This window comes from Ammospiza nelsoni, chromosome Z, assembly GCF_027579445.1.
Source record: "Ammospiza nelsoni isolate bAmmNel1 chromosome Z, bAmmNel1.pri, whole genome shotgun sequence".
In the NCBI taxonomy this organism is placed as follows: Eukaryota; Metazoa; Chordata; class Aves; order Passeriformes; family Passerellidae; genus Ammospiza; species Ammospiza nelsoni.
Genome location: NC_080669.1, coordinates 15,981,332 through 16,116,514, shown reverse-complemented (window position 1 = coordinate 16,116,514; position 135,183 = coordinate 15,981,332). Strand labels below are relative to the sequence as shown.

Below are 135,183 nucleotides of genomic sequence, written 5' to 3'. Positions count from 1 at the left end.
TATAAACACTTTATTTTCATGAATTGAGGGGCAACATGGCTCAGAAGAAAGTTCTATGTGAAATACCAGGTGAGGGTTACTGGTTAGGGCACACAAACCACACACCAACCTGTGCTCTGGCTGTGTGATGAGGCAAGGGCTTCTCTAAGACACATGTCACAGAGAAGTGCTGAAATATCACTGAATAAAGATGCATAAATTCACCTCATCAGTGTCTGTCCCAGACTCTACCAAACTTCTCTAGCTGAATCACTTCAGTGTTGTGCAAGCCTCTGTTGTAGCAACCATTTCCATGCATTGAAAGTGTCTACATTTCTAGCCTTTGTTATCCAGCTCTATTAACAGGTACTTCAATTTGTTTCTTCCAAAGCACCACACAAACAAATTATTCAGATGAATGATGCTGTAACTTTTTAAGTCCTTTTCTCTGTTCATAAAGTTTCATTAAGTAAACATTTTCTTTGGCCTTCACATATTTATAGTTATTCATATCTGCCTGTAGCAGTGGTGTATTTGTGGCTAAACATCAGAAGACACCAAAGCTTTATAGAAAAGAAAACAGAAAACATAGTTTATCAATTTGGTTATGATAATAAGGTTCAATTATTTTACTAAAATGAAAAAGTAATTTCTAGAACTAATAATATAATGTGTATATATATATATATATATATATATATATATAGTCAATTTCAATAATTGCTAATATATGTATTCAAGCTGGTAATATTTATTTGCTGAAAATTTAAAATGTATTTTTTGCAATTGTCTATTAAAAAAAAGAAGAAACAATACCAACACCTTCCCCCCACACTTTCCTCCCCAGATTCTCAATTTATTTTGGGTCCAGTGAATTTTGTTTTCTTTACAAATTGTGGCCTAATTATCATGACTGGAAAACAGTGCTTGACTGAGACAGAAGCCTAGGAGAGAAGACACTCTGGGCATTTTAGCATTAATGGGGTAAGACAGCCTTGGGTTTGGTTTTTTCTGCCATTCACCTTATACCACAAGTAAAAGAAACAAGACCATGGGACATTCCTGAACTGACTGGAGAAAAAATTTGTTTTCCCGAGGTCAAAGTAATATACTCTCAACAATTTCACTTATTCAATTTGTATCTATCACATTAACAGATACAAAATTCTAGTGAGAAAAAAAAAGCTGACTATTCTCAAAAACATATAAATAATTAAAATTCAACCCAGGGACTATTACATAAACAAAGACAGAATCATTTTTGCTGTTAGCCATCTCACTTGAGTCCAATAAACACATTTTACAAAACCCTAAAGCTTTTGTTAATGAATTACAGATAAGAGACCTCAAATGAACCATGGATATTTTGTGTTTCCTTTCTTATTGGGGACCAATCACAAGGGAAATGTAGGCAGACTCTGAATCACTAGAACAACGTGGGCATGCCAAAGAGTGGTAACACAAGGGAGCTCAAGATTGCAGCTGTGCTTTGCTGCTGTGTTGATACACAGGATACATAGGCACACAAGATGAGGGAATTTTTTATATCCCCTCTTCTTGTCCACCTGAAAGCAATAATGAAAGTATGATAAATATTCATAAACATTCACTTTCATCTGGGAGTCCTTCTGGGGGGAGTCTATTCAATTATAATCTACACGACCTAATCCATGACTACTTTAGCTTCTTCCTCTAAAACTAATTTCCTGTACCAGAAAACACTGTTGGTACCTTTGTTGTACAGTTAACACATAATCTCCCTTTGACATAGAAATTAGATGTTAACACATCAGCCTCTTTGAGGCAGTGATCTGGTAGGGTTTTGTACAGCACACATTGTACAAAATCTAGAGGACTTCAGTTTTCATGAAATGTAATAACCACAGGCATTGCTGTCTTCCAAGCATGGCTTGGGAAGAGGTAATTGAGGTGATGCTCTGGACTGGACAATTATCAGAGTCTTAGACAGCAGGAATCCCTGTCCCACAGAATACTGAATAGGCTGTATAGTCATGCTGCTTACCTTTTTCTTTTTCAGAGACTTTATTTAATGCTTTGGCAGGAGAGACGTGCAGACCGTAAAATATTATTCTGGGAGGGTTTCCAAAAGGTAGGAGATGAGTTTCTAATTCCAAGACTATGATGCAGGAGGGAAGATGCTGTTTCTGTTTCTGGCTGTCTTCTATACTGACACGTTCAGGAGAGGTTTTGGGTTCTTAGGTGGACAGAGCTATTTCCCTCTGCTCAGAGACCTGGGCATATATATTGCATCTTTTTTACACTTGTGTTTACCTATTAGCTAGTTCTTACAGTTCCTCTTTGGGAAACAGTATCTGTGCAGGAAGCCTAAGTGCTTAAAATTAATTCCCGTACCTCAAAGCAAAGTTTCTGCGGTGCTCAGAACTGTGACACTGGAGTGGCTTTATTGACGTCGCATGCTAAATGTGACAGAGTGGTACACTCTGATGTGGCAGATAAATGTGGCACCTGATAGTACTCTAGACAGAGGTTTGTTTCATCATCTGTTGAAATTAATATCCTTTTACTTACTCTTAGAGGCATTTGATCCTACTGAATATTTGATTTTCATGTGAGGAATTTGTCTTTTATACTTCAGAAAACAGAGAACTAAAAAGAAGGCTCAAACACAGTTCTGATAGGAATTCTATACAGGGATTTATACAGGTATTTCTCCTTGCATCAGCAGCAGTTGCATAGAACATGTAAAAGTCCAAGACTTTCACAGGCCTGCAATGACCTTGGAAACACTGCTTTTGGTGATTTCAAATATTTTCAAGGTGTGATACTTGAGACTGGATTTTCAGCAACTTCTGAAGACCAAGACACTATTTAAAGTGTTGAGTATATTTGTCAAGAATTAATAGAGCCAGCTTTTATACTCACATCTGAAAGAAATAAATTAATTATTTCAGAAGATATAGAAAAATTGGGTTCTTTAGCAAAGCAGTTATGAGGAAGCACACTGATGAATTAAGCAAATGAATATAAGGTATGCATATAGATAAAATGGGATAACCCCCCCCATCCCCAATATGTGTTGTCCAGGTCCCAATTTAATTTATGAAGAAGAGAGCTAGAAGAATTATTCAGCACTTTGGTGCCTCAGTATTTTTCAACCACGTTCCCCTAAGTTAAAATCAAGTCCTTTGTAACTCATCTGCAAAGTACAAATACTGTGCAAAGCAATTTTGAAGTAGAAAGGCAACTTTTTCACAATACTGTACATTGCAATAGCTGTAACTAAGTCTAAAATAGATATTTTTTTCTCTTTGGCTTCACCATGTGAGGAAGTACAAAAAAAAAAAAGCAAGTAAAAAACAATGTCCTGTATCTTTATAGATTGGCTATATACAGTCCAGCTGCAAATGCTGAAGTTCAGTTTCTACAGTTCTTCTTTAGTTTTATTACATTTTGAAGGCTATGAGAAAAGTAACATTTTTTTATGTAGATTGCTAATGCTACTCCTGTTAGATGGAAGACAGAAAATTCAAAGGAGAATTTAATATACAAAGAAGATTTTACTTCTTCCATTAACTTAATATCTTCTCCACAGAGGAGCTTCTCTTTATGTAAGATCAGCATTTCTCAATGCTGTTCTTTGTCTTTCAATAATCCTTTTGTATCTTTCCCTTTCATATAATTGAAATCAATATTGTCAGCTAAAATTGCTTCCTAAATTCTGTTCAATGAAGATGAATGATAGAGTGCAATGGAATAGTAATTAGATTCTAAAATTTTAATTTTTTTTTTCCTCCTCATGACAAAAAACTGTTAGGCATTATATTCCTTTTGGAAAGGTGAAGAAAAATGCTACATAAAACTTATTGACCAGCTGTCAGTAAAAAGGTGATTCAAGGACTCTATTCCCTCTGATCTCCATTGCCTTGGGTTTTTTCTTAATTAAATCAGTCTGCAATTGCATATAGTTAGGTATAAAACTCTAGTCACAATAAAGCTTGAATAAAGCTATATAAAGAGGAGGAGAAACCCCTATGGGTCTCACCCTTGATGAAAATATCACTTTTGATAAAAAGCTATATACATTTACTTTAAAATAGATTTGTTCCATTATCCAGCTAATTCAGTCATGTGAAAAGTCTTCCTCCAAATCCAAGCAAAAAAAGCTTTTTCAGTATTTATTTACCTCGATGGTTTGCTGGAGGAATCTGTCAGTTTGCCCACTGACTAGTGAACTAGTCACCTTAGCAGGAGTTTTCCTGCCACATGACTCACAGTTTCAAAACAGGAAAAAGAAAAAATATGCTGTATTTTACTGCAATTTTTTTCATATTCAGCTGCCATTTTGTTTTATTTATTTACAGTAGGGCCTTGATGGAACATGCGGTAAAATTTTCTGGAGCGCTATGCATCCTGGAGCACTACACTTACAAATAAAATCTGAAAGTGTTTATACAGAGGAAAAAAACCCAACAGTTGAAATCAATGGGTTTGAAATTCTTTGAAGAAATTACTTAGTATTCTGCTTCACTAAATTATTAAGTTTTAGTCTTGTGCTCTTGCCATATGGAATTTTACTTTAACATTAAAGAAATATTGTATGATTGGGTAAAAATTGGCAATCATCCCAAGACATTACTGAAAAGACAACTTTGCTTCAGAGTCCTCTACAGATTTTGAAAATCCAAATGTATTAAATGATTGTCCCTTGTTAACACCAGTGTGGTGACTTCATCAAGCAAATCCATTGAATTTTTAGGCAGGACATCTGCTGTGGGAAAGAAAAAGGGATTTGCATCTTTCCCAAACTCATATCAGTCCAAGTATGTATTACTATTATCTTTTGATATAGTTCTTACTAATTTTTGCAGTTCTAACATCAGGTTTACTGGTCTACAGTGTCACTCATCATTCCAGGAACCTTTGCACTGTATTAGCCATTTGCCAGCTCTGTGGTGTTGACACAGTCTTTAGCAAGATGTTATATGTTCTGCAGTTAGCAATTCAGCTACTTCATCTTCAAATCCATTTATAAACACTCATTGATATTTTTCCCCTTTATTTCTTTTTACTATATCCTTATACTGCAAAAACAATATAGGATAGCTATACAAACTATCCATCTTTTTCTTCTTTGTGGAGTACTAAGTGAAAGATGTAAGATCAGGACTCAAGGCTTTGAGGTCTTTATCATATCTACTACTTGACTCTTTAGATGTTTTCCCTTCTAGTAGCTAAATTCTTATGTCATTTATTTTTGGCAATGCCCAGGATTAAAATCTCACATGTAATGATCAGCCAAGTACCCAGCTCATGTCTGCATCTGCCTAAAACTGATTTTAAATATTTTTTCTACCTCTGTCTCACCATCATGGCCAACTCCATTGGACATTTTTGCAACCTTTCATATAATTTCTCTTCTTCCCTTACTGCTCTCCTCAGAACAGAGGTGTTGCTACCTGTTTCCACAAACTCACTTATTTAATAATCTCATGAGATAGAAGTGTCCCCTAGCATGTGAGAGACAACGCCATAGATCCCTTCTGTGTGATAAAATTTTAAATCCCGCTGAGCAGGATTGCTAATTGCCAGAATATAAGGTAAGGTTTTTTCAATTACTCTTACTGTAGAACAGAATAATTAAATAGCCACTGCAATGCTTTTCAGACTAATGGCTGAGGAAGTAATTTGGGACTTGGAAACCTGGATTCCAATCCCTGTACTAATGAGTGTTTAAAGTTCATTATATTAAGTGTTTTATTTCAGAAAACTACTTAGGTTAGTGGCTAAAGCATAGAGTTAGGAGACACATATTAAAACTCATCAAACAGAAGGAGATATTGACCCTATTTGTTCTGCAACTTGGGCATATGCTGAGCAGGTGAAACATTGCATGGGCACTCCTGCATCCTGTTTGTCCTTTCTTCATGTTCTCTCCATTTTTGCAAGGAGCAGTGATGAATTCTGTGCCCCAGGAAACAGTCTGGATGTGGGATCTATCCTGGCATGGTAGTATCTCATTTCTCTGAAGTGCCATCATCCTTCACAAAGCAGTTGCCTGCTGGCTAGCTTAGGCTCAGGTGCTGCATTTCTATTTTGCAGTTAGGTGATTAACTCTTGAAGTATATTAGGTAAAGTTTCAAGTTGTAATCAGCAAACAAAGGGTTCCTATTAGATTAGTAGCTAGATACCCAAGAACAGTTGTAGTGCTGAGAAATACAGCATTAACAACCACCGCTGATGTGGTGCACAGCTTTTGAACCTTTAATTCAGGTCACAGAGATCAAGTGATGCACTGTGGAGCAAGGTGCGTATTCAAAAAAAGAGGAGTTTCACTGGTTAACAATTTTAAGTATCACTTATGTCCTAGAATGATAGATTTCATAATTTTATGAAATTTTTGTGAAGATATACTCAGGTGAGAGACAGTATAAACCATGATTAAGAAATCCATCTACTAGGAAATTTTCTGGAAGCAGAAACTTACAGTATGCAAGCTACTGAGCAGTTACTCAAAACAGGCAAAGACTGAAATGAGAGAGGTGTTCTAGGATACGTAAAAATTGCCTGCCTTAAATGAGCACCTTTTTAAATTAAATTCTAAAATTGAGAAAATACAAAGATAAAATTGCAAACTAACCTTAATTTGGATTATCTTCTAACAATTCCTTCTTTTGCCAGTGGTCTTGTGTGCTTCATTGATCTTTCATAATTTCTCAAGTATTTGGATTATTACATCTTTATCCCAGTTTGGTCATATATTAGTGCTCCACTGGCTCACTGAAAAAAACTAAGAGGAGAAAGGCAATGTAGTGGCTAAAAAATCACCCCTTAAACACTTCACTCTCACGGTATTCCAGGCATGCAGGGATTCAGGGAAAACTAAGACAATGTAAAAGGATTTTTAATCAAGTTATAAAACTGCTGATATTCTCCTAGCCAAATAAGGAAGTTTTATTTATATTACTGTAAAATATGTATCTTTAATTCCATGACCACCTGGAAACACTACTGCTTTCTTCCCGAAGTAGCCTAATTCCAATAGTTTACTTTTAATGTATTTTATTGATATTCTTTTAGAAAAAAGTCTTTACACTCAGGGGAACACCTGAACTCAGGCTGGAATACTCTTCTTCTGCTCTTCTGCCTTGTACTGAAAAATAAAGTCTTGTACTAGAAATATGAAAGAATACCAAATCTGGTAGCACAATAGTAATTGGCTTCATTTTCAGAATTCCTAAGCACCTGATATAATTGTCAGTTTAGCAAAATATATCAGTCAAGAAGTTCCAAAAGATCTGTCACACCACCTCCAAGAGTTTAACATAATTTGCAGAGTACCTGAGTCATATCCTTCACTGGTATAATAGAACCAAATGTGTCCTCTTGACTGCAGTGCTCTGTGACAAGTATTTTTAAAAAACGTGAATATTCACAAGCCTCCTGAAAAGTAAACTGGGTTAATCTTTGCTCATGCCTTAACAGGATAGAGGATGTTAAGAATGAGCTCATCATTACTAATCCTGTGTTCTTTGCTTGGACTTTGGAAATAAGCTTGGTTTCAACAAATTACATAAAATTAGGAACCTTAGGAAACTACTGCTTTAATGTAGCAATAAAGGAAGAATTTTTAATGTTCTTTTACAAAATGACCTGAGGTAGGAATATTAGACATTGCTGCGGGTAACACAGTGAACAGCTTCAGTATGCTTTCACAGATAAAGATGCATTTTAAAATAATAGGGTGAAGAATAACAAGAATAGCTTAATAACTTTGAAGACACATCAGTAAGCATTCTGCTCTGAAATGCTGTCCTGGACATTCCTTCTCAAGGAGGTGTTTCAGTCCTAAGTGTGACTAAGAAATGGATAATATACATAGGCCAGGTATAGGAAACACGTTTAAAAGAAAAAACTACATGGACTTCTCACTTAACTTTTTTGAGTGGCCTTCTGTTGTAAAACACAATGTTATTAAAATAGGGGTTTTTTTAAATAAAAATCCTAAAAATGAAATGCAATAAGAACAAAAGAAATAAGACCTGTGTCTCCTTTCTCTTATCAGAAAAGTTAGCAGCAAGTGAATGAAATATTAGAAACATAATTATTCAAAATTTATAGTGGAATTGGGGTTGTTTTTTGAAATTTTTTCCTGAACTTTTACAAATTATTTTCTTGGGGAGTCTGATCTCTAATGCCAGAAAGATTAGAATGTGGACAGGGCATCAATTTAGATTTATAACTAGTGTTTTAAATAAGAGACCTTGGAAGAGGGATCCAACCTATTATCTCACAGCAATCACTGCCAGAGCTATTACAGGGCACATCTGAAACCAGACAGGTCTGCAGACCCTGTCAGCCTGCTGCATTCTGGAGATGCTCTTCCTGCCAGAAGCAGAGCTGCTTCCTTGCTCCACATCCACCGATCCAGCCTCATCAATCGCCAGGCTTCTGTCACCCACAGCATTTAAAGTCATGCTGAACACATGCCCTAGCAAGGGGAATGGATTGTCCCCTTATTTACTGCCAAGTCCTGAGCACCATCCATATACCAAATGTCTGATCAACTTCCATCAGAGATAGGATACTCTCCTAAATTTGGGGTCTAGACACTGCCTTCTCCTCACAGATTACAAAGAGGGGCAGCCCTGGTGCTCACAGGCCTTATCTGCTTTCTGTAGTTGAGAGGAAGGACATGTCAGCCATCTCTATCATCTGCTGAGGACCTAGATCCAGCTCGTAAAAATGACAAGAAATTTTCACTAGCATGATTATTCTTAAAAGAGCAAGTACTTTATACCAATAAGCCAGTTTTCACTGCTCAGGAGTCCACTAAAATGGTATTTGTATTCTACAGAGATAAAATGTGTTCCCAGAATTTAAAACTAGTATTTAATTACAGGCATTCTTGCATTTAAGAAATTCAGACATGGTGACATTCAAATTCAGACAATTTTTTTGTATACATATTGTATTTCTGGCCAAAACATCACCTCTCCTTTTAAGCACCCTTTTCAAACACTGTGTCTCAGATTTTTTTTTAAACATCTGCTGTCACATCTATTTAGGAATTGCAGCTTTTTTTATCCCTCATTGCCATTCTTTCCACCTCACATAATTCATCTCTACAGTTCCACGATTCCTTCACAGTGACTGCTGTCTTGTTTTCATTTCTAGCTCTGCTGCCATGAGTCAGTTTCATACTAGAGACCAGTAAGCAATACTGTTCTACTTAAAAGGCTTTTACCTGCTTACAAGGAAATTGCTTATGAGCATACTAGGGGGCATTTTCATGCAAGTTCACACTTTGCATCATAATAAACTGAAATTACCCTCTTCCTTCCAGTGTGTGACTCTGCAATCACTTTCAATGCTTCAGTGCCGACCTTCCCAGCCTGCCCACAGCCCTGTTACTACATAAGTACACATGTAGAAATAAACGTGTATTGGCAGAGTTTGTGCCTGCCAAAAGCAGCCACCCTTCTGCAAATGTAAATCACTACATTCCATTAGAAAATGACACCTATAATTGTATGTCTCTTTATTAATGCCTCATAGTGCCTCCTGTATTTCACTTGCTGTAGATATATCATCCTCACCAAGAATCTGCGATTACATTTGCCACTGTCTTCTAGGACAGATTTCAAAAGTAAGCCTTTGGACTTTGTCTACAAAATACTTGTTTACTTGTGCAAAGAGAGACTTCTGTAGAAAGACATGAGCAAATACTATCTGTCATATACATTTGATCTGTGTAAATACTTAACTGTAGAAATGAAAGCATTACACTCAAAGCAGTTGAGCTAGAGTAGAAGGAGTAAAACTGAATAGTTTATTACTAGTAATTAGTTTATTACAGAGTATTAGGTAATTCAGGTTTACATCAAAATAGATTTAGGAATTTTTTTAATCTCTAATGAAACTGGAAACTGAAAGAGGTTTTGTGGTTGCAAATAAAAGAAAATAGATAAACACATATTTTCATAGATGTCATTATTCTCTTCCTTATTCCATAATCCTACTGCTAGACTAAGCCAACAAGGACCTTGCAAACTTCTGCATTTTTTTGGGAGATCCAGCCCCACAGGGCAGCACAAAGTGGTCTGAGCAGAGATTTTTGTGCCACCCTTTTGGTATTTTTGTGCATTGGATAGATGGCTATTCATGAGTGCAGAAGCAGAAACAACAGTGTTCACCTGCAAGTCTTAGCTGCCAGACCTCAAAGGCCCTCATGCACAAAAGGGAACAGGAAAAGGGAACATAGAAGCACTGCTTACAGCTAATTATTTGAGAAAGCAGAGATGGGCTTTATTGATTTATTTTTGTGAATAAGCATAGACAAGCTTTTTATAATATGGGGTTTTTTTCATTAATGCCACATTTCACTTTCTAAATAAAATTTGTGGATATTTGAGTCAAAGAGAAAGTATTTTTTCCTTTTTCTGTTATGCAAAATGTGCTCATAAAGCACAATTCATAAAAATCCTGGTGAAGTTGAAAAAAAAATTGCCCAAACAATTTTTTTGAAGTGGCTCTTCAAAGTAAGTAAAGAGTGTATACAGAGACTTAAAATAAATTATTTTCAACTAGCAGAAATATAGCAGCTCCACCTCTTGGAAAAACTGTCCTGTCAGTTATGTAGCATGTGCATGAGAAGGGCAGCAGAGCAAAAAACTCATCCAAACTGACACATGTATATTAGCTTGATGACAAATGAATTTGATGGCATTTAGCTTGTAGTGAATCCTCCTTTTCCCACATACCTAACAGACATAGGAGAGATGACATGCTGTGTTTAACATGCAAGAATAACAGCGACTATAGGTCACTACAGGTGACTACAGATTGGCATGTTTTAAAGTATAAGCAATCCTTGAATGTCAGATTAAACTCCCAGAGGTCGTTGGAAATTTCTATATACAAGATTTCTATATACAAATTTCTATTATACAAGCCTCAAAATTTCAGGGCAATTCTGAAAGTAGCTTTGGGATCTGGGGTTCAAAGTGTTGTGTGTTTCCCGAGCATTCAAATGCTGATACTGCATTTGATATAGAAGCCTGATCATGAGAAAGGCTGGAAATGACCAACTGGTTCCTTTGGCTCCTCCAAATGGGACAGCACTGGATGTTGCTGCTGTTTGGTGAGGATATGCACCCAGGTTTTGGAAAGGTGCCTGTTAAAGGGCCTCTCTGCACCTCTCTGTGGGGGTGGAGCTGGGATCCTGTTCCTGTTCTGATGAGAGTGACTGACTTTTGTTTAGACATGTGACTTGGGTACTTTCTTGCTCAGTGACCGATGAATCATCTCAAATTTCATAAACAGATAATTGTAAAGGGACGAGATTGGTTGTTTCTTCCCTCAGTTACAATACAGCTTGATTTTTAGGACCTGCTTTCTGAGATGGAATTCATCCAGGCTGGCAGAAAAGAAAATAACTATTTCTTCCCTACTGTGTTTAAGTGAACAATACCCAGATACATATGCCGTAGATTTAAGAGGCGAACACAATAGCTGATGGTATTTAAAGGAAAATATTATGCTCCCACCCCATCTGGAGAGAGTTCTCAGTAGAACCATTTGTTAAGTGTTGGATTTGTGATTGTGTCCCTGTCCTCTGTTGACACTTCTGACTAGCTGAAGCTCTGCACACTGGGGTTGCTACATGCTGGAATCCACATCCTCGAACTCCAGAGTGGGGATCAAGGGCCTAGAAACAAGGTACATGGAGGCACACGTAGATGTTGCCGCTCCACCCTTCAGAGAACATGATTTGCTGAATACTGGAATTCTGTTCTTGAAAAGACTTTTCATGGTCAAGTAGTGTGTAACACTTTGATGACTTTTTGTTTCAACACTGTCACTTGCACTGCTGTTTCCTGAGACAGTACAGGAAGATGTTTTATCTAATGATCACAAATGGGAAAATGGATCCTTCTACAAAAGGCTTTCTACTCCAGAAGACAGGCTTCTTTGAGACAGAAAAGGCTCGTTTTATTTAGACCAGCTTCAACACTGATAAATTTTCGATATTGGTAAAATTTTCTGAGAAAGAACATTCAGGTCATACTTTGTAACAGTAATAGCAGAGATTTCATAATTTAAATAGGAAGATCTTTTCCACATTGAGCTTGGTTTTGATCTTCTGAAAAGATAAATAATCTAAAATACTAGTCAGGGTGAAGAAACCATACTATCTATATATTTTGCATGTTTGCATCAGACTACTCTAATGTAGAATATATTTTGAATGTGTGAAGAATAATAATTTTTTAATTTAAGAACAATAATTTTTTAAAAGTAGTTCTTCTGTTGAGAAATCGTCTGGTTATCCAAACTCTTTAAAGCAGTCTACTGTGTTATATCTATTTGAAATATCACTTTGCTAATACAATAGCTACTAATCTCATATACGGGGTTGCAAAGATATTCTTTACCCATCTGGAAGGAATTAATTGTAATTCTGTAGAAATTCTATTTCCTGAATAGGGTAGGATTTAATGGAAAAGTTGTTGTGTTTTAACCCCAGCCAGCCAACAACCCCCAGGCAGCTCCTTGCTCAGTCCCCCACCAGAGAGACTAGGAAGAGAATGGGAAGGGTAAAAGCCAGAATACTCATGAGTTGAGATAAAGACAGTTTATTAGGGAAAACAAAAGCCATGCACTCAAGTGAAGCAAGATAAGAAATTATTTCACTGCTTCCCATGGGGAGGGAATGAAATGAAATCACTTCAAACATATCCCCTTCCTCTTTCTTCCCTCCAGCTTTATGTCCTGAGCATGATGTCACAGGGTCTGCAAATCCCTTTGGTCAGTTTGGGTCACCTGTCCCAGCTGTGTCTCCTCCCAGCCTCTCATGAACCCCCAACTTCTCACCAGTGTGGCAGCACAAACAGCAGAAAAGGCCTTGGCTCTGTGTAAGCCCTGCTGAGCAACAACAAAAACATCTCTGTGTTATCAACCCTGTGCTCAGCACAAATCCAAAACACAGCCACTGTGAAGAAAATTAACTCTTCCCTAGCTGAAAAATATTGAAATAAGAGATAAAGTAGAGAAGTGAGAAGAATTATACTTTAGGAAATGCAAATTTTATAAAATTTACCATCAAGTTCTGGAATATCACTTCAAATAGTTTTTTTGCTGTACAGCTGACCCAGCCAGGCCCAGCATGAAGCAGAGGGTGTTTGAGTAACTCCATACTTTAATAAATTCTTCCCTGTCTTCTACCACCTCAGAAGTGCTTTCAAGTAACGTAAGTGTACTGTTTCCTCGGCAGCAGGGAAGGGTGAGAAGGAGGGGTAATGTGAAAGGTAGGGGAGGGGAGAAAATAAAGTACTGCAGACATAGCTAGCTAGGAAGGAAGGAGATGCTCTTCCCGAAGTCATTTCTCAAACCAGCCATTTCATAAATTAGAAAAACAAGTACATAAATATAATCAACAGTATATTGAGTAGGAAGTGTAACTGCAGGTAACAAAAAATTGAACATTTGCATTCATCTTTTCTCTGCTTCCATTTGTTCTGCAAGCGCATAAACTTTCCAGACTTGTTAGAGAGAATTTCTGTAAGCAGGACCACAATGTACATTGATATTTGTGTGTCCTATGAGCACATCCATAAAACTTTAGGTGTGATGATGACAGCACTAAACAAACAGACTTCTGCAACAGGAGATTTGAATATGCTGTAGAAATTGCAGACTTTCAGGGTATCAGGAATGCAGTAACAAATAAAAATCTTCCAATAAACACAAAGAAGGAAGTTTACATTTTATATGTTTTGAATTGTGAGGGTTACTGGCTGGAAGAACCTACCATTATAGATTTGAAAGCATTCATACACACCTGATAAAAGCAATGTCCATCTTTCACATTTTACAGCCTAATAAGGGAACCTGTTATTAAGTAACCTTGAAGGAACTTTCCAAATAAAACAAAGAAAATACAAATCTATAGCAATTCTGTTCTTAAAGCTAATCAGAGCACTAAAGATTAAGTACCTATAGGGAAAAAAAACCCCAACAACCTTATTTTTAAACATGGGCAAATTTAATTATTTAGAACCAATTGCTACATGAATCACAGATGACATATTTTACAGAGAGAAAAAGCATGGCTAACGTCCACCTCTGCAAGGTATAATCTTATATTTAGATGTAAGTGCTGTCTCACTGGCTTTGACAGGTCAAAATGCTGCAAAAACATTCTGCACAGTTAAAAGTAAATTCTTACACTTGATAATTCCATACATGCTAAAAGTCACTCTGCGCTCTTGCACAGGCTGAAATAGGAAAAACTATTTCAATGCATTAAATTAGCATTTCAGTAATTGTACTGAGTTATCTGAGTTCCGTTACAAAACTGCAACAATTTGTGAGAATAATAAAAGGCAGTCTGATTAAACATAATTTAAGAGTCACCTGCTGAGCACCTGAATCAGCTGGCTAAAAAAGTATTAATGTTGATGCATTTAGCTAGCTATGAAATTCTTTAAAGGTGGCAGTATCCCTTAATAATGAAAAAAAAAGCAAAGGAAAGAAAGTAAGTCATTAGGTGTGTGTGACCTTCAAGTACTATAAAAATATCCAGAAAAAATGGAAAGTTAATTAAGTGAAGAAATACTTTTACCAGGTATTTTTTGGACCACATTCAATATTTTCAATATGTATAATAGAAATAAAAATTGCTTTTAGTAAAAAAAAAAATAAACCCCCATCCCTTAATGCCCCTTAACTGGATGAAAGGCATGCAGCAATTCTAGATATCTCTTAAGCTACATCCCTATGAATGAAACCATCCCCAGTCTTGAAAACTTTGGCTACTGTTTTAGAGCTGTTGTCAATCCAGTGTCCTTATGTGCCACACCCTACACATCCCAGATTACAAAAGGTTTTAAACTGGAGCAGACTTGCATTTCCATTGGTGGTGTTGCTGGAGAAGCAGAAGAAAGTGCAGAAATAGTCAAATTGTATAAAATCAAAAGTAGAAATAGCAAAGCACACATCCTACTAACACACAATTGTATTATCTGTATGGAGTCATAGTATTTTCCTTGTCCTTTTAATGTGGAACGTTATCAAAAGGTCTAGGAAATAAGCATAGGTACAGCAGAGGTGGTATTCCAGTTAGGGTATATAATTGCATGACACCAGTCATTGCTGGGGTGAAAGTTAGGGTCTGGTGGGTAAAAGCCCTGCCAGATGGTATGGAAAAGGTAATTTACACACGTGGTTCATGCAGTTAGTTTCCATGCCCATCATCTCAGCAGCTATACTGCAGTCATTTGGTATGGTCTCAAGAGCATTTTTATTGCTGTATAGATACCCTTGAATGATCTTGTATTACCCTATATTACCCTGGTGTTATCCCTGTTTTTATCGTGACTCTGCCTTCACTGAATGACACCTTTCAGCCTAATATTGAGCTCTGCAATGCCAGGTTAGTGTTTTTTTTTTTTTTTTTTTTTTTTTTTGTCATTGGACAAGGCTTTTTCCTTTGCTGCCTTCTTAAAAACTCTAGGTGTTGTGCAGAATATGCTTTGAGAATGGAGTTTCCTTGGCTTTTCTTTTTTCTTTGTTTCACTTTCTTTTATTTACTGTATTTCTTTATTTTTGACCTTATTATGAGTTCAGAATTCTCAGTTATTTTTACAGGAGCTTGGCATTAGTAGGGGCAATAGGGTAACAGCCAAAGTAGCTTTCTAATATCTTTTATTGTTGTCTGTAGCTGTTGTATCTCTGTTGTATGTTGCTATGTGAGCTTTTCAAATGACCAGCTGATCCACGCCACTTCAAATATTTCACAGTGGTTTTTATCCTCCCAAAAATCTAATTTTTCTTGTGTCTGTTGTGTTTCCAGTCCTGTTGTTAATACAGTTTAGCTCAAAACTGCTTGGCAGCATTTATCTTGTTCTTGCAATTAGAGAGGTTAGGAAAAAAAAAATCTGTTTTCCAAATATCTCCATTAATCATAATTATCAAGGGAGATCTGCAGTAACTGCTTCTCTCTTTATATTAAGGTGTGCATGCACATGCATGTAGGCATACCCGTGTAAAATCAACCTTTTTGGCACAGCAGATACAGGCCTTAAGACAATCAGTAACAGCAGTTCCACCCAGTATATAATGAAAAGGCAGGAAAAACCCTGAAGCTTTATCCCAAACAGATAATGTTTCTGTTGTAGGTGTTCACCGTTGCCATGTTAGCATGATTGAGCAGTTCTGAGCTGCCACACTAATTAATGTATGGTATATGAAATAGTGTAACAATTAAGTTTGCATGAAGAATAGATTTTTTTTTCAGAAAACAAACACATCCATTCTTTAAAATTAATTTCAAAATTATTTAGCAATGGAAGATAGAACAAATAGCTAATTTCTGTTCTTCCTCATTAATCATGCCACAGCAGGGAAGGTTTATTTAGCTCTGAAAATGCAGAGGTAAAAAAGTCTTAGTTTATACCTTGAAATTGTGATAAAATATCCCAGACTGCTCAATGAGACTGAAGTGAAAACCTGGCTTATCAGTTTTCCAGCAAGCTGTGTGATGAGTATGACCTCTTGTGTTAGACATGGGAATATTCTTTTTTTTTTATTCACACAATGAACAACCAAGACAGTAGACCAAATATGTGAAAGCTTGTAACAGCACTGTCCTTGCATTTCAACAAATAAACAGGATAGCAGAAGCAGAGGTATAACATTTGGGACTTGTGACTTCTATATATGAATTACAAAAATAAATGCAATCATTTCCCGACACAGCATAAAGATATCAGATATTTTAGTATAACAAGACCTTAAAAAGATTTTTTTTTTTCTTCTTCACAATTCTAATATAAGCTTCCATGATCAGAGTAGATGAAGTTACAGGACAGAGCCTTGGTGACTTCTAAATAAAACATGGAGATTTACAAATTTCTTAAAAGGCTTTTCAAGGTAAACTACGTCATGAGCATTTATATCCTGGTAAAGTGAAAGCTTAAAAGAAAGTACCTTTAAGAAAAATTAAGGACACAGAATGAACAGAAAAGGAAAGATGGAACCTTGCCTATCTAATTTTTACGTAGTTCACAAAACATGTATTTTGAAACCATGGTTCAGCAAGACTGAAGCAGAACAGTAGAAGCCCAGGTTCCCTGGGATTTTAATTTCCAAAGATTCCTGAGATTCATGTGTGTTTCAAAAAACAGGCAAAAATGGGACAAGCAAGACAGAAGTACAGCACCATGTTTTTCCAAAGAAAATGGAATATCTGAAGCTGCGCTAAACAGCCTGTTCATTCTTAAGAACAAAAGCACCTTTTATCTTGGCTGTTGGTGTTCAGGGAAATTAGTGCAATCCTGAGCATCCAGATATACTTCTGTGTAACTTAAATATGAAAGTACTTTATCATTTGTGGAATGAAGTGTGTGTAGATTTCCATTCAAAACTTGGTTGTAAGACAATTTTTTTTTATCACAAGACATTATGATTTTTTGTATCATATATATTCCCACTTATGAGTGCTTTTCAAAATAACGTGCTATGTAAACATAACTGAATTTTGGTCTGTCTGTAAATAATTTATCTATACTGTAACACATGATATTTACCACATTAGTGAGGGTTGTTTCATTGTGGGGGTGATACATGTACTTGCTTTAAAAGCTACATATTGATTAGGAATTAACTTTAAAATTTTATAACAGAGCATATTTTAAAACGTTGCTAATGACACTGCCTCACTCATCTTTCTAACCTACAACTCATGTAAGGATTTCCAAGGAAATTGAATGTCACAGGAGACACAGAAATTATAAGGATATTATAAGGATGCGGGCTTTTATCCTAGAAAGGCTTGGTGGATTTTGTCTTTAACATTGCCGAGAAATTAAAGATGTAAGGAAGTCTTCCATGGTATCAAATATTGTCTGGGAAAAAAAAAAAAAAAAAACCAACAAAAAAACCCCTCTCTTATAGTCTTGCCTAATTAACAGCTGACAGGAATGACACAGCTGTAACAAGGTAAACCATTTCTCATTTTCATAATTCTTTCCTTAAATAATCTTTCCTTAAATAAATGCAGAAAGCAGACTTTACCTGATGCAGACATGTCTCTGCCTAACGGAGCTGCCAGAGCAGATTACTCAGTGGGGGCTTGAGAGGCAAAGAAAGGGGAAAAGGCAAAATGGCAGCGGACAACCAACTTCAGGGCAGTGCATGGCAGGGAGCCGGAGACGGAGGGGACCTACTCAGTGACACCGGTCCCGCTTCACGGTACAGCTCCTGCCGACCCGGCGGAGCAGGTCTGCAGCCCTCGAACCTCCCCCGGCTGCCGCTGGCCTGACGCCCCGGCTGCGCCTCTCCCTCCTCCGGCTGAGGGAAGAAGGAGCAGCCGGCAGAAGCCGCGCGTCCCCCCCACCCGTCCTTCGTGACAGGCCCGGGATGTGCCGGGAAGGGCTCCCCGCCCCGCGCCGCGGCCGCGGCCCCTTCCAGCCCTCCGCGGCCCGGGGCGGCGGGTGCGCAGCGAGCCCGACGCTGTGTTTTGCAGGGCGGCGGCGGCGGCGGCGCTGCTGGACAGCTCCGGAGCGCGACGCGGCGCCCATGTTCCGGAGACGGCGCAGATGTGAGTGGGGAGCCGGGGAGAGCCGCCGGGGAGAGCCGCGGCGGAGCCCCTTCGCCGACAGGCGGGGGAGATCCCGGGAGCGAGCGCGCTCCCCGCCCCCGGGAAGCCCCGGGTTTCCGCGGCGCGGGCGGGGCGGGCGGGGGGCGAGGGCAGCCCTCACCTGCGGGGGGCGGGAGGCGGGATCCCCGCGGGCGGGGGCCCCGCGCCCCCCGCTGACGGCGCGGCCGCTCCGCCCCCGCCAGGTGACGTGATGCCCGTTGTTTTGGTGCGCCCGACCAATCGGACGCGGCGGCTGGATTCTACGGGAGCCGGGATGGGCCCATCGTGGCGGCAGCAGGACGCTCCCCTGCCGACCGTCACGCATTGCGCAGGGTGCACCACCGCCCGGTCCTCCTGCGGCTTTAACGGCCCCGGCATGGACCCGCCGCGCCACTTCCCGGCGGGCTTCGGCCCCGAGCAGCAGCAGCAGCAGCAGCACCAGCAGCAGCAGCGCCCGCCGGCGCCGCCGCACTGCCAGCAGCACGGCCAGGACAAGCAGAGCCTCCAGCAGCAGCAGCAGCAGCAGCAGCAGCAGCAGAGCCCGTGCCTCCAGTGCAACAACTGCGCCTACTACGGGGCTGCTGCGGCAGCCGCGGGGGATAACCTGCCCCTGCTGCTCCGCGCCTCCTCGCCGCTTTCGGGCGCCTTTCGGACGCACTCCTCGCCGCTGTCTTCCGCCGCCTCCTCCCGGCACGGCAGCCAGCTGAACGTCAGCGAGTTCACCCCGTCCAGCCATGCTGGCGCGTCCAGACAGCCTCACCAATATTCCCAGTACCACCAGTGCCATAGCCTGCAGCAACAGCAGGCAGCCAGCCCCAGCAGCAGTGTCAGCAGCAGCAGCACTCACCATCATCATCACCATCACCATCACCACCACCATCATCAGCAGCAGCAGCAGCGCCGGGAGAGCAACCCCTTCACCGAAATAGCCATGAGCAGCTGCAGGTACAACGGCGGCGTCATGCGGCCGCTCAGCAACCTGAGCTCGTCCCGCAGGAACCTGCACGATCTGGACTCCGAGTCGCAGCCTCTCCAGGCGCCGCTCGCCAGCCCCGCCGCCGCTGCCGCCGGCTCTGCCCCCGCCGCCGGCAGCCCCGCCGCCCCGGAGATCGTGGTCTCCAAGCCCGAACACAACAACTCCAACAACCTGGCGCTGTACAGCTCCGCCGGCCCCGGCCCCGGCCCCGGCACGGGAAGCTCCAACAACGGCGGGGGCAAGTCCAGCAAGAAGAAGAACCAGAACATCGGCTACAAGCTGGGACACCGCCGGGCTCTCTTCGAGAAGCGTAAGCGCCTGAGCGACTACGCGCTCATCTTCGGCATGTTCGGCATCGTCGTCATGGTCATCGAGACCGAACTCTCCTGGGGCGCCTACACCAAGGTATCAGCTCAGGCGGCAGCCGGTCCCGCCGCCCGCGGCCCTCGCCCCGTCCCCGTGCCGTGGTGTCCCCGCTGTCCGGTGCCGCCGGCCGCCTCCTCGGGCCGGGGTGGCGGTGGGGCGGAGCGGCCCCGCGCGTGGGTTCTCTGAGGAACGGCGGTGTCTTTCTCTTGCAGGAGTCTCTGTATTCCCTCGCTCTGAAATGCCTTATTAGCCTCTCCACGATTATCCTGCTCGGGCTCATCATCGTGTACCACGCAAGAGAAATCCAGGTAACTTTTCCTTCTGTGGGTCTGGGAGTGTGGCTGGCTTAGGTGGGGGTGCGAGGCGGTTTGTCCAGGGGAGCTGTGCTGGTAAGTACTGGGCACGTCCTACCGCTTCAGAAAGCAAGCGTGGTCTCTGCAAGGCTGCCGAAGTCGGTGAATGGACCTCAGCCCCGGAGACGGGCACCAAACGACGGGCAGAGAGCAGCCAGGAAGCTTTGCCTGCTAGGGACTGTTGTCTGCAGTTGTGCTATAGGACTGCCTAGCCTTAAGGTTATAACCTGCTTTCTAGGTGATGTGCCTGTCGTCTCCTGCAGCAGATGTGCAGCAATAGTCTTTTATTTTTCAGTGACTAAATTTCATATTGTGCGTTTTCTCTTGACAGTAAGGTTAATGGTCTTCACTGTGCAAGGTATGTAATCCTCAGTGAGCTGTCTGAAATAGGAGTGCACTCTAGGAGAGTGTTTAAAAGCAGGGGGATGATTAATATTTGACTTGTTTTATTTAATGCTGTAGTGTCTAGGAATGTGACCAGAGAAAAGTGTTAGGAAGGATAGGGCTGAAGGTAAGAGGAACATAATGGTCAAAACTATAGAATAAACCTCACAGATACTGTCGCAGGTTCTGTCCAGGTGACTTAGTCCTAATTTCAGTTGCATTTTTTTCGACGAAGAAATTAAAATGTAGCATTTCAGCTCAACCAAACGGTACAACAGACAGAATTCAAAGTTTTGAAGGGAAAAATAACCTTACTCATAGATATAGTGCGTTTGCTTTTTCAGAGACTCCTTGAGCTGAAGACTGAAATGTCAGGTTTCAAGGGCAATGAAGACTTTTCCATTGGTACCATTCAGTTAAATAAAAAGTAAAAACTTAAGCATTGTATAGTACAATTCTTCTTCTGTGCAAATGAAAGCATGTAGCTTCAACATGAAATGGTACATGGTCTACTAAGGGTAGTGTTTGCAAAGTATTATGTCATGGAAGACTTTTTGCCAAATTGAATCATGTTGTACAGTCTTTGCACATGCAAAACTTCTTCTCCTGGCTCAGAAACAGATTTTTCTGCATTAATGTCAAAGATATTAAAAGCTGTTTAATGATATTGTATTGAATAAACAAGTGTTCTGGAGAGACAGCAAATTTATAAACTACAGGACTATTGATGAACAGGTTTCTTTATCAGTATAAAAATAAATAAGTAGCACTCCTGCAGTGTGGGAGCCTTATTTGGTGTATCTTTCCATAATATTTCTTCAGGCATGAACAGCAAAGCATAAAACAAGCCCTCTCCAAATGTTTAAAATATTCTATGCATTTTTCAGAAACTTTAAATGAAGAATTTTATGGAAGATAAATAGTTGAATGAAATAGTTGAATGAAAATGAAATAGTTGTAGGTCTGTGCAGGTACCTCAGCTTATACTGAATAGTTACTCCAAGATTCAATAGTTTGTTGGGTTTTTTCAGGTAAGGATTTAAAAATTTTCACTGTCTTAGGGATCAGATCCCTTATGGATCAGAAAAGAAATATTTTTTTTAAATTGTCGTTCCATTTTGGTCGGTTTTTTAACTGATCATTTTAAAGAACTTCGTCATGTATGCAGCTTCACAGCAGGAGTTGTGCAGTCATATGGCTTAATCACGGTTAATGTAGTTTTCAGTGCTGCTGGACAGAGGACAAGTATACCTGCCTGTAAAACTGAAATACCCCATGTTTCAGAATGAGAGACACCAGAAACTGTAGTAGTCATGACAGTGCCTGGAGGAGCTGCAGCTTCAAGAGGTTCTGTCATTCACATCAAAAATGAAGAGAACTTCTCTGTTTCAAGGAGTTTGGAAGGAAAGGATGTAGCACCTTCTGTAGCTGTTAGATATCTGCTCTCTTTTGAGCACACACTTGACTTTTAAAAAATATGATGATGAAAGTGCAGGACAAAGGCTATGTCAATTCTGTGGTAATAAAATCTATGTTGCACTAGACACCTGGGGAGAAAAGGTATCTTTAAAATCCCTTGGCTAAGGACGTAATGTTCTCCGGGCAAAAGAAGATACTGTGTAACCCTGATAATGTAATGTTTTTTAAATAACCTTTAAAGTAGACTGTTTTCTGAAGGCAGATGTGTCATTAATTTAAGGAAACGTTCTGCTCTGTGCAGAAGAATGAATAAGGTCTGCAGAACAGAGCCCACAGCTGGTTGGTTGTGTCCTGGAGGATTTTTGCACCAGCTATTTGTCAGTTGTTCCCGTTGAAACATTATTTTCTGATTATTGTCTGAAACATACTTAAATATTTGTTATAGTGTAAATAAGCAGGAATTCATTGAGAGAGGAAAATTTGTTCCATTGAAGAGAAGAAGGTGGCTGTATTCGGCTTGCAGCTGTGGTGTCTTTCATACGGGAGCAAACTAACCTTTGCATGAGTGGATTTTTCTACAAAGCATGAGGCAAAGAAAAATGTCGGGAAATACAGAGCTGACAGTTTAGTGATTATTACTGAGTGCAGGATGAATACTGACTGAAAAACTACTGTTGACCTAGAATACTGGCAAGTGGAAGTCAGCTTTTTCATTCTTTTCAGTAGTCTTTGACCTTGATTTATTGGTAGGATGATCAAACAGCCATGCTGCAAGGATGTCCATGGGACAGTGCCTAGAGGCACAGCAGGTGGCTTTAGTCTTCTCTTGAAGTGACATTGCTTGTGTACTTTGTTTTGAAAAGTCAGCCAGTTAAACCAGTCTCCGGAGTTTATCTGCCCCAGACTGGCTCCTCTTTTTTTAAGGGAGTTGGGAGGGAAGTTTGTAAAGGTTTGCCAGGATTCTTCCTCAAGGCGAGAAGTGATACAGCAGCGTAAGGCGAGTGGGTGTCCGTCCGTTCCGGCGGTCAGGCCGCGGTGTGTGTGCGGTGGGGCGCCGGAGCCCCCCGGGTGCGGCCGGGGCGCCGCGGCCGCCGCCGGTTCAGCACCGCAGACAGCTCCGCGCGTCCCGCCCGCCGTCGGAACCGGGACCCGCGCGGCTGCCCCGGGGCGCGCACCAACCTCTCCAGAGGGGTGCGAACGCTGTGCTTAGGCAAGGCTAACCGCGGGCATGCTGAGCAGGCTTTGTGAAATGCTGGAACTGTTTAAGCATCTCCCACAAATACGTTTTCAGGTATGGCGCTGTACTAGCCAGACTCCAGGAGTAAAAATGTGAGCTGTTATGAATTTTAAAAAATGTGAATTAGTGTTAAAAATACAATCAAAGTCAGTTGAAAACAGTTGGGTTCAATTGTTAATTCGTAGCTTAATTTGGCATTTCCCGAAGAGAGGATAAAAATTGTGAGCAAGATTGCTTCACATCCTTCCCCCTTCTAGAAAAAGTCCTAATGAGTAACAGAGTTGGAGTTGAGGCTAGTGATAACCCCAAAATGTGTGTTCACTTTTTGCTCCATTTTTTGTTGTGCCTATAATGCTGTTAAAAACATTACACTTGGGAGATAATGAAATATGCATTGCTCCCTCTCCAGGCCTGTGTGGTTGTTGATTCAGTTCTTCAGAACAAGTGCTTTGTGTTTGAAAGATCAACAGGAAAAATGTAATTCATCATTACCCCAGCCTGGAACAGGTATTTCTCTGACTGTTACTCCAGTTGAGAGTTTGAAGAGGTGAAAGAGGGAAGAGCTAAAAAGACAACATTACCCAATTATCATAATATTTTTTGATGTATTAATTATCCACTTCATGCATAAACAGTTTGTTACTTAATACTATTTTACATAATTAAAGCAGAGGCAGTATGTAACATAATTAAAATTGCATTCTTTAGAACTTACTGTTCCATTCCACATTTCTCTAGTGGAATTCAATTCATAAATAAAATGGAATTTAAGAAAGTTTTGAGTGGCAGTTTACAAGGTAAATCTGTGGTTTTTTAAATTTTATTTTAAAATGGACCTTTCTGCCTATCTCTAGTATGGCTAGAGATAGAAATGCTTTTTAACTATGTACCTCTGAACTAGTACTGACACTTTCTTGTATTACGAAGAGCAAAAGGATTAAATCAAAAGTCTGTGAGACTGCCATTCGGAGGTCTTTAATGTCTTTTGTTGGGCATTCCACCACAGCTGAGTATCTGTTGAGAGATAGTGTTCAGTGGAAAAATATATCCACTGGAACACTTCTTTAATGCTGGACTGCTTAGTGTACCCTTTCTGTAAATAAACATACTGCCTGTCCTGAATAATAGTAACCTGAGTATTGCTAACCTGTGCTGTCTCAGACAGCATCTGGGCTTCTTTTTCTTTTCCCTGATACAGATGCTGCCACTCATGCAAAAACATGAAAGTTGTTGGTATTTGTTAAAGCTAATAGAAGTCTTGTGTGTATGTGTGTGTGTATCTGAAGTTTCTAACCACATTTGAAATGTATTGCTAGTTCATACTTTGATAGAACACCCGTGGAAAGGCTTGCAAACTCCAAGGTTAAGGTTAAGTTATTGCTTGCGTAGCCGAGCGTCACAGAGCTGCAGGGAGAAAGCAATGTCAATTCCAATGGTTCTGAAGTGGTGGGATAATAACGTGCTACTGATAGATTTGAAGTGAAACATTTTCAGTTGTCATTACCTTTCTATGAAATTACCACAGCTGAGAGCCCAAATGTCTTCCTGAAGAATCAAGAATCTTCTTTTCCCTGTGCCTGAAAACTTGAAAAAATGGAACAAGCAGTATCAGGTAACAGAAAAGAATGGTAATAACAACATAATACCTATTAATTATGCAAATACATCCCATAATGCATGATGATAATAAGCACAGTTTATGGGAGTTTCATTATTTTACTGGCATCAGTGGAAAGTTTTACGGTAAAAATTATGCATTTGTGAACAGTTAAATCCCTTACAGTTTCTTGTCATAAGAAGTAATGTTCTTCTACAGACAAACTTATTTATTTTTAGTTAACTGTTATTTATTTGTTTCTATCCATGTCATTGTTTCGCCTTCACTGGAGTGGTACATCTGTATTTCATTGTCTTGCTGGCAATCTTTTGACTTTGTGTGGAGTTCAACTTGTCTTTGCTTCGGTGTATTGAAGTATCAGAGATTGCTCACACAGACTAAATCTTCAGCTTAAGAAAAGAATGAGTTAGACCAAGAGCACAGAGAGCAAGTCTAATGAAAAACTGCTGCAAATCAAAAAATAAACTTAGAGTGTTACTTAGCCTGATCTGAGGTCTCTTAAGAATTAGTGATTTCTTTTTCTAATTATTCCAGTAGATTTTGAGTCAAGCAACAACAAAGTCATTGTGACGAAGTTGATCAAGGATACGATAACTTCATGTGCAGATTCAAAAATTCCCTCTTACCAATTAAATTTAATACACATTTCACTTCTGTAATGAACAGCAGAAAATCACACAGGAATCCAAGGAATCACACAGGAATCCAGTGTCACTGTATTTGACAAATTAACAGCATATCTGTCAAGTTAACACTGTACAGTATTCTTGTGAAAACACTAAGTTTCAGTTCTGTTCAGTACATTTTTGATAGCTTTATGTGCAGATCCTGTTGATGTAGGAAACACTGCACGTGCCCGTTGTCTCGGAGAAGCAGCAGTGGAATGCGTATGGCATGGAAGGCAGGCTTGAAAATCCTTTAATGGTGATCAGCCTTGGAAGGGGCAATAAGGTTAAACATATATTATGTCTCTATTTCCAACAGGCTTCATTAAATCATAGAAGGAGGTGGTACGTGGTGGTCAGTACACTGAGTGGTTGGTCCGGCCATACTTAGAGTTATTTATTTATATCTGGTGTTGTTCCAACCAGTTTTTAGTGAGGCTGTTAGAAGTTTTTCAAGACATAACAATGCATTATGAGGTGTGAGAAGGTATGTCATTGTCACTGTTGGAGGAGAGAGAGCATTGAGAACATCTGTAACCAGGAATCAGATTGTGGATTTGTATAAATTGTGTAGCCTAGCTGAAATGAACAGATGCTCTTGTCTGCAGTGTTAGAGACATTCTGCATGCCCATCTTAATGTGAAACTGTGGTACATGTCAGATCTTTCACCTGTGAGACCTTCAGATTAGGAAATTCCATCAGGTACTTGACTACAGCTCTTTTTTGCCTGACTTTAAGTGAAAGTGTGCCAGAACTAATGAGTATACATAAATGCCTTTTTGGTTTTGGTTCTGGTTTGTGTGTGATCTACTAAATGTAGTATCTTGGGCTTTGAGTTTGATTTGAGATGTATTTGACATCTGTTTTGAGTGAAGATCAAAACAGGAATGGCTGCTGTTTAGGACTCTGGAGAATTAAAAGTTTCTTTTTCAATCAGATGTTTTCACCATTGATGATGAAAGTTGTCACCTTGCCTTAGTAGAGGACAGAATATTGCTCTGAGCCTATGAAGCTCCTTTTAAGATGTAAATTACCACTAAAAGAAGAGGCTGTAACTGATCTTGTAACTAGCATTCAGGTAAGCTGGAAATATTGATCACTGTAAAAATTTAATTAAAAATTTTATAAAGTGTTCAGGAATTTTGTGAGGAAGTTTTCACAGCTTTTTTGGAAAAGAGAAAACTTGCATATCATGATAACACACACAAATAGAATTGAATTTTTCTCATGCCTTTTTTAAAATTTAATATCATTTATTGTAATTTAAATGGCATTACATTGAAAAATATGAATGGGAAAACTTATGTTCAGTAAAAGTGATATGAGAAATTCAGATCAAATCCTTAACACATAATGAGTGCTTTAAATTGAAATGCTCTAAAGATCCAGTTAATTTAGATATTCACAGATATAGTTCCCTTAGTGTGATTATTCTTCTTAGAGAAATATTATGATATATTCTTGATTCAGTTGTGGAAATTGACCTTGTCCCACTGTTTTAATGAAAGCTATATTAAGAGATTTCTTCCTCGGTCTCTCAAATGATCAGAAGAAACTGTCATGAGAACATGCTTTACAGCTTAGAAAAAATTATTTTGTTAAGGCAGCAGTCAAATATGAACATCTTATATTTTAAACTGGTGTGTCTGAACCCAGACTTTTGCAAACAAAATTGTTCATTTAATGTCATGTGTAAATATTTTCGTATTGCAGAGTATCAGACATTTGTAACTAACTGATTCATTGACTTCTTCCCGCTTGAACAGTCCCTGCAATTGTGCCCTTCATCTATACGAGAACAATCGTTAATAAGCATAGTTTTATATTGACATTTTATAGAAGGGCATGAGTATTACATATTCCATGAAGGAGTGAGAGCATTGGGTTCTGAAGAGCAATGGCTGTATTCTAAGGTGCTTTCTTATCTTTTTCATTTTGTTACAGACAGACCGATCTTTTGGAATTAAATTTCTTTTAAGGAAATTTTAAAACTTTTCATGATGGATGAAAACACTTTTATGTGTTCCATATAAAGTAAAGCAAAAGGGCAGGCCTCAAATAACTTTATATTTTAAAGACCTGCTCTTAATCTTTTTAAGAGTAATGTGCTCTGGTTTTGTTTTTTTTTTTTTTTTCCCTACAGAAACATATTAAAACAAAACCTTGTGTCAAAGTAGCAGCTTCTGAAATTTTATCTATACTAGTACTATAGAGTTATCTTGATGTGCAGTGGAGAGGTGGGTTCTCTGTTATATGACTGACCAACAAAACTGTTTATGGAATTCTAATTGAATGCAACCACAAAGTTACTGAAGGCTGCAGGAACCATGAGGGTGAAAAACAGAGTTAAGAGGCTGTATAGTGTAATCTCTTAAATACAGGTCATCTTCAAAACCCCTGCTTGTGAAAGAGTATATTTGCAATAAAAAATAATTGAGAAGTAAATATATGTGGGCTTGTATCTACAGATTTTATTTTCACCTTTGTATAAAGACCTTTGTGACCTTTATCTGTATTCTGCAAAAAATTATGCAACTGTGTGTCTTCCATAAACAGTTATACATCAGTTCTGTGGTTTGATGAGAAGGTGTAAGATAGTCTGAAAAGAAGGAAAAACTTTTCTAGCAAGTATTTATATGGTAAAAGTATTTCATTGTAAAAGGCATTTATCTGGACAATTCCTCACTTTTTTTTTTTTGGTCACATAAAAGATGTTTTAATGAAAGGGAACACAGAGATTAAGAGTTCAAGTGCTGTGGATAAAATCTGGGGATGGCTTCATAGCTAAACTTGAAGCTTAGGCTTGCCTGTCTTGTAGTCTTATGCTCAGATCAGTCATTTGTCATGTAAATAAGACATTGTAATTGCCATCCATCTATGCCTATAATTTTCAAGAATTATATGCCTACTTTAGCAGATGTCCCAAAACCTGCAATATAAAATGAATGCAGTGTTCCACAATATGTTCTAATGAGATACTATTATTTATGAAGCATTTTATTCCTATTAAAAGTTTTATTCCATCTTTCATAGCTCTGCAAGTTCTGTAGCATTACTGCAGATCTACACAGTCATTTTGACGTGCCCTATAACTGACCTCTTATGGTAGTGTCTTTCAGTAGAGGAATGCATTATGAAGCAATGCTTCATTTTCAGCCACTTAGCAAAACAAAGATTTGTTCTAGTTGGTGAATGGTATTTCTTGTTTTGTGACAGTTGTTAATAGCTGTCAATAGCTTTTAAGAATATGGTCTCTTGCAGCCAGAGAATAAGGCACGTCTTTAATTAAAAACAAAAATGGCACAGTAACTTCGATTCAGTCTGCACCATTGCATCCACAATATAAATAAATAAACACAAAATAAAACCCATGCATAAGAAATTTGAATTCAGTCTGGGAACCTGGAGAAAGACTTAATGTCCAGGTGTGGCTTGACAGCACAAAATAATATAGCTTCTACCTCAATATATTAAAAAAAAATATTAGAAATAATGATCCTGAGCATTCACCGATAGCATCTAAGTTTAATGACATTTTCGCCAAAATTATTCTCACTGTGTTTCTGGTACAAGTACTAGTTATTGCTTTTACACCAGTTATGAGCAATTGACTTCAGAAGTGCATCTGTATTTTGGAGTATCTAAATTAGTGGGATCTTTAGAGCATTTCAGTTGAGTGCAGCCGTATTATATGTTAATGATTTGATCCTCAACACCTTTATTATCATTCAAATATTTTTTCAGGGGGATTTGAAAACTCTTGAACAGACACTGATTTATGAGTATGATGAAGTTCTCTTAACTGACTTTGCCTTGGCCATTTCTCTGCAGTAGCAATAAAATTCAGTTTTAACCATGCAGCTACTATAGCGAGATTGTAGTGGGTTCTTTTTTTGTAAATTTCTTCATAGTTTGCTACCCATGATTTTTTTCCTGGGCACTACATAAGAAGTGGACTGCTAGAGCAGAAATTCTTGTCCATTCAAATTCAAGTACAACTGAAAAGGTACCTTATGGCAGCTGCTATGGAATATGATCCTTATCTGAATGGTGTCGTGGATAAAGGGGATTCACACCAGGACCACTCCATTCTTTTGCCCGTATTCAGGATTAAGCTTTATGGTAAAAGCCCGTAATTTGCATTTTGTTGTAATTTTTGCAGTATGATAGTTTAGAATAATTTAAACTTCATGTGGTATGATAGACAAGTGCTAGGCCTGATGAATTGCCAGATAAGTTTCAGTGTAGTTTTAAGACAGTTTAATGGCACTATGTTTTGAAAAGGTATTGATATAAGACTACCCATGGCCAGTCTGGTTTTCAGATTCAGTTGTCAGAAAAGAAAGTGGTTCTCTTTATGGGGAGCTGTACACGACTAGACATTTGTCTACCTCCCAGCAACAGAATAGGATGCAATGGAGTCAGATGAGAAATTTAACAGTGTGGCTGTCTGCTGCCAGGCCATTCTTCTCCCCCACCATTTGGCACTGGAAAGGAAAAGAGGGGACAGGGTTTTTTTGGTTTTTTTGTATACAGCTTGTGTCAGCAAATCCAAAATTAATAGTCCTTGCATTTCACCAGTGGCTTTTGTATGTATGTTATGGCTGGGAACATCCTATGTCAACTGCTGGACATCAGAATTTTTGCTGCTCTAGTATGTCCCATTGAGCATAAAGGTTGTGAAAATAAAGCTTTCTGAAACATTTTGAACAGCAATTTTATTTTTAAATTGTGGATGATAAGGGGATTGGCTGAAACCAGTGCAAGCATGTTTGATGTATTTGGTTTCCAGAGATATTAAAGAAGCAAGTTTCTTTGAGAACAGAGCATCATTTACCTGAGAGCTGCTGTAAACCAGACAGATTTGATGAAGCTGTAACATTGAAATAATTTTTGGGCAGCAAAAAGAACTTTGTGTACTAAGACATAGGCTGAGACAATTCTTTTCCCTGAGGAAGCAGGTGCACTGATAATTAATAGTGACCAAGTAAAATGGTATTTTACCTATGAAGAAATGCAGATAAATACCTGTAAAGAAACTTGAGCCTATGTTTATTGAACCTAGTGTTGAAAACTGCCCTACTTAAAGATATTTTAGGTTGATCTTTGAAGCAGTTTGAAGACTTCATCTGCCATACAGTTTAGCCAGAAGCCCACTTTAGGCTTTCTAGCGGAAAAGATATTAAGTACATACCTTCTTTATTGCTGCCCTCTCAAAATTTTATTTGCCAGGATGTATTACAGAGACATTTGAATAAGACCAAATGCCTCTAAACTTGGAGTTAGTGCATAATTATGCTAATTAGGATTTTGAAATACACAAGTACTTTTAGCTCTATTCTGCTTTTCCTTCTGCACAACATACTTTCCCTTATTTTAGTAGTCACGCTTTAGGACAATACTTGGATTTTATATTTCTATATTTGTAGTTGTTTTTAACATACGCTTGAATGAAATTCTGCGTTAAACTGTATTTCCAAGATAGTAAAAACACAGAGACTTCATGATTCCTGTGGTGCTGATGTGTACTCACCCACTCTCATGTAAATAAAAATGTACTTAGTATAAAACGACCTCGGCATTCAAACTTTCTCACATACCTGAAGTATTTATGTGATAAGTAAACACTAGAGGAGGAACTGAGAAGAGAGATTCTTGTGTATATGATGTGTTGGTACTCATCATTTCCTAAAAACAATTTCCTATTTTAGAGTCACTGTTGTGCTCCTTTGGCAGAATGAATGAGTTAGCTCATCTTATTTAGCCTCAGATTTAGTGTTTCTTCCTTTAACTCCTGTCTCCCCTGCAACAATATTGCTGGTTTCTTCAGAAAATACGTCCTTTTTTAAAATTGATTCCAGTTTTCCTAGTAGTAATGAAGTTGATCATCCCTGAAGAGAGTGAGGTTTCTCTCACAGTGGCAGATGGCAGTCGTTTTGGGAGATGGTGATTTCTTCATGCAGCGATCCATAGAACAAACTATTTTAGTTCTGAATGAAGAAAAACAAATCCTAAATGAAGAATTGTAATATAATTATTTAAAGTTAATAACATACATATATTGAAATGTAGATTTCTTCCAGTGACTTTTGCATCTGCAAGAAGAATGTAGAATTAGAATTACTTTATTTCTCAGGTACTTGAAATGGAGAAAAACATATCACAAACCACTATGTTTCTTGATATATATTTTTAAATTTAGTTCTGCAAAATAGCACAGTTACTTTATACGAAAATGTGCTGTGTTCTTTATGTACAAAGTTTGGTAACTGCTGCTCCAGTGAAAAGCTAAAATCATCCCTTACTTTGATATCAATGTTTCCATCCTTGTACTATCAAGTTCACTGTAGTAGTTGAAGCAGACCTAACACACCAGATGAAATTTTTGAAGAGTTTTTTTGTATTGTTGTTAGAGATTATTTCATTAGCATGGTTGTTTTTTCAGTGTGATAATTTTTTATAAATTTGTGAAAGTAGACCTAAGCAATCCATTTACTTTGCAAATTTCCTTTTTAGATGTAACAAAACTGGCACAATTTTTGTGCACTCTTTTAGTAGGGAGAGTGTGCCGGGGTGGGCCAGCAAAAGCACAGGGCAATGCAGGTTGGCAGCTGAAGGGAGCTGAACTCAGAACAAGGTGTGGTCTGGCTAGCTTAGGCTACTGGTAGGTTTCTTAAGGGCTGGCTACATCCAAATAACCTTACTCAGGCCTTAGAGATGCTCCAGACCCTTCAGCTCTTTGGGCCTCCTCTGGACCTTCCGCAGTAGCTGCTTGTCTCTGTTGTACTGAGGAGCCTGGAACTGTACACAGCACTCAGGTGTGGTCTCCCTAGGAGTAGAGGGGCATACTCCAGGATTTAACCATTTATAACCTCCCTACCCTGCTGGCCACACTCCCCCAAATGCGCCCCAGGCCACCACGGGCCCTCCTGGCCTCAAGGGCAGTGCGAGCTCATGGCCAGCTTGTCATCCACGAAGACTCCCAGGTGCTTCTCCACAGAGCTGCTCCCCAGTAGGTCAGCTCCCAGCCTGTGCTGGTACTTGGGGTTTTTCCTCCCCAGGTGCAACACACCCTGCATTTGCCTCATGAAGTTTCCCTGGCCAACTCTTCAGCCTGTTAAGGTCTCACTGAATGGCAGCACTGCCTTCAGGTGTATCCGCCACTCTCCCAGTTTTTTCCTTTCTCTCTTATTGTTCTTGCACTTCAGTGATGTTCAGAGCTTTGATAAACCATGCTGCTTCTGTATCTGCGTGGAGGACATTATTGATTCTCAAGGCCAGGCACAACAGTTTTTGGAAATTTCTGATGCTGGATGGAAGTCTTCTTCATGTGGTAACTTAGGAGCTTATTTTTGTTGTTTTATGCAGCACAGGGGGTAGGATCTGAAACGCTGGCATAATGAAATAGCTGTTAAATTAATATTGTTAAAGTGGAGGAATACTTTTCATAGACATTGACAAGTAGAAACTCCTGTTTCTGTCAATTCAATTGAGTCACATAGTGCTTATTTTGCTGAATATCTCAAATGAATATACTCACCCTGAGTGGTGGACTTTTATTTACGGAGCTCTGATTTGTTCAAAGGTTCATAAAAATTCATGTAGCCAAATATCTCTCTGTTGATTACAGATCTGAGGAAGCTCAGCTGTGATTGTTCAAGAAAGACTCCAAACAGAATTATGCTAGGAAATTGTCTTGTGAAATATCTGTTTAATAATGAAAGTGAAAAAACTCTGCTTTTGTTTTAATTTTGTTTACAATCTATTGTTAATAGTAAGCTCATTACCTAATTACTTTGATTTTTTAATATATTTATGAGCTTTTGATGACTTCTTAGCTCAATCCATAATTATGCTTTTCTTAGGGGGTTCTCTGTATCATTGGGAAAGAATCTTGATATCTTGGAATGTTTTTTCTATTATTTTTGTAGTCCTTGGATTTAGATTCTTAATTCTGCATAGAAAGTAAGGACATTATCAGGAGTGTCTCACCTTCTTTGAGTGCCTAGAGCACATATATGTATATGGAGAGACCTATATGGAAAGAAATTATGTACGTCCCAGCAATTGCTTGTGCTATAATGGTCTTTTGGCATTGTAGGCTGTTGGGGGGAGGAGGGGGTGTTAAGCTATTGCATAGTTTGGGATGAAGAGTACAGCTGAAAATCTGTACAGTACCATTTAAGAATATTGAGGAATGCTTCTGAATATCTTTAGAGAGAAAAAGCTAAAAAGAATACTGTTAGCATGTGGATTAAACCAGAAGGGAAATATGGGTAGGTGGAATTTAACTTTGTGTGCTCATGCAGAGTTTAGCCCTATGTTATTCATTGGTTCTAAATTCTTTTCTTTCTAAAATCTCTCCCTTTTTAAAATAATGATCTGAGGGATGGATATTAAAAAAAGACACAGACAAACCTGGTTAAGAGCATTGTTTAACACACACATCATTTTTTTTTGAATGATTGTGGTTATTAGTGACCTGTCAGAGTAACCAAGATGTACTGTTCAGATGTATTTTAATGTGAAATTTTTAGTACTGCACTTCTGAAAATATAATTCACAAGGACTATAAATTCTCTGAGCCTCTTTTCCCCATCTCTTCTCAAGATGATAGCATTTAAATACAGTATTTAAGAGGGGGGCATGTTTAGCCATCAGGAATCATTAACACGAAGTTTGCTTTACATACATGCTTTAGTTATAGCAAAATATTAATAATTGTAAAAATTTTGCACAGAGATGTCAAATTTAAATGTACTACACAAATAATAATTTTTGGGCTGATACTAAGTACCAGATTTTTAAGATCTTCTGTTTAAACTGGGATGTTTATAGTTGGGAGGGGAATATGTGTGTTCATGCATGTGTACAAGTAATAGAGCTCCCTCATTTGAATGAACTAAGCATGTTTCATTTTGTAGATAACTAGACCTAGTGGATTAGTTTCTAGTGACCTACTAGAAAGTTTGTTTTTTATTCTGGATATAGAAAACATTCTGGCAAATACAAGATAGGTAGTCCTTCATGTCATTTGTGAAAAAATGTATTATTTGCCTTCTGTGCTTTGTATGTGCAGAAGGAGTTTGATGCCTCATGACTTTACATATGTATTAAACCCACTAAGATGTCTCATCCAGGGCATTGTACTTAAGATGAGGAGTACAGCAGCTTCCAGAAACTCCTGGAAGGTTCTCCAAGGTCAACAGGCATTTGGGAGATTTACAGACCATTTGATTACATGCCTTCTGATGATGTAAGAAAGTAATTTCCATCTCCTAGTTAGAGGCGACTGTGCTAAAGGCTTAAGATGGCAATCTCCCGTCATGACTTGAAAATGGCTTTAAATAATTTTTACTTAATGCGGTGCTGTGGGACAGTAACTTGGCTTTTTGGACTAGTGGGACAAAGAGTATCTTCTTTGTCTACCATAATGTTTTTATTTTTTTGATTGTGTGAATGATACTTTGTGTAATACCCACTATAGAAAAATACTGGATCAAAAATTCTGGTAAGTTATCAATCCCAGAGGCTATATTTTGCTACTGTTAATCATAGTCCTATCAGTTCTTTTGTAAGATTTAAGTGACTCCAGTATTTAACCATTTTTAATTTGGGTTCTTAAATTAAACAATTGCAACAATTTTCCTGTAAGTAAAGTTGATTTCCTTTCTCCATGGAATGCTTCCAGCTCTACAGCTGATGCTGCCTTATCACTGATTATTGCTTCCCTTTTGCTCCTGCATTATTGTATCCCCACAGTATTATAGCAGGGTAGTGATGTAGTTCTCAGGTTTCTTCTTTTGCCTGCAAAGGCATTTTTAAAACATGATTTGTTTCCTTTTTCTTTGCATTCACCAACATTTAGAAAGCTAACTTCTCTCCTTTTGCTTCTCTCCTTTAGGGAGTCTCTGATCCAATTTGTCATTATGTGCAATCTGTCTGTTTAGAATGCCTTTCTGTTTTTTTTAATCTGGTGTTATATAAATGTAACTGTGTAACTCACAAGTGTTATGTAAATATACACATACCTATCTACATAAATATCTGTCATTTTTATGTTTTTAAAGTGGAACATTGATTCTATATCTTAGATTCACATAGAACATGCTAGAAATACATTACATAATTCCAGGTGAAAATACCTTCAGAATTGTTCACATGAAGTGGAGACATAGTAAAAGTATATGAGAGTTCTATATTTGGAGAACCTTGCAGGACACTGATGAAGTACTTGCATTAGATTTTAACTCTGAATAATTACAAAAAATTTGAAAACTATGAATAAGAATAGCATATGTGACCTTGACTGGAGTTTGTCCTTCTCTGTGAAGTGCAGGACTCAAATCTACAGAAAGATTTGGTCACTCTTTTATTAAATTCTCATTTTATTGCTAGCATCATTCTCCATTCAGATGAGGAGTAGTATCTTGAAATCAATGCATGATTATTACAGCCAGATTGTCTGAAATCAGCCAAGAGTGTGCGTACATACCCTTTGAATTGTGCTGTTCAGCTGTCCTTTTCCTTCTATGTATGTTCCTCACTTTCTGGAGTGGAAATATACATAGCCAAGCACAGAGACATTCACAAATACCTCTGTATCTTCCAAATTAGAAGTGAAGCTTGCATTAAATGGATTTCATAATTGCAAGCATATAAAATGTACATGGAATCCTGTACTAGTTTCTGTGTCGTTTTATTATGTCTGACTTTAATTGTTATTCACAGCATGTGGTTGAGGCGTGTTCGTGTGCTGCAGTGTTTGATATCTGTCATAGTTTGAACCTAGGCAAAGAACTGTAACAATGTTATCTTCATAAATGCAATTTTGAAATGTCAATATTGTTATGAAATAGAAATGTTTTACTGTATCTGTGTCTTTGTGACTAGCGGTGTTTTCTGCCTTTCCTGTTTTTACCTCCTAAATCTCATTATATGACAGCTAAAGGTATTATCACTTTAAGATATATATATTAATTTTCTTGGAATAAATTGTCACAGCTAAGGTCACAGGAGGTCGATAAGGATCTTCTGTGTCCATAAGCATAACCATTCCACTGAGATCTGCAGAGAAATTTTTCTCTGTGTTTCATTTTAGGATTTCTTCTGCTGACAGGTGACACTTATCAAGTATGTGTTCCATAATGACGTCTCAATGTTTTTAAAAAATTCAGTCATAAAATAACATTATCTCCTACAAAATGGCAAAATCAGATTTTAATGCCCGTGTTTAGCTCAACATTTCTCTATTCTCACCTTTTAAATTGAATCAGTACTGAAGGTATAATTTTTCATGAATTGACTTTCTGCATATAAAATTCTTTTTGAAATCTATGAAAAGCGTACATAAAAATGGAGGAGAGAAGACCATTGCTTTTTTCAGCAGATTTTGAAACTTTGACATGTATTTGATATGTATCTTACAATTGAAATATTTAAATCAATTGTAAATTTATTCTTTTTTTTGTAAACCCACGCACCATTCGAGAGATCTGATAGTGTTCTAAATATCTAGATTTCTTCTTGACTGATGTAACACTTCTAAGATCTGACTGCGTTTGCAGGCTAATCACAGGAATCAAATGCACTGGAGCTGTACAGTACTTTGGAAATTTGTCCCTTCATACCAAATAGTGCATTTGCTAAGTGCAAACCTGCATTGTCTTGGTAAGACAGACGTACAGACAGACATAAATTGACCTTCCAGTATCAATTCACAAATCTAGTATCTGTAACTTCCAGAGTGACCACAGGTAAAAGAAATGGTATGTGCTCATGGTGCATATATTGAATTCACGTAATGTTTCTTCAGCTTAATTCAACAGTGTATGACTTTGTCTTCAATAGTATTGCAGAAGAGATAAGAACTGTCTGTAAATGTGGTGAATTCACCTTGACCAGGTGTGAGACCTGCACCCAGCTATGCTTTTGCTCTCTCTCTTCAACAGCACAAGAAGAGATAATAAGATGAAAAAGTTTGCAATTTGAAATGAAGATGAGATCCCTTGCCAGTTACTGGCACTGGCAAAAGAGGCAAAACTGAGGGGAAATAAATTCATTTGATTGATATTTAAAAGCAGAATAGGATGGCAAAAAATATGCTGTCCCACCCCCCTTTCCTCAGGTTCAACATCTCAATTCCCAAATCCTGTGTCTTCTCCTCCATGAGTGGTACAGAAGGCATGAGGAAGGACAGTGTGTCCACGACGGTTCCTCTCTGCCACACATTTTTTGTCCCACTTTTTTTGTGCAGATGTGTGGATCTCCATGGTCTGCAGCCCTTCAGGATAAATCTGCTCCAGCGTGGGACTTATGTGAGCATTAGTTCTTCTAAGGAGAATCTGCTGCAGTGTGAGCTCTCTGCAAGTGAGCGTTTCTTCAACAAATATCCAGCCTGGCCTGGAGTGGTCTTCTCCAAGGGCTTCAGGGAATTACCTTTCAGGGAAATACCTTTATCATGGTATTTTTTTCCATGGGTTTCTCTCTGTTCCTGGTGCCTGGAGCACCTACTCCCTCTTCTTCTTTTCCGACCTTAGAATTTCTAGTGTTCTTTCTCACATTTTTACTTTTACTCCTCAATGCCTGGGCCATGTTTTGCCCTTTCTTAACTGTGCTTTTACAGAGACACCACCTGCTTTACTGGTGAGTTCAGCTGTGCTCTGCAGTGAGTACATTGAAGAGCAACCCTGACCTCTTCTTGCTGACATCAGCCCTGCAGCCATCCCCAGAGCCAAAACCTTATCATCAACACCCAGTGTAATAAGATGGAGAGAAAGAAAATGAGGGATAAAAACCACATCCATAGAGATAGAAATTTATTTTGGTTTATTGTGTTCCTTACTGAGGTTAACTTCTTTATTTCTTTTTGTATCAGATCAACTACACTGAAACTAATTTGTGACTATCACTTTTCTAAGCAATTTCAATAGAGCACTTTTATGAAAGATAAACTGAAGGTATTATGAGGAGGATGTAGAGTGGTTTTTTGATCACTAAAAACACATGCAGTGAAATAAATTTTTAAACTTTTGAAAGAAGGGAGGGGGCAAACAGCAGTGCAGATGAATGGGGTTTTGGTGTGTGTATATAGAGTTTAGGATGCCAAAAATACCTTTCTTACTCTAGGGAGCACATAATGTACTTTGTCTTCTCACCCATTATTTTTGAATAATCTAATTTTAAAAATTCTACAAAAGTATTTTTTCCCTCTTACTTGTTTACTGGACAGCCTTGTTAGGATTCAAAGTATAGTTGAAGTGATGAGAAGGTCTTCTCTCTAAAATTGTATCTTCTTGGTACATATGGGTTATGTTCCTCTCTAAAAGAAGTCTATTTGCAAGGTCTTGCAAATCTCTGCTCTCACCTAGTGACAAATACTGCTTGATTAGCTATTTATTTCTTAAATCATCAGGCACATAATTTGCTGAACAGTGTGAAATATTTTAGTACCTTTGTTCCTGAGTGCCAAGTTGAAAGCCTTGATTGTGCAACAGCCATAATGTGCATTTAATTTTTAGCTACTGGACATCCTTGGGCCACTCTGATATTTGCTGGCTATTATTTTTCATATTTTCATCATGAGATATCTTCTTGAGTCTTTGTGCACTTTCTCACACAGTTTTGTATCTCATATTTATTATTAGTGATATTGATTATTATTGGTGGCTTGAAGAAAGCTTGGGTACTGCTATAGAAGGTATAATATCACTTTGGCTGAAGCTTAACAGGAATCTTGAAAAACATTTTTACTTTGTAATTTAGTTATCTATTCAAAAACACCTAAATGCTTCTCAATTTTGTGAATTTAGAGTAAACAACTGATTTTGAATGGACAAGGGGTCCAGACTTTAAAAAAAAAAAAAATTTAAAATATATGAGGAATTCTGAGTTAATAATTAATGAATGAAAATTCAGTTTCATGTGCAGTTTTAAAAATAGTGTATTAGAAATTCTTTTTGCCTTAACCAGAGTTGTATTTCCTTTCATAGTGATATAATAATGTCATTTTCTAAGATGGCATTTTTAAAAATTTTTTTTAGTGGTCTTTGGCAGCATAGAAAACTGTGATAATTTAAAATGGAATTATAACAGTTTTTTGAACAATGTACTAAAGTTAACCTTATATTTTATAATTTCAGTTGTTCATGGTGGACAATGGAGCAGATGACTGGAGAATAGCCATGACTTATGAGCGTATTTTCTTTATCTGCTTGGAAATACTGGTGTGTGCTATACATCCCATACCTGGGAATTACACATTCACATGGACAGCCCGGCTCGCCTTTTCTTACGCTCCATCCACAACAACAGCTGATGTGGATATTATTTTATCTATACCAATGTTCTTAAGACTTTATCTTATTGCCAGAGTTATGCTTTTGCATAGCAAACTTTTCACTGATGCCTCATCTAGAAGCATTGGAGCATTAAATAAGATAAACTTCAATACCCGTTTTGTTATGAAGACTCTAATGACAATATGTCCAGGAACTGTACTGTTGGTTTTTAGTATCTCATTATGGATAATTGCTGCATGGACTGTCCGAGCTTGTGAAAGGTAAGGTTGATTTTTTTTCAGCTCTTTCTATTTGTCTTTCTATTTTTTACTCCTGCTTTGTCTCTTAAATTTTGAATTCAGGAGACTTAAACATTGTTAGAATGCAGCTCCCTAGTCCTTCATAATTTGAGTGTTGGTTGCGTTGAATTCTGTGACAGACATTGTCAGGAGTGATTTGCCTCTTAATCTGATAGACTTCTGCAAAGAGATCTGTACCCCACTGTTTACTTGTAGCACTACAATTTCATTTCAGTGTATTGACATATTTAACACACTGGACAGACACCACAAAATGCCTTTAAGAGTAGTTGTTAATATTCTGCATTTATACCAATTTTCATTTATTTTCTTTGTGAGATAAATGTACTGAGGATAATATAGAAAAAATAGCCAGGGAAAATGCTTGGGGGGATGTGTAATTTGAGTGTTGTGCTGAAAAAAGAAAGAGAGTGCAAAATGCAGTTGAGTTCTTGGCAAGATCAGTAAAGGGGAACAGGCAGAACACTTACAGTAATATAACTCCTTCTTCCAATTAAAATCAGAAGTGTATTTGAGAGTGTGACTTTCAATTTCAACTAGTTTTCCAACCTCCCTTTACCACAGACTTCAGTGTAGGGGCAGAATAAATGGCTATCAGTGCTGACAACTGGAAATTGAATTTCTCAAGTATTTAAGAAAAAAAAAGGGGGCTTCTGATTGGATAGGATTGCTTAGGAATATGAGATAGGTTAACTCTAAGAAGACAATTAGAATGATTCTCTGTAAAAGATTTAATGCCTTGGACAGCTCTTAGATCCTGGAATTGATTTCTCCTCCTTAAGCTGAAAAATCATCATATTTAAGGCATTTCTGCTTCTTCTGTTTGTTGACCATTTTGTTTTTTCTATTCCTTTCCATGTCTGTCCATTTTAGAATCAGTTTGGGGAAGTTACTTGTGACAGCTAAATTATTCAAGTCAGCAGTAAAATCAAATGCTGTTGTGCGTTTTTAAGTTACTGCTTTCATTCCCTTTCAACTTGTTAAAAGGAAAAATACCCGATCTTAAAAATGACTGTAGAAATCATGGTTTTGTAGTTTTATTGCTAAAACTTCTTTTCAATATTGTTTCCTCATATTACAGCTAGACTAATAGTTTAAGAATATTCTGAAAATACGATATTAAGACACAATGACATATTACAGTTTCAAAATATTCCCCATAGTGGCAACGAAGGAGTACCCTAGATTTTTACTCAATCTGTAGTAGCTGTGTTTGCATAAGCGTGTTCTTGTTTCAGATGTAACTGACTTCTGCAAAGTCTCTCCTCTTTACCTCATATTCTCCACTTCTCTTCCCACTAATTTTCTTTCAATGCAATTGCTGCTCAGGAATTCTTGAGTGTCTACTCAGGCATTTCCCAAACTGTTGGTTTGAAGCAGCTCTGAATAACTTCAGCATCCATTGCTATCATTACATATAACTGCTTGATGATGATGGTGATGATGATGAAATAATAATTTTTTATTAACTTTTTTATACATGTGCTTTCAAAATAAACTAGTACAACTCAGTGAAAGTTACTGAAAAATATTTGCTACTGTCTGACACATGTCTGTAAAACATATTTATTTGTTAGTATACAGACTGCAGGACAAGAATGTATAATATATAAGTAACACTAAAAATAAATGAAACAAAGACCACCTCACTGTTTTTTCAATCAGGGGGAATGATGACAGCACTCTCATAAAGTTTTGAGTTTTTTAGTTTGCTTATTTATATTTAGAAAGTGACACACTTCTGCATCACTGTTATTCTGGGAAGAAGATTATTTATTTGGTTAGTTACACTGAATTTTCTTCAACTCTCTGCTAAGTTAGTAAGGGATTTTCCACATTTTAATTTGCAGTTGCTGTCCTTGAATTGACTGTAATAGTTTGGACAGTAGGCTGAGTAGCTACAGACTCCTCTAAAACTGAAACACAACACAACTAAAAGCAAGTTAAATATAAAAGTTAGTACTAGGTTATTATATCTCTAGCATAATTGCCTTCCGTCACTGGATCCCAGTCCAAGATTCATATTTAAAAAAGGAAAAAGTTAATTTTATGTTTCAGAAACATTAAAAAGAATTTATTTTGGCTTTTGGAATTAGATACTTATGTCATTCATGCTAGTTGCACAGCCAGTTTTTTTGTGTTTTGCTTCCAGTTTTTGCTTGAGGGAATATGTAAGTATTTTGCCAAACAAATGATACTGACCCTGGATTCCAGTTACTAGTCAGCCCATCAAAATCATTTAAATCCTTAGCCCCTATAGAGGTATGTGGTAAAATAAAAGTTCTCAGAAGAAAACCTCAAAACCCCATACAACAGCCATGTATCATGAGAAAGGACAAATGTCACTGCTGAATAATTTCTGTTCGGTGTAGAAATCACAGTCCTCAGAAGATGTGTCCCAAGGTCCTTATGGCTTTGACTTGCTTAGATGTTAAAAGTGTAGTTTACACAAATGAGGCACATTTTTTCCCAGCTACTCTTGACTTTTTTCTTAGTTTTAAGTCGAGGGAAGCTTTTTTTTATTTTAAGTAGACTATTTTTTGTACACAAGAAATAAATTTTTGTACACAGATCGTGAAAATAAATTCTATCATTGAGTCTTTTCCATTTGCTACTATATATGAAAACATAACGAATTTTAATACATCTAACAGAAATTAGGAATTAGGCAGCAATCTGGTAGCTTTGGTTTGAAAACGAGTGATTTATATTAATAAAATTTGATGGTGTTAACTATTTCTTGGCATCACTCTAGCGCCATGCTCTAATTTCTCTTATATAGTAGCATTACATGAGTTTGAATTAGCAGTATTTCTTTGGTGTATTAAATAATTTAACTGACCATCCAAATTAGAACAAGATGATGGTAATAAGTCATAATAGACTAAAATATTAAGATTTGGGAATGGAGAGGAAAGATTCTCATTCTGTTCCATGTTCTCAGTGAGGAGGGAAGTCACAGTAGGCAGTGTCCTTTATTGTGGAGTTGTGTGTGCTCAGCAAAAGCTGTTGCTGCTGAATGACAGCCTGGTGTTCAGATTGTTCTACTCAAAGTTAAGTTTTTATATTGCAGACAATCCTGGGAATAGGAAGGGAGATTGGAAGCCCCACATTATATAGGAAGGTAACATGAAAGAGCATCATTACCCATCTCTCAAAAGATAACCTGTGGAGACAGGTCATGGGTTGAGCCAGGCAAGTTGGCTGTCTGAATAAAGACTTCACTGCATTAATGGTCATCTGACTGATCACTTGATACACACTGAACTAAGACAGGACATGTGTCTTTCTCAGTGCCTTAATGACTGTATAGTTAGCTCCCAGAATGCTAATTATAGCAAGTGACACTTTGGGTTGGTGAGCAAGGTATTTTCCATGATTGGAGTGTAAGGTCATGTATGAGGGCAGAAAGTGTTACAGATGATGGTGGTGGACAGCCAGCTGAGTATAAATGGGTTTCTAGGGCTGCAGAGTAATCTAGATGAGGGAATTTGGAAGGCAAAGGTGGGGAAAGCATCAAGTGTTGCTGTATACATAATGTCCGTTTTGAAAGGAAGACTGCATTGCATAGATTTCATCTGCCTTCTGATTGCCAGTAGTAGTATATTTCTGTTTTTCAAGTCTAGGCTTCATAATGAAAATCTAAATTTTTATTGGGTCTAACTCAAAAGATGTTTGTATTTATAACATCTCTGAGGCACATGATCTACAGCACTTATGAGTATATTACTTTCACATTTGAATTATGAGCCCTACAAGCAGATTAGTTTTTGCAGTTTCCCATACATATGTTGTTACTCAAAATGGATTTGTGCATGAGCATCAGTTGTTTATTTCAGTTAGAAAAGTTTGGTTTATCAAGAAAAAGAAAGTCAGTATGTTTAGCATTCATTCATGGAAGAATCTTACTAGAAGAATCTGAGTAGAAGAATTCTACTCTTCTGTAGAATGGGTGTTTTGTCTTTTCTGTGAGAAGTGGGCTGCTTTTCTAGGTTGTATGAAAGGTAGCCACTCTTTATGGTCTGGGTTTTTTATGAAAAGGAAGAAAAAATATTGTCTTCCGAATACACACAAGGATATAACGTGCCTGTTTCTTGTGTACCAAGCAGTATGAACCAGAAATGCCCACATTACACTGTTGTATGTCCAGAGCAGATCATATCGCATGCCTGGCATTTCTGTGGATTTGCAGAGGAGAACTGAGAACAGAACTGGATTTTCTTCTGCAGAGAGCACACTTTTGGCACCATTTGTTGTTCTATTTGTTCATCTCTTTGACTTTTGGCAATGAAGTCAGTTCAGTTTGAGCAGGTTTTTTTTTAGTCAGCATTTCTCCCTTTTGTCAGTTTCTGCTCTGTATTCTCTCCTTGTTTTAACAAAAACAAACTCAAAAAACACACATATGCAAAATCCCATCTGTGTGTGATGGTGAAATATTTTTCTGCTTTCTGCTCATTCTTGTTTTCTACAAATAAATGTCTGTCTTATTTCTTGGAAATATGACACCATTACAAAGTTTCCAGTAAAGCAGCTCACACATGACAACTGGGAGGCAAATGTTAAGGATTCATTTGATACAAGCTAGTGGATACACTGACACTTCAGTTGTAATTCATGAAGGAAAAAATGTTTCTTAGCTATCTAATTTCCTCTCAGTATGTATTTCAATTCTTTACTTGTATTGAGGACCTTATCTGACGTTGTATGTTGCATGCATTTTCACAAGGCCACCTTCTAATGGAAATTGCTTTTTGCGTTCTCTGCAGTGCCAGTGTGAAGATTCTTGTTCTTAGTTTAAAAAAAGCAATCAAAAAACTCAGAAAAACCCCAACAAACAAGCAAATAAAACCGATCAACAACAAACCAAGCCTGGACATTTAATTTTAAGGCTATTATTAGGCTCAGAAGGTCAGAAGCAATGACATATGTTTTCATTTTTTTCAGTCTCATGACTGTCAAGAGATCAAATAGTGTTTGTGTGTGGACAGTGCTGGCTGTGTATCATGATTCTTTACCTTCCCTTGGCTCACAGCTCACTGAAACTAGAATGTGCAACTGGCAGCCAGGTTTCTTCAGTGGTGGAAAACATTAAGAGTTAAATATTGAAAACAACAATAAGCAATGATGCCATGTCATCATCCCGACTTGCAGCTGCGCTGTGAATGAATGGTTCTCTGCCTACTAGTCTTAATTCCTGGTTTTCCACTCTGAGCGTAGCTTAACTTTAAATGTTAGGTTACTGTTTTATAATATTTACATCTCAAAGCAATTAATAATTAAAACCACATGTAACCAATTGCATTTTTGCTGCAAAAGTTACAAATAGACCATCAGATCCATTATTTTATCATACAATGAAGGCAACAAGGGAATCTATTTATAGAAGTACATTGGTAAATGTCTGACGTGCATAACCCAGATCCAAAAAAGAGTGATCGATCTAAATAAAATATTCCTTTTCTAGGTGTATACAGAGGGATTAATATCTAAATAATGTGTTCTTTTGCTTGAAAACAAAACAGTTATGTATATTTAAGGGAGAAAGCAGATGCACCTTCTGATGCATGTAGAGTTTGCTGTTTCTTTAAATTCATATTTTCCTTCCCTTTGAAAATGCTGTTTGTGTATTCTCAGCAAAATAAGTTTGGGATATAAGTAAGAATACTCTTCAGTTGGTTTAGGTTATTAGAATTTTCCTTATAAATATGGAAAGTAGCAATAACTGATGAAGTGTCACTGGATATAGTCATGCCTTCACAAAAATATATCAAGCCAAAGAAGATCAGTATTTCTGTAGTCCAAAAATAGCAGATCCAACTTTGAGGAAGGGAGTGCAAAAGACAAAAAGTTAAAAAACAAGCAAAAAAAATTCTACTTGCTTAATTAAAGAAAAAAATATCTTTCTTTCAGATTAACTAGAGCAAGAAAAGTTTTCTTAGGTTAATTTCCCTATTATTTACAAAGGACTTATATGTATATCAGTTGTAGAATAGAATAAAGTGGAAGAGCTCATGTACAGTTCAAAAATAGTAAGCAAAGTGAAAACTATTTTTCTAAGCAGAAAAATCTGAAAAGAATGAAAATACTTACAGGGAAGTACTTACCTGCTTTAAGGGATGAAAAGATTTTTTTAAAATTAATCTTGAATCTATAAAATATTATTAAGAGAACAGTCTTTGTTCTGGTCAGTACAAATGGTTGTACGCGCTCCAAATTCTTTCAGATAAGAAAGCAATTTATAGAATTTTTTTAACCATTATTTCATTACTGGATCCAAAGTTATATATTCTGATCCTCATATTTTTAGATGTGATAATTGAATTTTTCCTCCCTCTTTTGGCCAGCCTTTTAAACTATTCCGAATGTTTTACTTCAAAATGAGTGAAAGCTATTTGACATAGTACCCCAAAAGCAATCCTTATAAAATAGGGTCATACTGAAGCAAAAAGCATGTCTTGTTACTTCAAAATAGAATTCGTTGCTCCAACAGTTCAACATCTTTGAAAAGTGAACCCTGAAGTGTGAATTTAAGGTTTTCTACTGGTTCTCTTTCACTTCTTGAGCACAGTGAGGAGTATAGGCCATGGTTATCACTTCACTGCGAATAAGCTTCCAATATGCTGACTCTAGCCTTAGATATTGAAGAGTGGATTCTATTGGGAATTTACGACTCAGCCCTAAAAATTCAAATTTATGAGGTCCATACAAGGATATAGATAGTGTTGTGAAATTGTGCAATTCAAGGAAATTAGTTGTTTAATGGTGGGAAACATGAGGAGGTGCTTTTTCAATTTTTTGTATGTTCTTTATTTTCCTTTTCTGTGATTTTACCCTCCTAATTTATTGTCTCAGCAGCAGATTTTTCTTGCTTGGGTAGTTTTTTTTTCTTTAAAAGTTCAAAATCAGCTATAATTTTTACTACAGCTGATCTTGAGATAGTAAGTGATTTGCACCATCACTTAGAAGTAGTAAGTACTGGTGTGTGTCCTCATTTACACTTTTGCTCCCCAAAACAGTGATATTATACTAGTTCAGAGCTCAGGCTGATCAATCTAGAACATTTCTTACTGAGACAATAGAACATGGCTCTACTTGCAGTTTTTTTTTCTCTAACCCAGATTGATATCCAATATTTCTTTTTAAGCCTTTTTCTGTGATAAATTAAATCCACTGACAAAATTCCTGTGGCTTTCCACAAGAGCGGTTAACTGAATTGAAGTATATTAATTGGGTATTAAAGGCATCATTGCAATGTGAATTGGACAAGTGTCTTGGATTATTTAGGTTGCAAGTTTCTGGGTCAGGGGTTGTCTTTGAACTGTGTTTGCGCACTGCTCAGCACAGTGGTGTCCAAGAATAACACTTACATATATGATGCTGCAGTACTAATAAATGCCGTAATTTCTAGTGAGGAAAAAAGGGAAGCTAAACACTTTGAAGGCTGGTAGTGTTCTGATGAAGATGATGCCTTCATGTGTTGATAGAGCAGTTTAAGCTGAACTGTTCAGTTTTGATGGATGCTGACTGTGCTGACAGCTTGTGCTGAGAACGCTGCCCAGGCAGGAATTACACCCTGCTAGCTGGCTTCTTTTCCCTGTTGTACTCCCTGCCTCAAGTGAGAAGCCTAGGGCAAGAGCCTCCGTGTTCTCACTTGCATAGGGGAGTATGTTCGTGCTGGTTTGGTGGTGGGACCTCCAAGTGCCCTGTGTGGTCAGTGAAGCTGTGCTCCCACCAGGCGTGTGCAGGCTCCCTGCTCAGCGCTGCGGTCTCGCCTCAGGCTGCCTTGGGACTGAGGAGAAGTCTCTGTACTGTACTTTGTATACGGTGCTTGTGACTCAGGGCTTAAGGGTATCTGCTGTTGCCAAGACTGGCAGCAAAAGGTAAAAAGTGCTCCAAATGTTCCAGAGCAGCAGGTACCTGAATAGGTTAAGAACACACAGAAATAGAGGGTGTCAGTGCCGTGGGGCTACAGCCTGGGTTGAAACCTGGTTGCAGACTCTGTGGAAGCCACGGAGCTTGCATTAGCTTCAAGTCCTTTGATGGTGGGGCTAAAATGATTGCATCTGCCTGGGTAATCGTGCAAATCATGTCAAATTGTTGGCATGAGCCTTGGGTACAAACCTAAGTATCAGTATCAGGAATTGTATATAGGCCTGCAAATTGGTTTTGCAATGTTTTGGGGTTTTTTGCTTGTGAGGGCAGTTGTTTTTAAAAATTTTATTTATTCCATGAATTAAGTAAATATTTACGAATAACTTTGACTTGCAAAAGACTACTTAAAATGTGAAAATAGCAATAACAACCAGTGTATGCAGTCTTTAAACAATAAAACCTATTCTAATACATAAACAAGAATTATAAAATGTGTAACTGCAGAACAGAAGATTTTTATTAATATTAGTGTTACTGTAGTCTTCTATGACAAACATGGTCAGCCAAAAGTGTAAAAAAGTATTCACTTAATATGAAGTGAATGAGATTTATATTTCAGGTATGCCATACTTCAAGATTATGTTTCCCAGGCATAGGAGTACAATGATACATTGTTCACCAGTGCTTATTTTGCTTGATGACATTATAAAGTAGGCCATTGGTCATGTTAAAGAACGTCTTAATACTTTTAAACTTGAGTAGATATAAGTGCAGTTCCATAGCATTTGTTTTGTCTATTATATTGGCTGCATTAAAAATATCTTGAGCTGTAGACAGTTTTGCAGTACAAGACAGAAGAACTTTAAAAACCTGGGACTTGAAAGTTACGTGTAGGACTGGATAAATGAACTTAATTTTTCAAAGATCAGGATTTTCTATAAGGCTGGAATACTAAAACTCAGCTTTTCCACAAGCACTTCTGCAATCCAAGGGCTTTCACTTACTATACCTTACCTGTGCTTCAGTTTCCTTCCCTGTTGTGCTGTCATTCCTCTTTTGCAGCAGGTTATTTGGGAATCTTCAGCAGGTGCAAAGAGACCTTACAAGCGAGGTATATGCGGCTTGAAACTGCAAAGCAATTTTTACTTACAAGAAGTAAAATATCCAAAAGCTTAAGATGGAATTTAGTGTACTACTAGACTAAACATTAGGACACTCACTAGCCCAGTAAGATACCGAAAGAGGTTTTCCTGGCCATGCAGGAGTGAGATAGGCAGTAAAGGTCTGTTCTCCACAGCTCCCTTTGTGCTCCTGCATACCCATGCCATGCTGCTGTGGTGTTTTTGTACAGATATGTTTTCTCCAGATATGGATGGAGGATCTTCCAGCTTCCAGTGAGACCAACCAGCTTGGCTGGCCCTCTTTTTTTTTGGTTTTTTTTGTTTTCCTTTTCTTTAGGACTTTACCTTTCCACATTGGGAATGACCTTGAAACCTTGAGTTATAGACCATACCTTTCAAGAAGAGCTGATACAGTTCCTTTTAGTTAAAACAAAAATGAGTGACTATTACCCAAGGCATTACTAAAACATGCATACCCATTTTATAATATGATGAAACATTTGTATCTTGCTACTTGAGCACAGCAGCTGAACTTGGATTTTATTTTCGTTATCTTTAAATCCTTTTATATTTGGTTGGGTTTTTCTTTCATAGGAAACATCCAACAGCAGATTAGGAAGGATACAAAGGACATGGTTTTAATGTAGTGAGCTTCTGGTCATTGCACAGTAGAGCAAACAGTTAAATAGAAATGTGATTAAAAAACTTGAAAAGTTTGGGACTCAGCTGCCAAAACTATATGGTTCAACCTGTAACCTGGTGATCTCATAAGTTAGCTTCTGCTGTGAAAAATCCATGTTCAGGAAGGGGTGCTGATTGAATAACTTGATAATTTAGGAGTTAACAGTTCTGTGATATCAAGTGTCATCTTTTTTAAAAAAGACTTTAACCAGTGCCTAATTATTATTTGTAAAATCTCTTATCTTTTTAATAAACACAAGAGACACCTAGAAGGAGTACCTTGTCTTAGTTTACAGAAAGAACTATGAGCCAGCCTGTGTTTTGGCTGTCCAATAAGGTCTGGATATTTTTTTAATGAATCAAAGCATCAAAGAGTCAAAATACATTGTTTCCTAGCTGCTGTATAAAAGTTAAATTGAATAATTTTATGTAGAGGCAAGAAACAATATTTTAGTTTTATTGCAACTTAATGCTGCTTGAGGAGAGAGGATGAATTTGCCTGAGTGTGTTTTCCTTATTTTTGGCTGTCACCTTTCTAGTACATACAGAGGGGATGTAGGACATGAGTTCTAGAGAAGAGGAGCTGCTGTCTTGGTCAGCTCTGGCAAAAAGTGCAGCAGGGCATGGAAGGTATTTTGGTTATAATCAGTTGTGCCAGCGGGTCGGTGGCTTTGTGTTGAATTCGGTGTTTGAATTTGTTTCGAGTGCAGCACGCCTGAGGGAGGAGCCTGGCCGTGGGTTTGTGGCGCCACACGCCTCACCAGCTGCCCTGGGGTGGGAGGCTGTGCAGAGGGCTCTGCTGCAGGTGCTCTTTGCAAGCGCAGCCACCGAGCCTCAGGCTTGCTTTTGGTAGCTACAGAAGGATGACGTTAACCTTTGCCCCATGTTCTTCAGTCACCGCATTCTTTGTTTTTATTGAGCAACCTGAATTTACCAGTTTGTAGACACTCCAGTTTAATTGGCCTGACTTGTCCAGAATTGTCCAAAATATATACACGGACCTGAGTGTCAGTTCAGGAGCTGGACTATGCATTTTTTGGGCAGGCAGTAGTACATGTGGAAAACGACCTTGCAAAATATTTACAGTAAATAATAGCCTTCTAATAAAAACAATGTATCTTTTCACTGCATTTCAGAAAGAGGATACTTGATGTTCTAATTCCTTGAGTTAAAGGTGACATCTTATTATTTTGTACTAAAAAGAATGCAGTGGATGTAATAGGCAAAGCTTCTCACAGTCTGAAATCAGAGATACAACATTCTCTGAAATCGAACAGAGATTTCAGATCAAGTATTCATGCCCAAATGTCTTTTCTTTTTAACTCTGTTTTTTATCATTCATCTTTTCAGAAAATCACGATGCACCTTCAGACTAATGAGCTTCTAAAATTGTATCCCTGACTGTTTAAACTTTGATGTTAAATTGCAGTCTTTCGCAGTAGATTCTTTCCAAGGCATTTAAAGGCAAATTATATGTTACATTTAGTTAATTGAACACCTTGATACTTGTCAGCTCTCAGTAATACCTTCTGCATTAATTTTCATCTTTTCCCAAGCCTTCCCACAAGGATTTAACAAAAAAATGTGCATGATAGTTCTTAATAATACTGCTTTTAGAGTGGTATTTTCTCCTTGCAAGCAGATCACATCAGTTGCCTTCCTTGTTCCTTGTGTGCTGGGAGGCAGAAGACCTGCTGATGCAGTCAGTGTACCTCAGCAGGACACTGTTGTCCTTCAGTGATTGTATTTCTGATGTGGACTACGATTTCTCTTGATTTTTAGAAAATCACATATATCACAGATAATAGGCAAAGTAGCAGATGCTATGTCCTGCGCTAGTATCTGCAGGAGACACAACCATCTGTACCGGGAATTACATATTCTATTGGTTTATTTTCTTTTTTTTTTCCAAAGGAAAACAAAAATGTAGACTGCAATAATGTTAGCTTGGTTTTAGTAGGATCAACCCTAGCACTCTTCTGTTATTGAGGTAACAGTGGTAGTAGCATTTTTGGTAGTATAGAACACTGGAGTGAAGGTTTTATTATACCAACAAAAGTATGGTAAATATACAAATAATGTGTAAAGTCACAAAAGCAATAAACAGTGCATATTTTTTGGTGACAAACTGCATTATTTACTGACAAAAAAAAGGTGTTCTGTTTGTTGAAATAGCATGAGCTAGAGAATCCGACCTACAGTTCTGTTGTGACCTTGACCAAAGTCATTTAAGCTCTTTGTGATTACGTCATGCATAGAATCATGTGTACTGCTGTTGCTTGGTCTGATGTTCCTGTTCTGAATAACAAAATTTATTTGAACTCTGTGAGCAAAGGATTCTACTAAAGTGTGATTGCAATGCTGATGCTTTATATTGTTTCAAATTATTGTGCAGGTAGTGATGCAATCTAGATATGCTCATTCTGAGAAACCAGGTGAGAGGTATGAAAATAGAGGAAATGTTGTGAATTCTGCATGCTTACATTTTTCTTTCTCATGCTTTTGGATAGGATATTCAGAATAGGTAAGCCATTCCCTGCTGAAGTCCTTGCGGCTGTACCACTGTTCCACATGTACTTCTCTAGTCAGGACTCCGGAATCTGGGAGACGAATTGATAGAAGCTGTATATCATGGAAAAGAAAGACTATAGATTTCATGTATTTTCCAGGGATCTTTAATCCATGTAGTTGGAATTCTTTTTCTTCTCCTCCTTTAAGGGAGTCACAACTGAAATTTTGGAACTCAAAGGATGCATCTAGAGAAAACCAAGGGGTTTTTCTTTTAAACGTGAAAGATAATTTTTCTTTTAGTCACATCATGGTTTTGAGTTCTTTAAACTCAAATGTAGTTGAATTCCTACAGGAAAAGTTTTCTGTGTATACATCTATCTATCTGTCTGTCTGTCTATCTATCTATCTATCTATCTTTCTATCTATCTATTGATCTATCTATCTTCAACATATCCTTGTTTTGCATTTTTAAAGTGAAAGTTTTGTAGCTTCAGAGATACAGCTTAGTTATAACATGGCCTGTACTCTACTCAAATGAGACAAACATCTACAGCTCAGTGTCTAGTTTTTCTTTTCCAAAACAAATATGCTGAGATCTCAGACTTGTTTTTTCTTTAATGTCATGGACTTTTGGTAATGGAATAAAGTGTCTTTGACCTGCAAGAAATTTTTCATTTCTCATTTAAAATGAAGAGGGAAGAAAGCCCCAAATAAATATCTCTTTTTGTTACTTTTTGCATTGCTTTCAAGTTATAATTTCAGATACTTTTATGAAGCAGGGCAACTGAAACAGTTAAAATACCATAAAAGTTGCAGCTCTCCAGTCACATTTGGAGTTCTTAAAAATGCTTGGGATTCTTTTTTTCAACTGGATTGAGTTTTTCTTCTATTTGTAAATCTTGCAAGTCAAACAAGTGAAGAGAGGAGGCATAATAGCTCCCAAAGAGCACTATTCTTGCTAGAAAAAGACCTTCTTGTGCATATTACACTTTCTCAGTATTTGTCCCATATGTGAGCTCATCTCATCTCTAGGGCTAAGAGAGCATTGTAAATTAGATTTCAAGTTTGTTTAACATCTCATCTTCCAGCGTGTTGTTGTAACTTAATGCTAATTATGTTGGCAGCCTTTGTGAAGCATTAAACACTCTGAAAAACAAATAATTAGTAAGAGTTAAAATTAAATCGAGTTTTCCTAACAAGCAGTCCCAAAGTTGAATGTTCCCACTGTGTACATTCTTAGTTAAGCATAGCCCCTGATTATGTGCTTGCCTGTTTAAATCTTGACCAGGGAACTGGGTTGAAGCATGAAAGTCACATAGATAACTCACATATCTGCTGTATGATTTCCAGAGAATTTGCCACTGGTGTAAACAATAGACATTAAATAATTTCGGGATTATTAATGGACTCTTCCAACACGTTTTACATATAGACTCTAAGACACATGCTTCAAGTGTAGATAGCACAAAAGGTAAGTTCTGCTGCCACACCAACCAGAGTACTCCCGTCCATTAAAAACAGAGTGAAAATATGTGGATTTTTTTTTTTTTAAATGTCATCTGCTTAAGTTCCTTTGGAGCACAGAATTTCATTCTTTCTTCAGTGCTTCATTGAAAGCAGTTAAAATGCAATCAGAAAGTCTTGAATGAAGGCCAAGATATCTGGCAGCAAAATGGTTTTGGTAAAAAAAAATATCATTAGAAAGGGTTCTGTCATGTTCATAGTCTTCAGAGAAAATAGTAGAAGGTCCTTTGTTTTTGGTAAATGTTTGTCATTAAAATGAAGATGATCACTACAAAAGTTATTCTGTACTGAAAGCAAATGGAAAACAAATTGAAAATGCAAGTTTTTTTCTGTCTGACAAGCAAAACATCAAATTTTACTCTTTTTTAATGACTAAAGGGGGGGAAAAGTTCAAGGTTCAGACTACATATAATCTTACACTGACAGTATGACAGAATTTGGTGACAACATGTCAAGGCCTAAAACAGAGCAAAGAAAACCATAATTGCATCTAGCATATTTAACGTATTATGGTGAAGGTCTCTTAAGCCTTTTCTTTTTGGTTACATTTAGGTGGGCAACCCATCTGTCTTCAAATGTGACACTGCAGAGGTCTGTATAAGCAAATGAGGATGATGTTCCTTTATTACCACGCCAGAGTAAAGTACTACATGTAGCCCTATTGCATTATTTCTAGCCTATCTGAAATTATGGTATTCTCTCAACTTGCATTTCCCTTGAGGCCCGTGTGGCAGAAGTCCATCCTGCAGCTGGTGCGTGTGAGCTGAGTCTGCTGTAAGACATGGTGAAAGAGTCACAGGAATGTCTTCTGTGTAGATAACCTTTCTCAGTCCCTCTAAATTAACATCTCTACGTTAACCACAAAAATTTACTCCAAAGTATTTTCCTAGCCTTCTGATTGGTTTGACAAAGAGAACAAAATTTCAAAAGGGAGAACCCTCGGGTTTTTTCCTTAAATATTTACAATCTCATGCTGAAATTTCATACGTAAAAAGTAAGTGGGAAATATTTGTTACAAGTGCTCTGTTTCTTTTCCCATTCAGCAATCCACAGTTATTTTTTTTATACATTATGCTTCAGAACATTAAAGGTGTAGTCCCCAATACTTCACTAATGAACTGTTAGTGAGATCTGGTACAACTTTCAGCTGACTCTCAAAAGTATATAGACACTGGGTTTGGAATTGTCTTTAGAAATATTCAGTAAAATCTGTTTGGTTTCAGGCAGTGACTTACAGAAGCTAAAGTGTAAATACAGTCATTCCTTTTTATAAAATAAATTAAAATTTAATCAACAGTAAGTTGAATTTGGCTGATTTAAGTTAAGCATATAGCTGCAGCAGTGTTCCTGATACAGAGTGGTAAACTGGTCCCCAGTTCTGAGTAACTCAATGAAACTTGCACTGACTGCAAGCTTCTGCTCTGATCTAAACAAAATGAATTCTGTCTAGATTTTTTAAAAATGTTTATTTGTAAATTGCTGTCCTATTTAAACCAGTTTTATTCTCCAGTTTATCCAGAACATACATTTTGATTAATCCAGTATTCTGTTTTCAATTCTAAAGGAAAGGGAATTGGCATGTTATTTATTTTATTTTATTTTATTTTAGTCATCTGTTCCCAGTGTCCTTAACATTAAAGAACTTGCATATGTTGGTAAAATTGTTGATATCCCAATGAACTTTGGATAAAAAACCCCAAACCAGAAGTCTTTATGAACATGAGCTTGTGCTTCAATTCTTTTTATAGATGGTAATACATCAGCTACAGAACTAATAAATTTTGTGATGGTAAATTAGTTCCATTAGAGAAAAATGCATTCAGAATGCTCTGTTTGTCGGAAAATCTTTTTGAAGAACTCAGCATAATCTTTGCTATATAGTTTCACCTCCTCCTGTTTTCTCCTTCCATAAAAGGCTAACTTTTACCTTGTTCTGCTGTTTTATGTCACAAAAAAAAGGTATGTTTCATTTAAAGTCCATTATGATGAATTCTATTTGTAATTTCTAAAACTTTATTTCTAAATTTTTTCTTCAGAAAACTAATTCAGAATCTTTAGATATCAGTTGATTCTGATAATCTCCATTAAAAAAAATCTTTCCTCCTTCTGAGAGAGGTTCAGGTATAAAATAGCAACAGGGAAAATGCAAAATGCAAGAAAAGGGAAAATTTTAGAAGGGTTAGAATTAGTTGCCAGTGAATATAATGATTCACAGTAGAGCTCATTAATAAACTCTTTGATTTTGAATTATTCATATTTTTATCATAACACAGCTTTAGCCAGTGCTTTTGCGGACCTCAAAAAATCAAAGCAAAGCAAACTTTAGAAATAAAATTCCTTCTCATTGTATTGACAAATTTTAGTGATTAGACTTTGTGAAAAATATGGATGTAAATAAATATGCAGGCATATCTTTTAAAATAAGATTAAAAAGTACTGAAAAACAGGAATTTTTCCTCACTTCGGTTTCCTTCTTCCATTTTCATATATTTTATATCACATTAACTGCATATTTATAGTAACTTACTTTACAGAACAATTTATGATAAAGATAATATACAGAACGACAGGAGGAGCAGCTCTTGGATATTTCAGATTTTATTTCTAATAGTTAGTGTGTTTGCAGTCACTGTCCTTTCTGGATTACTTGTTGAATTTTGCTTTCAAAGCAGAATTAATGTTTACTCAAAGTGTGGCTTGTCAAGGATTTTAGCATACACACTCCTCTTATCAGCTTTTTTCTCAAGCTTTTCAGACAGTATGTCCCTCCACTGGATTAAAGAGTCATTTTAAATTTGATTTTAAATTCAAATAGCTTCAAAAACATATTCTTAGGTACTTAGCCTGTATACTAACAGGTAGAACAGTGAGATGGAGATGCTGATGTAAATCAGCTTTGTGCTTAAGAAGAGCTTGACAAGGAGTTCACTGCCCATGGTCAGTGCTCTCTTCACTAAGCTGCTAAAGTAATAAAAGAGTGTCAACTACTCATTTTTCCTGTGCTTTGTGGAAAGTCTGATGCATTTAAGAGGCTATTTTGCCTCTTTTGGATATGCCACTATTTTTGGCAAAATGAAGAATTTCGGTGTTATGCAATTTTTTAATGTCTAATATAAGAGAATTGTTTTTAAACATGCGAGTGATTATAGTGGACTTTGAGTTCATTGGGTTTTAGCCAGAGCTTTGGGCATACAGGCTAATCAAACTGGGAGGTTGGGAGCTGAGAGCTCACAAGGTGAAGGCCACCAAAATAATCATCAGCTGTAAAATTAAAAAAATCTTAACTTCATCCAAAGAGTCTGTCAGAGAGCTATGAAAAATTAAAATGATATTTCATTTCCAAAAAAATGGGGTTAAAAATGCTATGCCAGTGAGGTATTTTATGCTGTGACCAGTTGTGCTTTCCATTGGAAAAGATACTAATGTGGTTTTTTTGTGAAGACCAAAAAGTCACATGTGATTATGGAATTGTGGAGCACATTGTAATACATATGCCAAAGTCCATGAGTAAGGATATTTTTTCATGCCATACTGTTTTGGTGCTGATTGCTATTCCTGATCCAGCAACTAATATCAACCATTAGAGCCTGATTTTGCCTCTTAAAGCTTATGTAAAGCATACTTAGTTATTCTGCAGAGTCTGGGTGTGTATATAGAAACTGGGAAAGGCTAGAGAGTTGAGTTTTTAAAATCTAAAGGCCCTCCTTTGGAACAAGCAAACTCTTTTTATTGGTGACAGAATATTATCAAATGTAAAGAAACAGAGCTGGGAAACGCTGAATTCCTGACCCTGCTCTGCAACATGAAGATAGATCTTTCTGAAGGAAGAAGGTATGAATGTAATAAAATGTCTTAGTCCAAATACTTAAGATTAGGCAGGATTTTGTACACAGAATAATAATGGTAAGTTTTTTGAAATGAGAAGAGTCAGTCGTGGAACCTTTGTGACAGCTGCTGCTGTTAGTCCCAGCTGTCACCTCTGGGAGATACAGAGGTATTCCTATATGCCTTGCATTCTGTTCCGTTGTGCACATTTAACTTCATTAAAATGAGCCATGTTTAGGCACAGTGAACCTAATTATTTTTCAGAACAGTCATATTAATATGTTTAAAAAACACTTCTGTAGGCAAAGCTCAGGACTTTTTGTACAGCTTTCCAAGAGCTTTAGGTATATTCTTTATTTTGCTGAGTCACAACAAATCACAACTTCAGTTATGCCACTGCAGGAACAAAATAGCTTGAAACTGCTGAAAAGAACACTGTGGGAGTAAGAATATGCCTGTACTGGGGGATAAGTACCAAAACTGGGGCTTGAGGAGAGGTGGGTGCATTTCTTAATTGAGGCAAGAAAAAATTCTCCTTAAACTCTCTAGAAACTTTGATAAGACACATTATTTTTTCACATAGTCAAGACCTTCTGAACCCGTAGTCACCACTTTATTTGCAGGATTACTTTTTGATACATTGGTACTGAGCTTTCCTATCTTTATCTCTATTCTTTCTAGTGGATTGCTATCTGTCACAAATTTAAACCTTTCCCAATTTCCCAATACTTACAGAGTTGATTCAACAGATTCTCCTTAACATTCTTAACACTATTATTGAAAGCACATTTTTTAAAAAAAAAGATCAGGTACTTTTAAGAAGCTTCAGCAGCTTTTTTGCTTGAAACTGAATGGCTTCTCTTGGAAAGATGGAAAATATTCACAGGTATAGTGATTTAGCACAGCATTAGCTCTCTACAGCACCATTGAAGACAAGGCTGCCACCAGTGGAAGACAAATAAAGGCTTGGCATCCTTAGTAAAAATGGCATTTAATTCTTATTTCTTATTCTTTACTGGTGGATTATCTGTTGTTTAAGCATTGATGGGTGGCTATCTGATAGAGGCTAGGGGTAATTTTATGTCTTTACCCTTATGTTTAAATTATAGTTTATATTAAAAGTAATGGAAAAATTTCTTACAACATACTAGCTCACCCATCTGATTTTGTGTTGGTTTTTCTCCCCATGTCCTTTTGTTTTCTTTTAGATTATATTTTTCATTCATCTTAGCAAATAACATGCTAATTACATAGAATACTTCACATTGGTTTTATTAGCTTTTTGTAAATAGCCTGAAAATGCTCTTAGCAGAAAAATCATGAACATTTTTGGATGTGGTAGAAGCAATCCAGTCAACCGACTCTTACCCATTACTTTTGACTGGGTTCACAACTGCTAATGTTGTGAGTCAGTCTGTGTGAAATGCAGGCATTTGTTGTGGTGTTTTGCACTTTCATTAAAAATTAAACATAACTTTCATTAAAGTTATTGTGACAGGAATGTTTTTTGCTGCTCTTCGTAAATATTTGGGGGACATCAACAGCAGTGTTAGGAAAAAGATAAGGAGTGGCATACATTTTTCCAAGCTGCCCTTCTGATCCTAAGCCCATCAAGGCAGGCAAAATTTCCTCCATTGACTTTGGATATTTGGAGTCATCCCCACTGTTCCTTCCATGTGCCATTATGGATTTCTTCTTTCCTTTCTTTTAAACAGGAGGAAGGGAGAAGGAGTACAAAGACATCTCTGCTATCATCACAGATAAAATGCTGCTGGTACTAACCATCTAACTGAGAGTAAAAAGACAGTAACAGAATGGTCTGATACTGTGGGGTAGCTCTAATAGGTGGTTAGATCGATCAGTTCCTCAACAGAGCCTTGACAAGTTCTGATTTACTGGGATAAGCCTGTTTCCAGCTGTTAATAGTCTAAAAGATTTTAACGTTTGACAAAAAAAACCTTCAGCCTAAATTGTCATTGCCAGGACTTTCTTCTTGATTATGGTAAAAGCAGCAGAAATGGTCATCTTTTCACTAATTTTTACTTCTTTCCTTGACTTGTTCAAGGAGGCAAAACCAAAAATAGCAAAGTTATCAGAGGCTGTTTATGGAGGCAAGAGTAACTGAATTGGAACTGCTGAGTGTGAATTAATGCACTGGTGGTCAAACTTAATGTTATACTTGATTACTTCTTATTAATCTCTTTTAAGATGAATGTGTCTTAGATGTCCAGATGTGAATTTGTGATAATTATGTGCAGCTAAAAAGCAGATGTTCTACCAATTACATGAAACTTCATCATATACAAACAGGGAAGGGAAACAGTACTGAAAATCATGACACTAACAGTGAAAGTAGAAGGAGACTGCTGTTTGATAAAGAATTTGAAATATTTCTTTGACAAACAAAGCCACTGCAGCATTGTCGCCTGAGGAATATATTTATATTTTTCTGAGATGAGTTGTAAAACTCCCACTCAGTTTGGCTTGAGAAAGAATTGAGCCATGCTATTTTTTCACAAATATAATCATTCAGCTATTTTTGGTTTAAATTACAGTGGTGTCAAGACTTATATATGCTGATTGGTGAGAACTGGATGGTGGTGTTTCACAGGATGATGATTGCCTGGTGAATAGTGTGTTCCAGCTGCAGCACTGCCTGCCTGCTGACATATCCCTTATTAGAAAAGAAGTGTGATAAATAATTCTTACGCCTGTGTGACTTCAGCCAATGATTTTTGTACACTGCAGGAATACATAGCTTTTGTAAATGACCCTTTATTCTGCGGCTGTGTGAGTCTGGGTGTAATCAAGAAAATCAAACTGTATATAGATGCAGTTTTAATACAGTTTAATACTAGTTCTTATCTTCAAGTGATTCACAATATTTCTTATGCAGCTTTTTATTGATTAAGAATAATGGGCTTTAAATATTTATATGAATATATTTGCCGTGACTAATTTTAAAAATATAAAATATATAAAAATAAAAACCTGTATATAAATAAGAATTAATGACAACAAATCTTCCATTTTGGAATTTGAATGGTCATGACAAGATTCTGCTTTGTGTGAAACTCTTCACTGAAAGGAAATCTTTGTTTCTACTTCTTTAATTCTGAGCTTTCAGGTTTCCTAGCTTTTCATAGTAAAGTGTTTTCCTATTGGGTTTCAGAAGTTTCAGATGTAGAATTAATGGATACTTTGGGAAAACTACAGTTGAATATTGCAATGTGTTACACCCAGCTGTCTTTCACAGTCCAGCTGCAATGAGGAGATGTTTGTAGTGGCTTGTGATTGCTGACAGAGAGCAAGACAGCTCTGCTCCAGTGCTGGTGTGGTTGGCTTTTCTGCTCTCTATAATGTCCACTGGAATTGGCTCTACTGGGGATAATCTCAGTGGTGAAATGAAAGATACAGTTGTAGGAATGGCTTTTATGTGGTCTTCTGGTGACTTCTGGAGCCACGCATTAGTGATGCTCTTAATAGAAAATCATGACAAAGTTTAACTTCTGCTGTGACCATTTTGCTATTCCCTGCATAAATGGAGAAGTTCACTCTTTGATGCTGGGATAACTTTGAAAACACGTCTAAGGTCAGTGGGTTGAATTCTTTCCCCTTCTTCAAAAGAAAGTAATTTAAATGCCTGAGGTGTTAGTTTTTAGCCATTTCCATGACTGTACAAATAAAGATTCTGCAATACAACTTTCTTAAGATATTGCTTTTTCTGCTTTGATGCAGATAAAATTATTTTTTTTTTACCTGATTGTGGACACAGTGTAGCAGAAGACTGTCCTGACTTTCCTGGTTCAGGCTTGAGTCCCAGGTGATAGTGGTGCCTGGTGACTTTATAAAGTACTTGGAAATCTCTGCAAACACAACAGTAATCTTATGAAAATTCAAAGCGTGTAGACATATACCAGAACTGCTAACCAAAGAGATTAAAAAATCTTAAGTGAGGTTACAAAATAGATGGGACAAGATTAAACTACCTGCTTAAAAATATGTCAAAGAAATTACAGGATTATCGTGGGAGTGACACCCTTTTATACTGTCTCAATTTTACCTGCAGATTTTTAACTTGAGAAGTCAGCCCTTCAACTTTCCATGTACAGTTGCAAGAGAAAAAGTTTTGAGTTTTTTTTTAAATATTAAATTAGGCAAATTATGTAATTTGCATGCTTTACTGTGCTGGAGCAGTTGCAGCAATAACTGCAACTATTTCATGTCCTCCCATAGCCTTTGTTTCTTAATCACAGTAAATTCATTAATAAGTACTGCTGATGATTTTTAAATTAAGCATGCAACATTTGATTGCTGAACTATAGCCTTTAAATCATAACTAGGTGAAAATACTCTGAGTAGGAAATCCTGGACGCCTGACCTAACAACTAGGATGGAAACATTTAAACAGGTCCTTGAATTGTGCTAACAAATATTGATGTAGATAGCTTTAATGAATAGTTAATCTAGGGAAGCTTAATTGTCTCCATGTCTCCAAAGAAGCTTGTAAAACTTCTGATGTGCCTTTTAAAATTTATGTCACCTTTTTTAAAGAACCTATGTGTAGGTTGGCTTGTGTGTGTTCTGACATGGGTAAAGGAGGATAAGCGGATAAAGACTCCCATTTTCTCTTCCGTTTCTCTTCAAGACTTAAGAAAGTAGTTTTAATATTCTTATGGGTTATTCATTTCTGGAACTTAGTGAGTTGTCTTTGATTCTTCCGTTTTCAGTCATATGAAGCGTGGAAGTGATCAGGTTCAAAATCCAAAGAGAGGCATTAAAGCAATGTATTATAAATATTTATGTGGGCATTTCTTAATATTTGCCTGAATTGCTAACCTTAGAATGTATTCTACCCTTCTGTGAAGTTCATCCAGATCCTGTGGATCGTATCTCTTGATACTCTGTACGGGTTACCATGATAGGTACACAGGCTTTCTTCTTGCCTCCTGGATGGGACAAATGTGTTTCTCTCTCTGTATCCATATATTTATTTCACAGCTGTTACTTGCTATGATTTTTGAGTGGAGACTAAAATCCCTAACATTTAGTGCAGTCTAGAAAACGAAACAATGTCCGATTGTGGTTTGCTACATGCAAAGCTCTGTGGTCATGAGCTAAATCTGCCATTCTTTTTTTTAACTCTTTTTGCTGTTGTGGTTATCATTGCTGATGTCCTTAGGACCTCCAAATGTGGACTTTTACTACATTTTTCTAAGTTTTGTTCTAGGCAAAACAGAAAAATCTGCATAAAGTATGTGAGAGACAACACTGACACCAGGAGAGAGGAAAATCCAGGTGAAGTGTGGAACAGACTTGATTGGAGTGATTGCTGTGGTCTCTGGCAGTCAAAGAGCTTTTAAGTTGTTGCAATCATCAGAGCATAGGTGGGACTTTGAAGATAGTATTTTGCAGACATTTATGGTGAATATCTTACATGTGTGAGAAAAGGGAATTTCCTGAGAGTGCCTCTGTGCTTGCTCTGCATTCTTGGTCCGTCACGGAGACTGCAGTCTGGACAGGAAGGAAACAGAAGCGGTTATTTCAGTTGTGGGAAGCAGGTTGTTTATGGATTTGTGAACTAATCAAATAAATGGCTCTCTGTGACCCCCTGTGAGACACGGATTTAGGGACTGGCTAAAATAATACCCTTGGGGAATCTAACAGCATTTAGTTAACCGGAGGCTTCACAGCAGCTGCAGGGGTGATTGCAACCTTGAGTCTGCAGTGGCTGCTGCAAGTAGTCTCTATGGCAGGGCTGCCCTGTCCAGGAAGCAAAATTCCACCCTAATTAGGCTATTAGGCTTTTTTTTTCCCATCACAGAGTGAGTGGTGGCAACAGGTTTTTAAACATAAAATGTATCTTCACCTTCTATACAGTATATATGTCATGTGAAGACAAGATTATTTATCTAAACTTAGCAGTTTTTGGAAAGGAAAAATGAACATATTCTACTATAATATTGAAACTAAGTCAAGAAACAGCACATTGTGAAATTTCACATAATAGCTGACTAAACACTAAAGGGAGTTTTTGCTACCCTGCCCTGTCCAGGAAGCAAAATTCCACCCTAATTAGGCTATTAGGCTTTTTTTTCCCCATCACAGAGTGAGTGGTGACAACAGGTTTTTAAACATAAAATGTATCTTCACCTTCTATACAGTATATATGTCATGTGAAGACAAGATTATTTATCTAAACTTAGCAGTTTTTGGAAAGGAAAAATGAACATATTCTACTATAATATTGAAACTAAGTCAAGAAACAGCACATTGTGAAATTTCACATAATAGCTGACTAAACACTAAAGGGAGTTTTTGCTATATTTAAGGTAAACATCTTTTGGTGGTGAGAAATACAATGGCATACTTTTTTATTTACCTTGAACTTGTAGAAGGAGGGAGAAGACCATGGGTTGTCTAAGTCAGCATTTATGTGTTCTTTTAGGATTGGATTTCTGATCATAGAGTTGCATTTAGGCCAAGGAGATGAAGATGTACTCTGCTGTCTGGTTGTGCACACAACCCATTCTGACTCTCATATTTGCCTCAGGCCGCAGCACCTGTGGTGTTCTGGGGTCTTATGCTACTGCAGAGCATTACCAGGACTTGCACCCCTGGTGAAGAGATTATATTAAAAACAAAGAGGTTTCTGCTGCTTTACAGTAATAACCAAATACTGAATTATAAACTATTTCTACTACTGGTGTTATTTTTATATCTTCTGATCCATTACTGCTCCTGTATTTGAGTTATATTTAATTCCTTAGAGCTGCTTTTAAAATGAGATTGTAAACAAAAATGGTCGTATGGACCAGTCAATGCATTTTTTTTTTCAGAGAGCACAATAGTTTAGCAAATGTTTTCATGATAAAGAAATTGTTTTCTTCTTCTTTTCAGATACCATGACCAACAGGATGTTACTAGCAATTTCCTTGGAGCAATGTGGTTGATTTCAATAACTTTTCTATCCATTGGATATGGGGATATGGTACCAAATACATACTGTGGAAAAGGGGTCTGTTTACTTACTGGAATCATGGTGAGTGAATTTGTTAATTGGATATGAGATTGTGATTGCTGTTAATTAATTTGAAATTAAGCCAAAAACTTTTGGTAGTCATAAAGAAATATTCATCAGCTGTCTTGTAGAGGGTGTACTTAATCAGACCATACCCCAAGTCTTTCATTCCTAGTAATAAAACAGAGTTTTCTTTTTCTTTAAGCAAAAATTTAGCAGCTGTGTAATGAAATACAGAGAAACAAATTGCACCCTGACATAATTCAGAAATCTCAGTAAAGTCTTCCATTAGATGTTAAGGTATCATATCATCTTGATGATCTTTGGGCATGTATAATTGGACCAGTACTAATAACAGATCTTCAGTCATGAATTTCTTAATTTCTTATGAATTACTTAGAATTAATCATAAAGAGACATAATGGTGGCTAAATTCTTAAAATTCTTTGGTTTGAGTATAGTTTTCTACTCTTTCTTATGAGTCTAATAACACATTATTCATAGCAGTCCATTGCTTTAAGTGGAATGATGTTATGCTATTTGAACAGTAAGACCTTTTGCTACCATTGATACCCTGCAGCAATTGTTAGGTTATGCATGCTCAATATATATTTATTAAGTGCATTTCGTGTCTGTTTTTCATTTTTTGTGCTGCACCATTTGATCAAAGTTGGGCAGGGAGTAAGGCAATGTATTGTTATGGTGGGAAAATTTACAGTTATGTACAGTAAATTAGATGTAAACAAGTTCTGGACTCTTCCACCCTTATTTGTACCAACTTCTGTGTAAATGTCCCTGTGAATGAGAAAGGCTGAATGATTGTCATGTATGTACGGTATGCAACAATAAGATACATACTTCCTTCTGAATTTTTGCCACTGATTATAAGTAATGCATGTATAAGTAATCTGCCTCTGTTAAAACAACTATATTGGGATTATGGCTAAAAGCAGATACTATCAAAGCATTGTCCCTTTTAAGCAGATAGGTTGATAGAAGATTCATTTATAATAAGTGTACATTTTATGTCCAGAGAGAAAAAAAAGCTGCTTTTTTTTTTTTGTAAGGTTTAAGGATTTTTTTTTACAAATGCTTCAAAATAATCTTTTAAAAAAACCCGATCGGTTTCAGTTAATTGACATTTATTGATAAAGATTGATAAAGATTTCCAATATATTTTCAAAAGGTGGTAAATGCATATCTCCTTAAATACAGAGTTTGCAGTAGAGTTGAAAGGTACAGCCTAAAAGCAGAGGAAGGACTCACAGGGGCTTTTTTAAAGGCGCTTGGGTGAACTCTAATTTGCCATCTTCTGGGGTGCTTACCTTTGCTCCTTTCTGCATTGGATATTGATGCCAGAGAGAATGAAATGTAGTAATAAATTCACTAGGAAAAGGGATGGAGAAGCAGTGTTTATTGCCACCTTGCAGGGCAGGGATTGCAGAATTGACAGAATCCTCATACAAAGTCGCTTCCACTGCTTCCGTGGAAAAGTCAAGTATGGATTTATACATACTGTTTTCACACATTGGTATCTCTTTTTCACAACTGGGAGACTTGTAAAATGTATGGATGATACCTTTATGTCTCTGATTGGGTTTTTTTAGTATTTATAAGTTCTGCAGCAGCTTTGGAAGAGCAAAGGCTCCAATCAGAATGTCGTGGTAATGAATTTGGGAAAACGAGCCAAGTAGCTGCTGTGTTATGATAGGTAAAACAATAGAAAGACTAACCACTAACTACATTAAAGTAATCTTTGAGATAAAAAACCATGGAACAATGAGAAAAAGTCAGATGCTGGATTTATTCTGGGTTTTTTGGTACTTGCCTTTTGTTTTGTTTTGTTTTTATAAAGGACCTGGGGAGTATGAAGTATGGCACAGTAAATATAATAATGAACTCTCTTCTAGACAAACCTGTAATACTGAAAAGCTTACAGGTCTTGAATATCATTCTTTAAAACCAATTACTCTTCTGAAACTTGTACAGTAACTAGTTATTGTTTGTTGTGGAAAATATAAAATCCTAAAAGAACAGACCTAGTGATTTTTATTTCAATAGGAGCAATTGATGATCTGATTAAAAGACACACAAAGGTTACTGTTGAATTAATCTAGTAAAATAAAAACATATATTTGCTTTTAAGAGGTAAAGTGTAATTCCCTAGCATGTGAAGCAGCAAATGCATTGGATTAGTGTGATCAATGCCAAATACTGCTGAGTGTTTGCTTTTGGGTAAGGTCCCTATTAAAATGGATGGAAGGGGGAATAAATAGAAATACATGTGAATACAGTAGTAGTTACACAGACAACTGAAGAATTATTATTGGCTTTGTGGAACTGGTGGCCCAAGGAAGCCTGCTTTGGTGTCTTGATCCCTAGGGATCAAGGAGGAAGGTAGACCCTGGTGCCATGTCTACCTTCCTGCTTCTGCCTCAGGAACTGCTTTCTGTGCAATGGAAATGGGAGTGCTCAGGCTGAGCTCTGCCTTGTACTCCAGCCTGAGAAGTGGACTTTGTGCAGCCTGCTGGTGGCACCAAGTTGTGTTGGTGATTGACATTGTAACTACTGCTGTCTTAGGTCACTGATGTGAAGTGACACCTTTTAAACTCTACAACTGCACGCTGCTGGAAAATAGGAAAATATTTACATATATTCAGATTATACCAAAAGGAAAAATGCCTTGAGAATTGTTGAGAGTAAGATAGCAAAGAAGTATGTTTAATGTATTAGAGAAATTGGGGGGAAAAAAACCAAAATAAAACAAACAAACAAAAAAAACCCCAAACCTCCCCCTCCAAAAAAAACAACCCTGTGAACAAAAAAAGCAAACAATGAAAACATTTACATTTTGATCTTTCAAAGCACTTAAATGTATGAAACTTTCATAAAAATACTGACACAGCATGTTACAAAGAGGTCAATGCAGAAATGTTTTACAGTCAAGCAGGTGAAACTGAAAAGCGAGTGAAACTGAACGGAGTGCCTCAACTCAATTACCAACCTGTGTTTTTCCAATGAAACTTTACTGGGCGGCAGTCGTGGACTGTGGGCCAGGTGGGCTGTAAATTGAGAGCAAAGGTATTCTCTGCCCCTTGTGTACTTTAGGTAGCTCTGGAAGAGTGTGCTGGATGGATACACATACAGCTGCTGTCACTGTTCTCAGAGCAGGATAGAGAGGAAAGAGGGAGACCTGTGGCGTCTTTGCCGTGCCATGCAGCTTGTTGGTGTACTGGATGTGCATGTGTTTAGTGCCTGCTGGAGCTGCCATGCCTGGTGGTCAATGCCCGCCCAGGCAGATCTCCCAGATGCTCATCAGCAAGGTGATCTCAGCTGCAGGTGGAACACTTTCCTTGTATGGTTTCTAAGTGGAACTGCTGGTGTAGGCGGCACTTCCACTTTTTAAATGGCTTTTTGCATTTCAGGCCTTGGAGTGGTTTGCAAAATTTTCCCTGCTTTATAAGGAGATTAATGAAGTTAGCAAAAATTTAAAGAAGTTCTGTAGAAATTGGTAAGGGAGAGTGTGAGAAGATATGGGAAGCTTCGTAATTATGGACTGTGAGATGGATAACTTTTGCAGACCTTTGCAAGCTTTTGCAGTTACACAAAATAAAACAAGGGCAATCAGTTCTTCTGACTGCAAATGCAAGGACCTGCTATGAGTTTTAAGAAGGACATTTTTCCTTTTAGACCCAGCATTATGTGGTGAGGTGGTGTTTTTATTATATGATGCAAAGTTTATGATGCAGAATCTTCCTGCAAAGCCACCCACCAACAGTTAGAAGCAGACATGTAAGCCAAACCTATGTTGCTGCAAATAAAATGGATGAATTGCAATTGTCCTGTCACAGGATGCAGTTGGTTTGGTATAATTCAATGAAGTTTGCTTTAAATGAAATAGATATTATTTCAAGTGTCTGCTTTGCTAATGTGGAAATTATACTTTAATTGCTTCTCTTGTTGAAATGAACTTCAAAGGGATAATTAGGCTTAGGAAATAACCAAATAAATACAGAAAGTTTCTTAAATGTATACAATAGCTGTGGACAAGATTTGAGTTTTTCCTTGCAAAAACTTTAAGTGGCATTTTTTAACTACAGTATTTGAAGACCACTCCTGTAGATGAAATATTCTTATTAGAGTAGTTGCAATGAAGTCAGTGTGTACAATCTGGCTTTAGGAGCAATAGTTTTTATTCGTTCCAAATGGTGAAATCAAAAATTAACATCTCATTCTAAATCCTCTCATGCTGAAGGTTTTATGTCCTTTGGAAGTCTGCATTTATTTCTAAACAATCATGGTTTCTTTGCTATGAATCATGGAAAAAGTGATGAGGATGAGGTGTTTCTAGTTTAAGAACAGAGGACTCTTCATCTAAGGCTTAATTGTGATATTTGTGCAAATGATAATTGTAAACAGCCTGGTCTTACCAACAAATACAGAGAACTATCTAACATAGGAACGTGGCACTTAGAGTAGCAGTTTCTAACTGTCCTATTTTTTGTAAGTAGCAAATCTGAACTGTATTATTTTTGAAATTTATTATTTGTTAGATTGTAAGAAAAAAGAGGTGATAAACAAGTAGATTCTAACTGCATAGTTAACATTGTTTGCATGTTTTCTGGGATGAGTCCTGAAAAAGATAAAAAATAAGGTAAACATCAGATTCGAGCAAATATGGAAATTATTTTATAGAACTTTATGGGTAGTGTACAAAAAGGTCATAAATTATTGTGCATAATAATGTCTAAAATGTGTGATTTTATGAAATTTTTTGTTCATGTTGTTTAATTGCATAGTGTGTCAGAGAAACAATGGTTTATAAAATATAGAAATGTATTTTGAATTACATTTAAAAGCTGAAAAGGTATGATCAAATCAAGTTAAAGCACTGTGGTGCATCATTCTGTTGATAATAAGATATCTCAAACATCTAGATCTCTGTTCAGTTTTTACTTCTCTGAGAGTACAACAAATATGAAAAGCTTTTCATTTAATTGATAGCATCTTGGGTCCATGTCTCAGATACACGCTAGAATGTGATTCAGTAGATTCTGATAATTCAGTAATAAATATAAGTGACATTAGGACTTAGAACAGATTGTGTTTATTCCTTCTATCATAGTAGAACGTAAGTAGACAACGTATTGAGCAGAAATTTTATATGGACAAGACAGTTAATGATGCCGGCATTCTTAGGCGTAAAGCTGTTAAAAGCTGGGCTGCTGAGGAATTTGTCCGCTCTTCTACTATTGTTGTTCCAGCACAACAAATTGCAAAAATGGTAACTTTGGTAGGGAAGAAGGGTAGTTTGGGATTATTTTGTGTCTGTGGCTTGTTGGAGTGAAATTTCTAGCTGAAGTAAAGAATCATAAATTATCAAAATCAAGTTGAGAAGCTTTAAAACATGTTCCCTGAGGCAGTGGTTGAGGGAACGTTAATCTGAAAAGTGAGGCAATGGCAGAGGTTTTACTCCATTTGAGTAAACAACACCTCTTGAAAGGTTTCACCATCTTTCAAAACTAAAAAAAATTAAGGAAAAAGACTTCTTCAGAAGGTCTTTAGTTTGTACCAGTAGAGCAGGGAAGTTTTTGAAGTGTCAGAGGACACAGGAACTTTTTCCTGTGGTCTAGTTATGGATGCATTTCAGTAAATTCAAAGGCAATTATTTCCTGGCTGGAATGAGAAGCAGTTGTCTCATGCTTTCATTGTCTACATAGATATGACTAGAGCTGATGACTGTTGCAGCAAAACTTCTTTGATCTGAGAAAATGTAATTTCATTTGCAATAACCTTAGATTTAATACAGCAGTTTTTGTATACTTTTACACATATTCTCATGAAACTTTTGCATTTGCAACACAGGTGAAGAACAAGAGCATCACTGGTAGCTTTCATCCTGGTTTATTGAAGTGATGTTTCCCATTAGCCTTATAGGCTGTTAAGCCTGCTCATTTAAGGAAATTAGACTTCAACCCTTGCCCAGCAAAAAGTTTTTTATGAGTTTTGGGTTAAACTGTCCAGGGATGTTTTAGCTGTTATGACCACTGAAGGTTTACCAGAAGCCCAGTCATCAGGGCATATTCAATTGTCAGGGATTCTGACAATTCTGAAAATTGTCCTAATTTTTCTGACAATCTACATTTACACTACATTCATTAATGCTACAGTCCTTTATAGGTTTCCCTGTAGAAGAGACACTGTCTTCATGTTATAAATCATTATGTCCTGTGTTGTCTCAGATGTCTCTCCTAGTACCCAGCTTTCATTTTTCAAGAAGTTTACTTCACCCTCACTTATGAATACCCACTCTTATGTGTGACACTAGTTAATCAATTTCACATTTATTCATAACATTTGAATGGTCTTCATCATTTTTATTTTCGCAACATTGCCAAAAAACTTATGGACTAATTAGAAGTAAACAAACCTGCTCATCTATTCCTATATAGATCAGAAATTTAAATGTTGCAGTAAAATTCTAGATGTGATGCAGACAAACGCCACTGAAGACAATAGTAGCCAGACAAATATTGAATACATGAAAGTGTAAATAATGCAAAGGTTTTTTAGATCACTCTTTGGTGAGATAACATAGTTGCTGTCCTATTGCTCATTTTATTTCAGTCTTGCAAGGTTATACATCTCTCCCAGTAAACAGTGACAAATACAAACCCACATTTATACAGCACCACTTCCCTAGCTTCTGCCTGTGTTGTTTTGGAGAGTTTTTTTTTACTTCAAGCAACATTTTTTAAAAAAATTTTTTCCCCTTCCCTGGTGGTCATATATGTCCACCTTTGAGAGAGCCAAATGAACAAAATGCCTGTTTAAATTCTTACAGGATTTTCATTTTATGCAGAGCAGCAGGAGGAATGTTGTGCCTTTTCTGGTGCAGAGCTAAATTTCCCACCAGAACCATATGTCTGCAAAGCGCACCTTCTCTCTCCCTCAGTGGATCCCAAGAAAAATGAGCAAGAAATGTGGCAACTGCCTTCTTTCAGCTACAGGCAAGTATAGCAGGACATTTTTGTGACGCCTACAGCACTTAAGATTGCTCTTCATTCCAGTCCAGTAAACCAGAGATGCTAGGTGACTTGCAGCAGAGGCACAGGTACAGTGTTGCTTCCCTTCTCACCGGCAGCACCCTCCAGGTGGTTGCAGGAGTGACTCAGTTCACTGTAGTCTTGTGAAGGTATTTCACAACCTTATCAAAAAAAGAACCAGGTGACAACGCCCGAGGCATTTACTTAGAGGACAACAGGGTTTCTCTACTGACCAAATGCTGCTTTCAGTTCTAACTGAAAATGCAGCCAGTGCTAAGCTTTATTTGCCTTAGATAAACCTTTGGGTGAAGAGCTGAAAGCTTCTCTGGCTGTCAGTGAAACTGGACCTTGACAATAATGTTAGATGTACATGCTAGACTGCCCTTGAAGTCTGAACCCTGCAGTTTTGCCAGCACTGTCTTGCAGCAGTGTGGACCTTCAGTCTTAGCACTTGTGAGTGGTAGTAAAGGCACGGTCTTGATGCAGATTCCTTAGCCACATTTTCATTGTGTTCTGTGGGAAACACCAGCTTTTTCCTTCCATCTGCCATGGCTGTGTCAGGTGTGGTTTACTGTAATGTAAAATCCTCTGTAGTAACTTTTAGTTAATCAGCTTTGATATGGTGATTCTGCTGATAATCAGCAGAAAGCTCAGTGTGGATTGCAAAAGTGAAGAGGACAGAGGGTTGTGGTTGGACAGCAAAAGGCATCTCAGCTGGCATGTAGTAATATATTGATGTGTGACTTTAATAAGGAAGAGAAAAGGAAAGTCAGGTCTAGTATAATGTACATGCCATAACTGGGTAATACAGGCCTACCACCTTTATTAATTCTTATTTATATTCCTGTAGCCCTTCAGGACTCTTGATCCTATTGATGCCAATGCTGTATAAAGACAGTAGAAATACATAGTCCAAGTTACTGATGAGTTTACCATTTCCGTAGAGCAAATAGAATGGGAAACAAGGAGGAATTATGTAGGGTAGTAGAAGTAATCTTGGCATATAAGAATCTGACATACCTTCACTGGTTTTGCTAGGCTTTGTAGTAAGTAAAATCCTAAACAAAGAAGGGGAAGGTTTTAAAAAAATATTATATATTAGATTTATATGTTTCCTGGGAGCTTTTACTAAGTAAATAGGTGATGCAAAAAATCTTGTCTGAAAGATCTTGTTAGAACTGAAATCCCTGAGGAGTCATAAAATACTGCAACTGAAGGCAAATGTTCTGCATACGATGCCATAGAGAAGGGACTACATCAACACAGAGCAGAGTAACATTTTAAGAATGACAGGTAAAGAAAATAACCATTGCAGCAATGTCTGATGTGTGTAAGACGTAGTTTGCTTTGTTAAAGCAGTTGAAAGAAGGCTTGCAATAATTCAGAACTAAGTGCCAAGAGACTGTGCAGAAAATAGGGAAAGTTGCAATTTATGGCACCTGTAAGTAAAATGAAAGAAAACACCAAGTAATAGTCATGCTTTTTTCTGAGAGTCACATTTAAGTTAAATTCATGTCATGTTCAGTTGCTAACTTTAAAGTATAATTTAAAATACAATTAATTTCATCTTTCTTCTTTTTCACTTTTCAAATAACATGGGCTTGACATTACTGCCTGATGACATTATTTTTTCCCCCTCAATGTAATCCATCCTCCCATTCATTTTTTAGGCGTATCGGTCATCATTATATTTATGTAACAGAGAAAATTGTTGTCCTACTAGTGTTTAAAAACTGCCTAAGCATATATGAGTAAAATGCCAATGTACACTTCCACTTACATTTCTATCAGGGAAACTCACTTTGGATTCTAGGCATCAAAGAGGGCTAGAGAGGAGAATGGCTTTCACAGACTTGCGTACCTGCATGAGCATTTGAACTTCAGGTGTCATTCTTTGTGCTCAAGAGGAGCGGCATATTTAGAATTAAAGATACAAAGAATGTCCTCAAGTTGCTTGCAGTCACATCAAATTGCTTTCATAAGGGACAATAGCTAAATAGATTGACAATTAAGACAAGTTCTGTCCTGTGTAAATGGTTGTGAACCCAATGCTAAAGGTTGTACTGCTCAGGAGTGCAAATTCTACAATCACCATGAGAGATCTGATGCCACTGTGAAGACCAGAGTTTGTTGATTTGCTCCAGTGGAAGACTGTGGATATGTTTATTTTCAGACTTCTTGCTTTTACTGTAGACAAATATGCTACACTTCATATCGAGCAAGAAATACTGCGTATTCAGGATTAAATTCATGTGCTTCATCTTCTGATCCTTGCAAACAGAAAATAAGCATTGCTCCGCTCATCAGCAGAGTCCTAATCTTGCCTATTCTTCAATCTGTGATCTTTAAGAGCTTCTCATGCTTTAGTAGATAATTTCATTCAGCTTGTACATGCCTTCTGGAAAACAGAACAATTCAGGTGTCAGAATCAGCTTTTAAAACTGGTGGTTGCTGGCAAATACTTGATCATAGAGTACTTGAACACCATCAAATTAATGAATGACTCATTCTGTTACTACCTGTTTCTACTAAGTGGAGCAGATGAACAATATGAACAATAGTCAGACCTTAGCCTTGGCTTGATCAATTTGCTTACACTGCGTGTGTTGTAATAATTTCTGTCCTAAGTGCCCTTAAAACCAGGCTGCTTACCAAGCCCAAACACACTGCAATAACTCCATAATGCAGGAGGTGGTCAGGCTGCTGATTAAGGAGTGTGAATTCCAGATAGAATTGATTAATGCTTTGATACCTGAAAATATATGGGCCTGCCTTTTTAATTTTCTTCATCTTACATATAGTTCTCCTGAACAAGAGCTGGAAGCAAAGATTTATTTTATTATTTACTTCAAAACTGGATAAAAATAATGATGTTGAAAGTTAATACAGTAATCAAATATAAGACTTTGTAGAATTTTATTCTCTAAAAAATCCCTCCTGCAGATGAAATAATTATTAGTGCTTTCACTTAGTTTGAGCAATTTTAATAAATAAATAGCTGATGCATTGCATAGTACTGGACGAACTAGCTGACCTACTGATTTTCCTATGAATCAGCATAGTCAAAAAATATATCAAGTATCATGCACACAATGCTACAATTTTTTAAAGTAACTATAGTTCCTCCATTTAATTTCTGCAAATTTGAATAATTCTCACTTTATGAGTATTTTTAAGGATGCTGAGCTCTTTATGGGAGCCATGTAATACTGCAGGTTGCTGTAACATAAAATACTAATTAGCATCATATAGGTTAAGTGGAATTTTAGTCATTGTTGGAAGCTGCTATGAGTGATTATTTTTCCTTCACAGTACTATGAAATGTTAACATGCAGGTAGTATAATACTTCCTGCTTCTGAAGAAACACTAGAAGAACTCATGTTCATGTCCTGAGATCCCATCATATACCACAAAACGAAGAGGTTTAAACTGAATTTAAGGTACCTTGCTATCACACTTAGCTGTTCTGGAGATGAGGAAGATAGCAGTGCATATACACCATAGAGGTGGTTGTCACAGCTCACCAGTGACAGTATTGTGACACCGCAGGCAGTATATTTTATGTGAGACATAAAACTCCTACTTTTGGCGGCATTTGGCCCTTACAGCTGCTGTGCCACATTGAAAATGCCTTAATCACAAAGGCAGGAATGATTTTGCTTCAAAGCAAGCTGTTTTGCCTGCCACCATTCCTCTAGCCTTTTTGAGGTGGATTGGGAAAGAGTCATCTAGCATTTCCCTCCCCCAGTGAATTGGCTTAAATAGGTGATTTTTTGCCAGTGGGGTCTGTATTGATAAGCTCATTTCCATTCTAGCTTTGAGCAGGCAGAACTCTGATTATGTCATTAAATCAACATCTGGCCCTGGTTTTCCTAACATACTGAACCAAAAGATGTCTGCTTTTATCTTCATTCCCTTGCTATTATATGGGGTAATTTGTTAATTTATTTGCCTAAAGAGAAGTATTCTGCATAATAGCATTTACCTCAACAGGAAGAAGACCTAAAGAGCACTGTCTGTTTTCTGGGGAGGTAGGATGTGTTAGGGCATCTTCTGCCTTGTCCTCTTCCCAGTGGAGGCTCAGTGGACCTCTGAAGTGCTTAGCCTTAAGCTGTGGCTGTATTCTTTCTCTTTAACTGTTGATGGGGTCTTGAGAAGAGGAACTTATAACACCATTTTGACTCACGGAGAGAGCAAAACTTCAAGTAAATTCCCATTCATTACATCATCACAAGACTGGACAACAGAGAGGTGGAGAAAAAAAAAGGCTTATTATTGAGGACAGGAAAGAAGCAAGAAATGCAGCAAACTTATGAGGGACTCATTCGAAGGAATGCTGAGAGCTGTTGAGGATGGAAGATGAGAACTAACTGGAGAAAATGAGAGGAGGATTAGATGGATTTTTTGGTAAAATGTACCAGAGAAATGGAAAAACTATTAATTCAAGGCTTTCACAGAATTCATTGTATGCCTCAGTAAGTACACAGAGAGACAAGATCCAGTTTTTTAAGGACTCTGTGTGGAAAAAGGTTTCCAATTAGTTAATTTATTTTGCAGTCTCTATGTTTTTAATAATGGATTTTGTATTTTGAAAGCTAAATTCTGAGATTTCTTCTGGATTTTCTGGAGAGGGTAAGGCAGTTATAGATGTGAGGGATAGAGAATAAATTTACGGGAGAAATATAGAATGTGTAGAAGAAAGCTCTGTGAATCAAAATGTGCTAAGCTTCAATGAGAAGCAATGAGAGATTGCTTTATATTGAAGAGTAACTGACACAAGTGAGTAAGAGCTAGATTGAAATGAACCTGCAAGTTAAATGTAGCTTTGTATATTTAATGAGATATTTATACTTTTTTTTAAAGAAACTGTAAGATTTTTTTTATTAAAACAAAATATTAAAGCAGCACAATTTATAAATAGTGTAAAGGTAATGACACCTCTAGATATGTAAAACTGACACTGCTTATTACCTGGCTCATTTTAGCCTCCTTTCTGTTTCACCTGCCCCATAAAGAAGCTTTTGTATTTGTGATGCTGATAAAGCCACTGTCATTCCAAAGAGACAGTCATCTTTGGGAATTTGCCTGTTGTGCACATGCATGTCAATGTGTATACATGCATGTGCATACATATACACAGCATGAATTAGAAAATTGGTATTTTTCTCTGTCCAAGTTTTGTACATGTGGTCCGGTGTATGTGTTCTATTTTATATGGTAATAAAATAAGCAGAAATAATATAGAAAAGATCACTGAAGGACTCAGAACAACAGGAAGATATACTAAAGTGAGTAAATAATAATTTTACTATTATTTTTAGGCCCTGCAGAAAATCCTAAGAAACTTTTCTTTTGTGTGTGTGTGTGCTAAATACTAATATAATCTTATTTCCTCTTTAACAGTTGTTATAACCTTGGGAAAATTTTTAAGAACAGGGTTACTGGGTTTAAAAAGTTGTTTTTAGTTACCCCCTTTGTTTATGCATTAGAAATGGAAAATGTTCAACCCTTGCAGGAAAAAAAAAAAAAAAAACAAAAACAAACAACTGAACTTTTAAGTGATGCTGCTCACTTATTATTTTGGTCCCTTAATAGTTTACCAGCCTGTAAATACTGACTTGTCATAATAATCTGAAATGAAACAGCTGTAGTATGTTCACTGTATTTACCTGGGATGAATCACCTGATGCTTGCCATACTTCTACAGGAAAGGAGAAACTTCCTCTAAAAACTCTGCAAAATGCAGTAGTAACATCTTGGGGGTTTGTTTTATTGTTTTCAGGGTGCTGGGTGCACTGCACTGGTGGTAGCTGTGGTGGCAAGGAAGTTAGAACTTACCAAAGCTGAAAAACATGTGCATAATTTCATGATGGACACCCAGCTAACTAAAAGAGTAAGTCACACTTTATATTCACAACTGAAAAGGAATACTGTGTATTAATTTATTTCTGAATTTGTTTTTAAGTAGTCTCCTGCTTGGTATCCTTGCTGAACTTTATCATGGGTATTGTTTTGAAAGATTAGAAATTGGATGCCTTGAGTTTTCCTTTAAATTGAGGACAACTGCAAGTTGTCAGCAAATTTTAAGGATTTGTATAGAATATTGTATAGAGGGCCCTTGTAACTGGAAGGTATTTGGTGTTAATTAGTTAATTAGCAATTAAGTGCTGTGAAACTAGACTATTGTATTAAACCAAAAGCTTTTGCGAAGCTAAAATAATATATATGAAAATAATATATATGAAAATATATTTTTTGTAGCTAAAATAGATGAAATGACAGATAAAAACAAAAATTTCAAGCTATGAGAGATGTTCTTAAGAAAATAACATACGTTTTCATATGTTGCAACATATGAACAATAACAGTGAGGCAGTCTTTTCAACTGCGTTTTGTACATAATGCATGATTTATTTAGTGGCACACAGTTCTGAAGGACCCTGAAACATATTTGTATATATTATTTTTAGAAGAAACTATTTTTCACAAAATAGGAGCTATTGGTATTGAAATATTTTAAATGAAAGAAAATGCAGCAAACAAGGCAATACAAATCCTTTGCCGAAATAAAACAGGTCAGTGTTGAGGGAACAAGAAAAAGAATATTAACTGTACAGTGCACTCAACTTGTTCAGTCAGTCTTCATTATTGAGAAGAGCCAATGTGAACACAAAGGTGCTTATAATCACAGCTCAGCAGAGTTTCTCCTTAGTGGTGGGTGCCTGAGATGGAGGCAGTCGTTCTGCTCCAGGCGAGGAGGAGGAGGAGGAGGATGGCTGCCCCAGCACAGCTCCATGCAGCACTGCAGCGCTGCACTGCTGCGGGTCTTGTGTTGCAGAGAGCCCTGTGCTGTCCCCACGTCTGTGTGTCTCAGAGCACTGCTCTGGCTGGGCTGGCTCTCACTGCTGTGCTGCTCACCACTAACAGCCTGTATCTCCTCTAAGGAGTCAGAGCAGGGAGAGACTACGGGTGAGTGAGGAGAGAAGCCCTATATCGGTATAAGGGGTGTCTGACAAGGTGTCTCTCTGTGCTCGTTGATTTACATTCCCATTGCAGTCAGTTAAGGTGGTGCTGATACTAGACCACAAGAAATAATTTGTCCTTTCATAATATAGTTACTGTTTTAGTGTTATCTGACAGCTGAGCCCAAAATGTGTCTCAGAGATTGGCCAGATTTTGAGTCTAGTCTTTATTTATGCCTTTTGAAGTTTATTTTGTTCATCTACTCTTCATATAAATCTCAATGTTAGTCTAATACTTTATTAAATAAAGCTTTAAGCTCGTGAAACTCAAAGCACATGAAAAGCAAGCCAAGCAAACAAATCTAAGATGCACATCAGATCACAAATCATGCAGATGCTGGGGATCTTTCCTCACAGCCTGATGATAGCCATGCCTTTCAGGAGTGCAAGGGCTACTTAGGGATTGTGAGGCCGTCTCTAAACCAAGTTGTGCTTTCAGTGAAGACAGGACAAGGTTCTCCAACACTTACAGGTGCAGGGTGAGGAGGCTGTTGCTGGGCCAAGCTATTGCATGACATTCCTGCAATGTCTTAGCCATTGACTTAGCTCTGACACTGCAGTTACTGGCATGATGTAAAGCTGGAGGAGAGAAAATAAAGAGGAATAATTAGGACAATTTTTCTTACCAAGTATCCTAGTCATTCAGCCATTAATCAACATTGCATTTAAATTATTTGTATGTTTTTAAGCATTCTTGAAAATTTTGGAGGGCCTTAAAAGGGAACTGTAGGTACTCTTTAACATTTTATGGAACGCTGAATTTAAAAAATAAGTCAAAGCGCTTTTTAAATAGAACTCTGCCTACGTTAATTGACAACACATTTTTTCATCTTCTTGGAGATGTTAAAAAAGAAACAAGTAAAAAACTAAATGCCACCCAAAAACAAAAAAAAATAAAAGAAGGGGACAGAGTGCTCAAACAGCTCTGAAAGTTTAAAAGACTGTTACGTGGCCAAAAGAATTAAGAAGTGCTAACCATAGAATATGAAAGAGAAAAATCTTATGGTCCTATTAAATACACTTAATTAACATACAGATAATGCATTAGTATTTCCTCACTGTAATTTATATTGCTATACACACCAAACAGTTCCAACTTTTTGAAGAGGGAAAATTATTCCTGGATGCAAAAAGATTTGATCTGAGCATCACATCTATAGAAAAAGGAAACTGCTCAGCAGTCCCCTTTATCCAGTTGTTGCTTTCTTCCCTCAGTGCTTCAGCTTCTTGAGGTGGCCACTTCCCACAGTTAAGACAGCATTTCAAAAGCTTTGGGAAGAGTTAATAACAGAAAAGTAAAAACATAACAGAGTACTACTTTTGTCAGCCTGGTGTTTTTCTTTTATTAAACAGGTGAAAAATGCAGCGGCCAATGTACTCAGGGAAACATGGTTAATTTATAAAAACACAAAGCTGGTTAAAAAAATAGACCATGCAAAAGTAAGGAAACATCAACGCAAATTCTTGCAAGCTATTCATCAGTAAGTACTATTTTGCTTTCTTTTTCCTCCCAAGGTGTTTTCTCTGTTAGTTTCCTTCTCTCTCAGTCACTCTTAGTCTCATCGTGCCCCCTCCCTCCTCTCCCCCCACCATTCCCTTCCCTTCAAGATTGTTCTGGAGGTTGATTTTCTTTCAGAGTAAGACAAAGATAACCATTTACTGCATTATCTATTTACAATAAAATAAGAAGGTGCACTGGCAGTTTATGTCCATATAAACCGGTGAATGTTTTTTAGAAGTTTCCCATAGTTCTTGAATTATCTAAGACTTTTTTTGTTCTATGCCACTGAGACTGTCCTTTATTTTTATGCATTTTCTTCCAGGTAGAAAAATGTGAGCTACAATAGACAGAAGAAAATTTAAAAAAAAAAAAAATTTTTGTAGTAAATGTTATAATATTTTAAAGTCAGAATTATGTGATAGAAGAGAGTATGTATGTAGTGTTTAATAAACAGAATATCATCAAGTATAATTTCATGGCCCACCAGCATTTAGCCTCTCTCCACTGTATATTCTCAGTGCATAAGATCAAATGTTGGTATGTCAGCTATGACCCTGGCCATCTATTCTAGAAAATGGGAGTGTATGCCAATAGTTGAGACCATTGAGCACCCCTGGCATTATTCAAATGAGTTCTTCCCCTCTGCATGAGAGTCTGAAAACAAGCCTGAGGCCTAAAACTGGTAGAAGGTTTAAGCTGCGCCATGGTTGTGCCAAACTACAAGTATTTATCTAAAATTTGCAGTATGTATTTGTCATAAAGCACATCCAAATGAGCAGAATTGCACAATGGTTACTATTCTTGGAACTACATGAGGGGGAAAAAAACCTCAGAGTTTTGTCCTCAGGAACCAGGGAATTTTGGTCCTCAGGACCATTTTGAGGAATGGTCAGGGTCTGTTTGTTCCATTTGTTATCCCCATTCAGCTGAGGCAGCCATTTGTACAGCCTATGAAGATAGTTCCAATGAGTTACAGGGAAGAAGTAGACAAATTAAGTTTCGTTTCAAACTGATGGTTTCATAACTTTTGAGTGTAGGTCTGTGCCTGAGACAACCAGTGAAGTGATGTGAGGGGAGCATCCATGATGAAAAGAACATCTAAGTAGCATCTTACAGGAAAGACAGGAAAAGATGGCCAGGTTTACTCATTTCCTATTAGTAAATTTAGACTAACAATCATTCTCTCTTTCATAGCAATGTTTTAAAGCAGTAGGTAACTAAGCTTAAGCTATGAAGTACTCTGTAAACCTTGATTACTGTATTACATTTAGCAAACTTGCAGATTGAAATGTTACTGAGTCATTGTGGAGATACTTTGAGGAATAAAAAGACAACAGAAGTTGAGGCATTTTTATGTGAATATAAAAAGCATATTTTTATATAGCAGTTTGGCCACCCTGCTTAGCTTAAAGGATTGGGAGGTGGTGGGTTCTGGGGAGAGGATAGCATGTCATGTGCATCCTTACTGGACTTGAATCCTTGATTGAAATGGTTGTTTCTTAACGTTTTAACTTTACTATTTATTCTGTGTGTGTGTGTTGTGTGTCTGTGTGTGTGTGAGCACATATGTTCAGAAAAGAATCTAAAAAGCACAGCAGGCTCGATCTCCAGCTTTTTTTATCAGTCAAGCTCAGAAGAACTTTTCAGGATATAAAGTGTGTTCTGCATCTCCCTTAAAAATTAATTAATCAGGTGGAGGGAAGAAGTAATTTTTTCCTAGGTGTGACAGCTAGATTGCACAGCTATCTTAATAATTTCTCTCTGTCTTTTACCACTTTGCACTACAGCCCCAAAACTTTTGTATTCAGGAAAAAAACTGCAAAAGATAATTTTTTCAATATGCTGAAGAATGCACCATAAATGAAAAGATTGCACTAGCAGTTTGCTTTCTTCCTGTAGCTGATTAGATGGATGCAAATTAATTTTCCATCTCTTTGCATCTTTGTACTTTTTCTCAAGTGACTTACAATTTTCCATCTTTCTAGAGTCTTAAGTTTTGTTTAGTCCCCTCCTTCACCTTCAAACATTTCACTGGAGACAAAAATAAAAAGAGTGGGCTCTCTCAGGGCTGATTTAATAGAAGAAACCAGACCAGATCATGATAACAGTCATGGCCACAGCTCTGAAATGTGTTCAGCTGCTCTGAGTGTTCTGCTTCTCGTGCACATTAGATACGATGAAGGTGAAATCATAAAAAAGCATATTATGTATTGTATGAATAAGAAAATCTACAGATGATAGGTAATGTGAAGGCTTGAAGATATTGCAGATTCCTACATCATGAGTGCGAGTTATATGTTAGTTAGTTAGACTCCTCAGGCAGCTACTGATCAAAAGTAGCAACTCCCTAGGACTTTCCACCTGCTGAATCGAGCCCACTGTGCTCATTTGGTTGTTTTAGTATATTTTACACTTTGTTTTCTTTTGTTTTGTCTTTTTTTCAACAAATGAAAATAGAGCTCGGAAGTAAGTTGTATAAGCTGTTCCTTTCTAAACTTGCAGAATTTACCACTGTCTGCATGCAAAAAATAGAGTTTTTATTTGTGAATTTCAGTGGTCTGATTGCTACCATGGAAATGCGATCCAGAATCATGATCTTTTTCTGTGATAAGTGAAGTTCATAAAATCAAAATTTTATCTTGATGAATTACACTAAGAAAGTCTGTTGGTTTTCTTTAAATCCAGCTGCTGCAGCTAAAGACTTGCCATATCTATATGTTCTTACAGCCTGTGGTAGGTGTTGGGTTGGTTACTATGAAGAATTATCATGTTGGCGTCAACTGGTACTACAATAATAATGAACTTCCTGGAATTTTAAAATTAAAATACTGCTTGTCAAACAGATGAGTCAGTGAATCTTAAGAAAAGCAGAAAACACATATTCTGCACATTATTTGAAAGAATGGTCACCAAAATTCTGGGGGTTTCATTCTCCAGTAAAATAATTTCCTTTGAATAATTGTTCTGACATTTTGATAATACAGTTCTGTACCTTGGAGACTCCTTTTTTGCTTTACAAAATCTCCACCTTGTAGCCTCTGAAAACACGACTCCTACCGTCTGCATTTTTGTTGTGCTCTGAAAGAAGCTTCCAGGGGAAGAAGAACATATTGCATTCCAGTAACAATCTCCTGGAGTGCCAGTTTTATGTGATCAGTTCATTTCTACCTTAAAAGAGTTATTTCTGTTTATATTTTAATGATATTTTTAAATTATATTTCATCCTCCACAACTTACTTTCTCATACCAGTTAGCCTAGATATGAAAGGAAATGCTTGTCAACTAAAGAAACTTTTTTTGGTTTTGGAATATCCTCAAGAAGGTTTTCTTTAGACTACCTTTCTAAGTAATACCATCACTGAGAAATGGACAGAGAATGCATTAGCAACCCACCTGTCACAAAAGGTTGCCAAACTCACTTCCATTTGACAGCTAACCAGATTCTTGTTTTGGTTGGCACTTGGCACACTGGTAGACTGAAGTGGTATCTTATCACAAATCTACAAACAACCTTTCTGGTAGTCAATCTGGAAAACATGGGTTTTGTATCAGCGAATGTATAAGAAGGGTCATGTATCTTGCAAAAAATGTGCATAACCAACAATAATGCAGATAAGTACGCATCAAAGAAAAAATGTACCCTTGCTCTTGTACCCTTGAAAAAATGTACCCTTGCTTCTTTCATAGTTTTTCAATGCTATAGTTTAAATAGTAAATTTAAAATGTAATCATATTTAGATTCACAAATTATCCAAAAAAACGAAATGTATTGGCAAGCATGTTGGTTATTTAGCTGCTGGTCTGATGGAAGTTCTGTTTAAAGTAAGGAGAAACTCACTTATCACTGTATGTTCATCAGGTTCCAACACCTGCTAACCCAATCCATTTCCGACAGAACAGGGCTAATACCTGTATCTAGTCATGTAGGCATGGGAAGATTCTTGATTGCTACAACAATAATGACAAAAAACTGTTGTTCTATGTTTCTTCCTATATCTACTTGTCACGATACTGAGGCTTTGAGGAATGTTTTGGCTTTCTTTCATGTAGTCTGGATAAATTGTTATCTTCTTTATTGAATTCAACTTTGACCATGGCAAATGGTATTCTCAAGGACATCACATTTCCTTGCTGTTTCCTTTTTTGCGGTGTTGAAGAAGCATGCTTCTCATTGTAGCAGGCACATGAAAGATTCTGACTCTACACAAAGTAGTCAAGGCATTGTCCATGCAGTTAATTGCTCTTGTAAATTTTGTGCATGCTCTCTAGAAATCCTAGTATGACCTCATACAAAAAAAAAATCTGACTTAAAATTCCACTTTTTAGATTAAGAAGTGTAAAAATGGAACAAAGGAAACTGAATGATCAAGCCAACACTTTGGTGGACCTGGCAAAGGTTAGTAGGCAGTTACTGTTGTTTCAGCATTCATCCTTTCAAAATGAACAGTTTTTTAGTGAAAATGTTATGCATTATATGTGCAAATATTGTTAACAAGGTGTTATATGTAGCAAATGAAAATATGTGTGTGTTTTGTGGTAGCACCTACATCTTGGAGAAGTATCCTGATGAAAGTTTGAACATGCCATATTTATTTATTTTTTTGTACATTTGAAAAAGACTTCACAATTGAGAGGCTGATCCTGAGAGCTCCTGAGCTGACTGCAGAGGTCATGGTAAATGCTGAACTGTGAGTGGGCTGTAGTGGTGTAGTGCTGTGAAGTAAGAAGACTTTGCCATGTGGTGATAGTGACTGTGCCATGACAGACCATAGTAAATAGCCTCTAGATTGGAATTAGAGGTTCTGTATTCCTGTTCCTGTTGTCTTATGCAGCAGTAACTTTGGACAAGTAAATTTAGATCTGCATTTATTTAATTTTTTTATAATGAATAATAGCTGCCTATTTTGCCAATATATCATAAGGCTTTTTAAATCTTTTTTAAACCATTTGAGTTGAGGTAAAAGAGGCTATTCAGGTGTAAGCTGCTTGTTTATTGTTGTTAGAATTTTTCATAAGCATGTAATAACTAGAAAGCCAGAGGTCTGAGCTGATAGCAGTTTGGACTTCCATTGGAACTTAATATTTAACAGTTACTGTGAGTTAATTTGAGGCTACTTTAGAAGCATTGATGGGCTCTTCTTAAGGGTTTCTTGTACACCTCTTCATTTACCTCAAAATCCTCCTTGATTTCAAGTGCATCAAAGCAAAGATTAAACTCTTCAGTGTTCATTCCCCTCTTGCTTTACAGAGCCATGTGACAACTTCAGGTGAAAATAAAGTTCAGTCTAAAGCTTCTGGCAACTAATAAGGACTTTTAATATACTATTTTGTGTAGACTACTTCACTTTCAAGTGTTATGCTAGCATCCTGAAACAGGAGGCAGAGCGATAGGTTATAAAACACCTGATACTGAAGTGGTTTGGTTACACTTCAGGTAGTCATTCAATTAATTTTCCTTTCCTTTGGATGGTTCATAAATTTCAACTGATTTTTTTCTACTGAATTATATCCAGTTTTGACTCTAGTTTAAATAATCTGGACCCTCAATCTATAAGAGGCAGATATTCAGCCATTATGTTTTAAGCAAATCTCTTTGAAACAACACATTTCAGATTACATTTTTACTGACCATTGTGCATTTTAAAGTACATTCTATATATTTTCTTTATTCAGCAGTGTTTTGTGGAGGCCAGATAGATTGGAGAGTGCAAAAGTTAAAAAAGCATAGAATTGAGTTTTTACTTCTTGAAGTACTTTTCAAAAAAAATCTACTCAACTCCTCTTACTGCCAATTCAAGAAAATCTGCCAAGTTGAAGGAGCAAGCCAGTGAACAACATTTATGCTCTGTTGAGCTCATTAGAAGAATGAAGGTATTTAAAACCAGAATCAAGAACAATTAAGGGTGGAATACATCAGTGGAGCCTTCAGTCCCCTGGTAGCTTACACTGACTGCTCAAAAAGCTTAGCCTGGTGCACTCCCAAACATCTGAATTTCCAAAAGGGGCCTGGTCTTTAATTGATTTCAACTTCGACATCTAAAGTGCTACTAAAAGCCATTATGTTTCTACTCAAGAAATCTAGTAGAAAGTTTAGTCTACTGTAATTTAATCTACAGGGAAAATTATTTCACAAAAGTAGATGTTATAATACTCATCTCCTGTTTTACAAACCCTTGTACAGTTGTGCTACTTGTTACAATACTTGTAAGGTCTCTCTAAACCTTTACTTACATCCTTCTACTTTCAGACTCAAAACATCATGTATGACATGATTTCTGACTTAAATGAAAGAAGTGAAGATTTTGAGAAGAGAATTGTTACTCTGGAAACTAAACTGGAAACTTTAATTGGTAGCATTCAAGCTCTTCCTGGACTGATTAGCCAGACAATCAGCCAGCAACAGAGGGAATTCCTCGAGGCTCAGATACAAAATTACGATAAGCATGTTGCCTACAGTGCTGAACGATCACGATCTTTGTCAAGAAGAAGGAGATCATCCTCCACAGCACCACCAACTTCATCAGAGAGTAGCTAGAAGAGAATAAGTTAACCGCAAAATAAAGACTTTTTGCCATCATATGGTCAATATTTTAGCTTTTATTGTAAAGCCCTATGGTTCTAGCCAGCGTTATCTGGGTTCTGATGTCAGAATCCTGGAAACCTGAACACATTTTAGGCCAAAATGAGTGAAAACTCCTCTTTTTTTCCCCCCTCCTCCTCTCAGATGCACAGTGAATGCACCTAGTATTGCTATATTAGATTGTTCTTCCTGTAATTTCACTTTTTATTCATGCACTTCAAACAAGCTTTACTACTACAATACATAATCTAATATAATAAAAATGTTAATTTCTGCACATAGTTACTTGATTACTTTGACCTAACTACCAAAAAAAAAGATCACAATCAAAAGACCTAATTATGAAATTTAAGAAACTAAATTGAAGCTTAATAATTATCTCTAAGTATGAAAGCTAACTGTCTAAACCTTGCTTGCAGTGGAGGGGGAAAAAAACCAATATTAATCTAACAGTGTGCTGTGTATGTATAGTCATTTTAAAAGGTCATGAATGGCTTTGATTTCTGAAGTGATTAATTAAAAAATATAGTTTATCCTAGAAAATAAGTCTCAGAATAAGCTATGGGTTTTAAAAATATTCTTAGGGCTTTTATTTAACATGCATTGGTACACACACACACATAGATAATATATATATACATATGTATTTATGTATATAAAATTATTTAAGCAATGCCCATAGCAATGATCTTTTAAACTGACTATTCATAAAGCTACTGGCATGCAAAAAGCACAGGCAAAGTCCTGTTTTCTTATTCAGAGTCTCATAACAATGCCAGGTACGTTTGTCCAGATCAAAGGCATCACTTTCACCCAGAAGCCTCCTAATAATGCTATTTGGGTTTTGAAAGTGTTAGGTTACTACTTTCTCCACTCCTTTCTTTGTGTTTCTGGAGTGAATGACTGACACACAGACTTAGAGTACACACGGGTGTGTGGTGGCAGCACAGTGTTCTGTATACATTATGTTTGGGCAATCCCCATGGTTCCTGCTATGCAGTCAAGCTTAGCAAAACACTTCTAGCAATATTTCCAAAATCTCCTGTCAAAAGCCAGCTGTAGACTGGAGTTACAACAGAAGGGTATCTAGAGTACTTTATTTTCATGCATAAAAATAAGGTCTCCTACTTTATTAAAGAAAAAAAAAAACAAAAAAAAACAAAAAAAAAAAAAAAAAAACAAACAAAGAAAAACAAATCACAAAGCATTGCCACCAGTAGGCACTGGTGAAAAGGTTTTGACTGACATTTCTCCTGGTTTATGCTCCAGAGTAGCAAAACTAGGTAAGTTTAAATGCTCAGTACATGCAACTTGCATTAACAATTCCTAGTTATAAACAGGAAATTTGACTTTATGAGACATTTTTAGTACTTGCTATTTACAAAATGTGCCAGTCCAGTCTGCCTCTCCCCCAGTTTACAGCCAAGGTGACATCTGTAGCTAAAGTGGCAGACATGGCTGACTGTTTCTATGTCTGCCTGGAAGTAACCAGCTTGCTCATTGAAGAAAGTGAGGAAATGCACATTGCTCCATGAAACACTGTGACTTCTGGTCAGCAAGGACAGGCAGGAAAGAGTAATGCAGGAGGTCAGAGCAGAGCCCTTCTGGGCAAGACAGAAGAGCTTTCCAACAATCAGAATTCCCCAAACCAAATACATAATCTGAAAAACAGCAGACACTTTAGGCCTATTCAAATTAAAGGATCTTCCTTTTCTGGTGTTACGAATGTATAAATGATGAATGTATAAGTGACATCCAGAGGTATTGCATGCTTATTAAAAGGTCAATTATTTCTCTAACTTTTTATGTCCTTGAGAAAGATGATGAGTTCAGTATTTTTCCCCCTAGAGCAGGACAGTTGCATGCCTTTGGCGTGCCTTATTTACAGACTGTGGTATTTTGTGACTGGAAATAACAAGCAGTATGCATAGTATTTGCAGTTCTGCTTTTGTTTTTATGGAGATCATTTTCAAAGGAAAAGACGGATGTTATATAGTCCTAATACTTTTCTAGTGCAGTCCTTAATTAGATGATATTGTGAGTGGTCATAAGGCCAGTAGTGATTAATAATATTGGAATTTAATAGTCAAGATTTAGAAATCTTTTTTCTCCTTTTTTGCATTTAGTTTAGAATACTCTTCTTGACATTGAATGTGAAATACACTTTCTGTAGCTTGAATACATTCCTTTTTCTCCTGTCAGCTTGAACTAGCTCTTTCATTGTTTACATCTTTTTAATATATGTATAACACCCATTTTTTGCACAACTGGGTTTTTAAAGAACTGTAGGTCCACTTTGAAAATTTTTGTCAATCTGTCAATTTTAATTAAGATCCAGCTACAGGTATTGGGCTGGCTATTTCTGTTGTGAAAGAGCAGCTGTCAATCTTTGACCTCTCAATTTCTTTTACTCACTAGGACTTGGAAGCCTGAACCTAATATTATTGCCACAGCTTTATGCAATGGTGAGATTCATCAGGATTATTTCCATCAGTAGCATTCTGTAACAACCTGCCAAATTGTTCTGGATTCCTTTATTTTCTTTTTAAAGCAAAAAACAAATGATGTCACCATGTTATACTCCAGTTCTACATCTTAATTTACCTTCAAGACCACTACAGATATTTTATCTGCATTTTCAGCACGTATGATTTTTTTTCTTATAATATCTGATTTCAGCACTAAGGTGCTGCATGGGGATACACTACATGAAAGGACTGATATAAACTTTTATTCAGGAGAGCACAAAGCACTCTTGGTTTGATTTTCTTACTCTTGACACTAGACTCCTTTTAGTCTTCCCTTGTCTGACTTTTGTAGTATCACAAATTCCATTACTGAATGTTTAGTTCCAAAGCTTTAGCTCTATCATTGTCAACATATATAATCCCCAAACGGAAAACATATCATCATGACAGATTGTGGAAACTGTATATTTAAATGTAGACTTTTCTTGTAAAGATTGTTTACAAATGACAGGGAGTCTTTCTCAAAGCATATGGCGTATTTACCATATTACAATTGTAAAGCTTCATGCACCTCTTGCCTTAGTTTCACCAGTAGGAAAATTCTGCTTTTGGTTGCTATTAAACTCCTTTTCACTACATTCCAGACACTGATTCCATTTATAAGTTTCTTGGGAGTCTTGTTGCTAGTCTGCTTTTTTAAAGACAGCGAGCAGAGATACCTTGCTCGGAAGGACTGAAATGTAAGAGTTCAAATAGGCCTGTTCACCATGCTTAAAATTAAATGCATTGATTTAAATAGTACTTTTTACTTACATTTACATTTTTTGCAGAATCAGAATAATGTGTTCATATGTTTTATGCTTGCAAATGCTCTGCAATTTTTGATTCTGTAAATCATTATGTATTTTAAGCTTGCATATCTTTCCAGACAGAATTGTGCAACTCAGCTCTTTACCTCCTCATGCTCCATAAGGATGTATCTTTTATGGAAAGAGATTTGTCATCTAAAAGTTTGGCATCCAGCTTAGGAGCTCTAAATGCTTTCTGGAGGTTCATACCTTGTGAGCTATTTCAAAACTATGGCTCCCCAGACTGAGTTTGGAATCACTGTCATCATTAGAGCAAACATAAGTGATAAGTATACTGTTTTACAAATTGTAAGACTCTTTCCATGTCAGATCATATGTAAACATTCAAGCTGATATGCCGCACATTAAGAGCATATCTAAGCATAAAAGAATAAAAGGTGTTCAATGTGTCTAAAATTCAGAATAAAATCTGTAACCCTTATCAATACTAAAAATTAAAATTGTTTGTAAACTCTTTTCCCCTAACAGTTATGAAAAATTATTACTAAGCTTTATTCACAGAATGTTTTCTCCATCTGTCAAACTTTGTGTTCATATCCATTCTTTTTTTAAAATCAAAGTCCTTAAAGTCTTTTTTCGTTTTATTAATAATTATTAAGGGGTGACAAAATAATTATAAAGGGGTTACAAGCAATGAAATAGAGGGGAAGGTGGAAAGGAGCTAACATATATGTTATTTCCAGAATTCCACCTCTGCGTTAGCATATCTAAATGATCAGGTAGAAATGGACAAATTTTAGCCAGCACTGCTGGCTAGCCAGGCACCCAAGCCTGCCCTAGCCTGGGAAGAGCACTGCCATATCTGAAAAGTTCTGGGGTAGAGCTTACACGCACTCAAAGCCAACCATTTATGTGTGTGGAAATTAATGTCCACAGAACCTTATATGTGTATAAAATTAACATACAGCTGTCAGTTAGGGCTTACAAATGTGGTCCTGTATCTGTTGGCACAAACTCAGAGAAAACTAAGCTATAATGTATATTAGCCTTTTTATTCTGAACCTTTTAAGGGGTATCTGTAAGACCTTATCTCTCTCCATGACTGAGAGAATAAAAAAAAAGAGATGCTTAGAAGATGCTTTGCAGTCAGGTGCGCATAGGGTTAGCTCTGACTTGCCTGAGTCCCTCACTGCACATCAGCTTTGGTCCAGAAACCACAGGGTTTTATTCACTCCAGAAGAAACAGGTTTCTCTCACTATAGAGGGGGTTAGCACAGCACTGAGCGCATAAGTCCCGTCTCTCAAGAGCAGCCCAGTGTGCAAGACGATAACAAAAAGTAGGAGAGGAGGATTGTGATAATTTATGCAACTCTGCTCAAGACTTAGGGCTTAGCACAGCATCAAGCCCAATGCAGACAGTTGATTCCCTGCCAAGAATTGCCTGCAGCTGGGCAGTACAGCACGTGGTTGGAGCAGGTGGCCGTGTGGTCTGGCCTAGGGTGTGCAGACATCCTGAAATGGAGGCAGTCACCAGAATTAGCATCACCCTACTGCCATATACTAGACTTTGTTACAGTGATATAGCTGAAGATCTATTAGATAAATAAATTTCAGGCCTTTTTGTGAAGAAGATTCCCCTGCAGAGGATTGCAAAGCTTTTCTGCACATTGAAGGATATGCAACACAGTGTCAGTGAAAAGAAAAACATAAACAACAGTCTTGAATCTGTTGAAAACTAGCATGGCAGGTAACAAAATTAGATGGAGAACAGAAGCTTTGTGCTTCCCTTTCATTCAGATTCACTTAAATCCATTAGTATCTTCAAATATTTAGGAGAACCTATACTGTTTTCAATTATACATGAAGCGAGCTACAAGCTTTTAGTTAGATTAAAAGGTTCTACTTTTAGACTATGCCTATTCTGACCTACTGTTCCCTTTCTAACCTGAATTCCAAAGTACCTTGAGTCTAAAGAGGACATGCATATTCTCCTATGTGGATTACAGCAAAGTAGGTCTCTGAACAAAAAAGCATTTTCAGTCCAGATAAATGACCAACCATTATATACACCAGCAATAATAATGGAGTAAAAATGTTCAATTCAGAGCTTAGAAAAGGTTTAAGTGAAGCCTCACTCCAGGTATGAAATTCATGGGGATCAATGAAATATAAGAGACTCTGTAATTATATTTCCTGAAAGTGAATTGTAGGGACACACTGCATGTGTTTAATACCAGCTTATCACCTTATATGGAGAATTTTTCCAAATGTGAGTAATGGGAAGACTGATCATCCCAGAAATACAGAAATAAATACACAGAAATAAAGCAGGATATTTTAAACAAAGAACTCCAAAGTCTAATAGAAATGTGGAAAGCTCAAAGAGATTGTGCTAGACTATTCTCTTAAAAGGCTCCTAGCCTCCTTAGGTTAATATAAATTGCAAGAGATGATGTTTCAAGTGGTTTCAAGCAAAAATTAAGCAAAAAATATATCTCAGGAATAGTGTGGGACTTACAAAACATCACTATGTTTGTGCTCAGTACCACAAATCTGCACAAAATGAAATGTGGCAGATCAGTTTTCCTGATGAAGTTAGAATGATAATCACATTAACAGAACATGCGTGTAGGAGAACAAGAAATCTTATCTTGGAATCACTCTTTAATTTAACCTGCAGTTTCAAATAGTACGGCACCCTAGGTAGTATGATAGTAACAATTAGAACTCCAATTTTATTTTTTTTCCCTAACACTTAGCACAAATGAATGCACTTTGGGTAAGAGGCCTCTGAGGAGTGCATGCCACCCCCTCTGTTGTGGTAGCACACCCTCAACCTTTTGCTCTGTGCTTATTCCTCCTGCAGCTGCTGAGCACTGAGAACTGTGGCTGCCTCTCAGCATCCCTGGTACAGAGCTGCCCAGACTGACCTGAAGGGAGGTGGCCCTGGGGCCCTGAGAGGCCTCGGGCCCGGTGCCTGTCACTGGAGAGAGCAGAGAGCAGCACCCAGCCCGGAGCTGGCCTAGGGCCCAGTGGGGCAGCAGCCCGTGACCTCTGCTCTTCCTCCCACACCCCTGCATCACAGCATTCTTCTGCTTCTTAAATGGTCTACTACACTGAAAAATGCTTTTCTTGTCACATCTGAAACGTGATAAGACGTCACTCATTGTGACAGGCTGTGCTACCGCTGTGAAGAAAGCACAGGGTCTGCTTCCCCACTGTGGGCAAGGACCACGCTGTGGCACTCGGCAGGACTGTGTATGACAATGACCTGCTGTCAGGGTTTGACGTCTCAAACCACGACGCCTGCTTTCAAGATAGAAACCAAAAGCACTCCAACAGCTTCAGTTATCAGGATTCAAGGGGAATAAACATTAGAAAACTGTTCTGGCTTGGCAATGAGATTTGGAATCTTGGCTTCTCAGTAGTTAAAATTAAATCTACTTAAAAAAAAAAAAAAAACACCAAAAAAACAGAGGGATAAAATGGCAGAAGAAGAGACATCGATTTGCCCTGTCTGTGTTGGCCAAAAGACTTGTAGATTGACTCCTAATCACACAAGTTCAAAAAACAGTCCCAAGGCTGAAATGTGCTAGCAAACCACCTAGTTTCACTGGCTTTCTTTGAAACAGAGCTTTCAGACAGTATGGCTAGTAATGGTGGATCAAGCACATCACAATTCTGGTGATTTCAACATGCTTGAAAGCACTTCTTGCTGCAGAGCTCAGTATCCTTGCACTGATTTGAGTCTGCTCAGCTGGCACTTCTGCCCAGCCAGTTCCAAAGACCTGGCAGAAAACATCTCTGCCCTTTGAATTCACCTGGTCAGCTGTACTGTAACACCTTCCTCTCAGCTCAGGACGTCACCCACAGTCAGGTCTGCAGAGAAAAAGCCCTGTCATGATTTCCTAAGCTACTTTGGAAAATAATGGAAGAACAGCCAGAGAAGTTGCCTTCCTTTCAGACTTTTTAGTTGCAATCTATACACAGAGGAAGCTGTTCAGTTATCGAAAGCGCAGTGGGAGGAATTTAGGTCATATTTCTTTCAGTTATCAGGTGCATAAAAATGAACAAAAAAATTGAACATAAGAAATAGATTGCTTTTCCAGACCTTATATATTCTGGGTTATATTTCCTGCCTTTCCACCCTGTTTTATCCAGCCTTTAAAATGCATTTAGTAATTCAGCTGTACTTATGTTCAATTTGAATCAATTACTGTAATACAGCAGTATGAATATATATGCCTTTCCAGAATTGCAGACACTCTTTTCAGCTGCAGGAAAACAGAAGAGAGATGGGAAAAAAAGCAGGTAGGCTTTTCAAATAATTTTTGCAATGAATTTCAGAGAGGCAGAAATAAGACAGAGAGGGTTTGATCCTCAGCCTCTCTATCCTCAGCCTCTCAGCCTCAGCTATGGATACATCTGGGTTTTCCCTTGAAGGCTGTGCCCACATCTGTCATGGAGAGGAAATAGGGCATATCTGCAGAAAATGCAAGAGTCTGGTGTCTGGTAGCAGCACGAGGGCATCTCCTTGTTGTCCGCGTTTCACCCATGTGAACCTCTCCTTCCCCAGCTTTCTGCTCAAAGACCTGCAGCTGTAGTATACAATATTCATAATGGACTACACCAAAAAAAACCAAAAAAATGGAGAAAATGTTTCTTATGTGTGTATGAGATGGCCAGAGACACACTGGTGGTATTTGAATGCACAATTCAGGGTATGAAGTTCTACCCCCTGTGATTGCTGGATATGATTTTCTCTGCAAGGAGCTACAGAGTAGCACACCGCACACCACTCAAGTCCCACTGTTTTTTGAACAGCTCTGGCCCAGTTCACCTGAGTCCATAAAAAATGCAAAAGGCTGAGCAACACAGCTAGGTACAAAGCAGCTGCACAAATGAGCCCAGCAAAGAGTGTGGAGATTTGATTTTGTGAATGAAGAAGCATTTGCCCACAACTCTGTTTAATTCACTTAAAGAGAGCCAGAAGCTTCCCTCCATGTGTATTATTGTTCCGAATAACTTCCAAGATGACTGTCAGAAAATCTGGATAGAAATGAATTGTTTATGTTGTAAGCCCTGGCATTTCTGCTAGATAACTCTCATATGGAATTGAAGTCTCAGAGAACAATGAAGTTATTTATCCAAAGTAATTTATAGGAAATACCACTCTTTTCCCTGAGATTTGATTTCTAAACTATCAGGGATGTATGTACATCATGCACACCTGTAAATAGACATTTCCTTTTATTTTCAGGCAGATGAGGGGGGAGGAACATTTGAATTATCGCCAAAGCAAGGTAGCAATGACATTTGTAGGAAAAAGATACTTTTCGTTTCTGGAAGGTTTAGCTACCTAATTTTCTCTGTGTCCTCAGAGGATTGAAATATAAAGACACTTAGAGCAAGCACCAGCAAGCAGATTTCTTCTCCTGCTCCTTTCCAGGTACATGCTATAATAGCTTCCCATTCATCAACTTCATTCTTTCAGTGACAGGATGCTCTTCTTGAGAAAGCAGGAAAACTGGGCTCAGATCCCTCTGGAAAGCAGTGTGTACTTTCCTACTCCTCTTCCTTGTCTTGTTGTCTGGGAAGCACCCTGGGCAGCTTGGTGCTTTACTTCTTTGTGAGTCACAGTCTCAGCTTCTGCAATCCGGCAGCACTGTGCAAGTGTAACATTACCAGGAAAACATGAAGCTGTTTCTTGTGGGGTTTGAAAGCAAACCAGACGGAGAGCAGGTCAATTATGCAAGTACCAGACGCTGTTTGAGAACTAATGCCATTGTTAAATACCTCATGTGAAGTTAGTCCTGGGCTCATCCTGTCCCCAGTCTGGTTTTGTGGGAAAGGAAGAGGTGTTAAAAAATAGCCTACAGCATTCCTAAAAGAGGAAAGAAAAATATAATTACTTTTAAAGGTCTTCTATAACAAAAAGAATGAACAGAAAATATTTTTTCCAAAAATAATGGAATTATTCGGCACTTGGGAGACTAATCCCATAAGGAGCCAGAATTAAAGGTTGTCAGTTTCACCAGTTGCCCCATCAAGTTCTGTTTGCTTTCTAATATTTAAGTGCAATTTGCTTTTTTCCATTGACATATTTTTTCTTTACTTAATGTAAGGTGTTTATTCATTATTAGGTCTTTGCCTTCACTTCAGTAACAGAAGAGTACTTCTCCAGACTTCGTTTGAGGTGTACAAAATCACATTTGTTTACACAAATATGTTCATGTTTGCAGTTACCTTGGTCACTCTGCTTCAAACTCTGTGACATACATCAGAGAATTAAACAGAAGGCAGCATATTAAAGCAACAGGCTCTTGAAATCCATGGGTGCAATACATTCTTCTCTGTTTTCTTCATTATTTTATTTCTTTATTATTAGTATTGAATATCTGTAATGACAATAAGGCAAGAAAAGTTTACTCTGGTTAGAAAAGACTGGGGCTGTCTTGTGTTTAGGGTGTCACTGAACACAGTGAGACAATTCCTACTCTCTCTCAAATGCACTTCAGTCTATACAAGTTTAAAAGCATGGGGGAATCTCATCCACCAAGTGATGGATTATATCATAAATCTATCATGGAATTTCAAGATTTCAATTTAGACTGGTCCCCTAAGTTCATAGCCACTTGCTGCCCTACCAGTACTTCTACCAGAAATCTTTTGGCAGCTCTCTGCTAAGCATGTGGAATCTGCATATCACATTTCAAGAAGACATAACCTTTCAGATACATTGCCTGCAAGTCCTTGACACACCCTTGGCAGTCAGGGTCACACAGTATAAACAAGGAAGTGCACAACTCTCATATAACCAAAACTTTTGTCATGACAGTTCCTTCCTTTCTTTCTTGGTGTTTATTCAGACGTTGTTTTTGTTTGGTTTTTTTTTCCTAGTTTTTTTTTTAAGGGGGGTTGTTGTTTTTTTTTTTGATGGGGAGGAGTTGTGTTGAGTGGGATATGCTAATTCAAAAAGGTTGATATGTCAGTGTATTAGTTTTATTAGCACAATTTTTACACTATATTGAGATAGTGCCTTTGGCCCATGATATCTTTTGTCCAAAGTAACCTCTGCAGCCTTATCAAGTTATAGTGCAAAAAATCTGAAAACTTTTATTAAGATTTTGGATTTCTATGCTCCTCTTTAGGTAGTTTTCCTTTCCCTTTCCTTATTATGTTGGTTTCAAGGTACCTGGATGGGTACCAAAGACCATAAAAATTTGAAGGCTGTTCTCTATTTAGCATTAAGGAAGTTAAATAAAAAGCTAATGCTGTTTGCAAGATTTAAGATGAAAATAATGTATTTCTAAAAGGAATTTACCTGAATATTTAATCTTTGCTCTTTTTCTTCTGTTCCTAAATTCCTGAGAGTTTCTGCAATTTCTCTATTTGGTTTGTAAGTCTCACTGAAGAACTTCAGTCCTTACAGTCCTGCACAGTTATCTCCCCGTGAAAGAAGGCAGCCAGAGACCAAACACGAAGCAAATTTCCATGGAGAATGAGGCAAACACAGAGGCAAATACACAAATGCTTGTAGCAAGAGATGAAGTTGGAAAAGGAAAGAGAGAAGTCCATGTTGGTTAAAAGTATGTTGCCGTTTAGACAAGAATAATATTGGAAAATCCTTTTGTGATGTCTGGATCTTCCTTACAAATACTTGCAAGTTTTAGTATAGCTGTGAGGCAAAAAAAGAAGGTGCTGAATGTCAGCTTTATCAAATGGGAGCTCTCACAGATGCTTCTAAAGCTCAGAACTCTTTCAGCTCATGCATAGCTGGATCTGCACAGCTGGTAAGCTTTACCAAGCTTTACCAAGCTTCAGAGAGTTGTTTTTAGCTTAGTTGTTGCAAACTGGTCTAAAAGACTAAAATGTGTCCTCTGTTGCAAGACAATTGGTGCAATACTCCAGAACAGTCTGGAGTCAGGATGATCCTACTGTCTTCTTAAAGGGAAGGGAAAAAAAATGAAAGAAAAAAAAAAGAAAAAGAGAGAGAGAGAGAAAGAGAGAGAGGAAAGATCTCAAACCCTCTACAAAACCAATTAAAAAAACAACAATAAACACCAAACTCAAACCCATCTACCTTTCTCCAAACATATCACTCAACACCGTCCACAAAATTCACTAATACTGACAGATTTCCTTGAGTGGAGGAACCATAAAATTGGTTGCCTCTCTGAGGATGCAGCTCTTGCAAGGGTGTTGCCACCAAAATTGCACTTCCATGAGCAGTGTAGTAACAGATCCTCTCTTTCTCCAGCTGCTAAGGTCCTAGAAGTTTTTAAAAAATATTTAGTTTTAATTTTCTACTACAATGTTAGGGATTTTTTCTGAAATTAGGCAACATTTTTAAGAAGAAAGGTGGGACTGATTAATTTTATAACCCTGCATGCCTCCCTGCTTTCAGAACCCAGGTCTAAGCACTTTATATACTATACACAGTGTATAAGTTCATTGGTAGAGATTGCTACCAATCTCTACCAGAACTAGCTAGCTAGTTTGCTGTTGCAGTTATTGGTAGTTGCCTGAGTAACAAAATCTGGTTCCCCTACAACTGCAAAGAATCTTCAGATGGAGGTCTCCCCAAGGCTCCTTCCACACACGGGGATTTGCTAATTAAATCTCCTGGCTGGCCTGTGGTGAAGATGTGCATGCTCACCTTTCAGAGGCAGCTGGCGGGTGCAGGTGGACGAGTCAAGAAAAGGAAATTTTTTGCCTATAAATTTCTAATGTATGCTTTATGCATTAACTGCGTAACTACTTAGAAAGTACTGTCAGTTCCTTGGGAGCTGGAGTCCACAGTATCTGGAATACATCAGACCCTGACTACCTTATAATACAGTTTTTCAGGCCAGAGTTACCTGGCCACATAAATACAGAAGCAAACCAACATTTGTTTATGTACACATAAAGAAGCATACTTTTTCCTCTCAGCCCACATTTGCCCCAGATGCTTTGATTTCTTCTCCATAAAATGCAATATTATTGATATTTCAGTGTGTGTATGCTCACTGGTATGGCATGACACCTCAACCCACCCTGCCTAGAGATCACAGAATCACAAAAGATATGAAGGCTAGGGAATGGAAGGGATATAAATTGTGCAGTTGTTTTTAGCCTGACAACAACAATGGCAAAAATTTTAATTTCTTCCCCCCTCATCTCCACTCTACCAGATACCCTAAATTTGTGCTTTCATAGGGGAAGAAAGCCCACATCACAGTGGTTCCTTCCAAGACATTTATATTGAATAAATGTCTTTAATAACTATCTATTCACATATTTTGTTGCACACACATAACTGAAAAAAATGAACAGGTATTACTACTATTTTCAACCTTTTTTGCAGATATTGGCAGTCATGCCCATGACTTACTATTTTGCAGATTAAGTCCACAGTTCTTAGCCACTAATCATGCATTACTTCAATCCACAGGATGTACATTACATACATACATGCAACAACTAAAACAGACCAAAATTCGTCTCCCAAAAAACAGTTAGCATTATTTCTTCACTGGAAGTAAAAGCCTTGTAAATATTACTTTGGCAAATTAGTTATCAAGTTTCCTCTTTAGTACTTCCTCTACGACTATTCTTTCCACAATAGCTTTTACTAAAGAGCCCAGTTCATTAAATCTGAACACCTGTCCAGCTTTTGTTTGCCATGGATTGAAAAAAGAAAAAATGACTGGATGATGATATACGAAAAATAATTTTAGAGATGACAATACATAAACCAAATTCTTGGTGAATATATAGTACACCTTGATTTTCCTAAACACAGTGAATAAATTTCAACATTTTAATGCTGTTAGCAGGCCTTAGCATTAGTCTTTGTACACAGTTATGTGGTTACAAATTACTTGGTGTAAGTTTGAGGAGAAATACAGACTTTATGCTGGTAAGTCTTTATACCTTAAAAGACTCCAAATATAGTTCCTAAATCCATATCCCAGTACAGAAACAGCCAGCTTAGTTTTAGAGCTTTGATCAAATTTCCTAATACTTCACATATAGTAATATTTGTAAAGTACTTTGCCTCCCTAAACAACAGCACACCTCCCTGAATTCTGAACATACTGTCTGTTTAAACTAATTAATATATTTGTTTTGGGAACAAGTGAAACTGCTACCTATTGTGTAAACAAAAATACCGTTGTCCAATTTGATCAGCTTCAACGTAATTGACTGCACCCTCCAAAAAATTAAAACAGAACTGTAATTGCATCATCTGCTGTTGAATTTGCAGATACTGAGTCTCCATTCTCTTAAATATGTTACATTTTACTTGAGGCACTGTAGGCATCTCATTTCACAGAGATGTAGTAAAGAAAATATGAAGGGATCGGGTGGATGGTGGTTTGTTGTAATTTTTTTTCTCCAAAACATATCCAGGACATCCAGCACTGCAAGAGGCAGGGTAGCTTAGTACTACAATTCATGAGGAAGACAAACATTGTCTTGCATGATCTCTTGAAATGGGAGCTTTCTTCTCTCTGCTATCAAGATTAGTTGCAGGAAGAGGAAAGATCAGCTATCCTTCAGTAACTTCAGTGAATCTTGGAGGTAAACACCTGAGTGAAGAGTAACAGAAAACAAAAGGAAAAAATCAGACCTTAGTGATAATGTGAAATTAGACATGAAAATAAATAGTTTGGCCATAATTATTGTATTCTCTGACAGTGAAATGGAATTTCTCTCAAATGTGATTGAAAGCTAAAATGGTATAATCAAATCCACTTATGTTGCAGAATCATTGGGGTTTTTTTAAAATACTTTAACTGCTAAAAGGAAAATATGTAGTTCATATTAAGTACATTCTAAGCAAGAATTTTAAATATTCTATTGCAAAGAAAATTCAAGTATCTTAATGCAAAATGAATATCAAATGCAGTCTCCCTTGTAGAGGGCAGCCCCCTACTTCTCATATGAAGCATTAGTTTGGCAACTGAAGAGCAAGATGCAAGGCTGACTACAACCAAGAATTAATGTGAAAATCCAGAGATAGCAAACAAAACAGGGAACAAATGTGCTTGTTTCTCTTGTGGCCTCCTGTCCCCTGGTATATTGGTGTCACAGGCAGCTTCAGCCAGTATCACATATCTCTGGGGACTCTTAGCTTGTTCTCTTTAGTGCCTGACACCAGTATAGAATATGGTATCCCATATTCATAAAATTCATACAATTTTATTTCTTTCAAAATTGTATGAATTCAACCAAAAACTTCTTTTAAATTTAAGTGAATTCCATTTAAAATGAAAAGCAGTGTAGTTTTAGTTCCTAAACTCTTTGCGTCAGAAGAGATATGGACCAAAATCTTTAAGGAGGTCTTCCTTTTTCTCTGTGCTTCCTATATGAGACAATGACAAAATTATATAAATATAAAATGCCTATATGAAGAAAAAGGTAACTGAGTGCTTTCAGATGAGAGACCTTGGAGAAGGAGGAGGCAGGGAAAAGGAGGAGAGCAAAACCAAAGGAGATTCATCTTAGCACTACAATTCTGAAATTGTACCTCAAGAAGTATGGGTCAGAAATATTATATTTCTTACACCAGTGCAAAGGTCATGTATTTTAAAATAGATATTTTTCACTGAATGCTATTCTAACTTCCTAAACAAACAACTAACTTAGTCTAAACTATTTTGGGCAATGATATTTCTTGCCATGATGACACTGGAATAAAAATTCATTTCTGGCTGCAGTGACACTGAGTTCCTTTGGGAACTGTCTTCTGGCTTGAACTAGAATTTTTTTTTTTTTCTCTTTTCCCCCCAATACCACTAAATAGTGGAGGATCCTTGTGAAGTGTTAAGCCTTCCACAGCTTCACAGCAGGCAGCTACAGCAGGAAACACATAATGAGTCCATTCTTTCTTACCACAAAGCAGAAATATAGTCTCAGCCCTATGCAATTCTATCTTGCTGCTTAGAGATCTGATCAGAGGCTGATGCAAGTAAGGGCTTTGGTTTAGACTTATTGCTGTCAGAAAGGCAATGTTCAGCAGTCTGCAGCAATACTGTGTGCATTACAGGCATGTGCCCAGCAGCAGCTGGGCGTGTGGGAGGGGCACATAAAGTATGTAGCTGGATTTTGTTGTCTTGCATGATAGCAGTGTTTCTGGCATGATCAGCATCTTCACAGGAAGCTGCAGGAGTTCTCCACAGATGTTGGATACTCCAGTTGAGCAACACAGATTCTGGTGCTTGGGTTGTCTAACTAAGATGGCTTTCACATGGGTGAAATGTCTTTGTACTAGTATAAGCTGCAGCCTTCACATCAACAACAAAGAAATCAACTAAATAACAGACCTCAGAAGTGAAACCTCAATCCATCTTGATCCTTTGCCTCTGGATGTCTCATGAAGCTTAGACAAAATATTCAAGTTATGTTTTGGCTACAGCTCTCAGCATCCTTTTCCTGAAAAGCCACAGAAGTAGAATTAAGTACCATCTGGCAGGACAGTTAGTGGAAATTTTTTGGGGTATCAGGATTTTGCTGGCTGCCATTAAACTATTGATAGCAGCCATTTCACTGCCCTTTTTGAATGTGGACACACCCAAGAAAATTAAATAAAACAGCATGACTGCTGCTTTCAGTCAGAAAACTGAGGAGCTGTAAAGATTTAAATTTTTAAATAAAATTCTGTCTTTTGCCCACAAAATACTGAACAATCTAGAATTATTTTTTTTATGACTGTATAAAAATATCTTTCATAGGTTTGGGAAGAGTCCATGAAAATCTCATGTTTTATGATTGAGGTCATCAAATGTCAGCATGACTTATTTGTCTGAAACTATGGTCACAGCTGGAAGGTAAAGTATTGTTGAAAAGATAAGGAAGATGAAGAGGCTCTTTAAAATAATGCAGATGATGGTACTGTGACCATTTTCTGAACTGTCTTCAACCTATGACAGGAAATCCTGTTGTCCAACTATTGCTCTATCTTTTCTCCTATCAATAGTCAGGTTTTTTGTTGTGTACAATGGAAGACTTGATAATACAAACACGGAATCTGAAAACACCTATACCTACAGAGGAAGCCTAACTCTCTTTTAATGAAGTTTGGGGAGGCAGAGGTGGATATGAATAGTGAGGGAATGTTCATAATCATAAGGTGCAAGAACTTTCCCTGCTACTCAGAACACAGCCGTGAGAAGCACCTAAAAATAACTTTTAGCTTCACAAATCCACAGTCCTGCAGGAGACATTAATTTCTGCCAATAGACTGAAATTCCATGAGCAGTTGAACATGAGCAAACTTATTATTGAGAGCACAAGGTTGTCTTCCAGCAGCTTCCTGAAAACCACTTACAACAGTCTTCTAGACTAGAAAACTGAGCCTGGTGGGAGATCCAAGTACTTCTTTAACCTTAGCATTAACAGCATATCCATTTGGGGAAGGGAAAACTTAAATTAGGTTGCTATAAATACTGTCAATCCTAGTGTCACAAGAGGAAGTTCAATTATCTTAGGCTGGTCCCAAATTCATGTTCTGAAAATGAAATGATGAAGCGCCATGTTGTGGGGTTTTTGTTGGTTTGTTTTTTTTTTTTTTTTTTAGTTTTTTTGTTTTGTTTTGTTTTTTATAATTAGCCATTCTGTCAGTTACTCTGAGGGAAAGCTCAGCAGCAGTCTTCTGTAAAAAAGCAGCAGCTGTTTGTAAGGGCTTGTTGAAATCACCATGAAACTTGAACTGTATTGGAGGCAAGACTGTGAAACAAAATAGCCTGTAATGAGCAGCTGTGCCTGAGGAGTTCAGCTTCAGTGTTTTTAAACTGCCAGCTCCTTGCAGAGATCTTTTTCCAGGCTCAAGAACAGATTCTCTTGATACAAGGGTCAGAGAAATTTTTAAAACCTTCTGGGTCAGACAGCTCATTTATCTCTTGATTTCTTGCTAACCCACCTGACTTTTAAGTGCTGATAACATCCCTCTCACTGGGAAGGGACTGAAGCAACCAACCCAGTAACTATCAGGGAGACAACACTTGATCTATTTTTAAAAATCTAGGATTGCTTACAATGCAAGTTAAACCACCCTGTATTCTATTCCCTCCGCTACAGAGGACAGAGTCAAGAAATTCCCCAAATGCTGCTTTTCCCCAAGGAGTAGAAAACAGGCAACTATAAACATCGCAGAAGTCTTGCCAGATTCTCAGCAATTTTTTTTCTGGTTGCTGCCACAAAAGATTCACACAGAAGCTCAGCAAACATTGCTTTTCAGGAGTGTTCAGATACGTGATTAATAAAAATAGGGAATTTTTTACTCATAAACCATTTTAGCTTTGTAGTACTGGCAAGTAATTCACTTTATAAAAGAGTGTTTAAAATCTAAACTGGAGGAATGAGGAAAGGAGGTCAGAACTCCTTAATAAGACATCTGCAGAAACACAATTCACCCAGATCTCAGGAAGACCCAGCCAAGAGCAGCTGTTTGACTCTGAACATTAGCTAGCTCATCTGACACGGCTTCTCTCTTGTGTTAACTCCTGGCACATATAGAGCTGCAGAACTTATTTAATAAAAAAAAAAAAAAAAACAACACCCAGAGAATATAAAGCCATCTATAGCCCAAGCAAAAATTTTTTACTCAGAAAAAAAATATTATGTGAGCATAAAAGGGCTGCACAAATTTTGCCATATTTGTAAAAGTGGGTTTAGCTGTATTTGGGTAGGGCAAATTGGCAGTTCTGGGCCTTACTCCAATTTGGTGTGCTCAAGAGGATAGCACTTAAAAGGAATACAAACAAACTGCTGTAGGTCTGCCCGGCCCCCATGACTCTAGCATTAATCCCTCCTCTACCCTTTTCCAGCTTGTAACTCAAAACCGCAGCTCGCCATTGGAGTGGATGGCACAGAAACACTTTGAGGGTGCTTAGCTCTCTCCCTGCAACTCTCATGAACTCCCCAGCCTTTTTGTCCCTGCAGCCCGAAGGAGGGCAGCCAACCAGACCTGCAGAACTCCTCAGGGAAGAGGCTGGCCTGCTGTCTGTACCCATGCTGGCAGTCTCCCACCTGACATTTGTCACAAGACATGACAGGACGGGCTGGCACACCAACATGAGAGCTGCATCTGCTCCTGGGTGGATTTACGGGAAGATGTCACTTAGACAGGTCTAAGGAATCCAACTTGTTTCACCACAAAACCCAAAGCTAAAAAAATTAGCAGCCAAATAATAGGTAGCACATTAGTAAAGGAAAAGAGGGATATTTTTTCTTGACCAGTTCAGGTCAAATCTGAGTTCATCCCTACAAACGCAGAGCAGTCAGTTTAGCATGCTTCTAAACACTGACTTTTCTACTTTCTTGGTCGTTTTGGTACTCCATGAGGTGGAAAAGGGAGGGGACAAGAGAGGAAACTAAAAGATGGTCTCAAGTTCACCCCTGGGAACTGTCAAGATCCTTTGAGTATAACTTGAGAGGTTTACAAGATGTCTCATCTGAACAATTCACAGCATTTCACACTCAGTTCTCACAATATTGCACTTTTCAGCCGATGTGGGTGTCTCAAACTCACATGGTACCAAACTGAGTTAATACGATAGCACACCATTAGGGCCAAGGGAAAGTGTTGCCTCTTTCACATACACCCATAAAGCCTCCACCCCCATCGCTGCAGCTGCTCTGTTTCATCCCTTTCTGTTGTTTGGCTTGCTGGAATAAGTAGTGCCCGAAGGAGGTATGAAAGGGAAAGTTTCGGAGGAAGACTGTGCAGCTGCCACGTTAATTCTTGGAACTGGAGAACAGACTCAACAGGAATGGGGAGAGGGAATCACACATCTGCACTGGTGGCATGTTGTACTGGGATCAAGGCAGTCAACCAAGACAAGGTTAAGAGTTTTCCATTTCTAATACTTTCTGCAGTTACAGTTGTAATTTTCTTTTGAGAACGTAATTTCATAACATTGTTTTGTTCTTCTTACTTCATAACTGAACATTTGAAAGAAATCAACTTTAATAGCCTCCCTGATACATTGCTACTTGCAGTATTTTCCTGGTTCGTAATCTGAAATCCACTTGGTGGAAAGATGATTATGAAGGAGAATCCATGAAATATCATATTAATAGTTCCACAAGCCTAGAGCCATTTAAATTCATAAATTAACTGAGACAAGTATTTTTAAAATGCTGTAGGATGCCAGGGCCCTGTGAGGAGGGGACACTGCAATGTTCCATGCTGCTTTTCAGGGTTTACTTGCCTGTGCCTATGGTTGGCTCTGCCGCAGTGCAGTCTTGGGTGTAAACAATTTTATTGTGAGAAAGAGCTGTGTGGTGACTCTTGGAGCACCCCTCACCCCTTGGCTCAGGAGATACAGTAAATCTCAGGGTGTTGCTCCTTGGTCGTTGCTTGAGCCATCGTGCAGATACACATTTCCCTCTGCCTGCCCTTCTCAGCAGCTGCTCCCTGACAAAGACTGTCTTAAAAACGAAACAACTTTTGAACCAGAGGTATATCCAGTATTAGTATCACAAACTTGTCTGGAGGATGCACTAGGCTACCCCTTCCGCAGTTGATTTTTCTGCTTTTTGCCCACCCCCAAACCTCCTGAGCAGCTGCTCTCCTGCCCTCCCTGCCTGTTTTCTTTCACAAGGCTAAGCCAGTGTGCCAGGGGCAGAAAGCAGAAAAGCCTGATGAATTCCCTCGGAATTTGCTCATGTTTGAGCGGGGGTGGCAGGTGGGGAAATCCATGAAGAGTGTATATATCTTCTCACTCACCCTGTAAAACCGCATGCCAATCATCCTGTGCAGTCTGCGTGGGATCCCAGGGGTGCTAAAAACCAGAAATCAGGGCATATTGGAGGATGCATAATTCACAAATTTTATCTGCTTCAGGTAAGGGGTACTCCTTCTTACATATTTGTTCAGCTCTGCTGCACTGCAGCCCCTAGGCATCAAATTATTGTAATTTCAGTTCTGTTTTCAGAAAATGTCAGAAATCTCTGAAAACACTCGCTGAGAAATGCTTGCAATCATTCCAGTGAATTAAGTGCCCATTTGGGGACTTTCATTTCTTCAGCTTCTGAGGTTTGTCTAGGAAGGAGGGTTAGGTTAATCTGGAACACTTTCCAAGTGCTATTGATTTTGATCAGGCATTTGCTGCTTTGCTGTTCGCTTTCATATAGCACAAGAGAAAAATCAAATGTTATCTGGGACATGGGTTCTTTACCTTTTTGTTGTGGTATGAAGAAATGGGTTTTTTGCTGAATAGGAGGAATAGAAAACCATCATTCCTCTTCTTTCACCCAATGTCTGTATTAAGATAGTGGGAATTATTTCTTTAAAAAACTAAAAAAAATCTTTAGAAATACATAATATTACATTACCAGTTGGAGTGAGTTTCTTAAGCAAGTTGCCATGTATCATTTTAACGTGTGAACTATGTAGCAAAAGATTTTTGCATAGCAAACATTTTGTTTTTCGCTTATTAAAAATGTGCACTGTATTTTACAAAACACAAATTTCTGCAATTTGCTGGCATATAAACGCAGCTACTCTGAGCTATCTCATATTTCAAATTAAATCTTCTATTTTACTCTAATTTCCATCTGGAATAGAAACTTTTACCATGCAATGCTAAATTTTCAAACAGTGCATCTCCTCATGTATAAACAGTGAGTTGTCCACACACACTCATGCTTGCATTCCAGAAGAAAACAGTTGTTAGGATTTAATAGCACACACGTTACAATCCAGTTCTGTCATATATTTAAATTTTTCACATGTTCTGGGCAAGATTCTGTTTTAAAAATCTGATCTATATAGACAGGAATTCAGCTGCCAGCAGCACTGGATTCTGTGGTCTGTCACTACTGCACCTTATCCAGCGTTATTAAAAGCTGTCCTTAGTTTGATCATTTCTATATTGCTTCCCACATCATCATATCGATTTTCCTTTAACAAAATCATCTCATCTACTCTCATAGCATACTCTGACCTGCCTTTTCTGTGAATTGCTCTAAAAGGTACCCACCACACTGCTGCAAAAATGAATCAAAACCGCCTTTCCTCACCACTGCCATCACTTCTTCCACATGCTATATCGACCACGACTGGCCACTAGTTATTAATTATTCTTTGATAAGCAAGAGTTACTCTGCAGGTGATTTTAAAGCATCACAGTGATTACAGAGCAAGTGACTTTGGCATTACTTCTGGCTCAAACCCTTATAGCTAAAAATTGGCTTCTTGAATGTGTTTCCAAGTAGTCATGAGGATTTTTCAGGACTGCATATTTCAGCCTGATAGAAATTCAGAAATTCAAGATCAGATCCATCAAAAAAATCCAAGACAGCAACCATAGAATTAGTATGATTTTTAATATTGCTGAGCACAATTGTTACATAGTCTTCGCAAACTCATTCTGAGAGTCTTTGTTGCAATCTGCGGTTAATTGAGTAGCTGCAGAATTAAATAAAACACTATCAGTCTACTATATTAAAGCATTGCCTTTCCTCACTTTAGTTAGTCCCAAAGCTTTCATAAAAAGGCAAGATAAATAACAACTAGAATGAAAACTATTGATAAAGTTTATTCAACATGCAAATAAAGTGTAGTTGAATATAGCACGAAAAACCTGAAGGAAACAATCGTCTAAGAATTACTTTTCCATCCCTCAACTTATGCTTTTGCAAAAAGGAGAGAAATAAAAGCCAGAGATTTTTTAAATTGTAGTTTTTATGTTGTTATTGTTTGTGTATTTTTGTTTGGTCTTGGTTTTGTTTTTTTCTTCAGTGTAGAATGTGGTTTCAGAGAGCAAACTACTGGGGCAAAACTGGGGCATTTTTTCCCTAACTTTCTACAGATTCTATGGATAATGCATGAAATAACTCAGAACCACTGAGAGTCTATATATCTGGTCAGAATAGAACATATGTGGAAAGAAATGCCAAAAGGAGTCAGACACCTGTAAGCTTGTAGGGGAAGGATTTCAATGTGCAAATAAAGTAGATATATATCTTTTTCCTTGAAGATATACCCTTTAACCATGAAATCTGACACAATCAATCTTCTTCCCCAGCAGGAAAAAAAAAAAGAAAGTTTAAAAAAAGACCAAAAGCAAAGCAGAAAAAGCAACAAATGAAAAAGAAAAACAAAATGAAAAACGAACTCAGACCCACTTTTTTCCATCCCTATATATATAGTTTCTGCTTGTTTTTTGGCATACTCACTAATCTTCTCCTTTGCTATTGTTTACTATTGTTATTTCTATGGGAAACTACTATTGCCTTTTAAGAACAAAATCCCCTAGGAGACAGGTAAAGGCAGGCCCCATGCTAAGTTTCATCAAATTAACAGGAAGCAAGCCCAAGGCTTAGGTCCTTACCATATACCTCTATATAAACAGCTTGCTGGTCTGCACTCTCTGGTACAAATTCTCTCCTTCCAGAGATTAGTGCTGATCTTTTCCCAGTTCAGCTTCTAGTCTGTGCTGAAAAATTGTTTAGAATTGCTTATAGACCTCCCAGATGTTCAGGTGTTAAAAACTGAGGTGACTTGATATCCAAACATTTGTCTTTTCCCATACTAGACTGCACAGGTCCAGAGCTAGGATTAGAAGTTGTTACAAAGTAGAATGTTTGAGATCGTTTTAAAAAAATCATTGGTAAGGGAATGAGCAAACATCAGATTTTATATTTAAGCGACAAAGGACAACATCAGATTTTATATTTAAGCGACGAAGCAACAAGGAGATTGTTGGCAAGATTCACTCTACTACTAACAGGGCACCTAAGGCACAACGGAAAGTGAGTAACAAAAAGCCAAACAATACCCAATCAAACAGAAGTTAGCTGATAACTATGTAGGGGTGTGCATGTGCATGTGTGTGTCAAAAGACAGTGCAGGCAAGGATAAAAAGGAACACGGCCCAAAAGCTTAACAACACTCAAACTTAGAAGTACTTTAACTTAATTTATACCTTAAGCCTAGCAATTTGACATAGGAAAAACACTTAACAGACACACAAATTTGCTTATAACTTAATTTATAGCTTAACAATCTAACAGAGGAATAACACTTCATAGCATTTAACCTAAGTTATAACAATTACTTCAATGTCTAACTTCACAACTTAACAGAAGGACACTCAGCAACACCTAGTTTGGCTTATAACTTATGTTTAACAATTTAGAAGAAAAACAACACTTAGCAGCATTTATGTAAGTTTATAACTATAACTTAACCTTACTTAGAGGCCTAAGTTACTTTGATATCCAAGGTACTTAAGCATCTAAGAAAGCAGCATTTCTCTCAGATTTGCTGTAGCATATGCACAGGGGCATGTGCACAGGCAGAAATAGACAAGTGCAGGCAAGGTAATCTCTGAAAAATTCCCCTCAGAGGTCAATGAAATTCTCACTTTGGATGCTTTTGCATCTCCCAACAGAAGGATCAAGCCTTGAGGAGTGAGTATAGACCCAGGACATGTCATGTTTCAGCAATCCTCCAAGTACAGAGAACCTGATTGCTTGCTGTCTCTGAGAGTCCCACACTGCTGGTCACAGGCTCTCTGTAGTCCAGGAGAGCTCAAAGGGCTCCTCCTTGGACAGCTGTTTATAGGGTCTCAAGAGAGTGGACTTCAGTCAGGGCAATGTTTACATCGCAGCCACCGTTTGGGTTTGCACTTCCTTTGAAAGTGTGAAAACAGGAACATTGTGCCATTCAGGCCAGAGGAATATTTTCCAAGGCTTGTCATAAGGAAAACAGGAGCTTGTTAGCAATTCCTGGGGACAGACAATGTTTCTAAAAAACTTGGAAAGAGCTGAGCCCAGGTGCTGTTTTCAAGGCCTAACAAGATTTCTCAGATCACGCTGCAGCCTGGAAAGGGGCGGGAAGGCAAGAACCACCACAGGGATATAAATGCCAGCATAGATGAACTTAGCATTGCAGGATATTTCCTGCTCACTACTTTCAGGCATATGAAAATTAAGAAGTATTTTCTGGGCCTGGGCTTCTGCTGTGCTTGAAGACTTCTTAGATTATGAGTTCAGCCTTCCACTCCACTCTGAGAGGTGTCTTTAGTATTGTATGCTACATTGCTTGCAGCTTACATAAAGTGTTTAAGAGTAACTCAAATACAAGGTATTTTTCACACTAAGATTCAGTCATCACTGTAAAGACAAACAGGTTATGTTAGGTTCATGGATCACAGCAGGAAATCATCCTGCATCATCCTTTTAGATTAAGGACTCCAAAGAGTTTTGCAGTCTTACATAATTCAGAGAGCATTTAAAAAAATAATACAAGCAATGCGTTCTTTAAAAACAAATTCACACTAGTGAACTAGAGGCAGTTCATTTTATAACTTTATGAAAAAAAATTCCACCTGTTTTCTAAATACACTTCCCATTTGCACAAGAGTCAATACATTTTCTCTTTCAAGATGGGATAGAATTAATGTGTAAACATTAGGTTTGAGTGAGACGATCTAGATGAGATTCTGGTGGCATTGAATCCATGGATAACAAAGGTATTTACATTGCAACGCTAGGAATACAGTGCCTTTAGCTCTTGAACTCCAGGGAAGGACCAGAAGAAGTTGCAGCCATGAAGTGCACAGTCCTGCTGTGGTATAAACCATTGTGCATTGATTGCATTCTCACAAAATGTCAATTTTGCATAAGCAGGCTTTGGGCTAGTTTTATCCTGGCTAATAAATGAAAGACGGGGCTTTGCCTGTTCTCTTTTCTTTACCACATTATTTGACAAGTTCTATAGTATTGTGGTCCCATGCCATGCCCAATTCAGATTTTCATCCATGAGTGACTTGAGTTTGTAGTGTTCCCATCCTGTTTTATGATTGTGGAAGCAGCAGTCAAAAATGGAAGAGATGTTTATAAGGCAATGAACCTTACACTCATGAGTAAGTTCTGTTCCATGTGTAGCACATGTAAAATTATTGGGAGATAAACAAGTCTAACATCTTCAATATCTCTCCACTGGTTTTTGCTTTTGTAACTGTACCCATTCCTTTTTCTTGAGCCTTCTGCTTTAACATTAGTTAACACAAGATTGTTATTTATACTGAGGAGAACCTAACCATAACTTTATGGCCTGGCACTGTTAAAGTCAATGTCTCAAATGCTGTCCCCCTCTGCCACAAGTGCTTGCATGCCTGCATTCAAGGTCATCCCTACCATGGTGCAACCTTGAATGGAACTGCTGGGAAAACACAGTGTTTTCCAAGAGAGAAAGAAGAGTGAGCTGTGCAATGACTTGCTGACCACCTCTACCTTCCTAGCTTGGGAGCTGCATGACAGCTTAGACCCTGGCCATCTTTGGCTTGCTGGCTCGGCTTCCTTGCTGTGCCTGGAGCCTCCTCCGGTGCAGCTGTGGTGGCCACAGATCCCTTGGCCATCCCTGATCACGCTGAGCAGCCCTACATCACTCTCTTTGTTGGGATGTGATGGGTCTGTATGCGGGCTGGTGCAGGCATAGTCCTGCCAACCTTCTTAACACCCTCAACACTTGCTCCTGGCTCTTAGGAGTGTGAAAATCCTAGATTTTCAACCTCTTGTACCTCAGAGTTAAGCAGTGGTGCTCATTTTATTTCAGCTATTTTAAGCTTTGAGAGTGTGTCCTTCTGTTGCTCTTTTTAATCTATCTTCCAGAAGTCTCGGGGGAGATTATCTCTTTTTGTTAGAAGTTCTCAGTAAATTAGCATTTCACACTACTTACAGTAGTAGTAGTAGACTATGTAAAGTGAATTTTTTCTAGTTAGGCAGATAACAAAATATTTTTGCATGAAAACTTTTTCCTCTCTAATTGGAAACTGACAGTCACTTAGAGACAAGAATAATTACATGGTTCCCATTTAATTTTTTTCATAGAGAACAATGAAATTCTGGATTTTTCCTACAGCATACTGATTATTTATGACAGTTTTTAACCTCTCTGATGACAATTTGCCTTTGGATGTTATGACATTCAAGATACTGTAAATTCAGGTATCATGAAGGCAAATACTAATTTGGGTACCTGAAATGTCTATTTTTCCAGTGCTGTAGCCTGAAAATGAGCACCATTCAAATCCCACAGCACAATTCAGCTCTAAGTAGGTCTCTTCACCTATAAGTGTTCATTTAGTGCTTCTAGAAATTTTCTCACAATGCTCAAACATTTTTTTGCTGTTTTCCAATGTTTCATTTTCATCTATTACTGGGTTACTCTTCTTTCCATGCCAACCAACTCACCAGTACCACTGATCTTGTCTCATAGAATAATAAGTAGTCTCAGGACTGGTATTACTTGAAAACCAAGCTAAGCACAGCAGAAAGTGATACTAGCCAGCTTTTTCAAAGTATTCAGCCCAGAACTGATTGCCCCTCTATGACTTCTATTCTGTTTTATATCACAGTAAACAACTCAATTATGGAACAGTTCTGTGAGCCAACATTTTTTGGTTTTATTTATTCAGTAAGTTATTGAAATTATTGTGCATTATTTTGGGAGAAATGGCTATGATACAGTTTCATTTTGATATTTCAATGAACATGAAATAAAGAAAATCATTTTTCCTATCTCTTCATTCAGGAAGGCAGGGGGCTAGGTGGGTGATGCAGGACTCTCCAGAACAAAATATAGTTTTCCTTTTATTTACCTTGTACCACATTATTATTTCTATCCACAAAGTTGAATTGCCTTTAAATCACCATAGGGCACAGGTTAGGAAACAGCAGCACTGAAACTTAGGACCCACCGTGTAAGTGCTGAAATTGTAGTGTTCATCCTCTTTGCTCAACAGTCATACAGGGATTGCAGGAAGATCTGAGAAATGCCATCTTGACCTTTGTGCACAGCCTTAAAATGAACATATCAGAAATATGCCAGCACCCAAAATGAAAAGATATTCCTTTTTCCATTCACATTTTCAAAGATGCAAGGGAAGCACAGAAGGAGCTAGATGGTCCCACAGACGATGATGCTTATTTGAAAGGTATACTAATGCTTCTCAACACCTACTCTTGTAAGCTTACAGGTCTTCAACACTTTCAGATCTTCACTTGTGCAAGCTGGCTCTGCAGCCATGAATTAAGATCTTGAAAACTGTTCCTGTGTGTTCCTGAAGGGCTTTGGGCATCCCTTTGCATTGGACACTTGCCTGAGAGACTTGTATTAGCCATAGGGCGCAGCCAACAGGAGATGACGGTTCCTCAAGCTACAGCTCCAAGTCACTTTCCTCTTTGCTCAGCTTCCCTTCTGCCCCATACACTTCCTATCCCTGACACCGTCTAGCTGAGTAACAGGATAACTTAAATTTTACTTCACTTCAAATTTGCTGTTTCATAAGGCATATGTGATGAATTTTTTTTCCCATGCCCTGGCTGTGTCATCTGGTTTCACTGATTACTTAAGGCCATACACCTGTGCACGTATAATTCTTTCCACCCTATCCATGCCACCACTCTTTGTTGTGGATTTCAGAGATCTCAGAAAGAAGTTGCCTTGCTATTTAAAGTTCTCACATAGAGCCTAGCAGAGTTTTTCCACAGTTCTTGCAGCCCTGTTTTCTCATGTGTTTAAACCCTCTCTAAGAAAGGGTTTTTCTCATTAAACCCTTTCTTAGAGAGATGCTTAGAAGCATCACCTTGATGACCTAGTGAGCCAATATTTCCTTTTTTTATGACATCAGCCCAAAAACCATCACAAGGTCCTATTATAAAACACTGTAACTCTTACCTTGTCTACTGACACAGCAGCTCACATACTGACCCTATTCAATATCACATCTCATACCTTTGTTATAAAAACCTTGTGTTGTTTTGTTCCTACCTGGAATTCATAAATACTCCATATCTTGACTGATGTGTAGGACGACACTGCAGAGAAACAGATTCCTGATGAAACAAAACTATTCAAATTGTTGGTATTACCACAGAATAAGATTTCTTTAAGGTTTTGTTTAAATCCATAAGCAATAGCAAATGCTCATGAATATCCATTAAGAACTTCAGGATCCTTACCTTTGGCTACTTAAAAAGAAGATTAAACTCTGAGACCATATAAATATCTAAGAAAGACAAATTCTGAGCAAAATTACTGAGCTAAGAAGTCTTCATCACAAAGAAACAAGGAGTACAAAGGAGGATGAGACATAAAGGTATTTTATTTACTTTTTAAAAACAATACGGCCTTCATTCTCACATAAAGACTGCTGGAAGTTCTAGAAACAGATCAGTGAAGAAATTGTTCTGATGTTTGTCTCAAATTTTTGACGTATTTAGTCAAACTCCATCTGTAAAAACTGGGAAGGCAGAAATACTAATTTCAAAATAGTAATGCTATTTCTGGGTAGTTCTGGAAGACTTAACAAGCTGGAGCCCAAGAAATAGTGGAAGAAGAATAAGAAATTCCATAAATTAAAAAGACTACAGGCATGAAATTGTTTTCCTTGCTTCTCATAATAAGAATACTTTTCTTGATAAGGTGCAGGGAAAAGATGTTGAAAAGTCAGGACAACCCGAGTGGTTAAGCAGCTAAAGATTTATTGTATCAGCAATAGTAAATTGCAAGTGCATGCAAGCACAAGACCATGGGTTATTAAAAAAGGAGCAGCGCAGTTTCCATTTCTATACAGAGGAAAAGGAAGTCACAAATTCCATCTAAGCAGATTTATGATGGCTATATGTAAAACAGAGCATTTATTTCTAGGATATTCCCTTATAGGGAAATAGAGGCAAACTGGAGCAAATAAGAAGGAAAAGCAAAAGGACAAGTTTAAAGGACAAGTTTAACAAGAACTTTGGACAAAGTTGATCTAACAGAAAAATAAGAAAGAACTGTTGATCCTTAAATATCTCTCTGATAAAGCAGATATTGGAGATAGGGTGCAGGCTTCAGAGCCAACCACACTGCTAAAAAAATATTTCTCTACCATTTTCCTTCCACCCTTTTAAAGAGAGTGCTACTGTAACAAAACTCAGAAGCACCCAGGTTTCTGTTTTGCACTGTCATTTCCTTGGCAGCTGCTGCAGGGAAGAGTTCAGGACTCAGTGCTCCGACACGGAGACAGAACGGAGGAAACACTATCTAAGCCCTCATCTGTCTTGTCCCACAGGTTAAGTCACATGCTTTGGCCAGAGTCACCTCTACCCTGCTCTCTCCTCCTCCATATCCCCTCTCATTCATGCAGACTCCTCCTCCTCATAAATTTAGCTGCTGTCAGCATGTTTTTCAGCTTTTAACCTTCTTCTCAGCTTGCAGGCAGTCCTATGTGTGAATCACTCATACATGGCTAACACCTTGCACCTCCTTCTTCTGCTCCCCTTGTTTACTAGAAATGCTCAAGCTGCCCACAGAGCAGTTTCCTTTTCTCTGTACCTTCATGCAAGTTGTGAGCAACGTGAGCACGGCCAACAACTGGGACCCTCCAGTGGCTGCAGCCAGGCAGAGCTCAGGTCAGAAATGAGGAGAAACAAAAGCATCCAGCTGCTTTGAGTAGGGAATGACTGGAAAGGTAGATACGGAAAACTCAAGGAAGGTCTAAGAGCTGCAGAGATTGCAAGATTCAGGACAGAGAGGAGTCCTGTGCTGCTCCAAGGTGCCAGCATCTCTGAAAGGATGGCCCAAACCACAGCCTACATCACTCAGTATTGTGTCTCCTCTTCAGGACATTAGTAGTAGTAGTACTACTACTAATTCTGAGAAACTGAGAAGACTGTAGCTGAGTTCTAGCACAAGGTGACCTATGGAAAAGTTAGCATGTTTCTGCATATCATTGATAGGCAGAAGTTTCCCTTCAAATATGATGAGATTCCCATATTTATTATTTTTCTTTATACAGTGAAGCATTGCACCATAGGAGTAATAACTGATGGTGGGCATATCCCAATTCATACAGCAGTAAAAGAGGAATTTGTTATCTTGTGTTTGGGATTTAAAATTAGGTTGCACAGAGCACTACTTAAGTACTACTACTAAAAAGATTCGCATTACTGGGGTAATAATTAAATTACTCCTAAAATCTTTTCCCTAAAGTTACTATCTTTTGATCTCTTTTTTTTTTTCAAGGACTTAGTCTTTGGTGTGCTTAACAGCCATAGCATAAATTGGGAAAAAATTGAATAGGCTTAGGAAACCCATTGCTACATAACCAGTGTTCTGTTGCTGGTTTGATGTCACCAGGGAGTTCAAAGAAATCCTTAAAACAAGAGGAAGTCATGAGAGAAAAGGCAACAGTCATTTTATTTTGCACTCCAAGTAACATGACAAAATAGCAGGAGGACCAATTTTTTTCTTTTTTTAATGCAACATCCGGAAGGAAGGAAGGAAGTGTCGGAAGGAAGGAAGTGTCGGAAGGAAGGAAGTGTCGGAAGGAAGTGTCGGAAGGAAGTGTCGGAAGGAAGTGTCGGAAGGAAGGAAGGAAGTGTCGGAAGGAAGGAAGTGTCGGAAGGAAGGAAGTGTCGGAAGGAAGTGTCGGAAGGAAGTGTCGGAAGGAAGGAAGGAAGTGTCGGAAGGAAGGAAGGAAGGAAGGAAGGAAGGAAGGAAGGAAGGAAGGAAGGAAGGAAGGAAGGAAGGAAGGAAGGAAGGAAGGAAGGAAGGAAGGAAGGAAGGAAGGAAGGAAGGAAGGAAGGAAGGAAGGAAGGAAGGAAGGAAGGAAGGAAGTGTCGGAAGGAAGGAAGGAAGTGTCGGAAGGAAGGAAGTGTCGGAAGGAAGGAAGTGTCGGAAGGAAGGAAGGAAGTGTCGGAAGGAAGGAAGTGTCGGAAGGAAGGAAGGAAGGAAGTGTCGGAAGGAAGGAAGTGTCGGAAGGAAGGAAGTGTCGGAAGGAAGTGTCGGAAGGAAGGAAGTGTCGGAAGGAAGTGTCGGAAGGAAGTGTCGGAAGGAAGTGTCGGAAGGAAGTGTCGGAAGGAAGTGTCGGAAGGAAGTGTCGGAAGGAAGGAAGGAAGTGTCGGAAGGAAGGAAGTGTCGGAAGGAAGGAAGTGTCGGAAGGAAGTGTCGGAAGGAAGTGTCGGAAGGAAGGAAGGAAGTGTCGGAAGGAAGGAAGGAAGGAAGGAAGGAAGGAAGGAAGGAAGGAAGGAAGGAAGGAAGGAAGGAAGGAAGGAAGGAAGGAAGGAAGGAAGTGTCGGAAGGAAGGAAGGAAGTGTCGGAAGGAAGGAAGTGTCGGAAGGAAGGAAGTGTCGGAAGGAAGGAAGGAAGTGTCGGAAGGAAGGAAGTGTCGGAAGGAAGGAAGGAAGGAAGTGTCGGAAGGAAGGAAGTGTCGGAAGGAAGGAAGTGTCGGAAGGAAGTGTCGGAAGGAAGGAAGTGTCGGAAGGAAGTGTCAGAAGGAAGTGTCGGAAGGAAGTGTCGGAAGGAAGTGTCGGAAGGAAGTGTTGGAAGGAAGTGTCGGAAGGAAGGAAGGAAGTGTCGGAAGGAAGGAAGTGTCGGAAGGAAGGAAGTGTCGGAAGGAAGTGTCGGAAGGAAGTGTCGGAAGGAAGGAAGGAAGTGTCGGAAGGAAGGAAGGAAGGAAGGAAGGAAGGAAGGAAGGAAGGAAGGAAGTGTCGGAAGGAAGGAAGGAAGTGTCGGAAGGAAGGAAGGAAGTGTCGGAAGGAAGGAAGTGTCGGAAGGAAGGAAGGAAGTGTCGGAAGGAAGGAAGTGTCGGAAGGAAGGAAGGAAGGAAGTGTCGGAAGGAAGGAAGTGTCGGAAGGAAGGAAGTGTCGGAAGGAAGTGTCGGAAGGAAGGAAGTGTCGGAAGGAAGTGTCGGAAGGAAGTGTCGGAAGGAAGTGTCGGAAGGAAGTGTCGGAAGGAAGTGTCGGAAGGAAGTGTCGGAAGGAAGTGTCGGAAGGAAGGAAGGAAGGAAGGAAGGAAGGAAGGAAGGAAGGAAGGAAGGAAGGAAGGAAGGAAGGAAGGAAGGAAGGAAGGAAGGAAGGAAGGAAGGAAGGAAGGAAGGAAGGAAGGAAGGAAGGAAGGAAGGAAGGAAGGAAGGAAGGAAGTGTCGGAAGGAAGGAAGGAAGGAAGGAAGGAAGTGTCGGAAGGAAGGAAGTGTCGGAAGGAAGGAAGTGTCGGAAGGAAGGAAGTGTCGGAAGGAAGGAAGGAAGGAAGGAAGGAAGGAAGGAAGGAAGGAAGGAAGGAAGGAAGGAAGGAAGGAAGGAAGGAAGGAAGGAAGGAAGGAAGGAAGGAAGGAAGGAAGGAAGGAAGGAAGGAAGGAAGGAAGGAAGGAAGGAAGGAAGGAAGTGTCGGAAGGAAGGAAGGAAGGAAGGAAGGAAGGAAGGAAGGAAGGAAGGAAGGAAGGAAGGAAGGAAGGAAGGAAGGAAGGAAGGAAGGAAGGAAGGAAGGAAGGAAGGAAGGAAGGAAATGTCGGAAGGAAGTGTCGGAAGGAAGTGTCGGAAGGAAGTGTCGGAAGGAAGGAAGTGTCGGAAGGAAGGAAGTGTCGGAAGGAAGTGTCGGAAGGAAGTGTCGGAAGGAAGTGTCGGAAGGAAGTGTCGGAAGGAAGTGTCGGAAGGAAGTGTCGGAAGGAAGTGTCGGAAGGAAGGAAGGAAGGAAGGAAGGAAGGAAGGAAGGAAGGAAGGAAGGAAGGAAGGAAGGAAGGAAGGAAGGAAGGAAGGAAGGAAGGAAGGAAGGAAGGAAGGAAGGAAGTGTCGGAAGGAAGTGTCGGAAGGAAGTGTCGGAAGGAAGTGTCGGAAGGAAGTGTCGGAAGGAAGGAAGGAAGGAAGGAAGGAAGGAAGGAAGGAAGGAAGGAAGGAAGGAAGGAAGGAAGGAAGGAAGGAAGGAAGGAAGGAAGGAAGGAAGGAAGGAAGGAAGGAAGGAAGGAAGGAAGGAAGGAAGGAAGGAAGGAAGTGTCGGAAGGAAGGAAGGAAGTGTCGGAAGGAAGTGTCGGAAGGAAGTGTCGGAAGGAAGTGTCGGAAGGAAGTGTCGGAAGGAAGGAAGGAAGGAAGGAAGGAAGGAAGGAAGGAAGGAAGGAAGGAAGGAAGGAAGGAAGGAAGGAAGGAAGGAAGGAAGGAAGGAAGGAAGGAAGGAAGGAAGTGTCGGAAGGAAGGAAGTGTCGGAAGGAAGGAAGTGTCGGAAGGAAGGAAGGAAGTGTCGGAAGGAAGGAAGTGTCGGAAGGAAGGAAGGAAGGAAGTGTCGGAAGGAAGGAAGTGTCGGAAGGAAGTGTCGGAAGGAAGGAAGTGTCGGAAGGAAGTGTCGGAAGGAAGTGTCGGAAGGAAGTGTCGGAAGGAAGTGTCGGAAGGAAGTGTCGGAAGGAAGTGTCGGAAGGAAGTGTCGGAAGGAAGGAAGGAAGGAAGGAAGGAAGGAAGGAAGGAAGGAAGGAAGGAAGGAAGGAAGGAAGGAAGGAAGGAAGGAAGGAAGGAAGGAAGGAAGGAAGGAAGGAAGTGTCGGAAGGAAGTGTCGGAAGGAAGTGTCGGAAGGAAGTGTCGGAAGGAAGTGTCGGAAGGAAGGAAGTGTCGGAAGGAAGTGTCGGAAGGAAGTGTCGGAAGGAAGTGTCGGAAGGAAGTGTCGGAAGGAAGTGTCGGAAGGAAGTGTCGGAAGGAAGTGTCGGAAGGAAGGAAGGAAGTGTCGGAAGGAAGGAAGGAAGGAAGGAAGGAAGGAAGGAAGGAAGGAAGGAAGGAAGGAAGGAAGGAAGGAAGGAAGGAAGGAAGGAAGGAAGGAAGGAAGTGTCGGAAGGAAGGAAGGAAGGAAGGAAGGAAGGAAGGAAGGAAGGAAGGAAGGAAGGAAGGAAGGAAGGAAGGAAGGAAGTGAATTTGAAGCTTTAGCTTTGTATGCTGGAAAGAGAATGAATAGTCTATGACTAATTAAGCCCCAGGTAAAGCTGAGACTAATGTCCCCAACATTTTTAAAGAAAAGACTAAGAGAGAGATTGTTATTCTAGAAGTCAATACCATACCAACCTCAGAAAGACTCTCTGGAACACCCAACAACACTTGTCCTGCAAGACTGGCACTAAACTATTCCACATACATTTTCCACAGTAGACTAAATCCCATAAGGAATCTTTCAGCATTTTTTTTCTGAAGTCATTTCTACTGGGAAAATAACTATGCCATTTCCATGCTGAAAACCTCAGCATGGTTGTGGGGTTTTTTTTGTGATAGGAGCCTTTTAGCAATTTGCCATTAACGTTTATCTTCATACTTAACAGAAGTTCACAGCATAGCTTCTTCATTTCCTCTTCAAGACTATGTCACATCTACAACTATTTTTGTTGGCACCAAAATCTTATTTCTACAGCATTTAAGGACAATTCCTGTACATAGCCATAGCTACTTGTTACTTGGAGGAAAGCACGAGCCCCACTGCCTGCTGGCTGAGCTCTGTCTCCCACAGTGACTTATCTCAGCAGGCTGAGGGGCACAGGCTGGCTCTGCTCAGCAGTACGTGCACCACAGGCTCCAGACATGCAATCACAATCCCTCAAAATATTCAGATGGCTGTCTGTGGAGATTGTTTACTCTTCATCCAGTATTCTCTGCATTCACATGAAAACCCCAAAGACCTCCAATGTGTATTTCAATACAAAGAATAGTTGTGCTCCTATAGCAAGTTCAAGGGCAGGCATGGGAGTCTTGAAAAGACTCAATTATCAAATATCCTATTTAAAGAATTTTTTATGCTGAAAACACTAAGCCTCTCCTATCCTTATAGCACATAGTATTTTGATTATCCTATCTACCCCAGTAGGGTAAATAACTAGGAAAGAGCAATAAGTGTTTTATTCTCTATTGGGTCAAAGGAATGTATTTTTCAAAAAATTTTATTCACACATTTATTTTTGAAACAAACCATAACCTCCCTTTCCCATAACAGATTAAAAAATCAGGTATTTTTGGTCTTTAAATTTTGAAATACCAGGGGAATAAAAGGCATCTTTTTCTTAACTACTTTATTCTCAGAAATTATGACTATAAATCAAGTTTCCATCTGTCAGACTTTTGCTGCTTAGGATGCAAACAATAATTCAATATATCAAGAGAGAGTTTTATAAAGATACTATAGACTCTGAATAAAGTTCTTTTACCCACCTGAGAAAAAGGAACAAAGATATTTGAGAAGTATCTCACTCAGACACTGAAAACACGAGAGCTGTGCAGATAAATCATAGTTAACCAGGTGCTTCTAGAAATAAGCACATTCCTTAACTGCAACTAATAGAAGTTAAGAATTATTTTAAATAGACATAAGGTGCATTAAGGTTCTGAATCTCAAATTTCATAATTTCCATAAGAAAGGAAGGTACGTTTTTTTCTGCACAGTATCATAGTAGAGGCCTAAATGTGACATAACAGAAGTGTATGAGGTCATTTCCTCCTCCAGAGGACTTTAGTGTGATACAGCTGTGCTGAACAGTTCTATATCTCTAGATGTAAAAACATGCTTTACACTTACAGTGGTAAAATAAAGGGCATTAATTATAATTTTTAGCCATTCACTCAAACAGAAGTGTGTTTGTACTTTGATTGGACTCTAGATATTCATGCATTGGTAAAAATTGCTGTCGCAGACTAATCCTTGCATTTGCCCCTGATTTACCCTCATGGATGTAGGATAAGGAAAAAAGCAAAGTCTAGTCTCTGTGATTAGTTAGAGCTTACTCAGCATTGTTTTCACTCATGAGCAGCTGTATCCTGGCCCTTTCTGCCTCTTCTGATTGCAAGCAATTATTTGAATACATAGGTGCTTGACTGTCATCCCTTCTGCCCAGAAATATACTTGCCACTAAGACCATGGTGAGAGGGATATATATATATATATACATATTTATGTAGGGACAGATAGATAGATAAAAATTTAGACAAATTAAGGTAAGACAAGGTAAATTGGAGCAATTTCTTTGTACCCTGTTTATCAGAGTAGAGACAACAGGTGATACATTTCTAAGGACATTACAAGTATTCAAGGTTTATAAGGTTTAATTGTAGAAGCTGATGAGGACTGAATTGAATTAACTGAAAAACAACCATTGGTCAAATACCACATATAAATTCCAAGACTGTATTGTATATGTAAAAAATGAAAAAAACTGCATCATTTTTACTCAAAATTAATTTCTAATCTAATACTAGAATACTTGAATCATTATTTATTGTAATTAAAAAAGAGATTTTGAGATTGATCATATTACTATATGCTCAGGAAATTTAAAAAACAATACTATGGATGATAACAAATTCAGTTCTAAAGAAAGATTATCTGAAAACCTTCACAATAAAACTTTCTTTAAAAATCACCTGGAGATTTAAATTATTTAGTGCAGAAAAAGCCCAGCTCTCCTTCATTTGTCATTGAGAAGAGAGAAAAAACAACGGATGAGCCAGATATTGAAAAAGTCTTTTTTTTTGAAGACTTTTTCTTACGTTACTAAAAACTGCTATTTCAACTTAGCTGTGCACTTGATGAGAGGAGGTGCTTTAATGTACATCTGTATCCTGCCAAGTGCTAGCTGGCAGCAGAGAGGCACGGTGCTGCACTCTGCCATGCCACTGAAACGCTGCAGCGTGAGCAGGCTGCACTCTCCTTGGCTGAGTGGGAGACAAGTGAGAAAGAGCCTGCAGTCTGTGCCACACCACCCTGGATGGTGCTGCTGAATGATTTCTATTGCACAGGCATGGTCTGATGGACATTTTGCACTGCTTTGCTCCAATTCCCAAATGAGAGCTGTTTCAAGGTATTTCATTAATAAATCCTGTTCAAAAGGTTACACTTGCGTTGTGGGGACATAGCCTACTGTTTTTCATAGAACTACTGTTCATTTTGCTGTAAAAAGCTCAGTTCAGGGAGGTTAAAAAGACAGAGATTTCATATGTGGGATGTTTCTTTGAGGGACATAAATTTCTTAAGTGTTTTACTTGTTCACTAATGTTTTACTTACATTTTGATTACCCTAAACCTCACATCACTATTTTTCACTTAAAGGATACTTTTCTGCTTGTAGTAACTATAAGACACCTGACTTTAATATTTTTTCCATTTCTTTCTCTCTTTCTCACCTGAGGGACCCTAATAAATCCTTTGTGTTACAAAACAAATCCATGTCTCTCTCCTCACACACTTCAGCTAGGCCTTCCTTTGTAGGGGATACTAAAACCCGCTGCTGGTTCCAGTGGGATTCCCAGCCTCCCGACGGAGGCTGCACTGCCAAGACGGCAGAGCCGTAGTAGCTTCAGCAAGCCAGACCTGAGCTAAAAAGGAGATGTCATATCTGTGCTTTGTATTGAGCAGGGTACCACACTAAAAGAAAGCCAGATTTGGCAAAGATACATATAATTTAATTTCTGTTAAAAGAAAGGAGTTCGCTTCGTGTTTGACAGCTACAAACATAGCAAACCATGTTATGTGTATATCTAATAGTCCAGGTTGTTAGGTGGCACAAGTGAACATTAGACACTTGTCAGAGTGTCAGAACTTGTCAGAACAATTTTGTTGGTTTAACAGGATCTGAGCTCTGATTCTATCACCAGTTAGCCTCTCTCTTAGGCAAGTATTGTGGAGGGGGATTCTGGTTCCTTATCCATTCTAGTCTCAAGCACATTATGACTGTAAATGACAGATTTGACAGGGAATGGAACCTATTTATTTGATTAGGAAATTGTGCTTGAACTCACTTTGTGTCCTCTTGGTCCTGGATGCCTCTGGTGCATTCCCACTGGAGTTTCTTAGTTTTTTGTAAGTGCTCAGGTATCATTTTAATTATTATTCAATAACCTCCTAAGAAGATACTTGGAGGGACAGATTATCCATATCTTTTAATCTTATAGTTCACCATTTGATTCTGTCCAACTGATGCCAAACTGACTTCTGCCATTTTGTTTTTATATATATTTTTATATATATTTGTAGTTCTGTAACCTATTATTGTATAACCACATAGATTCACAGCTAGCATTTCACCTACTCTCTTAGGCAGAAAGGCAAAACACATTCCTAAACCCTCCAATATTAATCTTGCTTCCTCTGGGAACCAAGGTTAAAACAGCTTCTAGAGACACTTTGTCATAAACAAAGTTTAGTTAGTATCTAAAGGGAGAGTTTTGGAGAAGAGTTGAACCAAAGGGGAATAACCTCATCACTCGTGTCTCTAATTGGGGATCTTTGTCAGTTATGCTAACTTGCTAAACATATAAAGTTGTGCCTGCTTTATGTTATGGTGTGCATCTTTGGCACGTTCTCGGTGTGTATTTCCGCATGTTGTGTACCATAAAAGAACCTTTATAAAGATAATCGCATTTTATCACCTAATTGTGTCTGGCTCCTGATTGTAGGACCAGGAAAAGCCATCACAACCATGTTTACACTGAAACTACTGTAGAAGTTTTGCAGTAAATCTAGCATTGTAATAGGAATTGTTAGATGCTATTATGTACTTTTCTGGATGTGACTAGTGAAAAGAACTACAGAAGAATAATTGTCTATCATTTTTCTCAGAGATCAAATGGTAATAAAGTTTCATTTTATCCAGAAATTATAAAGTGCAACACATTTATCCCCAGCATATTGTTGTGGTTTGTTGTTTTTTTTTTTTTTTTTTTTTTTTTAAATATAAATGTATCATAAAAAATAGCACATTAAATATGCCTGATATATATATTCATTATTGTTCCAAAGGGATCATTCAGCTGAATCACTGCTGAGTCAAAGTATAACCATTAACTCTAAAAATACAGAGATATTCAAGTAAGTTATATATAGGACAACCACTTATTAATTATAACCATTCAGGTTTTATAAAAGATAACACATGAAAATAGTGAATTTATATTTACTAGCAAATTATAGAAGTTACCATGGAACTGGTTAAACAGTTTGCTTTCAAATAAAAACCTCTCAGATTTTTGATTAGGAATTTAGAACTTTGGTAATGCTCCATGCCCACTTTTTGTTTCACCAGTCAAGTATCACTGAGTAGGCTTCTGTGCACTGCAGCTGAACAGTTAGGATAATAACACCAAGACATACACAGCCTCTGCTATAATTCTGCTATGCATACCGTAGGTTGAGCTCTGCTCACTCATGTCAAACCTCCCCAATAAAACGTAAAAATCCTTTTAGCGGAAAATTCCTACATTATGTAACATACCCGTCCACTTTGAAAGTTGTTCTTACACACTGGTACTTTTATTAGGTAATTTTTAATTTGAACTGCAATATTACATAGGAACTCAGCTGTGGGTAACATCCCACCACACTTGCCACTGATAACCACAAATGCAAAAAGAATCTGTGCCCCAAGACATTTTAAAAATAAGGGGTTTTTTCACTATTCTCATGGGCAAACTTTTTCCGTATCTGCTTATCTGAGAAATTTTTAGCTTGCGAAAATGGACATAAAATTAGAAGAGTATAGAGAAACATAATTCAAAAATAATAGTTCAAATGAAAAAGGCTGTATGAGACGTACAAGGGATAGCTGATGACAATTCATCACTTTGCATGTGGAATGCAGTCCCAATAAAAATGGTAGATATTCAAAACCAAAAAAAATCCCAGAATACTGGGTAACAAACTGTGCAGAGCCAGGTACAGATGCAAAAGGTATTCTCTGGGTTTTTTTGGTAATTTTCATCTCTGGAGCCTTGGTTTTGTTATATTTTATTTATGGCAATACTTATGGTAATATTTATGGTAATTTCAATTCATCAGCAAAAATAGACAATGCACTAAACCAGTAAATTCAAAGCCCTGCTTTTACACACAGAATGACTTTAAGACTTCCATGGTCCCTTTCCAAAAGAGTATTTATAGTTTTCCTACAATATTCCTACAATATTTAATTGTAGGGTGTATAGGCGTTTATAGTTTTCCTACAATATGTTAATATTGTAGGAAAACTATAACACCCTATAATTAAACAATGGTATCTAGAGGAATATTTACCAGCTCTAAACTGTGTATAGTGATAAGTCACACAGATGATATATAGGTTAAAGATAACTAAGAATTTCAGAGGCATAGCTTGAAGCCCAGAGACCCTGTTCAAATGTCAGGGCATGATTGTTTCTTGGGTCTGCCAGATAATATTTCTCACAAAAGTACAAAGAGAACAAGGATTCTTGGTCAAAACCTTTCTGCTGAGTTATGAAAGACATTTAGAAATTGAAGGCTGTCCTTGTTTATTTTTGAAAAAAATACCAATATGATTATTTAATAATTAGTATTATATATATATATGTTATTTTTGTCATGACTCTCAAAGGTTTTTCCCATAGGCATTTCATACAATAGATAGAAGTACCTTTATAAACCCTTGATTTTTCAGCAACTGAATGCATCCAGAAATTCAGTAAAAGCAATGGACTGATATTCCTGCTCTTGTATGTGCAGAGTTAGGACTTCTGTATGTTGTAGATGGAGACCAAGAAGCAAAACATTATTAAAGAAAATGAACCACAGAACACATATCTTGCACAGACCACCATTCCTGCCTATCTGAGTGCAGTTCTTTGGTGACATTTATGGATTTTATGTGCCGTATTTGGATGATGGAAGACTGCAAACTTCAAAAACAACCCTAACGACACAATGAGGTATAGCAAAGCACACTATTGCTACCTTAAATACAATTCTCTGAGAAATCTGATGCCTTAATGCCTACATATATACTAGCTATATGTTATTATCTAGTATATCTATCTTTGTTATTATCTAGTATATCTATCTATATTATCTACTATACCATCTATTCATAGAGATGACTATTCTCTGCATTTCAAAATTTTTAAGATTTGTTTTTAGCAACTAGAGGCAGATTAATTTCATACGATTTATTACACAAAAACATGACAAACAAAGAAAACTCAGCAAAGTTGAGTTTTGTGTGGTGACTCTGTAGCAGGGAACTTAAGAGGGTCGTACACCTTTTGAATTTTGCAGATGCCAAAAATAATTAAGTTAGCTCTTTGAGCTGCATTCTTAAATTTAACCACATACTTAGCTGATGAAAGGGTACACTACTTCAGGCTGTCATTTTTGTCAAGGCCTTCCCCAACACTGCATGCCATGTAGCAATTTCATTACTGTTAGTAAGAATCATCCACTTGGAAATACCTCAACAGAGGGTAATTTAATCCACTAAGATGCATTTATTGTTGTAAATGAATGCAATATTTATTAGCATTAGCAGATGCAATACTTATGCAAGAAAGGAACAAGAATGAGCATCAAGTCATTAGATTGCATTAAAAAGAGAAATGAGCTTGAACTGAAAATCTGTCATTTAATAACCTAAATGTTATTAATGTCTAACTGCCAGACTTTGAGTTCACTTTTTTAATAAGGGATTGTTTTGGCAAGACTTTGCCATATATTTTGATTCAAATAATTGTCCATGTTTTACACTTCCGAAATGACCTGAGAAACATGTAGAGATAAGGACAGCAATGGTTATGTCATAATATTTTAACTATAGTTTAATAGATATAGCATATCTATTCCTATGGATGTCATTGAGATCATGTCCTGCTAGAAAGGTCATGTCTGTGTTGTGACAAATTTGTTGTTGCCTTTCAGCCTCCACAAGATTTGTAACTGTTCACCTAAAGCTTCAGACTGGTGAAATAATTTGGCAGCAGCTTACATTAGGCCTGTAGCTCCCAGTGAATGTTTTGTTCCAGATCTCCTATTTGTGAAGTGCTGTGATACAAATGCAGATTTAAATTATTTCTACATATTTTATTAAAATCTCAAGAAAGTGTCAAAGATAGATATACTAGATCATGTATTTAACTTCTAGCTGAGATGTTTATAGTGAGCATGTTGTCTGGGGATGCCTCAGGCCCATGTATCATTTTGATGTTTGCAGGGTACAAATTTAAGTCTCTGCTCACAGTCATGTTGCCACAGCCTGGTCATCTACCCTGCTGCTTTTGCAAAGTTATGGCAGGACTATATAAAAGAAAAAAAATTGTATCGATCTTAATTCTTTGGAAATTTTCTCTACTAGTTTATTCAGAGTTAGTTTGGTACCCTTGTTAGAGCAAGGTCATTTAATACAAGGCAGGAAGCAGAATTTGCTTTTTCCTTACTTAAATATTTACTACTAAAATCTGTGACTATAGTATAATTCCTGTTGTGTCTTTTTAAAAGTATACCTCACAAATCATATCTTCACTTTGGCTCAGTAAATTGCAGCCACTTTCTGCTGCAATTGAAATAATTGTATAACTAAAATCAAATGTTCACTTATATCTTCAAAGATGATTTTCACAGAGAAGACTTAAGTTCAGAGTCAGACTGCTGAAGAATAAAGAAGATGTTCTTTGCAATGGTAACCAGGTAATTGTTCTTTACTGGCTTTACTCAAATGGAAATAGAAGCCATTCACAGATTAAAATAAAAAATGTGTGTTTCCCAGTTATGCAGGAAGGTTCATGATCAATTTAAAATGAATTATGAAATATGGGAAGCACACAATTTTTCAAGGAAATTTTAAAGAGAAAAGGATTTCACAGCATGTATCTTCTGCTCTCCAAAAGGCACGTGAAATGCCTCAGGGTACTATTTTCTTTCTCTTTCAGACAGAAATTGTGATGCAAAATCTTGATCTATTTTATGTTTTAAATTCTTTTGGGTACTTTGAAAATTTTTGCCACTTTCTACAAGTTTTTTTTTTTCTATTTCTTTTCCCTAGAAATCAGTATTTACCTTTATTTTCAACATTTATAGGGTTTTTTCAAAGTAAAATAGGTCTTGCTTATTTGTCATTCAGGATGATATTCCTCTAAAAGTTAGTTAATGTAAAAATTCAAAAATAAAGATGGTTTGACTTATTACCCTTATTATCCTGCAACATAATGACTGTACACGAAAAAAGAGGAAAATTAGAAGACTACAGTTTTCAGAATGTAAAAAGTCTGTGATTAATTTCTGCAGAGGTCTGCCAGTATTTCAATTGCAAGGCAGTGAGGGCTGTGTGTTAGAAGTGAACATGCATCTTTTTTGAGAGTTCAGAGTACTGAGTATCCAACTCAACCAAACCATCCGTGTAAACAGAATTTGGTTTTATAGATGATTTTTTAAAATAGAAAACCATAATTCCTTATTGCTAAAAAAGCAGTGACTTTAGAAGACTGATGGGGAAATTTTAATTTCTAATGTTTAATGTAGTTGAAAAAATTTTGTCAGAAGCAATGATTAATGTGTTCAGAATTTTCTCTGCAGGATGCGTTCTGCTTTAAATGGAAGAAGTCAAACCTGTCGAGAACCTGTCTCTGTGGATTGCACACAAAGAAGGTTTCCTCCCTACTGCTACATGAAATTAATGTAAATTGCCCTTCAGTTGATGGTGGCTTCAAGCTATTACAAAACATTTAGAAAGTGTGATCCACACATCCAGTGGCAGTATTATACACAGTTTGAATAGGAGTCTAGAAAGCAAAGAGAAAATAAAGAGGTGAAATTGGCAGATATTATCACAGAATCCACTGAGTTGGATCATCAAGCCCAGCTCCTGGTCCTGCACAGGACCATCCCCAAGAACCTCATTGTGTGCCTGAAAGTATTGTCCAAATGCCTCTTGAGCTCTGTCAGGTTGGTGCAGTGACCAGTTCCCAGGGGAGCCTGTTCCAGCCACCCTCTGGGTGAAGAACTTTTCCTAATATCCAACCTAAACCTCCCCTAACACAACTTCAGGCCGTTCCCTTGGGTCCTGTCACTGTCACCACAGAGCAGAGATCAGTGCCTGCCCCTCCTCTTCCCCTCACAAGGAAGCTGCACCTGCAGTGAGGCCTCCCCTCAGTCTCCATCAGGCTGAACAGACCAAGGGACCTCAGCCACTCCTCACACGGCTTCACCCCAAGGCCCCTCACCATCCTTGTGGCCAGATGGAGGAGGCAGAAAGGGGTGTGAGACAAAACCCCACATGTGAGGCTGAGGGGGAGCTGCTGTGCCATCAAGAGGGACCCCAATGGTGTCGCTGACAGGTAGCAGAAGACTTGACTTTGAAGTCAGGGAACCAGAATGTCCTAGTGCTTCCTGCTTCCCACTAGCAGCCTTAGTGAACACTGTCAGGTAAGACACAGTGAAAGTCTTGCTCATGCTTCCAGCTCTGAAAAAAATCAGTCCTATAAAACTCCCTGCATTGAACAGAACCATTGAGCTTTCACCACCTCACAACTGCTTGTATAAGCCTCCAGATGTAGTATCTGATGATGAAAAGGAGCATGAGAAGAGGAAAGGAAAGTTTAAGAGGAAAGAAAAAAAGAATGGAAGATTATGATGCATTTCAAGAGGACAATTTCAGTGATGAAGCTGGAAGTTTTTCAAAGTTGAAGCAGTCCAAGGGAATACATATCCTCAAGAAACCCAACTTCAAAAAATTGAAAAGGAATTTAAAATTAAAGGGAAACCCAAAAATGGAATGCACATAGAAGATAAACATAAGCAAGACAAACATCAAGAGAAAGAGTTAAAAGGTGTATCTGCAGTAGACATTGTAAAACAGTGAGGGAAAAAAGCAAACAAGGAGCAACAAGTCAAGCCATTGCCAAGTAAAGACAGGAAAGACATGGCATTTTAATCAGGATCCTTGTCTATGCATAAAATCAACTGAACTGTGAAAATTACTGTAATTTGAATAAAACTGCACAAATTATTGCTGGCTGTGTAGACTGTAAGGAAACCTTTCTTCTAGGAGAGTTTCATATCTTTGTGTTCTACACAACAGACTCAGGGGAATTTGGAGAGGCCAGAAGAATTTTCCAGTGACTTTAAGATTATTTCAAGATGGATTTTCTCCAGGTGATTTAAAATAATTTAGTGGCAGTTTTCTTTCCAACAAATTAACTATTTACATTATGATACTTGCCTTGCTGTGAGTTTACAGGAGGGGTTTTAAGTTACAGTGAAAGCACCTGAATTTTAAAACCCTTTTGATCCATAATTTTTTTCCTTCCAGACTTTGACTATGACTAATTTCCAGATGAAGCAGCTTTCTTAATTTCCAAAACATGATTTCTACCACTGTTTCATTGTAAACTTCTGTTGATTGGTGTTGTTTGTTTAATATATTAATCAACAGTACAGTGTGCAAATTACCCAAAAGTCACCATCCAACACAAAACAAAATTGTCCACTCTGTGCATGCTTTCAATCTTAAGCCAAGGCTATGTGGGAGAAAAGAGGAAAATAGAAGATTGCATATCAGGCACTCTTTGTGTAAAGGCAAATTGACATCTAATTGTTTGTGTGGGCTTTTCTTGGTGCAGCAACATACAGGCCTTTAATTAATCACTTTTACACATGCTATGTACAGCTTAGGTTTCATAATTGCACATAATTGTAACTTCTTGTGTTTGATTTGATGCAAGGTAAAAAATAATTTGTTTCCCTCTCTAGATTATTTACCCTCTGATTTCCTTTTCAGTGAGGAAGGTTTAAGAAAAAAATTGGCAAAATTTCAGCTTTATATAGTGAAGGTACTTTAAAAGTGTATGAACCTAGCACCAATAATCACATTTGATGATCAAGGTTGATACATGATTTCATTTAATGAGAATTACTCATCAAATTTCATCATAACACCCATCAGGCTTGTAACATTTGCAGCCTTCCACGCAGAAGACAAGCCCCAGGGGACCACATGGTAAAGTGACTCTCATGGACTAGGAAATCTCAACCTGCCTCTCCACTTGCACACATTTCACAACGGCAGAAGCCTCCAGATAGCAGGATTTTATGAGAGGAAACACCAACCCATTTTAAGTAAGTGGAGACAGTGAAAATAAACAGATGTTTCTGGAGCTCATCTCTGCAGTTTCCAGCCATGTCCAACAAGCTCTGGAGGAAGCAAATGGCAGCAAATGAATTATGCAGGTAGCTGAGAAGGGTACCACGCTTTCATAACTAGATATAGCGTTGTGTAAGGTTATTCTATGATCACTAAAAGCAAATGAGAAGAGTTGCTGTAATAAGCTGTGGTCTGAAACTAGACAATTGTTTTTTTAGGTACTCACAAATAACACACATTCATAAGTAACATTTCTACAGACATTGATTATTATAGTTTGAGTAGCATCCTAAATTAAAAAGATATGAAAGACTGAGAATTGTATTGAGCTGAAAATTGTATTCAGCTCAAGAAGTACACAGCGCTATGACACACCTGGAATAAGTACATACGCTTTTAAAATATTACAATTTTCCGTGAATCCACCATATGTCCTATTTCTTCCAAATTTTCCTGCTTCAGTATCATACAGGTAAAAATGTCTTCACACGTCCTGGGATTTGGGGGTATGTGGGGAGGTGGAAGCTGACATTAAAGAACAAAAACCGAGCATCCCATGCCAGAAAATTACAGTTCCAAGTAAAGGTGGCATATGGCATATATGAATTATTCTAACTGAAGTCCCTGCTTGCTTCTGCAACTGTAGGATGCCCTGCATGACAGCTTGGAGGGTAAAGTCTAAACTATTACTTGGTTTTGACAACAAGCAGAAGGCCTTTCTGAGTCTAGATAACAAGCACATTTAAATAGGTTAATTAAATACCTTTTGGGTTTTTTTTAATAGAAAGAAAACTAGACAGCACCGTAATACTGTAAAGTCAGAAAGTGAATATAAAAAAGAAAAAATGCTACAAGTCTGTAATGAGAAATCTGGGGAAATCCAATGCTGATTTTGTTGTACTGAAGGGAAGAGCACTAGAAACACAGTCTGGGAAATTACATTGCCTAGGGAATTATAGACTTAAGCAATTTATTTTAATAAGTCTAATTATAAGGATCTCTGGGCCTATTGCTATATTCTTGGTAGTTGAGTGACATCAGTTTAAAACATGTACCACTCAGAAGAGCACTTAAATATGCTTAAGTTTAAACATATGAACCATTTAATTCTAATCAGTGGAATTACTGAATGCTTATTGTCAGGCAGATGTTCAAGTCCCATGTTGAATCAGTTTTCTCATTACTGTTCAGTAGATTGCACAGACCAGCAATTTTAAGAGAAAATTCAACAAAACCCAAGTGCACGGTTGGGTTAAAAAACAATGGAGGTTACAGTTGCTAGTGATATAGCTTCTCTTAATACTTAAAACCAGAATGCCTTGGGACTATAGGTGCTCTCGAATAATTCCTAGGCATCTCAGTATAACACTTGACAGTTTATCCAGATTACAGGAAACTTAGCTTAGTAATTGATTATTAGAAAAGGAATACATGCAGAGTTTTGGATTAACCTTAGTTATGGTGCTTGACCAATTTACAAAGACATGGAGGTGGTCAAATGAAAACCTAGAATCACAAAATTACAGAATCATTTAGGTTGGAAGGGACACAATATCACTGAGTCCAACTGTGCACCTGACAAGGCCAAGACCACCACTAAATCACATCCCTAAGCACAGGTCTTTTAAATACCACTTCCTGGGCAGGAGCTTTTGATCAGTTAAAAGTGTAAAATAGGAAGCATACCTCTAAAACTGAGGAATGTGCTTCAAAATAAAGAGGGACAATTTGTCAAGAAACCCTGTCAAAATATCTTTCCCTTCAATACTAATCCTAAAGAGATCTAATGAGCCCAGGAAGCTAAGACAACTGATCAGAATCAACATTACTTTGAATCTAACAACCATGACACACTAAAGAGGTCTTCACCCTGAATACACCTCAGTCTTCTACGTCAATACACCATACAGCAAGATTTCAGCATTCCCTTGGTTTATCTGTCACATGTTTAGCACTGTGTGATGGCCAGCAGGTAACTGATAGCAATGATGGCCATCAATTAACAGTTTTATTACATGTAGCCTCAGAATGAGAAATACTCATTTTCCAGGATTTCTGTATAGACTACCTCAAGACAGAAATGAGGCAGAAGCATTAAGGACATTATTTATAAAACAAAATAATATCCTTGCTTGGCACTTATATGCTAATGTACTGTTTCAAAAATCTTCCCTGCTGTTTCATGTGCCTATCAAACAAACATCTGTATGGTTATTTCCTGTTCCACAGTAGCTGGTGTGTAGAGAATCTACCTGACAGCAACACTTCCTCTCAGCTGGAGACAAAGGAATGAGGAAAAAACTTCAGGAAGCACTTCCACTCACAATGCAAGGATTTCCTGTCTGCTAGC

At 37.8% G+C, this 135,183-nt stretch overlaps 1 protein-coding gene across 2 annotated transcripts; it reads left to right on the top strand.

Moving 5' to 3' along the window:
- The first annotated feature begins 18,540 nt into the window (after nt 1-18,540).
- KCNN2 (potassium calcium-activated channel subfamily N member 2) lies at nt 18,541-88,141 on the top strand. Of its 2 annotated transcripts, XM_059492890.1 has the most exons (10): nt 18,541-18,562; nt 18,805-19,982; nt 20,156-20,251; nt 39,762-40,180; nt 54,481-54,519; nt 64,654-64,795; nt 77,604-77,714; nt 80,197-80,324; nt 84,671-84,740; nt 86,592-88,141. In XM_059492890.1, exons 1-10 carry the CDS (start codon nt 18,541-18,543, stop codon nt 86,877-86,879), a joined length of 2,493 nt encoding a protein of 830 aa, XP_059348873.1. In that variant the 3' UTR covers nt 86,880-88,141. The 2 variants fall into 2 exon arrangements, with proteins under 2 accessions (XP_059348873.1, XP_059348872.1); XM_059492889.1 differs by lacking the exon at nt 54,481-54,519.
- Nucleotides 88,142-135,183: the final 47,042 nt, after the last annotated feature.

What these genes read in the sequence shown, in the direction of transcription:
- KCNN2 (XM_059492890.1), top strand. Translation starts at nt 18,541, where the DNA reads ATGTTCCGGAGACGGCGCAGAT. An exon ending in ACTGTCCGAGCTTGTGAAAG is followed by an intron (nt 40,181 to 54,480) that starts GTAAGGTTGATT and finishes GGTTACATTTAG; the next exon opens with GTGGGCAACCCATCTGTCTT. An exon ending in TCAAATGTGACACTGCAGAG is followed by an intron (nt 54,520 to 64,653) that starts GTCTGTATAAGC and finishes TCTTCTTTTCAG; the next exon opens with ATACCATGACCAACAGGATG.